This window comes from Cyanistes caeruleus, chromosome 17, assembly GCF_971803275.1.
Source record: "Cyanistes caeruleus chromosome 17, bCyaCae1.hap1.1, whole genome shotgun sequence".
Lineage (NCBI taxonomy): Eukaryota > Metazoa > Chordata > Aves > Passeriformes > Paridae > Cyanistes > Cyanistes caeruleus.
Window position 1 is genome coordinate 13721870 of NC_141717.1, and position 121548 is coordinate 13843417.

The 121548-nt window shown below is 47.7% G+C and overlaps 7 protein-coding genes and 4 long non-coding RNA genes across 21 annotated transcripts; 5 read left to right on the plus strand and 6 right to left on the minus strand.

The window, feature by feature from the left end:
- Positions 1-1034: 1034 nt before the first annotated feature.
- LOC111936120 (uncharacterized) lies at positions 1035-24286 on the minus strand. Of its 4 annotated transcripts, XR_015277228.1 has the most exons (8): positions 23810-24285; positions 18897-18958; positions 16921-17075; positions 15299-15504; positions 14265-14385; positions 8912-9086; positions 3195-3288; positions 1035-2694 (listed from the first exon to the last, which is right to left on the minus strand). It is a non-coding gene; the product is annotated as an uncharacterized LOC111936120 (long non-coding RNA). The 4 variants fall into 4 exon arrangements; XR_015277230.1 differs by lacking the exon at positions 3195-3288 and having other exon boundaries at positions 24086-24286; XR_015277227.1 differs by lacking the exon at positions 3195-3288.
- On the plus strand, positions 24242-40069 carry ARPC1A (actin related protein 2/3 complex subunit 1A). 2 transcript variants are annotated; one of them, XM_086853959.1, is made up of 10 exons: positions 24242-24428; positions 27605-27709; positions 28487-28591; positions 30914-31136; positions 32784-32891; positions 35716-35928; positions 37103-37178; positions 37371-37564; positions 38479-38569; positions 39664-40069. In XM_086853959.1, exons 2-10 carry the CDS (start codon positions 27646-27648, stop codon positions 39700-39702), a joined length of 1113 nt encoding a protein of 370 aa, XP_086710085.1. In that variant the 5' UTR covers positions 24242-24428; positions 27605-27645; the 3' UTR covers positions 39703-40069. The 2 variants fall into 2 exon arrangements, with proteins under 2 accessions (XP_086710085.1, XP_023792620.1); XM_023936852.2 differs by having other exon boundaries at positions 27628-27709.
- A 2695-nt stretch (positions 40070-42764) lies between these two features.
- ARPC1B (actin related protein 2/3 complex subunit 1B) lies at positions 42765-50088 on the plus strand. 2 transcript variants are annotated; one of them, XM_086853961.1, is made up of 10 exons: positions 42765-43019; positions 45331-45404; positions 46038-46142; positions 46927-47149; positions 47681-47788; positions 48080-48286; positions 48761-48836; positions 48919-49115; positions 49572-49662; positions 49808-50088. In XM_086853961.1, the coding sequence occupies exons 2-10, from the start codon at positions 45341-45343 to the stop codon at positions 49844-49846; spliced, it is 1110 nt and encodes a 369-aa protein (XP_086710087.1). In that variant the 5' UTR covers positions 42765-43019; positions 45331-45340; the 3' UTR covers positions 49847-50088. The 2 variants fall into 2 exon arrangements, with proteins under 2 accessions (XP_086710087.1, XP_086710088.1); XM_086853962.1 differs by having other exon boundaries at positions 42794-43019; positions 45213-45404.
- Positions 50089-51415: 1327 nt separating this feature from the next.
- On the minus strand, positions 51416-59702 carry PDAP1 (PDGFA associated protein 1). Of its 2 annotated transcripts, none has more exons than XM_086853964.1 (6): positions 59548-59702; positions 56334-56425; positions 54380-54487; positions 53891-54012; positions 52909-53060; positions 51416-52292 (listed from the first exon to the last, which is right to left on the minus strand). In XM_086853964.1, exons 1-6 carry the CDS (start codon positions 59555-59557, stop codon positions 52234-52236), a joined length of 543 nt encoding a protein of 180 aa, XP_086710090.1. In that variant the 5' UTR covers positions 59558-59702; the 3' UTR covers positions 51416-52233. The 2 variants fall into 2 exon arrangements, with proteins under 2 accessions (XP_086710090.1, XP_086710089.1); XM_086853963.1 differs by lacking the exon at positions 59548-59702 and adding an exon at positions 58124-58954.
- A 72-nt stretch (positions 59703-59774) lies between these two features.
- BUD31 (BUD31 spliceosome associated protein) lies at positions 59775-61938 on the plus strand. Its single transcript, XM_023936859.2, has 5 exons — positions 59775-59877; positions 60261-60413; positions 60876-60998; positions 61211-61377; positions 61666-61938. The coding sequence occupies exons 2-5, from the start codon at positions 60320-60322 to the stop codon at positions 61714-61716; spliced, it is 435 nt and encodes a 144-aa protein (XP_023792627.1). The 5' UTR covers positions 59775-59877; positions 60261-60319; the 3' UTR covers positions 61717-61938.
- Positions 61939-62380: 442 nt separating this feature from the next.
- Positions 62381-66975, minus strand: PTCD1 (pentatricopeptide repeat domain 1). The gene is made up of 8 exons (XM_023936855.2): positions 66329-66975; positions 65647-65787; positions 65233-65451; positions 64808-64909; positions 63752-64504; positions 63402-63518; positions 62914-63096; positions 62381-62705 (listed from the first exon to the last, which is right to left on the minus strand). Exons 1-8 carry the CDS (start codon positions 66788-66790, stop codon positions 62526-62528), a joined length of 2157 nt encoding a protein of 718 aa, XP_023792623.2. The 5' UTR covers positions 66791-66975; the 3' UTR covers positions 62381-62525.
- An 86-nt stretch (positions 66976-67061) lies between these two features.
- CPSF4 (cleavage and polyadenylation specific factor 4) lies at positions 67062-73910 on the plus strand. 2 transcript variants are annotated; one of them, XM_023936857.2, is made up of 8 exons: positions 67062-67344; positions 68287-68337; positions 68822-68974; positions 69707-69802; positions 69952-70045; positions 70739-70811; positions 71362-71454; positions 72702-73910. In XM_023936857.2, exons 1-8 carry the CDS (start codon positions 67242-67244, stop codon positions 72768-72770), a joined length of 732 nt encoding a protein of 243 aa, XP_023792625.1. In that variant the 5' UTR covers positions 67062-67241; the 3' UTR covers positions 72771-73910. The 2 variants fall into 2 exon arrangements, with proteins under 2 accessions (XP_023792625.1, XP_023792624.1); XM_023936856.2 differs by lacking the exon at positions 70739-70811 and having other exon boundaries at positions 67107-67344.
- A 953-nt stretch (positions 73911-74863) lies between these two features.
- Positions 74864-76534, minus strand: ATP5MF (ATP synthase membrane subunit f). The gene is made up of 4 exons (XM_023936860.2): positions 76459-76534; positions 76262-76369; positions 75334-75450; positions 74864-75008 (listed from the first exon to the last, which is right to left on the minus strand). The coding sequence occupies exons 1-4, from the start codon at positions 76472-76474 to the stop codon at positions 74980-74982; spliced, it is 270 nt and encodes an 89-aa protein (XP_023792628.1). The 5' UTR covers positions 76475-76534; the 3' UTR covers positions 74864-74979.
- A 13938-nt stretch (positions 76535-90472) lies between these two features.
- Positions 90473-95414, minus strand: LOC147650073 (uncharacterized). Its single transcript, XR_015277235.1, has 2 exons — positions 94942-95414; positions 90473-94473 (listed from the first exon to the last, which is right to left on the minus strand). It is a non-coding gene; the product is annotated as an uncharacterized LOC147650073 (long non-coding RNA).
- A 60-nt stretch (positions 95415-95474) lies between these two features.
- On the plus strand, positions 95475-104547 carry LOC147650074 (uncharacterized). 4 transcript variants are annotated; one of them, XR_015277233.1, is made up of 5 exons: positions 95475-95580; positions 95808-95976; positions 96221-96330; positions 99954-100305; positions 101885-104547. It is a non-coding gene; the product is annotated as an uncharacterized LOC147650074 (long non-coding RNA). The 4 variants fall into 4 exon arrangements; XR_015277231.1 differs by having other exon boundaries at positions 101672-102876; XR_015277234.1 differs by lacking the exon at positions 96221-96330.
- LOC111935818 (uncharacterized) lies at positions 99867-100136 on the minus strand. Its single transcript, XR_002867870.2, has 2 exons — positions 100047-100136; positions 99867-99966 (listed from the first exon to the last, which is right to left on the minus strand). It is a non-coding gene; the product is annotated as an uncharacterized LOC111935818 (long non-coding RNA).
- Positions 104548-121548: the final 17001 nt, after the last annotated feature.

A 121548-nucleotide genomic window follows, 5' to 3' on the forward strand; every position in this document is an offset into this window, starting at 1 on the left:
TCACTGAGGACCATCAAAGGCTGACGCTGTAACAGCCTCTGGGCAAATCACCCAACCTCCTCAAGCCCAAGGGAGGAGAAGGGGGACATCAGCACAGCTAGTGTAGGGCAGTTTTGTTTCTGCCATGCCCCTTGTCTAACCCTGTGTTAGCTGGAACACGCTCTTAGCAAAGTCAGAGATGAAGCCAAGCCCCCTGCACGAATAGATCACCCCAAACTTCCATGGGTTTTTCCCATACAACGACACTGGGAAAAGTATAAGCTTGTCCCAAATTCATGTGTGCCTGTTGCCATAAAGGCAGGGGTGACTCTGCCATACAGAAATGTGCATCTCAGAAATCCTTTCCAGTGACAATTAGTTGAAAACACTGATTATGCAAATGTCTGACCTGTGACACCACAGTTGGGTGTTTTAATGCACAAAGAACAGCAAGGCTGTTCCATGACTCCCCAGCATGTTGCCACTGGCTTTGATTAAAAATACAATCCTTACAGAAATTCTGAAAAGGAACAAAACCCCAAAAACTCACGACTTGTGTTTCTAGTGACACATAGCTATAGGAAAGCTACCTAAAAGGCACATCAACCAAAGATTAAATCAATTTTTGATTCCCTTGCCTGCGTGTTGCTGAAGAGCCAGAGCCCTGCAGCTCACTGCAGCCTGTCTTGCCTTTCCTGGTGGCTGTGCCTCGCCTCTCTGCTGTGCTGTCACACAGCCATGCTAATGCTTAGCAGCAGGAACAGTATTTAAGCATATTATCAAACTCCACCAGTTATTCATATACTCCACTGCACAGACACACTGACAGAACATGATCAGAGCATGAATCACAGGCCCTTTGGTCTATCTTTTTTACACTCAGCAACTATTTCCTTTCTTTGCAACCAAGCAGGTTTCTGAAAGTGACATTTGACTGTGCCAAAATATGTTCTGATTGTGCTTGGTTATAGCAGCCTATAAGCCACATTGTCCTCTCTGTCAGTGTATCAAAGTATGAGCCCAAAAGGTAAAAATATAATCTCTCCACAACATGCTTTCCTTTGGCAGTGCTGCAGAATCATTTATTCAGGGCAAATGGGTTTTCCATGGGAAGGACCCCCTGTGAGGACTGAGATTCTAAGGATTGCTTTAATGCTATTCCCATGCCAGCATTAACTAATTTTCTTTCCCTGTACCCACAGGGAGGATTTCTCCCTCTCTCTGCACAGGTTAACAATCATAAATCTGCTTTCTCATGCACTACTATCAGGCTGTTCTCTTGCTGTAGCTGAACTGGTCATGCCTTTCCTCCCCTGCTCCTTTCCAGGTGTGACACATCATCACAGGGTGGTAACAGAAGAACAAGGATCCCACCAAGCAGTGGTGAATTTGCTTCAGAAATCCAGCATGTCTGCTCTGCATCCTCCTTAAAGCAGAGGAGGCTGCAGGTAGAGTGAACATCAGGGTACGATCAATTCTGGCAGCTCAATGTGTCAGCACGCAAATGTCACCGGTTCTGGTGCCCAGCGCTTCCCCATAGTTCTTTTGTGGAAAGGATAAAGCCTGTTACTGTAACACTCCCTTCATCCAGGTAACAGCCCGTGTCTGCCTCTGCATCCTTCTATTCCATGCTGAAAGACAATCTTGCTCTGACCTTGAAATTTCTGCCCCTCCAGCACGAGAGGCAGACAGTGCGCGCCGCGTTCGTGCGCTCCGGGAAGGCACCACAAACACTGCTCCAGAAACATTCCTGCACAGATGGAATCGTGAGTGCAGTCCTGGATTAATGACAGGCTACATAATCTCCCCCTGGCAGTCAGTGGCCTTCTGCTGCCCAGACAAATGTCAGGTTTCAATCAACCAGAAAAACCCGCTGCCTACCAGGACTGTCATCAGCTCAGCCCAGAACTTTGCTGTTGAGAGGTGAATGGGAGAGATGGGAAAACTGCTTTTCAGATTTTGAGCCATCAAATGGACAGGGTTGCATCTTACATCTACTCTTTGCTTGTGGAATTCCATCTTGGGCTTTGCTAAACTGATAAATCAGCATAAAAGGGGAGACTGACTCTGGAGATGCAGTTCAGCACTCAGAGGATGTGATGTTTCTTTCTGAGGCTGCTGTCACAGCACTTCCAGCAACTCTCAGGAGTGCTAGAAACAGGACAGGAAAGCTCAAAAAAAATCCTGTTAGTATTTTGCCTTCAAAGTCACAAATGAAGATGGGAAATACATTACAGGGGGAGGCTTGTGTTACTTTTCTGTGTATCCAAAATCAATGCCAGTTGATATGGGGCTATGATTCCAGCTGGGAAATGCAAATGACTTTATAAACCAGAAGGTTTCCTCTCTCCAGCCTTGGTAACTCCTGTTAGTTCTTTCATTCCACTCTTTGTCTCATTCCAGGAGCAGCTGGACTAACTGAGGGTTGCTTTGTACAGCACATCTCTGCATTTCACCCACTGCATTGCTCCACATGGATTCAGTCTGGTACAGCAATCCTCAGGCAAAGCACACAGTGCCTTCTGCACAAGCTGGGGCTGGCTGAGCAGATCCTCATTCAGGAATGAAAGAGTTTGGGTCATCCCTTCACAGGTTGTCTTGTGCCCAAGGGAATTTCAGGCTGAGAGACGCTTCCAAGTGCCAGGGCCAGAGACAGGATGTCTAATAAACCTCTCATTTTGTGAGAGAAGCACAAAGAATTAGGAAATACATGACCTGTAACGAGACAAATCGGCACCATTTTTTATTGGGCTGTATTGCCTCCTGTAACCCTTTTTTCTTTTTCTGCAGGATAACCACAAAAACAGGGAGTTGCAGAGGGGGAAGAGCAACATGAGTTTCACCTATGACATATATAATAAAGTGGAAGGGCAAGTAATGGAAAGCAATGAACAGCAAACAAATGTGCTATGAATAGGCAGTTACTCGTGTTGTTTGAATTCCAACACCATTACTGAATGCACATCTTCCACTTGCAGATGCCAAAGGTCTGCATCCTGTGCAGGGATCCTGTCCCTGATGGGAAATCACAGAGGGAGTGGCTAGAAATTACTGTTTCCATTGCTTCTGCTTCTTCCAAGAACTTTCACAGGTAGGAATATCCACAGGCTTCCTAACATCAATATTTCAGTGCCTGTGGGGCTGGGAAGATACACCAGAGATCTTAGCGAGAGATGAGGATTCTGCACTGCTGCTGAGTTCTTCTATCATTATACCTGCCTTTCCATGTTAGATACCAAAACCTGAATCCCAGCATGATCTCTCCAGGACAATAAGAAGGCACCAGAGTTGCTGCCTGGCTCTCCTGACCTGGGGGAAAAGGAGTGCAGAATTGGATATAAAAGGGTACCATTTACTCCAACCAAACTGGTCTGACTAAACTCATGGCAGTTATGACTCAGGATGCCTTTGGTGTAGATGGAGCTGCAGAGTTTGAGTTTCTACAGCAACCCACTTCCTCATGCACATAATATTCTCTCTTACACACGCTCCTGAAACTGACTTTTAATCAGACAGTTCAGTTAATAAAATGCAAATGAAGTGCACCTTCAGCTATGTGATAAATCTCACTTGCTCTTTACTATTCCTTAGTCAGGCAAAAATCCTGCTAACTGATCATTTATCCAATTTAAGACTGGAAAGTAAAATGTAGAGAGATTGTTGTAGTCATCTAATATTAGCAGCATGCATCATTAATTTTGCACATATGTTTTTGTCATAACATAATGAAAGTAGCTATTGTAACAGCCACGCAGAAGGGAGCATTCTGTTCTTTCCAAGAACCTAAAATCTGCATTTCCCAACTTTTATAATCATTACACAATAGTCATCACTCCTCCAACCTACTCTATCCTTAGACTTCAACTTATGGATGGAGATCACTGCCTCAATATTACTTTAAAGCCAAGAGCTGCAAGATTACTACTATTATTTTTCATTACTACTAAAACTATTCAGTGCATTTCCTGTCACAGGATGACACAAGGTGTATTTTAGTTTTATCAGGGACAAAACTTGCACTTCTGCAGTTGTTTCTAAGCCCCACATGTTCTGTTTACCACAGGCTTGGCCTGATGGCAATTCAGAGCAATGGCCACAAGTTTCTGCAGCTGCTTTTCTGGAAGAAATTAAACATTAGGGCGAGGAAAATAAACTGAGGTTGTCCTGTTCTGCAGAATTAAACAGTGGCAATTACAGGCACTGAGAACCTTGGGATGTCTGGGCAGGAAAGATAAGCACTGTGAGAAAAAATAACAGCCATGTTCACTTAGAGACACTGAGAAAGTCAGTGACTTCCTTGTTAATTATTGATAGGGCAAGGGGCCTGAATAATTTCTTTCCAAATCAATGCCAGAAAAGTTAGTAAATGGAGAAAATCCTGAAATCTGAGTCTATGCCTGCTGCCTCTAGGGAGTGGGAAGAGAATGTCTTCAAAATTCAAGGCCTGGATTTCCTACTTCTCAAAACAGCACAGAGAGGATGGGTGAGGATATGAGCATGGAAATAAAAGATTTCACTATACATTAACATTTAAAAGCTGAAACAAAGAGGTTTGGTTCACTTCTCTTAAGCAAGACCACACAGCCATCACAAAGGGGCAGTTCCAGCTCAGAGTCTCTTCACTTAGGCCCAGGATAAACAAATCAGTTTGGGTTTCTGGTAAGAGGGGAAAGAAAGTGCTGACCAGGATATACAAGTTTAAGTGAAACAAAAAATTTTAAATTTTAAATTTTTCCTCATATGGTTGAACCAAAATCTGCCTTTATATCTGGGCACACACCTTCCCAGCTCCAGTGTGAGCCAAATGAGGCTAAGTCACAGCCTTAGAAAGTAAAAGCTTTCAAAGGGTTCTGGTCCCATTTGGACTGGTGTGAATCTAGATCATGGTAAGGAATCATTCTGCATTTATATCAGTTCAGAATTTGGCATACAGTCCTGACTTCTGTGCTGGCACACAGATCTGCTCCTGTGCTCCATAACAACCTTTTCTAGGAGCTGTATTACTCACACCAGAGATATGAAACTGCACTAAACAGGCATTTCAGGAAACACCAGGCCTCCCACTGGTATGCAAAACCCTCTAGGATCTGATAATAAAATGACCACCTCAGGGCTTTCAGGAACCATTATAATAGAAATGGCTTATTTTGGGAACCTCATTGCTTGAACTCCATAATTCCAGGTGAAGTTGCTGCAGGAGAAGGAAATGTAACTGGAGGAATGGGATGTAAGAAGGATAATGTCAAAGACTTGGGAGCTCAGAGAACACACAGAAGAGCAGAGGAGCTGACAAGCCACCCTCAGCTGGGAGAAGGATGATCTCCCCATCCAAGTGCAGGCTGTTATCCATAGGGAATGGTTAAAGGCTTGGAATTCATCAAGGCAGGGCATCAGCTCCCTCAGGTGACTCATAAGAGGCTCCTTTTCAGGATATGGAATGAATAAAAAGCACATGGGGATGATGCATGAGCTTCACAGGCAGCTTGACTGTAACTCAAATAAAGTCCTCAGATAACAAAGGAGAGTGAAAAGCCTCCTGGTTAAAGCAAAGGAGCTGCTGTCACAAGTCCCAGCCAAGTTCTGTCCCTGGTCCACCACTGATACCCAGTATGAGCCACAGCAAGTTGAGGTAGCATCTTTTTGAAGTGCAAAGTATTCTTTAGGAACCTGTGGGAGTACAAACAGATTTTTTTGATGCTTAACTTTAAGAAGCTGTGGCCTGAGTCACAGAGATCAACTGTAACACAGACATATTAAAGGAATCTTATTAGCAGCCTTTCATAGGATGAACACTGGATTCCCACCCCTTCATTAGGAACAGGGGAACTTGTTGGATGCTGGGGAATGCCCAAGTGATGAAATGAAGGATGGGCCTCCTGAGGCAGCTCCTGGATGTGAAGGAGATGACAGGAGGGCCAGCAGGTGGGTACTGGAGGATTAATTCAGACATTTGAAATGGCACTTGGAAGGGCTGGAGAATACCCTGGCTAAAAACGAGAAGTGAGTATGAGGCATAACAAGAGTTTTTTTCCTGTCTTATTCTTCAGGGAAATGAACCCAACCAGCCATTACACCTCTTCTACTCAGAGCACCTTTTGGGATGCTCAGATTTACTCAGCTCATCTCCCTCATGGTTTCTTATGTTTTCTAGCATCTCATACAACCTGGGATTTAATTATTCACTTCACCCTCCCACCTGATAGCAATAGTCATTTCACAGGAATTTTTAAGGATCTCTCTACATAAAGACATTCTCTTTCCTTGACATCCTTTATTAATTAAACCCACTTTTACATAATGATACTGGTAGGCCTCTGCTTATAACATGTCTCCCTCTGCAGCCATGTAACTCCTTTCCATCCAGCCTTGGGGAATGTTTCTCCCTCTCCTCTACCTGAATTGTTTTTTATTTAATGTAATTGGAGAAGTTTTAAATCTGCACCAGAGCAGCCATGTGGCTGTCTGCTGCTTCTTCTGAAGTCAGTGTTAACTTCCACAGGATGTTAAACTCACAGATGCCTCATATGCCTCAGAATTTATTAACTGAATCTCAGATTCCTTCTAAAGAAGCACAAGTTTCCAGTGACATTTTGTCCTGCTGCTGCTAACGGCTTGTGTGATCCACACAAACCTTTTCCTGTCTGCAGGCATTAGACCACAGGGTTCAAACTTAGATCTCACTGCTCAGAATGACTCAGTCACTAAATGCCAAAAGGAGAAGAGGGCTTTGCAGGGAGTTCACCAGGCAGAAATAACCGTTTCATTTTTCTTTATTCTCCCCCATTCTCATTCTCCCAGTCAGGGGAAAGGAAAAAAACAAACCCCATTGTCTACTTGGTTCAATTCTATGAGACTGCAGCATGCTGCACAAACAGGAAGGGGCTGAGTTTTTGTAGGTATTAACTCATGGCAGCACACTGAAGTGTTGCCAACTTGTGCCACTGCCCAAAAGAGCTGTGTAAATTCTGAGAGCGAACAGGATGCTTTGGGAAGAGTCACTGCTGCACCGAGCTCCTGTGGGCCCATTGAAAACCACTCATGGAGCTCAGGCTGCTCTCCAGAAGCACCTCAGATAAATTCTTGGGGTTTTCAGTCTGTTGCCAGGGCAAGGTTTGGCTTCTCACCCAATTCTCTGCACCAGTCTTGGCCTCTCCCTTCTTGGAAAGCTGCAAGGTGAGGAGAACAAGGCAAAGAGAACAAGGTGAAGCACCTGCCCAAGAACAGCAGCCAACTTGCCACTTGGATACCTGAGGTGAGGTGAAGTTGCCACGGTCTCTATTTCAGATGACCCTCTTTGGTCTGGTTTCAACATATTGGGCTCTTCTGATAAACATCATCTATATGTTTGCTGTGGCTGTCCCATCCCTGGGATGTTCAAGGCCAGCTTGGATGGGGCTTGGAGCAACCTGGGGTAGTCCCTGCCCACAGCAGGAAGGTGGAATGGGATGGTTTTCAAGTCCATTCCAACCCAATCATTCCATGATCCTATGATTTTATGCTTGTTACAAAGTCTTTTTTTGCACTTATTCTCCTTTTTTCAACTAGCTGGAGGACAACTCAGAAGAAGAAATAAAATCCATGGCAAGATGAAAAAGGCTCATCCTAAAGTAGAGTATGACCTCAAAATGACAACTTCCAACCTCAATGAAATGAAATGAGCGAAACTTGGAAGATGTTCTAAGGAATTTTCGTGGTTTAATGTGTCAGTTGGAGTGGAATTTCCCAGAGTACAAAATCTTACTGGGTGTAGTTGTGCTACGTCACAGCTGTGACAGCATCAGCTACAGCTGAAAAGTCCCTTGACCATAAATTCACTGGGAAAATCCACAGTCATCCCAGATCTCTTCAGCATTAACCCAATGACAAGCACAAGTATTGTTCAGTGATTCAGGCAGGCAGAATCAGAAATACAAGATTTTGTTTCCTAAGTCTTTCTCTGACTCATTGTCTGATATTTGTAATTCATCTTCCACACTCACCCACATATAAAATGTGTATAATCACCGGGTAGTTATGAGGCTTAAATGATTCATGTTTATGTAAGGCCTTCTGATCCTCAGACAAAAACTGTTTTAGAATTGCAAAATATTATCACAAATTAGAACTTTATTTTAGTGTCACTATTGACTACTTCAGTGATGGGTCTGCCAGCACTACTCTGAGAAACCTTCCCATAGAAATTAACTTCCTGGAATACAAATATCCAACTCTATATTATCCAAACCACTAATTTACCTAGTTAATGAGCTAAGTAGCAAAGGCAATGTGTACAATCATTAATACATCCTGCAAGCTTTGCTAATTCAAATTCTCCACAGGGAGTACAAGATCCTTGTGCTTCAGAGTAAGGCCACCGGGACACTTAAGTGACAGAAGAAAAATTAAGTGTTTTACTCCTTCAGAGTTGCAAACAGGCTCAGCTTCCCAGGCTGCTTGAGCCTCTCTGTGCAGACCAGTTAATGATGGGGTAAGAGAAGCTTCCACAAAGAAAAAAGGAACTTAAGTGCCCTGCTACTCCACTAAGGAGACAGGACACTAAATCTCAGCTGCTCACTACAGAGCAGAAACACTAATTTGGCTTAATTAATTTGCTGTAACATCCTACCTTTACCACCCCACAACAGGCAGCTTGTGCAGCTTTGACTTTTTGATAAGACTGAGTTGGCATAAAAGATTAATACAGCCCTTTAAACCCACCCTGTTAAAATGGAGTCTGGAGCCTATCACTCTTTAAACACTTAAATAACAGAACCACCTGAGATCTAGTATTTATTTTTCCCCAGGCAGATGCTGATGTTTTTTCTACAGCAGATTCTGACTTCTCTATGAGCTTGTGAAACCCTGGGCTTGGAAACATTTGCCTTTTAGTTTCCAGTGACTGAACAGCTCAGCCAGCTCTGAATCCAGTTTGTCTTGTGTATTATCCACTTACTGAAAACTCCACTGTGAAGTCTGGGGAACTGTGTGCTCACTGCAGATCTCCTGCCATGCTGCTCTGACCAGGAGAAAGGTGATGTGTTCCAGGATTCTCCTCAGGCAGTCAGCAGAGATGTCTGATAGACCTTTCCATGGACTCTACTGCCCTCCAAGGTACTGTCCCTCTCACTCTGGAAGGAAAGGTGGTAAATCAAACAAGAAATGAGGCCACAGTTCACAGGATGTGCAGTGTTACCATTCTGAATTCAAATATTTATTTCATCCAAGTATTTCAGTGTTCAAATATTTAACTAAACACTCAGCATTTCAACAAAAACATGACACACAGACCTAGATTGCAGCTATTTCTACAAACAAGCCTCTATTCCCCTCAAGTAACCAAATCAGCTTGATTATATTCCTGAAGGCCAAATTCCAACATCATACAGGAAGCCAACCATGCTGCAGATAACATCAGCTGTCTGCTGAGACACCTGGCCAGGCATTCCTGCTTTTTTGGCTCAGTATTCCCAGCCATAGATCTCTCCCAGGAAATAAAATCCAGTTGAGCTGACAAACATATAGAGAAGGGAGTGAAGAAATTAAGATTCTTGTTCATATTCCCACAAATTTCTCTCACATCTGCTCACAGACACTGCTGTGCTCATGTGTGTACTCCAGTCACTCCAGACAGTGAAGAGCTGGAAGAAGACCTGGAAGCTGAGGCTATACTTGAATAGAATGCTCTGAACATGTTCTAATGACTAATACAAATTGATAGCATCAAAAATAAGGAACATTTCCATTTCAATTCACTTTAGAAATGTGAGCTGATTAGTTCTCATCCATATCAGGACATAGGTCCATGTTGTCAGACACCTTACAAGGCAGAAAACAGGTGGAGGAGTTTGTCCAACGGCACAGAAAGCAGCAAGGTCAGTTCAAGCAGGACAGGGCCATAAGAAGAACAGAGTTGCCATGGCTGGGATAGTAGAGCTCATGGAGATGCCCCAGAGTGAAAGCAAAGCTGGAGACACACAAACAGCTCATGAAAGCAGAAATGGGTAAACTCTGTGTAAGCATGGAATCTCTGCAGAAATCCAGGGGCAGAGACCAGCAGGGAATTCCTCACCAAACCAATGCAGCCACAGGTGCAGCCATGAGTGCAAAGCAGAATCCAGCTCTCCAGTGGGAGCTGCAGATGCCAGGAAGCAGCTGTTGGCAGCTGATGCTGAACACTGCTCATCCTGGCTGATGGAAGAGGCATCCCCCTCACAAAAGGTCAGGACACTCTGCACTCCCCCGGGCTACTACAGTCATCCTAGTGCAATTACCAACTGGAATAAATGGAGTTTGCCAGGGAGGGAGGATATCTTGGTCCTTGAAGCCTTACTCAGCATCATATGACTGACCTCTCTCTTCCAGCTGAACTCCCATGCTCATGTTCACCAGCTGGAAGATAACCTGGCTGAGGCCAATGCCCAGCTGGCTGTGGTGGAGGAGAGCCAAGCTGAAAATAAAGCCATCAGGCTCCAAGGTAAATTCCTTGACAGCTTTGTGCAATGTTACCTCCCTCGGATCCTTCTCTTCCCCTACATTTCATCCAGCTCTGGCAGCCCTACCCTGTCTCCTCTCACTGTTCTGCCCAATCCTCCTCTCTCACTCCAGTCACATTGAATTAGCTCTTCTCGTGCTTCTTTATACAGTTGTTACACAGCCAAAACCAGCCAGCTGAGTTGGGAGCTCCAGGAAGCTCAGAGCAGACTTAACCAGACTGTCCACTAAAGATTTCTCTCACCTTGCACGCAGATGACTTGAGGAGGCAGCTGGATGAGGAGTCCAAGGTGCTGAGAAACACCAGCTGCCTGCAGAGGCTGCTGCTGTCATGGAGCATTGCCTGCTCCTTTGAATGTTGCCCACTTCAAAATAACAAATCTCTTGTGTAGCCCTCACAAAGGAGAACTTTCTCATCCAAGTTAATGTCTGGGTTTGTCACTGGCTGAGTGTGGAGGGGATGTGGGGGACGTGAGCCTTGTATGGATATGGAAATAAAATGTGGAGTCTCCCATGTGCTGGCAGCAGAGCACAACACAGAGAGCCTCCTGATCATCAGTCCATTGTCCATTCAGTGGATTGTGCAGCAGTTTATTTACAGAGATCACAAAAGTCTGGCTCAAAATGTATCAACATTTAATCTCCCTGTCTGACACCTGCGTGTTGGAAACTTCTGTTTATCTCCAAAGAGTAATTCTAGTGCTGCACCTGTATGTCACCAGTCTGGCAAGAACTCTGTGTTCAGAACAATCACCAAATGGGTTTACTGTCATAATTCTTTGAAACAGTGTTTGAGAGCAAACAGTGATGGTGACAAGCCAAGTTCTGTTTTCAGTTGTATGAGCTCAATTCAATTCATTGCAATACAGCAAAAAAAAAGGAGAAAAAAGAAAAAAAAAAAAAAAAGGAGAAAAATAAAACCTTGTCTCCTGAACAGTAAGATATTTTGAAGGCTGAGATGTTTCTCGATGGTCCAGAACTGAGTGGTTCAAGTGGAACTTGTGCTACCTTGAGTCCTGCAAGGCTGCTGTGGGAGCCCAGACAACACCAAGCAGGGTTTGGACCTGGTGAAAGAGCAGCTGGAGGAAGAGGAGAAAAGCAAAGGTGAGCTGCAGTTTAGCTCTCTAAACTCAACACTGAAGTCACAGTCTGGAGGACCAAGTAGAGGATTGATGCCATTGGTAGAAGCAAAAGCTGGAGGAAGCCAAGAGAGCACTCAGCTTTCAGGGAGCCTGGGGCTTAAGCAGTCTCATTATTTAGTTTGGCTGCTGAGTCACAGTTTATGGATGTGATCTGCTAGGATGCAATTTGGTAAGAGAGACAGAAAGAAAAGGGCTTCAGCCAAGAGAAGGAAAATAATACTTGCAATAACAGAGACTATTGAGACCTAACATTGGTACACTGACAACAGAAAACAAACCTTTCTGATTAAGGCTTGAATTTGGATAGCCTTTTTAATTTCAACAGGATTTTACTCTTCCATTAGCCCTACAAAAAGCCTCTACAATTTCCTAAGGATAAAGAAAACACCAAACTTTTTACAATCTGTTTTCTGAGACTGCTGCCAAGTTACTATCTTTTCCCTGGTGAAAACAGTGATAGTGTTCAGTAGGTGAGGGCTGCTGATTCCACCACTCTTCAATTCCATGAACTACTCACCAGGGTATTTCTGCCATCTTTTGTCCAGGAGAAAGTTGTCTGTAAGGCTCTGGAAGCAGAGGAGACAGTGGGATCTGTCCAAGCCTGGGACAACATGGAGAAAACTGAGAAAACTGAGCAGAGGCTTCAGAAGCAAGTGGAGGAACTCACTGTTGCTTTGAGAAGGCCAGAAATCCAGCTACCCAGGAGTGTACTCAACCTGACCACCAAGATGTAAGGCCTGGTACCAGAGGCTCTGGGAGTCCTTCTGTTAACTCAGGTTGGCTTTGATCCAGTCCCTTTTTTCTTAAGGTCTCTCTATTAAATGTCAAGCAATCTGTATGGCCATGAGAAGCAAGACTAAGACTTCTCACATCAAGAGGAAACCCAGATGAGAGCCACAGCTAATTCCTGGGAGCACACAGCATGCTTCTCATAAGCTCATTAGCTGACTTCCAGAAACAAGAGTACAGCTAAAGCAAGAGCTCTCCTTTACTGCAAGACAAGGTATTCATCTTCCTTTAAAGGATAATGATATCCTGCTTTGAACTTTTCAGTGTTGCTGTACTGGTGGGTTGGCCACTGGTTATTAACTACCAAACTCAAAGCAGACCTAAACAACACAGTTTAAACACCAGCTCCTTCATTAAATTAGTATTTCTACTCTTGCTCATGTTAGTGTAAGAGCATGAATAGTAGTGCAACTGTGGGATATTTGAATAAAAATGTTACTTAAAATAGGCACAAAGGCTGCTCCGAATCCACTGAAGTCCTTGGGTACCTGCCAATGCCTGCAGTTGGCTTTAGAACAGATCCCAAGAGCCGAAAATCCCACATACAGCACTGCATTACTGGGCTGAAAAAATGTTTCCCCATCCCTTTCTTTAATGAAGCAGTTCTTTATTCTATGGCTCCTGTGGTGTGCTTGTCACCATGGTATCTGAACACATGTGTAGATCATAAGGATATGTAGAATATTTGTGATTAAAAGCTCCTTGGAAAGAAAGATGTACCTTTATTCTTTCCCTTCATGACAAGGAGTTAAACAGTCTAAAATAGTCTTGAATATCATCTTGTTTGTAATTGAATCTGCTTTGAAATAGAAAAAGTCACACTGATCAACCCAGGCAATTACCAACAGCACATCTGCACAAGAAACATCTGAAGTGGAAAACATTTGCTCCACAGCAGCATCATTATAACCACAGGAGCAAGGATGACTATCACACTGATGGGAACTGGGTGATCTTGTTAAATTCCTAATGGTGAGGAAAGACAGCCTCATAAACATTTTAATTATCCATTCAGAGTGACCAAGAGAAATGCTGCCAGCCTTTAGAATGGCTGCCAATTTAACTGTGGCTGGCTGGCAGGACATGCAGAGAAGTGAAGTGTGAAGAAAACTTGTGTCCAGTGAATGCTTGGCTTTATTTTTCCAGGCCAATGCTGCTTGTGCTGCTCTGGACAAGAGGCACAGAGCCTTTGGTAAGATGCTAAAGGAATGGCAAATAAAGGACAAAGAGCTGCAGGTTGAAGTAAATTCACAAAGGAATGTACACAACTGAAAATGTAGAGCTTAAGGCTGCCTATGAAGAATCCTTGGAGCACCTGGGATCTATGAAGAAAGAGAACAAGGCCCCTAAGGTTAAGTACTGGTTTGATGTACAAAAATTCAGCACATCATAAGCCTCTTGATTTCTACTGAATGATCTCTTGGGGAGTCTTCCAGCACCGATTCCACTTTCCTTATTCCTAGCAGTGCTTTCAGTCTCTGAGGACATTAATTTGGTGCCATAAAAGAGAGGCTGTGGTGCCAGTTCTGGCTACCAACATTCTCTAATTCTGAGCAATTCACATGGAGGGGCTGTTAACAACAGCCAGCTTTACCCTGGGAAGATGACATTCCCTTTAACCCCCATGGAGAGGATTCAGCATCTCCAGAAATCAGTCCAGAGCAAGTCAGTCAGACTCCTCTTGATCTCCTCTTCACTCCCTTCTCCCTACTGGCTGTCCAGTGATACCAGTTCCCCCCCACTTTTTTTTTTTACACTTCTGTAAATGACAAAAATTGATCTCTTACAGGAGGCTGGAAGATGACACTGTAAACATTTAGAAGATGCTACAGTCTGCTGTTCTTGTGGCCAAGAGAAAACAGTGATGGGCACCCTGGCACATACCCAGTGTTTCCTGGGCTCTCTCCCCAGCTCTTTGCTCCAGCCTCCATCAGCTGCCAGAGAGCCCCTCTCTGCTGCCTGGAGATGATGTGGTGTCCTGTTCCCATTTTGTGAAAGCAACCATCTGAAAGGGGGAAAGGAAACTGGGAAAAAAAATTCTCTTTATTTAGTGCACTTCATTCTTCCACCTCTGTGAACACACGCAGCTAGCAGGGCTCATTCAGAAATCCAGGATAATATTTAGCAATGAAAGAAAAGGGCAGCTGACATAAAGAGACTGAAACCATTTCATGCTATTTCCAGTCAAAGGATATGTCTGGTGCACTTGGTAAAGTTCATAGTCCTGAAATAAACATATCACATGAAATATCTTCTCTAGAGGAAATTAAGGATCTAATCAGTCAGCTGAGGAAGGGAGGGAAGAACACTCAGGAATTGCAAACGGGGAGGCTGGAGATGGAGAAGGACGAACTGCAGGTGGCACTGGAGGAAGCAGAGTCTCCCTTGGAGGTATCAGTGCTGCAGATGTGAGAGATTCCTGCCAGCCTGGTGCCTGCTGCCCACCAGATGGATTTTGCATGTATAACTGGATGGATTTTGTATGTATAATCATGTAGGCCATTATTACATTATAATAAGGCTGCAGTATGGAGGTTTTAAGTTAGACATTAGGAAAGTTTGATAATCATTAAGGGGAATTACTGCTTGGACCAGATTGTCTGGAGGTTACAGTCTCTGTTATTGGAAGTTAAATGCAGTCTGGTCTCATACCAAGTGGGACTGGGTTGGCAGGAGGTGATCCAGATTTTAGGCAGTACGTTTTTAGGATGACCTCTTGAAATCTCTCCAGCCCTGTTTTAAAAGGAAGTATTCATGAATGGCTTGGTACAAAGTCCTGGTATCTCAGTTTTAACAGATTTGAAAATAACTATATTTTTATTACTTGGTGGGCAATAATTTGATACAAGGGCTGGATCAGACTCAAGATAACAGACTGCTGTACCATATGCTTCAGTGGAGTCCACAGAAACACTCACCAGCATGCAACTGAGTCTCTGCAGGCAAGTCTGGAGACTGAAGTGGAGGGGAGTGCTGAAGATCTCTGCCTGGAAATGATGGACACTGACCTGACCAGAATGGAAATGCAGCTGGATTGTGCAAGCAGGAACAACAGTCAGCTTGTCCAGACCTAAATAAACTGCAACAGCATGGCCAGGTAAACTGGAGAGGCTGGATGCAGCTCCTGGATGGAAAATAACACCAGTTCTATTTTTATACTTAAGCAACAAAGCAGTAGATTATGTACTCTCGTTTCGACAGAAATCTTGAACACACTGAGAATTTATATTCAAAAGCCCTGGTTCTCCCACTCACACCAGCAGTAGTTTCAATCTGCAGTAGTTTCAACAAATCTTATACAAGACAAGAATTACTATCAGCTTTTGTCAAACTGAAAACCCAAGAACTATTTATATGTAATTAAACACAAAAAGTTCTGTGTTTAAAGAGAAGTTGTGACTGCCGTTTGAATAGGATAGCCAAGAAATGGACTGGAAACTAAGAGAGATGTAAAACTAGAGAGTTTCCTTCAACTCTTCATTGCTAAAATAAAACAAAGTAAGCAAATTAGTAAAAAGCTGTCTCTTTGTTGGAATAAAGTGATACAACTGCTGCCAAAAATCCAATTCTAGTAACTTACTAGATTCTATCTCCCTATACACATCTATATACACACACACTCAAACCTAACTTTTCCTCAGTTACATCAGCCTCAATCAGAAACAATTCTCTTAAAGTCATTGTGGCTACAATGAGAGACAAATATGGAGCTGAGAGAGCTGGGGTTTTCATGGGGTTTGGTTTCAAGTTTTGCTTTTTCAGAAAATAAACCAACAATCTGGCATCATCTTAAAGAACAGCTTTGCAGAGAGACCTCCTACAACTTTCAGCATCCTCTCCTTTCATTATTTACATTAATCTTTCACCTGCTTTCAGGGCCTTTGGAACCAAAGGAGTGAGGATGTTCACCAGCATGATGAGCTTCAGGAGCTTTAAATACTGCCTCTGTCCATCTCAGAGAGAACTGGAGGAAGGGCAGGCTCACCTGGAGGGCAGTGAGCACTCTGGGAAGCTCTAGGAGCAGGCAGAGGTCATGGGGAAGGCATGATGAGCTCAGTGTCCATGCACAGAGAAAATAGAAATATTCATGCAACAGCTACCTCATCAGAGAGTTTATGTGTGTGTGGCTTAACATTAAACTTTAACTCCGGGTAAGAAATGCAGGATTAGGCAAATAATGGATAAATATCAGTGTTCTATAAGGCAAGTCTGATAACTCTATGGAACATGAAGAGCTCAGTTTTAAAAAATATTACACTCATAGCAGGATTTTCACAAAAGCACCATCTTGGCCCAGTTTTACTCCTAGTAAGGCTTATAAAGAGACTTTTAACAAATTTGGTGGAAGAGTTAAGACACTGTTGAGGGAAATGCCACCCTTAAATGGACAGCATAAAATTCTGCCTCCACTGAAACCAGAGTTTTACAGTTGTTTCCATGGTGCTGAGATTTATTCCATGGACTGTAGCCCCCAGTGAAATCCATTGTAGTGAAATTTGAAACCTCCTTACATTACAGACTGCAGAATGAAATAACATACCTGCCACTTCAGTTTGTGCACAGATTTATGAAGCCACTTTAACATTCACCATTAGAGTCTGCAGTGCTTTTCCATCAAGACCACCCATGATAACATTTCCAAGGAGAAGAGTGTAGCTTCTGGAAAGGACTGATAATCCAAGAAGCACTTCTCAGCTGCAATTATGGGACATTGGTTATAAAAAGTGAGTCATAAATGTGGCTTTTATTCAAATAGGATAAAAAATACAACCAATACATTCCCCTCCAATTGACCGATAATAAAATGATACATTTTAAGCAGGTGAGCTGCTATCTCCACACTAAATTGGGGGTTTAAAACTAATTTGTTATACAGAACCCACATAGCACTGAACTTGTGCAGCATTCTGGAACACTGTGGCACATTTACATGATGTTGTTTTGCTGAAGAGCAGCCTTTGTTACTAGAATGCAATTTTTCTATTAAAGCCTTTGGAGCTCTCCTTCCATAGAGTGTTTTTATTATTATTATTATTATTTTTACAGCAGCAGCAACAACAGTCCTCCAATGATTCATATCAGTAAACAGTAAGCGCTAAATGAGCTGTGGGACTCATATTTTCCATGAGATAAAAAGACACATCCATATCATAAACTGTGGAGCAGAGGGTATGTTTGTTGAGAAAGCAATCAAATACAGATTCAGTCAGTCTAAAGCCAGCTGCTGCTACTGCAGCAGGGCTTTGAAATAAATAATATTGGTATATAAACTCAATTCCAGCAGAAATCCAGAAAAATGCATGCGGACTTCAGGCCTTGGTAAACAACAGGGTCTGTTTCTGCCTCAGAGGTGTATCATTGTATCACTCACAAATCATCTCTGGCAGCTGAATGGAAGAGACAAGCAGACAAGAATGATGTTTTGTGTCTCTAAGACGTCTTTCTGCCCTCTAAAATCAGTTTGTTTACTATTAAATAAAAGCTGGGGCCTGACCTTCAACACATTACTAATGAGCACAAGGAAATCATCAGTGAGCACTGAGGAGGTGATGAGGGAGCAAAGAAAGCTGTGGCTGATGTAAGTCACCTCCCCACCTTTTTGCCCTTTATGGTGGTAGCTGGAAACTTTCAGGTATGTATTCCATTATTTCTCTCCAGTGCTGATTTGAAAGCAGTGTTAATAATAGATGTCAGCACTTGCACTGCTTTTTATGATCCTGGAAGGCATGTTAGCTCACTGATTGCAGCCTGGCAGAATTAATCCACAAAAGAAGAAATTCACTTTCACTCTGCCTGCCTGGTAATCTGCATCACAGATGGCACCCTGAGGAATTCCTCCATTTCCTCTTGATTTGTCCTTTCTTTCACTTATTACACAACTCCACTCCTCACACCTATCAGCCCTCCAACAAAGAGTAGGCTGGGTTCCCTCTCCAGCGAGTCAGTGGCATTTGGAATTGGCAGAGGGGAGCAGAGCTGCCAGCACTGAGCAGATTGCTCCTTTGGCACTGTGCTGACAACTGGCACTTCCCAAATATCACAGCTAGCTGGGGATTTAATGCACAGCGTTTCCTCCCAGACTGACACTGAGCCTTCTGCCACCTTTGTGCTTTCTGCTACTGCGTGCTCAGACAATGTCTTCACCCTCCACCTACGGCACACGCTCAGCCACCTTCTTCCCACTGGAGGGTGGAAATGAAAGCCTGAAGTGTCACTAGAATCAAAGCTATTGATTTAATAACAGGTGGGGATAACAACTTTCACTAGTCCAGTGGTTCAAAACAAGCACACCACCACCTGGTTTATGGTCTGATCTAGAGTTGTCCAAAACGTCAGGGATTACTTCCAATGATTCCAGTGAACTCTGGATCCAGCCTTCAGAAAGGCAGGCTGTGATACACAATAAAATTAAAGATATGGCACAATTTCTCAGAAAGCAACACACAGATTTCAAATCTACATATCCTAGCTTTCCATGATCTGTATAAATAGCTGTGCTCTCAATCTGTTTCATACCTTCCTCACAGGCTTCCTGTGTGGCAAAAGATCTGTGTCAGGAGCAGGATCATTATGTGCACCTGGAAAAGATTAAGAACAACTATTAAATTGCAATAAAAGACCTGTAAGTCAAGATGGAATAGGTAGAACAGCTAGCCCTGAGAGGAGGGGGAAAAAAACCACCATTACGAAACTCCAGGGTATGAAAAACATGTACAAATATCTTAGAAGATTATTCCAACAGAGCAACTATGAAACTCTTTCCTGCACCTGAGCTTCCACATTCAGCACAAATACCTGAAAAGGAACATTTTCATTTAACAACCAAGATGTCCCAAAGGGAATGCACTAATTCAAGGAAATCCAGGCTAGGCAGAAAAGCTGCATGTGGGATACTCTGAACCCACTGGAGCGCAAGGGAATTTCAGCACTTTGCACCCCATGCAGAACTCATCCATCAGAATCTTTATGGTGCCTGAATGCAGTAGTAACAAGCCACTGGTCTCAGCAGCTGATCTGCACCCACAAAGGAGAATTTGGAAGGTGTGCTGTCATCAGCAGCATGACTTTTATTTTTCAACTGCAACAAAATTCTAGAGCACAACTAACTTCAAATTCCTGGGGTGGATACCATTGTCCTATTTCTGACCCTCAAAATGGCACATCAATTGTCCTTCTGCTCCTCTTCAGATGGAACTGGAAACAGCCAGACACCAAACAGAAACATTGTGTGGAGACTGAAAATTCTGCACAAGAGGAGGTCTCTAAAGGAGCTGGTCTTCCACAAGAAATGGCTGTAAAACCATGATGGGACAGATACAGAATAAACTGTAAATGAGGAGGCTGTAGGTCTTCCATGCCCCAGCTCAATGTTTCATTACTTGGGAGTTTGATTGGATGATTCTTTCCGGTCCCTTCCAGCTTGATGTGTTCTGTGATCACACAATGGCACCTGGTGCACACCAGGGGCATTTTCCCTCTCCAAAACACCTGCAGGAAGCACATGTTCCATTTGCACTGACAGTATCCCTAGACATGTGGACCTTTGTAGACTTGGATGCACCTTTTGAGACAGTGACTGGAATGTGTGTATCACTCTCTACAAAGGATTGTTCTTCTCTGCCTTCTGTGCAGCCACTTCCTGATCTCAAGCACAGTCTCTGATGTGTGCACAGACATGAACACATAATTTATAAAATATTTATCCACTCTTCAGTGTCATGCCCATTCTCCTCACCTTGACGTCACCGTGCACAAATATCAAACATGTTCCAGGTCAATTTTTTCCAGTGCAAAGATTTCTCTTGCTAAATCAAACCACTTCTGGTACAGCAACAGAGCCTGGCCAATTAAAGGAAGTTCATACACGAAGTGGAAGATGCAGAGAGGGAGGTGGGATGGCTCCATTGGCTCTAAACAAACTGCACACCACGCACTGTGTCTCAAGTTTGGCTTCCTGGGGAGGTTATCCAAGGCCTCAATCCCCTTCCTCTGTCCCAGTGGCTCAGGGAAGCTGGAGCTCGCGTGTTTGAATCCACCTGCCATGAATTTATTAGAGCAGAAAAGGGTGTGGGATGGAGATGAGGAAAACATAGGTGTGTTCTCAACACCAGCTGACTCATGCAGTTCCCTGCAAAAGGGAACACAGACATTCCACAAGTCTCTTTAGGCACAGAGGTACTCCTGGAACAGCTAATGGATAGTACAGATGTTTTCACTAATGGTAAAACAGAAAGGGAAAAGGAGCAGTATCCTTCTACTCCCCAAATGGATGCACAGTAAGGGCTAAATCTTTTCTTAAAATAATAGAAGACAGAAAAGGTGTGAAAGAATCTTCAGACAAAGGAATTATCCGTGTGTCAGACTAAAAACCTTGCAAATAATATATCCCTGGTCTATGTGGAATAATGGAACACATCCAACACTATGTGAAGGATCTGTGCTAACAGAGATTTAAGATTTTTCAAGTCAAGGATGGGGGATGTGATCCAGGTCACCTCCTGCAAATAATTCCTCTCCTCAATAGCCTTTATTCATAGTCTTATTAAGGTTTATTATATGAGGAAAAACCTGGATTTGTTCACAGTGAGGAAGCAGAACGTATTCTGCTCAAACTCAAGATGTAAGGCATCGCAACAGGAGGGTAGAGAGCACAGAAAGAGCAAATTCAAACAAGCTGAGAGGCAAAAACAGCTCCTGTGGCAATGCACGCCTAGAATGCACTCAAAGCATGACTTTTCATCACCAGTTACCTGTTTGCCTATCTAACAGCCTGCTTCCAGATCTCTTTTTGACTAGCTGCTACCCTGTAGCTGAATGAGGATGTCCTATCTTAAATATTTTTTCATATATACCTTAAGGCAGATTGCATCTAAACCACTTTCACTAAAATCAGCTCAGCGTTGCTTGTGAGGCTTTAATCTCACAAAAACATCAGCATCCTTCTTGGATTAGCACAGTGCAATTGTATCAGCACTACAGCGGGAACTGTAGTTCTGTTATTTCCAGTGGTGGAAAATTCTTTGGGAAGCTTCATCAGAGACAGGGTCTTAGCTTTTAATGCTTAAAACCTCTGCAGAGCTACTCATTTAGATGCGCTCCCTCCATCTGGTGAAAGTCATTTTGTAAACATAAAACCATACTTAAAATGTAATTTTGTTGCTGTTACGTAACTCTACTCAGCCTAGTTGTGTGTCTCTAATCCCTGCAGTTGAGGCAGTTTTATTGTTAAACCAATAAGGGCTGCACTGATTACACATCTCACAGCCACAGGGCCACAGGACTGACAGAGGCCATAGACTCTCACATCCTTCCTGAACACAAGACCTTGTATTACACTTTTGCCATCCTGACAAATATTTCATTTGTCCATTTAATCCATTCCCAAAAACTTCTAAGAGCAGCCCTTCATCCTGTCAAATCAGTTCCTAACACAAGGCTTCACTTCTTCAAAGTAGTCGCTAGCAATTTTTTACCCAGATCTGCCTTGTTGTTATCTTAGCTTATGACTTCTCACCCTACCCTGTGGACATAAGAGAACAAATTCTTCCTTTCCTCAGAGCAGCAACCTTTCATCTATTCAAAGACTACGCACATCTTCCCTCAGTTTTCTGTCCTCTCAACAGGCTCAGCTGAAGTCATGTGTTCAAAGACCCTGATCATTATTGCCACTTTTTTCTCCAAATCATCCACGTTTCTCTGGTGCACAGGACTCTAATGTTCTTCTTATGGATTCCTCTGCATGTGTTACTTGAATTTTCTTACCCACACGTGTCTGTGTGGTGTTTACCTCATCTACAAAAATAGATTTTTTGTTCCTGTTCAGCTTTTAACCCTCAGCAGCCCCTCCACCCTTCTCTGCAGCACAGCCAGCTGCCCTATTCCCAGTGGTGTAAATCTGAAGCTGATGGTGTTGAAGTGAACAGCACTGCACCTGCTGCTCAACCACATCCCATTTCTGCCACAGAGCTCCCATTTTGAATCCTGGTTCTGCCACTGTGTTTATTCTGAACTTGATCTCAGCTTCAGATGCAGTAATTGCATTATTGCATCACAGATGAGTAATGGACAGGTAATTCCCCATGCAAGCACTGATATTAAGTATTTATTTCCTCAACCAGTTTTGCAACTCCTTTAGAGCAGTATCATCTAGACTGGTTTCCCAGTTTATTATTAGAATATCCTGCAAGCCAGTGTCACAAACTCTACTAAAAATCAAGATATATGATATACATTGCTTCGCCCTTATCTGCAATCCTTGTTATGCTGCCAGAAGAGGAAATTAGATTGGCTCAATTCATTCCTGACAAAGCCATACTGGCCAGCATTCACCTTCTTTTTTTCCTTTGAGATGCTTATAAATTGTTTATTTTCTCTCAGACTCGAAATTAAACCCACTACTCTATTGCTCCTCAGTATATCTGGGAGTCACTTATCTCTTCCCATTCTCCCAGACAATTTTGTTCATTGTTGTTGTACTTAAGCTCACAAAATCTCACAAGCTTGAAGGAGACAAACCATGAGACCCCAAAGAGAAGGCAATTCCTTGAGGGGTTTGAGAGCAGGGGAAATTATTGCTCATTAACTTTTTTGATATTCCAGTTCTCAATCATAGAATGGTTTTGGTTGGAAGAGACCTTAAAGATCATGCAGTTTCACCTCTCTTCCATGGCAGGGGCACCTTCCACTATCCCAGGCTGCTCCAAGCCCCATCCAACCTGGTCTTGGACACTTCCAGGGATGTGTCCAGGCATTCACAGCTTCTCTGGAAATCTGTGCCAGGGTTTCCCCACCCTTACAGAGACGAATTTCTCCCCAGTATCCCATCTAACCTTGCCCTCCTCCAGCTTGAAGCCATTCCCCCTTTCCCTGTCCCTCCAGGCCCTTGTCCCAAGTCCCTCTCCAGTTCTCTTGGGGAACTTTTAGGTCTTGGAAGGGGCTTTAGGGTCTCCCTGAATCTTCTCCAGGCTGAACATGCCCTGTCCCCTCCAATAGCATCTTTCCCTCTATCAGGCCAGCAGGACCAGGGCAGTGATTGTCCTCCTGTTCTTGGCATTGGTAACACCACACCTTGAGTGTTGTGTTCAGTTTTGGGTCCCTCATTTCAAAAGGACATTGAAGTGCTGGAGTGTGTCCAGAGGAAGGCAGAAGACTCATGAAAGACTTAGAAAACCTTATGAGCCATGGCTGAGGGAACTGGGTTTGGTTAGTCTCAAAGACACACAATGTGGATTTATTTGCCATCATATTTGTGTCATTTTGTCTCCCATTACACCGTGGATGCCTCACTTGCAGTATAGATTCTCTGTGATGTATTCTGTAGAATGGGTTATGACTGCTGCTGTTTGGGACCCCAAGCTCATGAATATGTTCATCATTGTGGCACTGCTGTATTTTGTGAATCATCTACAAGGAACAATTAATAATCACACCTTTGTTTTTTTTCTCCTCAGAGAAACAATCGTGTGGGAGGAAATATCTTCCTTTTCCCCCATTTTCTTTCCTTGTCCTCTAGGCTGACTACAGTAGTAGTTCAAGGAGGGTGTATTGAGGTGGGATCCAGCCTCTTCTACCGCATCTGCAGTGCGTGGACTGAAGCAAATAGCCTTAAATTGAGGCACTGGAGAGTCAGGTTAGATGTATTTCTTTTTTTTCACTATTTGTATGGTCAGAGATTGGAACAATTTACCCAGGTAAGTGGGACTCACCACCCCTGGAGGCGTTTAAGAGGCGCTTGGGTGATACGGCTGAGAGTTCACAGCAGCAGGGATGAATTGACAGTGGGATTCTATGACCTGAAAGATTATTAATTCCTTAATTCCCAGGCAGGGAGATTATTAATTCCTTAATTCCCAGGCAGGGCCGCCCCGCCCTGAGGGGCCGCGCAGGCGCGGCTCCGCCTTTGTGTGGGGAGGGCTGGCGGCGCAGGCGCGGAGCGCGTTTCCTGCCGCCCGTGTCAGAGCCGGGCCCGCTCGGCCTCTCCCGCCGCCGGAGCGGAGTCGCGTTGACTGCCCAGAGTCCGCGAGTCCCGCTCCGCCCCCGCCGCCTCAGGTGAGTCCCGGCCACGGCAGCGATGGGCCAGGGGAGCCTGCGGGCCCGCCGGCGTGAGGAGAGGGCGGGGGGGAGGCACCGCAGCATCGCTGCCCCGAGGGGCTGGGGACGCCCTGCTGAGGGTGAGGCGATGGGCGCCGCTCATCCCCTTCGCCCTGAGGGGCCGAGGAGGTGCCCCCCATTCCCCTCGCCGTGTCCCTCCATATCTCCCGCTGTACCCCCTGCGGCCCCTTGTGTTGGCAGGGCCGCAGCCTACAATCCATCCCTGTCCCGGCGGCTTTATCCTGCTAACGGTGTCTTGTGTCAGGAGGTGCCCGAGAGGAGTCACCCCCTGGGAAATCCGCGCCGAGTGACTTGAGAGGGAGTGACAGTGGTAGGAGGCTCTCCTTCGTCGCAGGTGCTTCGCTTCCAGGTGTTTGGAAGTGGTGTAGGTGCTCCGAGAATGGGCAAGGATTAAAAAGGTCCCTTTCTCGCTGTCACACACACATTCTATCGCCACTTCTGAGTCCTTGTCCTGGCCAGTTTGTTCAGGAATGGGATTTCATCACGTATTTCTAACCCCACTGAGAGATGGCAGTAGCTGAGTCCTGCACATCCCAACCTCGATGCTTTCAGGCCTGGTATTGAAATAACTGCTCTACAAAGGTGCAAGATTTCCCTTTTTTTCTCCATTTTAAAATATTTTACTGAAACTCGAAGTCAGTTGCTTTCCATTTGAAATTAAACTCAGAGAGAGCTGCATTAAGCAACAAAGGTAACAAAGTCATACCAGTATCTTCCCCATGCAAGATTCTGAGGCTGGATGACAGGAGGGCATTGAGGTTATTAATTTGTCAAGAATCATAAAGCTAGCAGCATTTTCCTTAGTGAAATATGAGTTGGATTTTGTCTTTGTATTAGTAAGGAATGAATACAACTGGAAATTTTCTTTAAGATTTATCTCCACAAAGAAAATATCACTGTACCTATCAGGAGACAGAAATAGAATTGCTTTTTGAGGTTATCATCACTGTTGTGTTGTATGGGTTTGTAACCAAACAAAAATGGAAAAAGGTCACTTGTAGCCATTTATGGAACTCAATTAACTCAATCAATGGGAAGGAATAGATCATACAACTTTGCATTGGTTTTGGGAGCAGCTAAGTAAAAATACTTGAACTAGGAGTTAGGGTGCGACCATATTTTATATGTCATGCCAATCAGTGAATAAAATACTACAGTTGTATTAGAAAGTGTTTCAAAATAGCTGCATTCCTTGGGGAGAGGAGACTGGATATTTTTACATTTTACTTAGGAAAGAGTAGCAAAGGCTGAGCATTCCTTGCTGGTGGAGCAGCTCTTGAACTTTTCCTGTATATGGAAATGTGCTGCTACTGAATGTTGGCAGGAGCTAAAGCAAGATCCTGGAAAAAGCACTTTGCAGTTGTGTTTTGCTTATATTCACACGTGGGATCTCAAATGATGGATGTCCCAGGGCAGAGTTAACGCAATTATGGCAACATTTCACATTAACAAAAAATATTTCATTATTTTGCCTAGGATGTATGTATTTAATACTTCGTTTGATTGGTAGGGTGTATTATTATAAGAACTGTGAAAATCATGCTGGTTAAAATTGTGAGCTGGACTAAAAGCTCATATTGACAAAACTGTATTTCAAGTACGTTTGAAACGCACCCATAATTTGCATATTTTTAGAATAACAGTGCTGGATTTCTTTGAACAAAAAACCTAAATAAAATAAAAAAGTCTCTCCAATTACTTGCATTGGTGGAATACTATTTCACCTCTGCTCCAAGATCCAGCATTTTCAAGGTATTTGTTAAACTGCTGGTGTGATAGTAATTCCTGAGGCTCCGTAAGAGTGTACTCATCCTTCTTTCACTCTTGAGTTTCTGTTGGATTGCCATTCATTTCCTGTTTGCTTCCAAATTCCTACCTTGTCCTGAAGTCTCCACCCTCTGCTAACATGGCCATACTTGGGTATGTTGTAATTCCAGGCTGTAATGGGTGTGGATGTCTTGGAATGACATCACGGAGATAGTTCTTTTTAGATGGATATGTGGAGGTAAAAATACTTTGATCCATCAGGCAGTGATAAATTGCTGTGAAAATTAGTGGAATATATGAAAGGAGTTTACAGATCCAAGTTGGATGTATTAAACTGTGCACATTTTTATACTTACAGGTGATCTTGAGTTTTTATGATGCTGTCTTTCATCCATTTGTGCTGCTCTGGTTAATATAGCACATAAAATACAGTATTTTAGTACCTAAAATATTTTAATGCCCAAAATATTTTGATATCTAAAATGCTTTAATGTCTAAAATATTTTAATTTCAAAAGTATACTATTCTATGTCCTGTATTAACCAAAGGCAGCATAAATGGATGGAAGATAATATAATAAAAACATTTTAAACTACTTTGTGTCTGCGGATGGATGTGACTCCAATTGCAGATTTTCATGCACTATCTCGTAACAGCCACAAGTTAAAAGAAAAAAGCAGGTATTTAGCCATTTTTATACAAAATACTCACAAACTGCAATGAATCAGCTTGTTTTACGTTTTGAATTTCATGGGGCAGAAGCCTGATTATCAAACAGTTCAGTGCTAGAATTAATTTGAAGAAATTACTAAGTAGTTAATTACTAATCTTAATAATTTTTCCCCTAGGATGCATATAAATGGTTTTATCAAATAATATATCAGCAGATCACAGTTACACATCAGTTTGACTTCTTGAAAAAAAAGATTTCGTTCTAGTGCTGGTTGTGGGCCTGGATACAATTCAGGCTTTAGAATCAGTTCACTGAGCTTTGTCCTAGATATTTATTTTTTCAGTTATTCTATTTCCATAGTAAAATTAATAGGTTTATAAGATTTCTTGAGGACCTGCTCTTTTGTCTGTGAGGATACACAAAGAAGCAACTGTATCTGGCTTTTAGGGCAATTGCAATTAGCTAACATAAGCAGGACAATGAAAATCCATCATCCTACTGAAAATATCGGGGGGTGTGACACAGGCAGCTCTTGAGCATATTTATTAAGTTGTGATCTGTGAATAAATTGTAACACTGCACTGAAAGCTGCTTAGTAAATGTTGAAGGTTAACTTTGTTTTATTGATTTCTCTCATTTTGAAGCGTTTTGTTTTTAATTTTACACCTTTCAGCCTTTTCACTTTTTACAACATAGGAATCTCTTTAACTCGGAATGTCTCTACATCAGTTCCTGCTGGAGCCAATCACCTGCCATGCCTGGAACAGAGACCGTACTCGTAAGTAATAAGTTCATTTTCATTTTAAATTCATTTTTTCTTCAATTGCTATTTTCTTTCTGCTGTCAGTTTTTTGATCTTCTGATGTTCTGTGTCACATTTAGGGGAAGGTGTGATCAGATACATATGAATGTTCTGCTTCTCATCCAAAAAGCACATGTCTTCCAAATTTGAGCTTTTCTAAACCTGTTGCTGGAACTCTGGCATAGGAGATAATTGAGTCTTCCTGATGTCCCACAAAGCTTTGCCCCTTGGCCCAGTTTTCTATATAATGTGGATTGTTGTGTTCCAAATGTGTTGTCTTGCTGTGCAGAGTACTCATGACCGTGGTATGTGTATCAATATCAAACAGCCAGAGGGCAGGGTTAGATGGGATTTTGGGAGGAAATTCTTCCCTGTGAAGGTGGGGAAACCTGGCACAAATTCTCAGAGAAGCTGTGGCTGCCTCTGGATCCTTGGAAGTGTCCAAGGCCAGGTTGGATGGTGCTTGGAGCAACCTGGGATAGTGGAAGGTGTCCCTGCCCATGGCAGGGAGGTGGAACTGGTTGATCTTAAAGATGCCTTCCAACCCAGACTATTCCATGATTCCATTCCTCTGTCCATAATTATTGGAGATTTTCCAGGGATTTTGGGCCTTCATTTACAAAGCTCGTGCAATGCTTTCAAATTTGTGAATAAAGGTTTTAGATGGGAAAAGTCTTTCTAAATATAGCATTTGCTATTAAAAAGCCTTCTGTTAGGATAAAACAACTGGACTGTTTTATTTCGTCTTTCAAGAGATTGCCATTAGCCCTAATAACCATGAAGTGCACATCTACAAGAAGAGTGGGAACCAGTGGGTGAAGGCTCATGAGCTGAAGGAACACAATGGACACATTACAGGTGAGATTGTGCTGAGCCAGACATGAAGTTCTCAAGCCCCTCCTGTTTTCCCCAGTTGAGATTCTGAACAGGAAATCTGCAAGTGTTGAGTAAATAGATCTTTTTATAGGTTGGCATTCCCACTTAGAGCCTTGCAGCGGTTTTCTGAACTGCATGTAGTGAATGTTAGGAAGAAAAGCCCTATCTCATTTCCAGACATTTCAGTGGAGTTACAGAGCCATTTTTTCTTATCTATGGCTTATTTTTCATCCCTAATGACATAATGAGAACACATTTTCAGTCTACTGAAGTAATCTGGTTGTGTCACAGTGATGCATGCTGCTCCCTTTCAAGTGCTAGTACTAAAATTTCATCGAGTGTATGACTGTAGCATTGCTTTGTGGTTTCCAACAATAAATACCCTTTTTTAGGGACTGTATAAACACTTGAAGTGGTCAGTCCTGGTCTTAGGCCATTAGTGAGCACATTTATTGCAGGCCAAGAGTATCTGTACATCCACAATGAAAATTAAGAAGAGCTGCCACATTGAGTCACAAGGTATTATTTTAAAAAATGTGATTATCCTGTGGCAGTAATCTTTTATATTACTGTTTTTTGGTTTTTTTTTTTCATGGTAATATTTTTAAAAGTGTTTTATTCTCTTAAGGAAATTAAAATAATTAATATGAGCACATGCCCAAAGCTTCTTTGTGAAGAGTCACTTGGGCTGCATTTACAAATTAAGTGTGCCCCCGCCCCCAAGACATTTTATTTGTGTCTGTTAGTGTTAGAAGCCAAATATTCATGACTTGGGAAAAAAGCTCTCCCTGCTTTCCTTCACTGTGTATTCTTACAAAACACTGTGGTGGTCATAAAGAGTGGAGTTAAGCTGTGGTTACACACAGGAGATCCACTGATCAAACTGCTTGTAACCCCTGACAGGAATGAGTCAGCTGCTGCCACTCCAGCTCCCAGTCACAGGGGACAAGGTCCTTCTCTTGAATCAGGTTTGTGGTGAGCTGCCTCTACTCACTCACAAGAAGAGCTTTTTCACTCTCTTGTCTTAATTTTCTGCTAAGCTGAAAATCTGAACTTGGCATAAGTCAGAACAGAACCAGGGATGGTGAGAGGAGGAGAGGCAGGATAGTTCCTCTCTCAAAGGCAGCGCTGGAACTCCTGTGACTGTAGTTTCAGACTACCAAGCTCTTTACTTTTTAAGCATAAACGTATTTTGAAAGTAAACAATATGTGAACAATATGGTAACATTAGTACAAATTCTTTCCACAGCTTTTATCCCACTTTCAGTTTGTGAGTTTAAGAGATGTTTTTAATTCTGAGTGTAGTAGTGGAAAACCACTGACATAATTTGTGGCAGGAGAGTTGAGGAGCGCGTCCCAAAGGATGCTAGAGAAAAGATGAAAAGTAATGTTCCCATAAGATTTTCCAGCTGGGAACATCCTTCATTGCCTAGGAGTTGAAAGAAGCAATGGCAGCCTTATCAAAGGTTTTATTTTATTCTTTGAATTCGTTATTTTTTTCTTGATGAACCTTTCTTGTGGCACAGCTTAAATAGACATGGAAAAAATGTAAGGATTGTGTCACTACATAAGGATTGATAATGTCTAACCAAAAAAATCCTGTTTTGTAAACTTTAGATCATGGCTGCAGTCTGGCAGCAAGCACAAAATGTTGTTAGAGGTTGTGCAGTTTTAGAGTTTTCAGCTGTTGAGAGGGATCTTGCAGAAGTCAGAGGTTTGGAGGGTGCTGGTGGACAGGCCTTGGCCGGTCTGCGGAGCTCCACCTGTTGGCCAGCCCTCGGAGCTTCCTCAGCCAGCAAATCCCTGGGATCTGGGAATTTGGAATCTGCAGTTTTGATGAAACCTAGAGGGAGAAACAAGTATTCCTAACAGCTTGAAATAGCTCCCGGAGAATAAGAGATGAAGTAATACAGTAATAACTGTATCAGCGATCAGTTCATCAGGAACTGCAGTGAGAGGGCAAAGAGGAGTGGCTTCAGATTGAAAAAGAGGAAACTTAGGTTAGATATATGGCAAAATTCTTCCATGTGAGGGTGGAGAGGCCCTGGCCCAGATTGCCCACAGAAGCTGAAGCTGCCCCTGGCTCCCTGGAAGTGTCCAAGGCCAGGTTGGATGGGGCTTGGAGCACCCTGGGATACTGAATGGGAGTTGGCAGAGTTGGAACTGGGTAATCTTCAAGGTCCTTTCCACCCCAAACTATTCTGGGATTCTGTGGCAGAGGACTGTGAGATGATCTCCGTTTTGCCTTAACATAAAGCAAACAGCACGAGGAGAAATTAATTCCTGTGAACTCTTCACTTGCAGGTATTGACTGGGCTCCCAAAAGCGACCGCATCGTGACGTGCGGCGCCGACCGCAACGCCTACGTGTGGAGCCAGAAGGACGGCGTGTGGAAACCCACCCTCGTCATCCTCAGGATCAACCGTGCCGCCACCTTTGTCAAGTGGTCTCCCTTGGAGAACAAATTTGCTGTGGGAAGTGGAGCTCGACTCATATCTGTGTGCTACTTTGAGTCTGAAAATGACTGGTGAGCTGTTTCCCTATCTTTAAGGTCTGCATTGGAAAGCTGAAGCTGTTTCATGCTGGTAACTGGGTTACTATTTTACTAATTCCTAAAATATTCAGGAAATGTAGAGGAATGGCCTCATCCGTTCTTTTGTGGACTTCAACATTTGGGGAAAAAGGTTCTTTCTCTTCTTCACTCTGCTGTAGCACCTAAAGGCCTTTGCCTGTTTTCAGACTGTACAAGTTGGCGTGGATGTGTTCTGCCTGACTGCCATAAACATATGTTGCGTTTCTAAAAGTGCAAGAATTTCTGCAGAGTAAAGATTTCTTTACTACGACTGCATAGTTGAAAAAAATAAATATTTCCTTCCCCCTCCGTGTGAGAGAATGAATGAAGAAATCTTCACTCCAGTCTTTCTTCCCTGTCTATTATTTTGGGCCATTAGAGGTTTGAGTCTGTCACATCTCCAGGGTGGTCTGTTAGATATTTGAGCTTGTCATTGACCTATTCTGCATTTTGTTATGTACTTTTATCACAGTTTATAGATTTCATATAGGAATATCACAAAGATATTTCCACCATTAACATTTTTCTTGTTTTAGCATCTAAATGCTTCTGATCTTCTCCCTTTCTAGCTGCACATGTTGGAACTACATTTGCTGTATCATCTGTAGCTGAAATCAGTGTGTGGAGTATCTTTTACTTTGGGTTGCATAAACAAGCACAAAAACACAGGTGTCCTGTGTGCAGTCTGCCATGTGGAGATGAAAAACAATGACACCATCTGCAAAATACTTTTTAAAGATTGTTTTGGACTTTTATGCTTTCCAGCGTATTCACTTATCAATATTTTTTCTCTGTCTCACTTGTCTGCAAAAGAATCAAGACTCCATATGCTAAAGAAACATAATTTGTAAATTGTGAGCCTTAAAACTTGTGCCTGATGGAAGAAAAATCAAAGAAAAAGCACCATCATCCCAAATGCCATGAAGTGAATAATAGATTTCATTACTAGTTTGTAAATAGTTCAGATAAACCAAATCTGCTGAGACATATTTAGGCCACTATTGATGCATTCAGCAGCAGGACCACTTTGCACTGCACTGCAGATAATTGAGATGAATGCACTTGTTGGGTCATTGGCAGTCCCCCCATTTTCTTGTTGTGTTTTATAGTTACTGTATTTTTAAATAGAAAAGTCAATAGGCAAGAGATGTGACTATAAAACTCTTTGGAAGGACTGGAGGACTTGTACTTGGTGATCTGTGAAAATAGTGATGCTTAGCTTGGAGTCACAGTCACAGCTGACCTCGTGGTCACTGGGTGGAAGAGACCTGGCAATTCCTGTGCAAACTTCACATCAAGGAGTTCCATCTGATGCATTTTAAGAATTAGTTTGAAGGGGAGTAAGACTTAGCTGAGGAGATACCTATTTAATGGGTTTATTCATAATATTTGAAAGTTTAATTACGCTAACCATAATGTTCACAGATTTCACAAGAGAATGTGAATGAGTGAAAGACTTGGACATTAAGTTTTTCCAAAACTGATGTGTTTAGTCATTTACAAGGAGTGATCTTTTTGAGGAGTGCTTTATGGATTTGTGGGAATCAGGTAAAATATGTTCATATAAATTTTATGTCTTATTTTCGTTTGGTTTTATTTTAGGTGGGTGAGCAAACACATTAAAAAGCCCATTCGTTCCACTGTCCTCAGCCTGGACTGGCACCCCAATAATGTCCTGCTGGCTGCAGGATCCTGTGACTTCAAGTGCAGGTGAGAGAAACTAAAACATCTGTCTACAGTTTGGGCTGCTGGATCAAATCAGTAGCTTGGGCATGTCAGTCAGGTATTTGCACTTGCTATTAGGATAAAAGGTGGCTCATTGTGTTGTGTTGTTGGTATCAAAATAAAATATCCAGCTTGAGAAACGTTGGCTTTGGTGCTGCAGTGTCCTGACTTCAGACAGCCAGCATGGATCTGCTGAGGCACACACCTGAATTTGGGGAATTGGTGGGTTTCTTACCAGCATTACACAGCATTTAGGCTGAGAGCTGGTCATTAGGCTGAAGTTGGATTAGCAGGTGTCATCTTGTAGAACATCAACACTGCTAGGTAGTTTAAAAAGCAATATTCTAATGGTGCAGTTCCAAAATTCAGAGTAACTGGCCATTTCCAAAGGCTTTTGTTGCCTGAGTTCCTTGTTTCTTCCCCTTTGCCTGTGGGGAGCAGAGTCAAGGAATTAATCCACCTGCAACTCAACACAGCAAAAGATTTTTTTGAAGACCATTTAAAAAAAATAAGGCTGTTAAAGGCAGATTGGCATGAGAGATGGATGGGGGAGACTTTGAAACTCATGGTGAAATTACAGTGTGATGGAAGGGCCCTGCAAACTGCTCTGTGCTGAGTGATTGGGGTCACTGCAGGGGACTCTGCATGGGGAGTCTGCAGGGCCTGACTTCAATCCACATTAACTTAATCACTTGTACCTTGAATGATAATGAAAGCTTCTTTTCTTAAATTCTTTATGTAATAGGGCAATTTTTATGCTTCAAAGTGTGTACTAAAAATGACTAAGGAGGAGTGGGAGGGGGAGGTGGGACTGACTATTACATTCCTTATTTCAGAATGAAATCCTTGCATCTAAATCCCATCCTTTGATACCTCTTCATGTAAGGAGGGATGTTAAATGGAAGCTGGGGAAGAGGGGAGAGTTGTCTTCCCTTTCCTACCTTATTTCCAGTTTTAATTAGATAAACTGTGTGTATTCACTTCCTGTCACAAAAAAAGGTGATGTGAAACAGAAGCAGATACTTTTCACGTGTGGAATTTTTTTACTTTGGGTTCATAAAGGACCTCGGGACTTTGACATTAGGTCACCTGAAATGTGTGTGTGGTTGTGTGTCCAACCCAAACCATTCTGGGATTCTGTTTCTTCCCCAAAACCATGAAAAACTGTTCTCTTTTGTAAATGATGAGTACAGATCCCTAGAATTCCAGATCGCCCTTCAGTTCCGTATTAAAAAGAGTAAAGATACCTGTTCTGATGGAAATTAGGGAATGGATCTGCTAGAACCACTGCCACATGATAAGCAGCTAAGTGGGAAACATTTTGGGGAAGGAATGGAGGGCAGGAGGCTGCAAATTGCTGGGTATTCAGCAGAATTCTTTGGGGCTTAGCCAAGGTAAATGAGCTCCCCTTATATTTATCAGAAATATGTATGTATCTGTAGCTATGAGCACCACCTAAGTATGATTTTATGTTCTTGCTGTGGAACTGAAAGTCATTTCCCAACATTCTTTAAAAGCTGGGGCCTTCAAGCTGAGGTGATTTCGGTTTCGAAAGACAGGGAGACTTTAATAAGGGAAAAGACTTCTTACGTTTTTAACTAACAGTTAAATTCAAGGTCTTCCCTACTTAGATATGATTTTCCTGCCTTGTGTCAAAGGCTGTTGCTTTAAACATCTTGTCCTACTTCCATACATTAAGAGACCATCCTTTTATAGAGGTGGCTCTATAAAATTTGGTTTTTTAAAGGATTATCATTAGATTATATTTAAACTGATAGAGCCAAATATATAGACATACTTAATTCCCTGAAAATCTGTACCTAATATAGCTGCAGTTAAACCCTTCTCATTCCAAATGAGCAGCTTTATTGAAATAATCTGAATATAGGTAGCTTTGGAAGTGCTTACCCCATACATACAAAAGATAGAAAAAACATGGAAGGAAGAGCTACACTTCCTTAAACTCACTATAAAACAATCCTGTTTGTGTGTGACTGCAACCATGAATATTTGATCATAGTTTTTAATTTATACTGATTTTTTTTCCTCTGGTAGTAGCATGGTGTAGCTGCCTTGCTCCTCCTGTTCAATGGACTCAAATCCTATGGTTGTGACGTCCCATTAAATTCCATGGTAACAGTCAGGAACACCATATTGTGGCATGTCTGAATCATGCAGAAGGAATTTGATGAAAGGGGGAGGTTTTCTATTTAAGCATATCTTGAAAATTGTAGTGCTGGGAAAAAAAAAATCAAAAAACTATAAAAACATTGCGGTATTTCAGGTTTTCAAGGCATTTTTGCAATAATGAGCTGGAAGAAGGTGGCTCAGATCTCCTTTGCTGGCATTAGAACATCACATTTCTTTCTTTGAAATTCTTCTAAAACGGGAATGTTCTTAAAAAGTGGGTAATTTTGTAGGTGTTTGTATTAGCTTCTAATTATACAGTGCCATTCCTGGGTTTTCTCTAACTGAAGGATTGACTCCAGAGAGCTGTTAGCACCGCAAAAGGATGAAAGGGAAATCTTGGCACAGGGAAAAAGGCACTGACAACATGTATTTTTGTGCCATCTTCTGGAAAAAAGGGAGAGGGCTACAGGAACAACATTTATGAGAAACCTGTGTGCTTTACACCCTTTAAACTGCTCCTTTCTCTCTGCACACTGCTGCTTCCAGGCTTGTTTAAAGACAAAATATTTTATTTTGGGAGAATCAAGACCCATCTCTTCATTTCCAACATGAAACGCATCCCATGCTCCCAGGAGCTTTGTTCTCTCTTTGCTCACACAAAAATCTTTTTTATTTGCAGGGTGTTCTCTGCTTACATTAAGGAAGTGGATGAAAAGCCAGCCAGCACACCCTGGGGCTCCAAGATGCCTTTTGGGCAGCTGATGTCGGAATTTGGGGGCGCAGGCAGTGGAGGGTGGGTGCACAGCGTGAGCTTCTCGGCCAGCGGCAACCGCCTGGCCTGGGTCAGTCACGACAGCACCGTGTCAGTGGCTGATGCCTCCAAAAACATGATGTGAGTATCCCCTTGCTGGTTTTATGAGCCTGATGATCCTAAAGGTCTTTTCCAACCATAATGATTCCATGATGTGTGGAATATTGGGCTCCCAAGCTTGTGCCTCTGTTGCCTGTTTTAGATTCCAGGAGTCTCTTTGAGGCTTGTAAAAATATTCTATAAATAAGGTTGATTTTGAGAATTTTAGATTATGTAATTTAAATTCTTTTTAAGAATCCTTCAGTGAGGGTATAGTAGATTTGTTTTTGGAGAAGAAAAAGGCATTTGGGAAAAAAGGTATGTTCCTCTGAGTAACCAGGGAAACAGTATTTCCTTTTCCAAATCAATATATGCAATACAGAATATTCCAAATGATATTCCAGACAATATTCCCAATTCAGAGAGAATCCAGAAACATGCTCACTGCAGAACTAAGACCCCATCCACAACCAGAATCTGGAAAATAAGTTCATGAAATACTAATTTTTGCCTTTGTCCTTAAGATGATGCTGATGCAAGGTTTTAACTTGCACCTTCCAATCCAGCAAAATATTTAACTAAAAATTGTTCCTTCTGCTCCTTCTCTTGATCTGCAAAACTTTACAGTGTCCTTGGCTTTCCATCCAGGAAGGATGAGATTCTCCATATGTTTTGGTAGCAGAAATCTCTGGGGTCATCCAGGCATTGTTGGGATTCATTTTGAATTGTGATTCTGATCGCTACAGTTGTATAAGTACCTGGAAGGGAATATCATTAATTATAAAGTGTTTAAGAATTCTCTTTATTTGTCATTAAATTGCTAAAATTGACTTAAATGAACATTGAGGCTTTTTCTCTGCAAAGATGTCAAGCATCAAAACTTCAAGTGTTTTTTTAATATTCAAATGTAATTAATATCTTCATCCATACACACATTTTTGGGGGTATTCCCTTTAAACTCTTGCCCCTGTTTGCATACAATTTTGGTAACAATAACCTTTCACCTGGAATACTTAGGTTTGTTATAAATCTTCCAGTACACCTTCATTAGGCTGAAACTTTATATTACAAATTAAAACCTTCTGTTGTCACCACAGGACAACTGAGCTACCCTGACTTTTCCAACAATCCTTATGTGGGAATGGTGCCTATTTTTTGTTAGAGCTGAAAATGAGAGGTTTCAGTGAATCCCTCTAACAAATGTCCTTGTGCTCAGGGTTTCGCAGCTGAAAACAGAGTTCCTCCCACTCCTGAGTGTGTCCTTTGTCTCTGAGAACAGCGTGGTGGCAGCTGTAAGTGTCTGCTATTTCCTCCTTGTAGAGCTTTGTCGTGTTTTGGAGGGGGAGGAAACCCCATATTTTGCACAGTTAATAACAGTAATAATCATAATAATCATAATCTCTGCCCTGGTGTCAGTGTTTGCCCATTGGAAGGGCAGGGTGGGAACGCAGAGGTGACGTTTCCTGACGAGTCTTTGGTTGCAGGGCCACGACTGCTGCCCGATGCTCTTCAACTGTGACGACCGTGGCTTGCTGAGCTTCGTTTCCAAACTAGACATTCCCAAACAGAGCATCCAGCGCAACATCTCCGCCATGGAGCGCTTCCGGAACATGGATAAACGAGCCACCACGGAAGACCGCAACACCACCCTGGAGACGCTGCACCAAAACAGTATAACGTGAGTGTCCTGCTGCCTGCAGCAGGGCAAGGAGTGTTCTCCATGCCCAGTGGGTTTCCCAGGGTGTTGTGCAAGCCCTCAGGTTTGCTGTGCTGGAAGGTTTTAGCTGGGATCCCTTTTTCCTTGTGGTCTTTCCTTAGCAGCTCTCTGTTTCTGGGATTTACGTGGGTGCTGGTGAAGTTAATCATTGACATGGCTACAGCTGTTTGCTCCTGCTTAATGTGTTGTGTACATTGGACAAAGCTTATCAAATATGTGGGAAGTTCCCAAGAGGCTGGTGGCACTGTGCAAAATCCAGTCAGCAAAATCCACCTAAAATTCATATCCCAGCTTCCTGTTTCAGACGTTACTGCCATGTGTATTTATTATGTATCGCTGTTTTCAAACTGAAAGAGGGGAAATTTAAGTTAAACATAAATAAAAATCCTTCCCTGTGAGGGTGAGGAGGCCCTGGCACAGGTTGCCCAGAGAAGCTGTGGCTGCTCCATCCCTGGAAGCTTTCCAGGCCAGGTTGGAGCAACCTGGGATCATGGAAGGTGTCCCTGCCCATAACAGGGAGTGGGACTGGGTGAGCTTTTAAGGTCCCTTCCACCCCAAACTATTCCACATTCTGTTAATCAAAAGGATTCATTCAGATTAATTGGGTAAAATATCTCCACATTAAAAAAATTATGTGATTCCAGGTGATGCTGAGCAATTTGTCTTTATTGAAGGAAAACATTTAGTCTCACCAAGCCATTAAAGAGCTTTCAGCATCTTTTTCTTATTTTTCTGAGGCATTTTACCAAGATTCTAATGTAGGCTCTGGTATAGTCATGTCTCCATCTGAAAGAGTAGGAGTAGAATTCAGCCCAAATTTCCCAGTTTTCTGGCTCTCTGGAATGGGTGTTGGAGCTCTCACTCTCTGTTTGCAGCCAAGTGTCTATTTATGAGATAGACAAACGGGATTGTCGGAAATTCTGCACCACCGGCATCGATGGAGCAATGACCATCTGGGATTTTAAGGTAAAAATGTGCTTTTACTACATGTTTATGTGAACTAGCTGGGCTGGTGGGTTTTTTTTATGGTTTTTGTTTTTGGTCTCTAGTATCAACTCCTGGGGCTTATCCCCAAGCCAGGTTTTAGTAGCAGCAGGAAATCCAGACTGGAATATTCAAAACCATTAGTGAAGTCCATAAGAAAAACTGATCCAAGAATCTGCATAAATGGAGATGCAAGTTTGTTAACCAGTTGGTGTGAATACTGACTTATTTCTTTAATAGAAACACTTAATGTCCCTGTAGGAATCCCCTTAATTCTTTCATTCTCCAGCCTCAGCCACAGTTGGGCTGAAACAATTGGTACAACACAATCCCCTACCTCTTCCTTCTCCCATCCCATGGGACTCTGCTCATTGTCCTGCTGCAGAACATGGTCCTGTCCTCTCAGAATTAACTTACCCAAGGAGTAAGAAGTTGTCTCTAATAGCTGGAAAATAAAGTATTGAAAATCCTAAAAGGATGTATTAATGTCCATGCTTGCTTTGCTCAGGCCTGGCCAACAGAGGTCCCTGTTGGTCTACCCAAAACTGGGATGAGGGATTTGATTTAGGGAAAGAATAGATTGGGCTCTGTGGTGCCAGAGTGCCCTGGTGGGGACAGGAATCAAGCGAGAAGTTGAAGTGATCTCTAAGCTGCAGTTTCAGGTCTGTATTATTGGCTTGTACGTACCTGAGTTTGAAAGGAATGACTGTTGTGGTCTCTGGCTCTTGAATTAGGAAGAAATCCTTTACTTAAAGAAGAAATTCTTCCCTGTGAGGATGGGGAGGCCCTGGCACAGGTTGCCCAGAGAAGCTGAGGATCCCTGGAAGTGTCCAAGGCCAGGCTGGACAGGGCTTGGAGCAACCTGGGAATGTGGAAGGTGTCCCTGGCCATGGCAGGGGCTGGAACGAGACAATCTTTAGGGTCCTTCCAACCCAAACCGTTCTGGGATTCTATGACTGAGTCTTATTTCAAATATTCATGTTTTTTACTTGGTTTTGTTAGCATTTACACTGAATTATTTAACCCAAGCTACTGCAGCAGATTGTAATTAAGATTTTTTTTTTCTCTCCTTCAAGACTTTAGAGTCCTCCATTCAAGGGCTACGAATCATGTAAAGATGGATTTCCATGATCTAGCAGGACAAACTGCTTGACCGAACGCAGCTCCCACATCTGCACAAACCTGAAAAGAGAGGAAGAGGAGGAAGGTGAAATATTTGGAAACACTGAGAAAATACAGCTTGGCAGATTTTCTTTTGAATCTAAATTTGGTGAATTGTGTTGGTTTCAAAATCAGCTGTGATTGTTCTTTTTGTTTTGTTTTTTTTTTTTTGGTTGGTTGTTTCATTCCATTCTTTACCAAAGCTGCTCTTTAAGTAGTTTATTGCAGGAAGTTATGAATCACTAACTTAAAAGGGGAATTTTATGTAAATTGTCTGCTAGAAATAAAAATAATAATAATAATAAAAAAGAGAAAAACTGATTATTTGTTTTGATGCTTATTTATTAAAAAAGGGATGTTAAGGAAATGGGGAGAGAGACAGAGTGGGGAAAATCCTGCACCAATATTTTATGTCCTTGAAACAGGAAAAGTTCATCTTAACTGAAAGGTTCTAAAGTTGACAGACCTGGAGTTCTGATGATCTGGATGTGAAGATTCAGATGAGCTTCTTCCAGGGGAATTCTTCCCTTGAGGTGATGATTTTGGAGGGTGAATGATTTTATCCTACTTCTCTTCATTCTGTCTGCCTTGCATTTAATTCATAACAACAGCAAATTAACCTAAACATCTTCTTTTCTTGTCTGCTCAGTGGGTCACATTTTTCCAAAGGTGAGTGACCAGAATTATTTGTAGTTGCCTTTGGGATTGGTCCCAAGCCTGCTCCCAGGGCAGTGCCCTGGGGGACAGGATGGAAAGCTCTGTGTGGAAGGTGAGACAAAAATCTGCTGAGCGTCATCTGGGGAAGACAAATTAAAAGTAAATCACTTGGTAAGTCCATGAAACTTCAAGGCTGGGAAATCACCATCCCTGGAGGTGTACAAGGAATGACTGGATGTGGCACTCAGTGCTCTGGGCTGCTTGGCAAGGTGGGGATTGGTCACAGGTTGGACTTGATGAACTTGAAGGGTTTTTGGAGGACACAGTATTCTGTTTCCTGTTAGAGCTGAGCTCTCAACCCATAAAATCCTGTATTTATAACTACTGGTGGGCAAAAGGAGTTCCAGCCAGAGGTGTCAGCGTGGTCTGGCTTCTGTGCCGATCCCTTGTCCCCAGGTACCTTTTGCAGTTCAGCTCTGAGCCTCAGGAGCTCATGGAGGCATTTGCACACAACTTTCTTTATTCTCAGGGTGTAGTTCCTCCTCCCTGTGTTGCTGCCTTGCTGTGCTCTGAGGGGATTAGCTTGCTCATGGCACTGCTTTACAAAGCTTAAGATTGTTATTTCTGCTGAAAATGCAGAAGTGTCTTTAAAAAACCCCAATGACTAAATTTACCACTTCCTCTGGAACCAGGGTTGCTGCATACCCTGCTCGTTTCTCAGCTCAGGGGGGAGGGTGGGTGATTGGATCTGAGTGGCAGCCACTGTTCTCCATCACAGAGCTGGATCCTTCTCTGGTTTCCTTGTGTCTCCCACCTTCTGCCCTGGAAGTCAGGCTTGGCTTTGCAGTTTCCTCTCCCTTCTAAACAAAATAATGAGTGTTTCATTTCTTGCAGTCAGGGGATCTGAGGGGTTGCATGGCTGGGATGGGTTGGGAAGCAGGGAATACTCACTGGAGCCTGCCTGCAACACTCCCCAAACACAGAATCGCTACTGCTCATTTTCTGCACTGCCCCAACCTCAGAGAAAACCACCGAAAGTGTCCCCATGTCCCCAGTGTCTGTGCAGTGGGACAGTTCCTCTACAGCTTTTTGAGGATGTGACGTGCTGTGGGGGCAGGAGGATCTTCCCACTCCAGAAACGGAAGAAAAAGCAGGTAAAGGGTTTGGGCAAGCATGAACTGGGTCTGAGAGAGGCCCAGGAGTGCTGAGCCTCCATCCCTGACTTCCACAGTTCCCCCCATGGGCTATTGCACCTTGGAGAGCCCCAAGCAGTGTTCAGAAGCACTGGAGGCAGCTCATGGCACAGGCTCGAGCAGGAGCAGCCTGGAGATGGGAGCAGTGAGGAGAGGGGATGGCAGCAAGGAACAGGGGCCACGCTGTCCTCTCCCTTCCCTTAGTAACATACCCCAAATCCTCCTGCAGAAGTTAAAATTGACACACAGTTCATTCCCATCCCTGCCTGGGAGCCGTCCCAGGATCTCCCCATGTCTGCAGGGATCATGGCAACATGCATGAAATGAAACCCAGCTATGGATGAGGATCAGGAGCGAGGGTGCCCGCTCTGTGCCCCCCTTTTACCTACAGCTGACCCCTCACTTGGCCATCGATTCTGCAGCTCAGCCAATGCCAGGTTATTGCATCCCTGAATTCCACGTTATTGTATCTAAATCCTGCAGCTGAGAAGAGATCCTGCCCTCCCTAACCAGGACCCCAGAGTGCTGCGACATCACTCAGAGGGGGACGGGGTGAGTGGGTGCATCCCCATGCTGGGGAGGGAAGGGGTGAGTGCATCCAGGCGGGAATGGGATCAAAGTCAGTTGCACTGAAGCAGGAGGTGATAAAAGCAGAGGGCTGGATGTCTGGTGCGTGGGGATACAGGCATGGTGACCGCAGCCAGCCTGGGACTGGGTCCCGCTGGGCTCTGTGGGATGCAGGAACGAGCAGCAGCTGCTGCCGAGGGCGGCCGGATCCAGGTTCCGTGGAGTCCTGCGGATCTCCCCGGCCGTGGGAGGCGATGCCGACGGGCGTCTCGGCCCGGGTGCCTCCCGGCACGGCTGTTCCCCGGTGGGGGCCAGCACAGGCACCGGGGAGTCCCCATCCCTCCGGAACGCATCGGGGGCCGGGGGTGAACAACACTCCACAGGGAGACGGCGGGGATCCTTCCCTTCTCTTCTTCTGGCTGTATCCTTCCCTGGAGCAGCCAGGGCGAGCTGCCGACGTCCCACCGAGCGGCCGGGAGCATCCCGGGGCCGGGAGCATCCCGGGGCCGGGAGCATCCCGGGGCCGGGAGCATCCCGGGGCCGGGAGCATCCCGGGGCCGGGAGCATCCCGGGGCCGGGAGCATCCCGGGGCCGGGAGCATCCCGGGGCCGGGGGCACCACGTGCGGCGGTGCTGGAGCGGCCCGGCCCGCAGGCACAGGGGCAGGGCGGCCGCAGAGCTGCTCTGCGCTCCCCCAACGCCCACGTAAGGAAGTGGTTGCATTTCTCGGAGAGGAAAAGGGAAGTCGGGCTGCCTCGGCGGGGCAGGCACGGCTCCAGCCGCTCGCTCCGGGCTCCGTTCGTGTCGACTGCCCAGAGTCCATGAACGAGCCCCGCCGGCCAGGAACCGAGCAAGGTAAGGACGGAGCAGCTCTGCCACCCCGCCAGGAGCTGGGGCTGTCCCGTGGGGCTGTGGCTGTCCCCGCTCCTGGCGCTCACACCCTGCTCGAGGGTTCGGGGGGACCCCCGGGCTGGGGTCAGGGGGGTGCAGGCAGCCCCTTGCCCCCTGCGAGTTTCGCTGTCGCTGCGTTTCGGATGTTTTGGGGTTTCTCCCAGCTTTGTCAGCAAGTTTGAGGTTTCTTTTTCTGTTGCCGGCGCTCTGGCAGCTCTGTGGGGGTGATAAGAGTCCTCCTGCGGGGGTCCCGTCGGGGTTGGTGCCGGCAGAGGCAGAGCTGTCGCCATCTGTCCTCTCCTTCTCGGGGATCAGCTGCCCCCCGCTTTGCCCGGTGCGAGGAAGAGGAGGGTCAGAGCCGCCCTCCGTCTGCTCGGGGACGGGGGTGTCCCCTCAGGGCCAGGCTGGCTCATGGGGTGTCCCCCACCAACACTGGGGGCTGAGCACGGGTGTCCCCAGCCTGGCTGGCAGGAGCAAGGAGGTGACACCTTCCGCAGGGAGCAGAGGGGCTCCCGGGGGTCCGTACTGGGGTCTTGGCGGTGCAGGGGCCCACCACAGTGTCCGGGGAGAGTTTCAGGGGGTCCCAGCTCCGAGCAGGATCCTCATTGGGTCCAAACCCTCCTCCCGCCACCCCGCCAGGCTCGTAAAAACCCAAACTCCATCTCCTCTGGTGTGTGGCTTCCTCCCGGGACTGGGAGGAGCCCCCGGCACTCGGCTCTGCCAAGCTTTGGTTATCTCCTCCGAGGATGTTTCCGAACTGCTTGGACTGGCCGGGGAGATAACGGAGCTGTTCCAGCTCCCAGTCCCGCCCTGTCTGGCCTTCGGAAAATTCCCATTTTCCTCCCTCAAGAGCCCCTGGGTTGTGGGGGGATGTAACCACAGCTCCTCGGATGCTCTTCCCAGCTGGGGAAGGGGCTGCCGAGCCCCCGTGGGTCACTCCAGGGAGGGAGCAGGACTCAGCCAGCGGGGAACTGGCTGGAAAGGGGCTGTGGGGGAAATAAAACAGCACCCGCTGCCCTCGCAGCCCTCGCTCCTTCCCCTGTCTGGCAAAGGTTTCCATCCCTGGCACGGCAGCTGAACTCATCCCTTCGGAGTGGCACTCAGCATGGGAGCAGCAGGGACCCCAGGAAGGAGGGTTTATGCCCCTGAGCTCCCAAAACACCTGGAAAAAGAAAAAGTATTGCTGTTTTCTTAGTGTCGAAGCCAGGAAGCTCCTCGGAGTGCCCTGCCTCCCATCCCCTGTCCCGGGAGCCCTTTCAGCCGGGTGCCCATTTCAGCCAAATCCCTTTTCCACACATTTTTCCTCTCCTGATCTCTTGCAATGCCAACAGCAGTGTCCCTGTCGCTGATGAATTTGTCCATCCCTCGTGGTGGCAGATTTGTACCCTCCTTGGGACACCCTGTGCTGCATCCCAGGGTTGGGATGGATGGGGCAGCTGCCTCCTCATCCGTGCCCATGTCCTTGGCCAGGGGGTGTGTGACAGCAGGGCTCCTACCCTGCATCAACACTGCAATTTCTCCACATGCAGGTGATGGAGCTCCTCAGATTTTCTTTCCCCCAGCCCAGGGATGGAGCTTTGCTAAGAGGGACTTGTTTTTTTTCCTTCCCCTGTAACGTTTTTAGCTGCCAAAGAAAACGGGACGTGTTCAGGGAGTTCCCAAAATAGCCGAGAGCAGGCTGTGAGTAATTCCCGTCTGCCACGCCCTGGAGAGGTGTTTCCCTGGATGGCCAAGGGGCTGCTCGGAGCCTTCCCGGTCCCGTGGCACCTGGAGGGGCCTTTGGGACAAACTGCTCCACCCCATGACAGCTGGAGAGCAGCAGGAACAGTGGGAGTTCAGCCAGGAGAAGGGATTAGTCCTGAGAGCTGAGCTCCAGGGATGGAAGTGCCTCCATGGGGCTTTGGCTCTTCCTAAGTGAGAGGCGTGGAAGGAGTGAGTGGATCTGGCCCTGTTGGGGTGGAGAGAGGAGATGCTGCCCGTGGAGGGACCCCAGGGGGGCACATGGGGCTGCTGGCACCAGGGTCCCTGCGTGCCCAGCCAGCTCCTGGCCCAGCAAGTTGCAGCCAGCTGGAGCAGGATGACAGCAGGGTTTAGAAGTTCCTGGAAATGAACAGTTTCTGAGCTTGGAGATCCTCAGGAGAACCCTCTCCCCGGCAGAGGAGAGACGTGAACAGGACTGATCCCAGAGGGAAGGATCATTCAGTGGGGCTGGGATCTTGTCCCTGTGGCTGCAGCAGCGTGTCCTGACAGCCTGGGGGTCTCTCCCTGTCCCCAGCCCGTGAGCCATGGCCTACCACAGCTTCCTGCTGGAGCCCATCAGCTGCCACGCCTGGAACAAGGACCGCACCCGTGAGTACTCCTGGGACACCCCGAAATTCCCAAGGATATCCCAGGTGTTATCCTGGCTGAACCTCCCCGTGGTGGGCGCTGCTCCGGGACAGAGCTGGGCTGGGTTTGGGGAAGCAGATGCTGCCCTGGGCAGATCTGGGGGCTGGGACAGCACACCCCCCGTGTCCCCGCTGCCGGGACAGAGCCTGGCACAGGGGTCCCAGCACAGCGTCCGGCCCCGAGGCACCGGCAGGGGACACGGAGCAGAGCCGGGTGATTCACGGCCGATGGCATTTCCCGACCGCGGCCCGGGGGATGCTGGAGAACAAAAAGGGCTTTCTCTGCTGCGGCCGGAGCGCCGGGCAGGCGGGGCGGGATGGGGCTGGATTTGGGAGCTGTGCATCCGCAGCCGTCCTGTTCCATCCCATCCTGTCCTCTCTCATCCCAGCAGCCCCTCGGGACCACGCTCGAGGGAAGGGAGGACACTGGGCTGTGGGGTGCAGGCTTCTCCCTTCCCACAGGGACAATTCGCAGCACCAGGGCAGTGCAGGACTAGGGCTGGAGCCCGGGAGGGGGTGGGTGGGTGGGTGCTGGCTGGCCCTGCAGAGCCTGTGACCCAGGGGAGGGCTTTGTCCCGGCCACTGTCACCCCCAGAGATCGCCCTGTGCCCCAACAACCACGAGGTTCACATCTACCGCAAGGATGGGGCCAAGTGGAGCAAAATCCACGAGCTGAAGGAGCACAACGGGCAGGTGACAGGTGAGTCCCAGCTGGCAGAGGGGACAGGGACATGGGTGGTGGCTGGGCCTGCCCCAGAGCTGCTCCCAGCCCTGCTGGTGGCACTGGAACCCAGTGGATGGGGATTGTGCAGGGATGGAGGAGAATAGAGCAGGCTGTGTCCAGCTGAAGGCAGCCAGGGGTGGGGATGGATGGGAGAAATGGGGTGAGATGGATTGGGATGATGTGGGATGGATGGGAAGAGATGGGGTTGGGTGGAATGAGGGATGGATGGATGGATGGATGGATGGATGGATGGATGGATGATGGATGGATGGATGATGGATGGATGGATGGATGATGGATGGATGATGGATGGATGGATGATGGATGGATGGATGGATGATGGATGGATGGATGGATGGATGATGGATGGATGGATGGATGGGATTGGATGGATGGATGGATGGATGGATGGATGGATGGATGGATGATGGATGATGGATGGATGGATGGATGGATGGATGGATGGATGGATGGATGATGGAGATACAGGAGAGATGGGTTGGGATGGAATGGAACAGTGTGGGAAGAATGGGAAGGGATGGGGTGGAATGAGATGGATGAGAGATGGGGCGGGATGGGTTGACATGGAATGCTTTGAGGTGGGAGGGATGGGAAGGGATGGTGTGGGGCAAAGAGGAACTGTGGAGCAGAGACCCCCCAGAACAACCACACCTTCAGACATCCCCCAGCCCTGAGTGCCACCTCCCCATTCCCATTCCTGTGGCTCCCTGGGCTACCATCATCCTTCTCTGCCTTCCAGGCATCGACTGGGCCCCTGAGAGCAACCGGCTGGTGACGTGTGGGACCGACCGCAACGCCTACGTGTGGACCCTCAAGGGCAACATCTGGAAGCCCACCCTGGTCATCCTGCGCATCAACCGCGCCGCCCGCTGCGTCAAGTGGTCCCCCAAGGAGAACAAGTTCGCTGTGGGCAGCGGCTCCCGCCTCATCTCCATCTGCTACTTCGAGCAGGAGAATGACTGGTGAGGATCTGGCACGGCCCTGGTGGGAAAAAGAGGGGGGATGGATGGATGGATGGATGGATGGATGGATGATGGATGGATGGATGGATGGATGGATGATGGATGGATGGATGATGGATGGATGATGGATGGATGGGAGGATGGATGGATGGATGGATGGATGGATGATGGATGGATGATGGATGGATGGATGATGGATGGATGATGGATGGATGGATGGATGGATGATGGATGGATGGATATATGGATGGATGGATGATGGATGGATGGATGGATGGATGGATGATGGATGGATGATGGATGGATGGATGGATGGATGGACGGGTGATGGATGGATGGATGATGGATAGATGGATGGATGGATGGATGATGGATGGATGGATGGATGGATGGATGGATGGATGGATGGTGGCTCAGGGCAGCTCCTGGGGTGCTTGGAGCCCTGACCAACATCAGTCAGGTCCCCAGAATCCCAGGGGGGCTCTGGGGATGGTGATGCTGCCCCTCTGCTGCCACGCCCTCTCCACACAGGTGGGTTTGCAAGCACATCAAGAAGCCGATCCGTTCGACGGTGCTCAGCCTCGACTGGCACCCCAACAACGTCCTCCTGGCTGCTGGCTCCTGTGACTTCAAGTGCAGGTGAGGAGCAGGGGTTGGGTGAGTGGGGGGGCCTGATGCAGGGGCATCCCCAAGGATGGGTTGGGGGCAGGCTTAGCCCCAGCTGCTGTTTGGAGCAGGGAATGGAGCACAGGGGAGATGCAGGAAGGTCTGGGGACCATCCCAGGGATACAGCAGGCATGGGAGGTAGGGGGGGAACCCCACAGGCTCTGCCAGGGAAACTGAGTCACTCAACTGAGGCAAGGGGCAGGGATGAAGGTGGCACAGATCCTGTATCCAGGGACACGGCAAGGCTTTCCCTCCCTCTCCCAGGATCTTCTCAGCCTACATCAAGGAGGTGGAGGAGAGGCCCAGCCCCACACCCTGGGGCTCCAAGATGCCCTTTGGGGAGCTGATGTTCGAGTCGAGCAGCAGCTGTGGGTGGGTGCACAGCATCTGCTTCTCGGCCAGCGGCTCCCGCGTGGCCTGGGTGAGCCACGACAGCACCCTGTGCCTCGCCGACGCTGGCAAGAAGATGGCGTAAGCAGGGCTGGGGACAGGAGGGGGCTCAGGGAGACTGGGGGAGGCTGTGCTGGGGGTGGCAGCAGGGGTTGACCCCCAAACCAACACGGGGATGGAGGTATCTGGATTGGATTGGGCCAAGAACAATCCCAGAGCGTCCCTGCACATGGGTGGGGGAGATGGAAGGGTTTAGCCTCATGGGCTGGGTTAACCCTGGAACATCCCTGGGTATCTTTGAGCATCTGGGTATCCCTGAGCATCTCTGGGTATCTCTGAGTGTCCCTGAGCATCCCTGGGTACCCCCTGAGCATCCCTGTACATGGGTGTGGGACATAGAAAGCTCAGCCCCAGGACCTGGGACACCCCTGGAACATCCCCAGATCACCACAGGTGGAGGAGGTGGTGTCTCCCCTCGTGGGTTCCACCCGTGTGCTGAGCTGTGCCGGTCTCAGCACTCAGGCTGAAGCTCAGCTCGTTGTTCACACCTCACAGTGTTGCCTCCCTGTGCACTGAGACCCTGCCCCTGCTCGCTGTCACCTTCATCACCGAGAACAGCCTGGTGGCCGCGGTGAGTGCGGGCGGGGGCACGGGGTGGGTGCTGTGGCAGGGGCTGGCCGGAGGATGCTGAGCAGGGCAGCTTTGTTCCCCAGGGCCACGACTGCTGCCCGATGCTGTTCACCTATGAGGAGAGCCAGGGTGCCCTGACCTTTGGGGGGAAGCTGGATGTCCCCAAGCAGAGCTCCCAGCGCGGCCTCACCGCCCGCGAGCGCTTCCAGAACCTGGACAAGAAAGCGAGCTCGGACACGGCCAACGCCACCCTGGACACCCTGCACAAGAACAGCATCAGGTGTGGGCTGGGGCAAGGGTGGGGAGGGACAGGCTTGGGGTAGATGATCCCTGAGCATCCCCTGGGTGTGCTGCTGTCGAGTCCAGGAGCTGGGACAGCCCAGGAGCATCCTTGGATATCCCCAGAATGTCCCTGAGCATCCCTGCAAGTGGGAGGGGGAGACTGAGGATCCAGCACCAGGAGCTGTGGCAGTCTTGGGTATCCATGAGTTTCTCAGGGTATTCCCAAGCATCCCTGGGTATCCCCAGAGCATCCTTGCATGTGGGAAGATAGAGAGGTCTAGTCCCAAAAGCTGGGACAGTCCTGGAGCAGTCCCCAAGCATCCCTGTCTACCCAGTGCCTTCCTGCCCTGCTGGGGGAGATGAAGGGCTCCAGCCCCTCTCCCACCCCTGGCTACCAGGCAGCTCCAAGGGCTCAGCACTGGGGCTGATTCCTGCTCCCCCTCTGCACCCCCAGCCAGATCTCAGTGCTGACGGGTGGGAAGGACAAGTGCTCCCAGTTCTGCACCACGGGGATGGATGGTGGCATGAGCATCTGGGATGTCAAGGTAAGGAATCCCTGTGGATCCCCAGGGCTGTGAGTACCCAGTGTTGAACCATCTTCCCTCCCTGTTCCCCCTTTCCAGCTCCCCAGCCACCTCCAGTTTCTTTGGGAAGCAAGGAGCTGATGAACACCCTCCTGTTTCATTTCAGAGCCTGGAGTCAGCGCTGAAGGATCTCAAGATCAAATGAAGGAGCCCTCCAGGAAGGGCATCCTGGCTTGCAGCCCCTGCTCTGTCCCCTGCCTGCTCCCCTCTGCCATCCCCCCATGCCACGATGCCACCAGTGCCTGTCCCTGCTGCCAGCCAGCCCCGGTGGCTGTTTCCAGACAAAGAAAACCATTTTTCTTACTATTTTTGTTACCATCCTTCCCGATGCTGGTCATACATTGCTTGGAGAAATAGCAAATAAAGGATTTTCCTGGATAAATCAAATTTTTTTTTTTTTTTTCACTTTTTTAGAACAAGTTCAGTGCAAACACAGGTGAGCTCAGGACAGATCACAGTGCTGTGCTACATTTCACCACTTTCTGCCACTAGTGCTATGGGGAAATTTGGATTGTGGGGATAAGGGGAATGTCACTTTTCCATTCCCTGCTTCAGCACCATTTCAAAACAGGACTAGTGTTAGAGGAAAGGGAGGGGAGAGGATGGAGGCAGCCAGGGAGCACAGGTTTCCCTTTCTCTGAGTTTCCCTGGCAAAGTCCTGCCAGGTGGGCAATTCCCAAACCTGGAGCCAACTCAGAGACCTTGGACTGCCCAACTAATCCTGTGCCTTTCCAGCCTCTTATCTCAGGAGATCAGTCCCAACACCGCCCACGGGCTGGGAAGGGAGCACTGGCTGGCAGAGGGACAGTGACATTTGAGTTCTGCTCCAGCCCTGCCAGTGGGAGGTGTTACTTGCAAGTTTTTCCACCCATTTCCACAAGCGTCAGCCCTCTCCCCCTGGGCTCTAACCCTGCTCTGTCCCAGGCATCAGCCCAAAAACTCCCTCTGTCCTGCCCCATCCTCGTCCCTGTGCTCCAAGGATCACCCAAACTTCCCATGTCAGGCTGTCCCCACCACATCAGTTCCTCTCTCTGGGAGCTGACAGCACAGGCACCACTCCTGGCAGCTCTTGCTCATCTTCCACAGCTCCCTGAGGATATTCCCTATCCCAAATCTTGGCTTGGTCAGAGCTGTGGTTTGGGCCAGTAGCTCACAGTGACATTCCCTGGGGCACTGTCCTGTGTCACACCCTTGTGCCCAAGTCCCTGCAGCCAGGCATGGCCAGGGTGACACGGAACAAATCCCATTGTCACCCTCCATGCCCACAGCTGCAACCCCTCTCCCAGTGACTTCCAGTGCTCTAAGCCCTGGGGCTGGGGCTCCTCCAAGCTTTGGGAAGTGAGTCTGGGAAGCACCGGTGTCCCTGAACAGGCTGGCAGCAGGACTCCCAGACCCCTGGGGCACAGCAGGCTGGAGCACCTCCCCTCCAGAGACATCTGAGAGGAGGTGACAGTTCGGTGACTGCCCTTCTGACAGGGGACTAGACCAGACAGTGGCCTGAGGGTAATTGTTTCCTCCACCGTGGTAAACAGATTGTGCAAGACATCCATCAGAATCAGCAGGAAAAGATTTTTCCCTCCAGGCTGTGTGTGCTGATGGAGCTCCTGAACCCAGAGCCAAACTCCACACCACACCCTGCAGCCCCCAGCCGCAGCTGTGCCTCCCCCAGGACCCCCCAGCTGTGCCCTTCACACACACACGAGGCCACAGCAGCTCTGATAACTTACAGTTTAATCAGCCAAATATACAAGTTCTCTTGGTGGTTTTAAAACTTGATCAAGTTTTCTGGTTTTGGTTTTTTTTTTTTTTTTTTTGCTTTTCGTTGCAGTTTTTTTTCCATCTGGATCTGACACAATAAATTTTGTTTGTTTTTCTCCTTTAAACAAAGGATGATGTGGTTAAAAACTGGCACTATCCCTAGTAAGGAGGAGAAAAAGAAAATGAAGAGGAGGGAAAAGGGGAGACTGGCTGCAGGAAAGGAGGGATGAATCTGGGAAGGAACGGCACTCCAGATGTCCATGAAGTCAGGCTCCCAGCTTATACTGCAACACCCTGCAGCAAAATTTGATGGGCTCTTTGCCAACTGGATTCCTCAGATACATTATCCTTTGGGATTTCATACCAAGTCAGTTCCCCACCCCATGCCCCACCCCAAAACGACCCCACATTCTATTTTCTTGCAATCTAGTATTTGAAGCACCTCCCCTCCCACACAGCTCCCTCCCACCCTGCCCCCCTCCCACCGTCTACGAGTTCTTGATCCTAAAAACAGCAAAAACATTCATGTTTCCAAACTGTTACAGGGAATTGCTGTCCAGCACAGCTCTGCACTGCAGAGAGCAGCTGCCCCTAACCCCAAATGGAAATCTGTGCCAGGATGAGGACAAACACGTCGTCAGTGTCTCTTGGAGGTGGAGGTGAGGTCAGTGCTGCAGGATGCCCTGTGTGGCATCGATGGAAGGTGACACAGCAGAGCTCCCAGCAGGACCAGGCACAGTTCCCTGGTGTTTCCTCCTCTTGTATGGCCTGTGCTTACTTGTTAAGGGATAGTGACTGCAGTCTTTTACCTGCCATGGCCGCTTCGTCTTTTGCTGGGGAGGAAAACAACAGAGTTTCATCATTTCATGGTGCAGATCAGGGACTGGGGATGGATTGGCAGCCCCAGGGATCAGGATCCTGCCAGCTGGGTAAAGGAAAAAAATCCCACCCTTCCCACCAGTTTCTCAGAGGTAACAGCCACAGCTCCACTTGTGTGTTCCCTCTGTCCCTGGCCTTCTCCAGGTGTCCACAAACCACCCTGATGCCCAGACTTCTCTGTGGAAGCCACCAAGAAGCCATGTTCAGACTTGTGCTTCAAACGTCCCAGGGAAAGGCCAGGAAGGAAAGGAGTGCTGTGAACTCCCTGTGCAGTTCAGATCCCCACAGGCAAAGCAGACAAATCACCCAGCACGAAGAGCCTGCTAAACCCCAGACTGGAGCCAGCATTGCCTGGGAGGCAGGGAACAAGATGGATAGGAAGGGCAATTCCCTTCTCTCCCTGCTCCAGTGTCCAAGCTCTTGCTTATAAAGCAAGAACTTTATGAGAGGGAAACAGCTGAGCCTGTTTGCTGAGGGGAGTTGATGACACTCAGCAACACCACACAGGCTCAGATGAGGGATGTGTGGCCTCTTGGAGAGGTAGGAAAATATGATTAATTACTCTCTAACCTTTTCTTTCTTCTTCTTTCTTTCTGGCAGCTTCTTCCCTTTGCTTCCGAATGATGGCTAATCGGGCAAGGTCTGCCTTGGCTTGCTCTGTCTTCCCAGCTAGGTGCATTTTCATGTATCTTTCTTTTGCCTTTTGCTTCTCTATTTCCTCTCTGCCCAAAGGAAACACAACAGTCACCAGAGTATCCAGGCAAGCCCACAGGAACAAAGAGAGTGGGGCTTTCCAGCCAGGAAAAACCCCAAAAGTGGGGGTCCTTCACCATTTTTTAAGCACAGGTTCTGTCTATTTGCAGGGTTTGAACAGAAGTGAGGTGAGAGATTATTTCTACCTTCCTTCAGCTAAGTAAGGCCACAGACACACAAGGAGGCCAAATGAATTAGCCCCACACCACAAGAACTGTGACATGTTTTTCCCAGCCTTACCTTCAAAGGTATCCTTCTGCTGAAGCAATCTATCCCAAATAAAAAATATTAAACCATCCATTCAAAACCTCACCATTGCTAATTGAAACCAGAAGATTAAACTTTGGTTTTCAGGTTATTTATCTGCCCAGATAAAAATTTCACCATAATATCTGGAATCTGGGAAACTGCTACCTGTCACCAGGGCACCTCCTGCAGTGAGATTAAAGTGGATCCAAGGTGACCTCTGGTTAATGGAATTTCTGTTCTGGATTTTAGCATAGAACTTCAGGAAAGGAATGGCCTAAATCCCTTTCTCTCAGAGCACCAGGGCAGGCTGCCTGGCTCCAGGATAGCCACAGCTGCTCCCAGAGGACAGACAACTCCTGTGAAGTTTCTTAGGAACCACATTTTGAAGCACAGTGAGCCCAGTTTGCTGCTGCTCATTGCCTGCTTTAGGCAGCAACAAACTTTTCAGGGCCTCCCCGAAACACTGACACACAGCAGGGGAAACACCTCCCTGCATCAAGCTGCTGCCAGCAGCAAGGCTGAAATCCCAGGGGTGCAGCAGGGAACTCACCTCTCTCGTCGTGAGAGCTCCTTGGGTCCATCCAGGTCCAGCTGAGTGACTTTTTTGGTTGTCTGAATGACACGGTTGGGGTTCTCTATGTCTATCAACCCCTCCACTCCTTTACGCTTTTGCTGAGGGTCAAGAACAAAAGGGAGGTTGGGGAGCTCTCACACCCAGCTCTGGTTGTACCAGAGCTCACCAAAAACACTGCAAAGCACCCCAAAAAGCACAAGTCAAGATTTTACAACTAGCCAGTAAAACCATTTACGAATCAAGGCACCTTTGGCCTTTTTAAAAATCTTGTTGCCTTTGCATTTCATTTATAAATATTCACAAGTTTTCATTCTGAGGGCAAAATGCTGTCAGGTGAGTGTTTTTTGGCTTCTAAAAGTAGTTCTATAAAAAATGCACTCTAGGTAGCTCTGCTCAGAATCCAGAGTGTGCATCTCCCCCCCAGCCCAAGTATTAGATGCATTAAGTGCCCTGAGAATGCAGTACCTGATAATCCTCATCATCTTCATCACTCTCATCTGAATCTAAAGATTTCTTCTCCTTTTTAGGGTCCCCTGTTGCTCCTTCTCCTCCTTCTTCTTGCTCCTCCTCTTCCTACAAAATCAGAGGAAATATCTGTCACTAAAAATCCCAAACCCAGCCCTTAAATGAGATTTTGGAGGGATAAGAGATGGCTCTGAGGACTGGTGTCCCTGACATGGCCCTGTGCCACCAAGGGGGTCTGGCTGTCACAGAATGAAAGATCCTCCTCAGCGACATCATCACCTCCAAACAACTCTGCTGCTCTCTCTAACAGGAAAATGACTGTAAAAGACACCACTGGCACTTTACTTTCCCCCAAGTTAAAGCTCTCCAGAAGAATTCTGGCCTGGGTTTCCAGTGCCTCAGAGACTGGAAACTACCCCAGATATTGGAAACTACATGGATGCAGCTTAGAGCTGGATCCCATCCTGGGTGTGGAAAATAAAAAAACCTAGAGGAGAAAATGGACAACCATCAACCAGAACATTATTATCCAAGGAATTGCAGCCTTTTCAGCACAGGTTCCACCAGTCAGAAGCCTGGAAATTAATTTCTGAATCATAAGAAGAACCAACATGGGTGTGAACAGATTGTTTTACACTACCAAGATTTCTCATCAAGCAACCAGAAAAGTGGATGAGCAAGGAACAGTAAGAGGAGTATTTTTTCTAATTGTAGGGGAGAGATTTAAGCTTTCCTTAATAAATCAGTGTTAGATGTAACCATGCTATGGATTATCACAAAAAATATATCTTTCTTGAAAAGCAGTTCTCTAGTTTGCTGTGAAACAAGACATTTCAAGTGGGTCCTGCTTTCCTTCCATTTCCAGTCAGTATTTTTATTAAAAACATGGAAGCAGAGAACACTTGAACAGTTTGTGAATGACATCACCACTGGTAGGAGTTGGAATTATTTTGGAAAACAGGATGAGACTCATAAGTGGTTTCAAAATTTGGAAATATGGCATGAAACCAAGAAGGTGGAATCAGAAACTAACCAAGAGGAGTTACACTTTGGAAGAAGAAATGCAACACAAAGCTGGAATATGTGGCTAAGCAGCAAACCAAACAATCATCTCCAGTTCCAGCTGGACAAAACATTAAAAAGGACTCAACACCATGGCTCAGAACTGCTTGAGAGAGTCATCTCTGAGGAATTCACCAGGACTTCCTACATGGGCTGTAATTATCCTCCTGTGGTCAGTGCTGTGAGGCCTCAGCTGGAATTGTGTATTTGGGCTGAGGCATCACTTTCAGAAAGTCACAGGAAAAATACTAGAGTGCTACCAGAGCTGTGATAAGAGAATAAAGAGAGTAAGAGCCCCAAAAAGCAGCCAAGGCTTTTATAACAGCAGTCAGGTCATGGTGGAAGTGGGGGGAGCTGTTACAGTCCAATGCTGGGGCACAGAAACACACCCAAAAGAGGCCCCACATCAGAAAACTCTTATCTCTCCCTACAAGTCAGAGGCAAACAAGAAAATCATATGTCCAGGAAGAAGTTAAAGGAGTTTGGTCCATAAATCTACAACAGAAAGGGGCAAATACAGAAATTTCAACATACAGTAACATGTCAAGATGTGGCCCTTGTTCTCCAAAGCCAAGCTGCAGAACAGATCAGCAGACACTGGAGACTGGAATGATGAAATATGGGGAGAAAAGATCTCCAGAGCTGCTGTGTAATCAGCTCCCCCATCCTTTAACCTTCAAATGCTGCCCTGGGTTGTGTTCCAGGCCTCAGGAACCACACTGGGTGACACCCTGGAGTCTCCCCAGCTGGAGATATGTGGGATCCATACTGTGATCACTGCTGGAATGATCTGCAGCACCTGGCTAAGCTGCCATTGCTCCTGAACAGTGAATAACCAGGCTGGATAAGGCAGCAATTAGGAAAGAAAGCACACAAAGGAGCAAACACATACCCTTGCCTTTTGCTTTTCTGCTTGGAGCTGGGCATCAATCTCCTCAGGACTCGTGTACTGCCTTGCTCGGCCTTTGTGGCCTCCTTTTCTACCTGTACAAAATTAAAAACAACAAATGGTTTAGTGGTAACCTCCAGAAAGATCTGTTCCTCCTGCAGCACTCTCTGGATTTCAGGTGTGGATAGGACAAACCAAAATAGCTCCTCTGATAGACCCTAAACAACAAAACCCCCCAACTGAACTTGGTGAAACGCTCCAAGGTTTTTAGGTGAGATGCACAGAGAATTGGGATTATTGATATCACCTTCCCTGCCTGTGCTTGCTCTCCAATTCCCTTCCCAGGCTGACAAGGGACGCTCAATCCTACAGCAGATCCCAGTTTCCTGCACAGGAGGAATCACAGTGTGTTCCTGTTGGTTACAAACAATATTCCAACAAGCTTGGCTCTTTAACCCCTCCCACTGTGCCAGGAGAAAATAGGAAGCTAAGTGGACAAAAGCTTTGGGAATGACAATGGGAGCTGAAGAAGTACTAAAAGGAGCCCCCATGTTCTACTGCTTTATGCGGGAAAATTAAAAGAAGCTCTAGGAACCAAGAAGGGGAGTCACTGTGGCTGGCACTGCCCCAACTTCCAAATTCTGTTGATTAATGAACTGCTGAAGCCATTAATGCTCCCTCTTCAAGCCACTGCTCTGGTTATGTTCTTCCAGCCCAAGGAATTGGGAAGCAAGTTGGACAGAGCCAATCCACAGCCCTGAGTGAAGAAGACTGGCAAAAAGCAAACAACTCTGGCAAGCCAGCTCTCTGCCACTGCAGGAGTCTTGGAAGTCCCATGGAAGGAGCAGGAAACACTGGATCTCTCTCATCCTCCCCACTTCACCTGCCAAGGTCAATGGGAAGCTTACAGTGATGGGGAAGGATGAAAGGATCATCCCTCCCTCCTTGGCACAGTGTGGGATCCATGGGAGATTGGCCACTGCTCTCTCACTGTGTGCTGTTGGACTGGGAGCCCACAATATCCAACGTTTTCTGACCAATTCTCCAGGCTCAGCACAGACAAATTCTCACAATGCCTTACTTCTGTCCCAAAACCCCACTGTGAAGCTTTACAGAAACTCCTGAGATATTTTTCCAAAAGGAATGGGGAAGTGCAAAGACCAAATCATTCCCCCTGGATTCAGCTGGGGAAGCTCATGGGCTCTCAAACCCTAAGCACAACCAAAGCTTTGGTGAAGCCAGACAGGTGTTTTTTGTTTATCTGTTCCCAGCCATCCCACGTGGGGACACTGACACCCTCTGGAAGCAGATCTGCCATGGGAATGCTCCTGGGGAGACATTACCTCACTGCCCAGCACATGACATCACCCCAAATGGAACAACTGTGACATCTGTGACACACCAACCCCCAAATAACCAAACTGTTCTCCCAGCCTGGCCAGGGCCAAGCTCCTCACCCAGCTGCTCCACAATTCCACCCTGGGCTCAGGACCAAGGAACACAAACTGCTCATTACTGCAAATAAACAGTGGTGTAAGGGGGAGAAGCAACTAAAGAGAAATTATTTTACATTAAAAGCCTAAAAAGAAGAATGGAGCCCGTGGGAGCTCAGCACAGTGCAGGGATGGGGCTCTGCTCCCACAGGGAGATCAAACCTCACATCAGATTTAGGGAGCAGGTCTGACACCTGCCACTGATCAGCTCTGTGTCTCAGTTTCCCCATTTGAAAACAGAAGAAGTGTTGATAACACTTCTTCTCCACCTCTGTGAAGCATTTTTTAAAATAGAATTACCTGCAGATTTTACCTGCAGCAAAGCCCAGTGGTGCCCAGGCAGGCCCACATTCAAACACATCTGTCTTCAGCTTTAAACAGCCTAATTAAAGAATTTAGATGAAAGAGAATGGAATCTCTTCTTTTAAAATCGAAGTATTAGGGGGAAAAAAGGGAAATTAATCAGAAATAATCCTGTAAAGGATTTATTACTAGCCAGTTAACACTGCTCCCTTTTCTATTAAGAGTGAGTACCAAAATCCACTCCTCTGCCAACAATCCAACAACTCCCACTGACTGCAAAGTCCCCTCTTCTTCCAAAAAGCAAAAGGTTTGAATCAAACATCTAAATCTGTACAATGAAATAAAGAGCAGGAAATCCTGAAGTTACATGGTATTTAAATATGAAAAATGGGGTTATAACCCAGCACGATTCTTTGCCTTCACAAAAACCACGTGAAAGCTTCAGCCCCATCTCCTATCACTGTGCAAATGGACCCAAAAAATGAAGCGGTTAAATAAAAGCTAAGCAAGGAATCGGTTTGGTGCTAAAGGCAGGGAAATGCTGATGAAATAAAGCAGAGCAAACTGCAGGGAAGAGGAATGAGGAGAGCTGGTTTTTAACGTGTGTGACTGGGGTTTGCAAGAGCCAATTATGCAGATGGTGCATGTGGAGAAGGTTCTGGGTGGATCCTGCTGAGCCGTGACAGCCCGGCCGTGCCTCATCCCCGCTCCTGAATCACACGAGGAGCAAGTCGGTGCCCGCTCCGGAACACCCAAAACGCGGCGCTGCCGGAGCCGCCTCAAAGGAGCCGCGTTTGGAGCCCCTGAACCCGCCCGGGGCGGGACCCCCTGCGCTCGGCTCCCCCGGGCCGGGCCGGGCACCAGCCCCCGGTGGGGCTGTACCCACTTCCCCCGGGCTCCGTGAGCCCCACACCCCGTCCCGGGGGAACCGGCCGCGGTTCCCGTTCCAGCGGGAGCACATGGAGCCCAGCCCGGTCCCACGGGAGGTCCGGACACCCCCAGGAGCTGCTGCGCTGCCACGGCACTTTGGGGAGCACAGAACGGGCCCCCGGCTCCGTGAAGGGCGCGGGGAACGCGCCGGCTCCTGAGGGGCGGGGAGGGGGCGAGGCACCCCGGAGCCGCCGAGAACGGGGAGGGGGAAAGAGAACCCGAGACCCCCCCCGAGCCCAAACACAGCCGCGGGGGCAGCGCGGGGACCGCCGCCCGCCGCCCTAAGGGGGAAAGGGACCCCCGCAGGCTCCCCCAAGGCCGGGGAGAACGGACCCGCCGCGGCGTCTTTACAGCCGGGGGCGAACACGAGCCCTGCCCGCGCCGGGGCCGGGGCGGCCCACACACCCCCTCAGCCCCTCCTCTCTGTCCCCCGTGTCCCCCCGCCGCCGTTCCCCGCGGGGGGACCCTCGGCCCGGCCCGGCCCCCACCACCTTTCGGCATCGCGGCGATGGCGGCACGGCCCCCCCGGCCCGAGCGGCGCCCGGAACCGGAACCGGAACCGCCCCCAGGACAGGCCCCCGCCGCTGGGCTGCCCTCAGCGCTGCCGCTGCCCGCGCTGCCTCTCCCGGTGCTCCCGCAGGCACAGCAGGGAGCGGGGCCGGTTCTCTCCCGGTGCCGTCTCGCCTCTCCCGGGGCGGCGGCGCTGGCGGCAGGGAGCGCTTTGCTCAGGCAGCGCGCAGGGCAGCCCGGGGGGCGGGGCCTCGGGCGGTGCGGCTGCGAGAGGACCCCGGGTGACGGCGGCGGCGCGACGGGAGCAAGAGGTGAGCGGGATCGGGACTGGAGCGGGACCGGGACCGGGACCGGGACAGGGACAGGAACAGGAACAGGAACAGGAACAGGAACAGGAATCGGGACCTGGAATTGCAGCCTCCCCTCACCCCGCCGGCCCCGGGTTCCGCTGTGGGGCTGACGGGGCCGGGCCGGGCGGCCTCTGTATCACCGGGCTCTGACCGGAATTGTCACCTCAGAGAAGGAGTGGCTTCCGCGCTTTGCTGAGGATTTATCGTGCAGCAGTCACAGAGCTTTCACCTCTTTCACGAGCTCCGTAAAGCTCATTGTCATCCTTGAAGTGGAAAACAGGAAGGGGACACAGAATCCTTAGGAGAAATATATCTGATGGCTGTTTTCCTTTCGTTTTTCGCAGTGATCCTGAGGGAGTGTTGGTAGTTCCCCTTGGCTTTCGGCCCTTTCGTTCCCGAGGCAATGCCCAAAGTGAAGAGGAGCAGGAAGCCTCCCCCGGATGGCTGGGAGCTGATCGAGCCCACGCTGGACGAGCTGGATCAGAAGATGAGAGAAGGTGAGTGGGTGTTCTAAGAGATGGGGGACCCCAAAACATGCTCACAAAACCTGCTTCATAAATACAGGTGGACCTTTTTTGTGTCTGTGCCTCCAGTGGTGCTGCAGGTTGTTCCTGAGCCATGCTGGTCCCTAATTTTGGGGTTCTGGAGCACAGAGCTTTGGTTACAGCTGGTTTAGGGATGAAGCTCATGGGTGTGTGGAGGAACTGGTAGTTCCTGTCCGTGTTGTTGCTGTGGGCATGAAGTCACCCTCGATCCCAGTGTGGGTTTTGTCATCCCACTGCCATTGGTTTTGAATCCTAAAGGAGCTGTTCCAGGTCAGGTCCCTCTCATTTGTCTCTTCCCAATTAACCTCAATCTTATCCCTGTCATGCATGAAAGTTATGAACATTCTTGGAACAGTGCATTGCAAAGTGCTTGAGGGAAGCACTCGGTCACTTGGTGTTTGTGTTCCCTCCCAGCGGAGACGGAGCCACATGAAGGGAAGAGGAAAGTGGAGTCCCTCTGGCCCATCTTCAGGATCCACCACCAGAAAACACGTTACATCTTTGATCTCTTCTACAAGAGGAAAGCAATCAGCAGAGGTGAGGAGGGCAGGGGCTTTAGCTGGGGCAGGGGAAAACTGGAGAGAGTGAGGTGTTTACCTGTGGATGCCACTGAACTGGGAGTTGGTGGGATCACATTTCTGGGGAAGGAGAATGGAGAGAAGGCTTGGAAGCTGCCTGGCTGTACCTGCTGTTTACTACAGCTGGTACCCCCTGATAGTGAGACTGTGACAGCATCTGCTCCTCCCCAGAGCTCTACGAGTACTGCATCAAGGAGGGCTATGCTGACAAAAACCTGATTGCCAAGTGGAAGAAGCAGGGCTATGAGAACCTCTGCTGCCTGCGCTGCATCCAGACTCGGGACACCAACTTTGGGACCAACTGCATCTGCAGGGTCCCCAAAAGCAAGCTGGAAGTGGTGAGTGTCCAGCTTGTTCCTCTGCTCTGCAATAGCTGTTCTGACTTCTCCCAGCTCAGCAGAGTGGTGTTCTTTCTGCTCATTTCCTCAGCCTTTGCTGGTAGAATTGGTGTCCAGTTGGTGCCAAAGTTACTGTCAGCTTTGGCATTCATTTAAGGTTGTTAAAAGTATGGGAAATAACAGCAAACTGTGGAAACCCTTCCCACTCAGAGCCATTCCCTGCCTCGAGGTCTGAGCCTGCTGCTCTGGCTGTGGCTTGGCTGAAACACCCTGATGTTTGTTTTTCAGGGCAGAATCATTGAGTGCACTCACTGTGGATGCAGAGGCTGCTCTGGATGAAGCCTTTTGTCATCAAATTTATTTTTTGAACTCTGAGGGACATCCTCCTCCTCCTCCTCAATGGACTATGAGTGCAATTACAGCTGCTTTCTGTGATGGGGTATTTCTGTATAATAATTAAAGCAGCAGCATGATCACCTGGATTGTGCATAAATGGGGGGGTACTTTTGAGTAGGGTTTTGTGTAGCGATTTATTTTAAAATAAAGCTTGCCTTCCTGAGAGAGTGGTGTGATCTGCTGGTGAAACATTCCTGTGCCACTCTTCTCCTGTTGGATGTGTTCTGGGTGCTTGAACATTGCTCTGTACGTTGTGAGCTGCTCTGGGTTTCTTTCCTGAACTAAGTCCATTTAAAAGGCTGTGTAGAAAGGAAACAATTCCCAAACATTCAGTCTGAGTTCTTCCCTGACCATGTGCAAATGGAAGCTGCATTTCACTGGAATTCTCTGCTGAGGTTTGGAACCTGGAATTAATGCACAGATCCCTTCAGGAATGCCAGCAGTCCAGAGACTTAGAGGTCACATGTGAAGTGACAAGACAGACAAAACCAGCACTGAGCTAAACCCCTCTTAAATCTGATTTTACTTCTTCCTTGTTTTGCACAGGGTTTGCTAAACTACAGCCCATCTAATCCTCAGCAGTTGAAGGAAGTTCACTGAAAATGTATTTGCTCCTCCTTAAAACAAAAGGAAATATTTTATTATGTAACTATTGCAAGAACTGGGGGTTGGGATACACAAAGCAGCTTTGCTACAAGCCAGTTTAAAGAAGCAAGTCATGCATCTTCCTTGTGCTGGAAGAACTTGAAACTTCAGCATCCTGCTTCCTTTTCCTGCACAGCCTCTGCCTTGCTGTCCTGCCCCGCAGGCTTTGCTGTCCTGTACTTGGCCCAGGGGTGGGGGGTCTCCTCTGCAGCCATAACTTTTAACCACCGGTAGTAGTAGCCACGAAAACCATCAATCTTCTCTAGGTAGGGGTTTTTGTATTTATACTGCAAAGAGAAATCCAACAAGTTTCTATTAGATGAGAGCTCACTTCAGCATCAGCCTGCAGGAGCTACCACAGAAACAGCAATCAAGTATCATCAGCCAGACCAGACAAAGACACTCGGACAGACATTAATCATCATATTTACGATTCCCCACCCTTGTTGGTGTCCTTTGTGATGCCTGCACAGCCTGACAGTCCTGGCTCCTTACCCTGTCAAATTTGGGAGGGTACTGTGCTGCAAACTCCAGCTGCCGGATGATCACTTCATTGGGAGGCACCTGGTTATTCCTCATGTCCCTCAGGATCTCTGTGAGGTAACTGTAATCCAGCTGCCTCACAGCAGCAGCAATCAGGGTGCTGTAGATGTACTTGTTGGGAGTTATTCCAGACCTCTGGAAAGAACAGATTCTACAGTTAAACAAGTTTATCTGCTGGCTAGTGCAGGATTTGCAGAAGGAAAAGGCAGAGGCACTTTTTACACAAGGAGCACAGCTCTCATCGCAGGACCTCTGAAGCAGCTTGTGCAGTGCCAGTACAGGTGCAGGACAGACCACCTGAGCTCCAGCTACTCTGGAGCTGCATGTTTTTGGGAAGAGAACAAAACCACTCTCACAAAAACCTCAGCTTTTAAAAGAATTAACACTTCACTTTGCCTTTTCCTGCAGCTCAGACTCCAAGCAGCAGTCTCTTTGATTACCTTCAAATCCAAGAGCAGCTGCAGTCCATCCTGCTGTTTGTGACAGGCAATTGCCAAGTTACAGAATGTCTGGAGGTTAGGTGACAGTCCCCTCTTCACCAGAGCTGGCAGCACGCTCTGCAAGACACAAGTGTTGGCATCACTTCCCAAAAATTGTTACTGTAGCTTTTCAGACAGGGAGCTGGATGTGCTAGAAGAGAATCCATAAACAGAAATTAACCCAAGCACATCCTTGTGGAAAACAGTGTGAGATCCCAGTTTTTACTGTGGACAGAGAAATGGGTCTCAGCAAAAGAGAGGCCTGAGACAAGGAGGTGGTGATGGGGCTGGTTCTGAGGTTTTTCTCTCACCTTTGCTCCTTCCAGGTCACCCTGCTTACTTCTCTTCCTCATTAAAGCGTTAAAGAAGGTCACATCTACTTTTACTTTATGATCATCCAGCAGTGCCAGCAAAGAGGACTCTGAGGGGCTTTGGGGTTCTACCAGTTCAGCCAGTAATGTGAACGTTTTAATGTTGGGCTCTGCATTGTCCTCTTTCATTTTGTTCAAGAATCCCTCTACATCCCCCATCAGAGCCAGTCTATGGGATGGTGTGGCCACTGTCCCCAGGGAAACCACGTCTGTGTCAGCCACCCTGGAATCCAGCAAGTTGGGCAGGTTGCAGAAAGGCAGCTTCTGGCTTGGCTGTGGCTGTTCCTGTTCCATCTCACTCTGGGCTCTCCTCATCAAGGCTCCAGCCCTGCTGTGAGTGATGCTGGGGCTGTCAGGAGCAGCTGGTTTTGCTTCAGCCTGAGACACATCTTTATTTTGTTGCTGGATCTGTTCCTCAGGCTGCACCAAACTCTCCTGAAATAACTGCTTTTCCATAGCTTCCACATCCAGCTGGACAGCAGCACTCTCTGATCCCTTCTTCCTCCGATTTTTCACCTTTTCCTTCTGCCTGCCAGGTGGCAGCTTCAGCTGAGGTGAGTTCTCAGGTGGACTGAGCAGGAGTTTAGAAGCCAGAGCGGGATTGCCGATCCCACAGTCTCTGGCCGCGCGCAGCATCAGGTTGTAGATGTGGCTGTCGGCCTTTATTCCCAGCTTATTCATTTGTTGCCAAACCTGAAGAGAAGATGAATATTAAATAGCAGGAGCATCTCTAGCAGCCTGTAAACATCTGTTAATGGGATCTGTGTGAGAAGGAATGAATTTACAGCATGCAAGGACAGTGACCTTGAGCTGAAGAGCCCTGTGAGATGATCCAGGGTTATTTACCAGCATAAGAGATGTCCTGAGCAAAGTCTAGTTTTCAGAACTTGTGCTAGGAGGAGCTGAACTCCTCCCATTTCACTGTTTTCCATGTGTTCAGGTGATGAGTTACAACACAGGAGCACTTTCCCCCCCTCCCAGAACTTGAGAACAAACCTGCAAGGCAAATTGGAAGCCGTTTTCACTGTCCTTTATGCAGCTCATGAGAAGGAAGCTGAAGGTCTCAGCTGTGGGGACATGGCCCTTCTGCACAACTTCCTGAAAAGAGCAGAGCATGAAACTTTCTGGTTATCCTGTGTGGCAAAGCTCAAATACCACTGCCATCTCCTGGAGATAGATGTAACAAGTTTTGGACACACCCAGCCAGTTTTAAAGCCAAAGCTGCCTCCTTTTTGGTAATTAAGCTTAGAGTTCGGTAGGTACAATTTCACTCTATGACAGTAAGATCAATGAAACAGAACCACAGGGTCTGTAATTATCTCTGCTGAAAACGCAATTAAAACCCGATGCAACATGACAACTTCCAGGAGCTTTAACCACAGCACAGAATAGGTTTAACAGGAGAAAAGTAACGTATTTACCTTGAGTACATCCAAGCACATCCTGAGGTCTGAGCAGAGGGCACAGACCTTCAGCAGGGCATGGTAGGTGATGAGGTTCAGCTCCTCGTTCTTGCTCTGCAGCTGCTGCCGCAGTTTCAGGGCGCTCTGCAGCCCCGAGTCCTTCCATGGAGACTCAGCACAGGCATTGAACAGGGCTGTGTAAGTGGCCTCAGTGGGGATTAACCCTCGTTTTTTCATCTAAAGGAAGAGAAGAAGGATTTGAACTGGCCTTTTTGCAAAAGGACGGCTTGAATTTTTTAACTTGTTTTTAAGAGTTTCGGGCTAAGAAGGTGCCAACACTAAGGAAAAGGCATTTTGGAGACAAAGTAATATGACTGAATACTTGAAATGCTTTTAGCTTATAAAATGCTTAGAGGGTGAAGTTAAACCTACATCATTGTAGAGCCTGAATGCCTTTTTCACGTAGCCAACCCTGCCACAGCCGCCAATGAGAACAGTGTAATTGCCTTCTTCTGGCTGGACACGCTCCTCCTTCAGCATCTGCACTTCAAACAGCTCCAGAGCCTCTGCCAGCTACAAGGATGAGAAAAATCCATCATGAGGCAGCAAGAGAATCAACTACAATGGATATTAATATATGCAGCTGTGGGCAGATTGTAGTGTGAGTCCTACAAAGTGGCACTTTTTTAGTCATAAGAAGTCTGGAGAGGGTCCTTAGATGAGGGCATGTGGCAACAGGACGGGGGGGAATGGCTTTAAGCTGACAGAGGGGAGATTTAGGTTAGATATTGGGAAGAAATCCTTTACTGTGAGGGAAGTGAGGCATTAGCACAGGTTGTCCAGAAAAACTGTGGCTGCCAGTGGATCCCTGGAAGTGGCCAAGGCCAGGTTGGACAGGGCTTGGAGCAATCTGGGATAGTGGAAGGTGTCCCTGCCCATGGCAGGGGGTGGAAATGGATGAACTTTAAGGTCTCCCAAACTAAACTGTTCTATTACAATTCTACAAGAAATTCTTATTTTACTTCTTTCTGTAAAGATACCAAGTGATAAAGACAGGTCAGATCTGCATCTTTCATCAGTGCTATTAAAATCAAGAAAAAAGCTGGGCTCAAACCTTGTTCTCTTTGATGAGGGCCTTGCAACGTAGGAAGTACCAGTATGGAGTGTTCTTAGGACCCCGTCGAGGTTTTCTCTCTGGTTCCTCTCCTTCTTCTTGAAGCTTTAAATCCCGAAAGCGCGCTGTGGTTTTGTGGTAATATTTTCTAGAGGAAAATTTATCAGTCAGCGTCCCGAACTCCACACCATCATCATCATCATCATCATCATCACCCTTCTGCTCCTCAGCAGTTCCAGCGGAGCTGCCAGCACTGATCTCTCTCGGGTCGCTGCCGGGCAGTTTGCAGGAGGCCCGGGAGGAGCTGCACGTTCTGCAGCCCGGCAGCGGGCCCTGGCCTGGGGGCCGAGACAGCAACAGCACCTGCTCGGATCCAATCCCGGGGGCTGCGCACCGCTCCCGCAGCAAAGCGGGAAAGGCGTGGCGGCACCAGCGGGGGACGAGGAGCCGCAGGGAGCCCATGATGTGCTCGCTGTCCAAGAAGGGAACGGGTCCGGAGCGGGACCGGGAGTGGGAGCAGAACCCGGACCGGCCCAGCGCTCACACCATTCCCCCTCACCCCGCCCCTGACCCAGCGGCGCCTGCGCGCACGGAAGGGGCGCGTCCTCGGCCGTCTCTGATTGGCGGGTGCGCGCGCGCTGCCCGCCGGGCGGCGGAGCCCCGGGCGCTGATTGGCCGGAGCGCGCGCGCTGCCCGCCGGGCGGCCGTGCCCGCCGTGGGTCCCGTCATTCCGCGGGCGGGCGGCGCGGGGCGGCCACGGGGCTGCCGCCGCCGCCTCCCCTCACTGCAGGCGCTGCCGGCGCGGAGCGGAGCGGGCCGGGCCGGGCCCGCTCGGGCCCGCCCGCCCGCCGCCACCAACACCGCCACCATTCCGCCCCTACCTTCCCGTTGTCGGCGGCCCCCAGCTGCCACCATGCAAGAGCTCATCGCCAGCGTGGACCACATCACGTTCGACCTGGAGCTGGCCGTGGAGCAGCAGCTGGGGGCACAGCCGCTTCCCTTCCCTGGCATGGACAGTGCGTGTGGGCTCTCCTCCGCGGGGTGCTCGGGCCGGGGCTGGGCCTCTGGGGCTGGGGCCCTGGGGCCGAGGAGGTTGGGCTGGGCAGCGTTCGGGTGGCTCGGAAGTTTTCCAGAGATCTGAGCGTCTTCCTCAGGTCTTATCCATAGATCCACCCAACTTCCGCTTTCCCCGTGAGGTTTCTGTCATAACCCAGATGTTTTTCTTTTCTATTTAATGAAATCTGTAGTTAGTGCTAGCCAGGCGGGAAGGTTGAGATGTTACCGTGAATAAACATCACTCTCCTGCACAGTACTTTATATTTCCTTTTTTATTCCCGTTTGGCAGATGAGGCGTTTTGATAGTAAGAGTCATCATCTTTAGGTATATCCGTGGCTGACTTTCCAAATCTTTTCCTTCAGTCTGACACAAACTCAGGAGACTCATAGTTTGCTGATTTTTTTCTGGCTGGGCTACTAAACTTGTGTTTAGCTCCCTTGAATGTTCCCCTTCATCAGGATCAGCAAGGGATAACATGCTAATGGTTGTTTCAGGTAGTACTGGTAAAGAAATATAAGACTTTAAATGCTGTGATTACAAATGCAGGGTTCAGGAATTGTACTTCGATGATCCCTGTGGGTCCCATCCAACTCAGGGTATTTTGTGATATGACTGACTTAACAGCAGAGGAAGACCCAGTCAAGAACTTAAATAGCTGAAAAGCAAAACAAGCACCTCCATATCTCTGCAAATTCCCCTTGGTGTCCCTCAAGAAGAAAACAGATGTTTTTGAGCACCAGGTTTTAACAAGAAACTTCTGCAGGAAAGTAAATTCCCCAAACCAAAATACTGCTTTCCTCTTGATGCTGGAGATCAGATTTTCTTTCTAGGGCAGGAAATATTGTAAAAGTTGCCACAAAGCTTTGTTAACATAAATAATGTTTCCTTATTCTCTTCACAGAATCAGGCGCAGCTGTCTGTGAGTTTTTTTTAAAGGCGGCATGTGGAAAAGGCAAGTTGTGTGGAATACTGGAAAAGGCACTTATTCTCACAGGATGGGGATGAAAACAGATTTTCTAGCACTGTTTATAGTGTTCTTGTTTTGTAAAGCTGAGGGGATAACCTAGATAGAGGAGAAAACTAAAGGATGTTGGAGTATCTGGAGCAATTGGGAAATAATGTTTTTTAAGGGAGGTGGGAAGTAAACAAGCAAAGCTACTGTTAAAAGAAGGTTTGAACTCAACACAAGCAGACCTTGCTGTGGATCTGCTTCTTGGTTGCTGTGGTTTGTAGTTGCCAGGATTAAGAGCTGGAGACTTTGTTGTGAAGCTCATTAGAGGGCATCACAAGACTATTTTGGAACTCCCTGTTTTGCTGTTACCACTTAAGGCTGATGTCTTCTGAAGCCCCTCTTGTAGAGGGGTTTCTGTTGCCCTGTGTGACATATTTAAATTGGTTTTTTTTCCCCTTCTCCTTCCCCACCCATCCTTCCACAGGAGGCATGTGCCCCTTCCGACACATCAGTGGGGAAAAGACAGTTGTTTGTAAACACTGGCTACGAGGACTGTGCAAAAAGGGAGACCAGTGCGAGTTCCTGCACGAGTATGACATGACCAAGATGCCTGAGTGTTACTTCTACTCTAAATTTGGTGAGTAGCTCCTTCTTAGCTTTGTTTGAAGGTGTGGGAGTCTGAAGAAGATCCCTCCTCAGACATTCTTCTGTGTCTGATGTTAGACTGACATTTTTCCAGATCTGCTTCACCTTATTATCCACATAAATTTGTGATGTATTGTGGATGTCTTCACTTGACTGCTTGTCCCTTGCAAGAAGAGGGGGGAAACCGCTGATTTTCACTGGTTTTTTTACCTTAAGTTCATTTTTTTTGAGTATGATATGAGTAGGCTGAGCAGATCATCTTTGCATGATTTTGGGGAGCTGATGAGCAGCAGAGGGCATGGGGATGCAAAACTTTTGTGCACTTGCTTTCCAGTTCTGGAGATCTGGACATAATGAGGCAACTTGGTGCCAGAAACTTACATCTTATAGGTTTCCTTCTGTTGAGGTTAGTGTGCAACTTGTAGTTTCTCCATGTTTCTGGTGCACTAAATGTTTGGGTTTTTTTACCACGACTGCTCTTTCAAATTTAGTTCCCCCACTGTTTTTAAAATCATAAATAATCCAGTCTGGTAGAACTTGGCTCACCAGGGGTGAATCCTTGGAGCTCTTCATGGAGGTTAAGGGAGGCAGTGAGACTGTTGTGCCTGAGTTTACAAATGTTTGTAACAGCTCTGTGGGAGCTACATGATCCAGGTGGTGTTTTGAGTCATTTTGATCTCAGTCCCACACAATTCACTAAGAAGTGTGTTTGCTTTTGATACAGGGGAATGCAGTAACAAGGAATGTCCATTTTTGCACATTGACCCGGAGTCGAAGATCAAAGACTGTCCCTGGTATGACAGAGGCTTCTGTAAACACGGTAAGTGCCTCCCACAGTTGCTGTTTCTGTGGCTGGAGATCAAGGGTGGGGTGTTGCTGTTCCATCTTTGCATGATCTGCTGGTGGATATGCTGGGATGTGCTGGGATGTGGATGTGTGGAATGTGAACTGCTGAGCTTTGTGTTGCAGGTCCCCTCTGCAGACATCGGCACACTCGGAGAGTCATTTGTGTGAATTACCTGGTAGGATTCTGTCCAGAGGGACCTGCCTGTAAATTCATGCAGTGAGTATGCTCCAGGCCTGTCCTGCAGCCTTGTGGTCTGGTCATGTCAAATGAGGGTGCTCCCGTGCTTCCCAATGGTTTGGAGATTTGCCAATGTTTAGTTGGGCCAAATTTTTACTGATTTAAGGACTGAGAAAGTATTTACAAGAGCATGTAGTGACAGGACAAGGGGAAATGGTTTCAAGCTGAAAGTGAGTAGGTTTAGATTAGGCATTAGATAAAAATTCTTCCCTGTGAGGATGGGGAGGCCCTGGCACAGGTTGTCCAGAGAAGCTGTGGCTGCCTCATCCCTGAGAGTGTCCAAGGTCAGGTTAGATGGATCCTGGAGCAACCTGGGATAGTGCTCACTGTCCCTGCCTGTGGCAGGGGGGTTGGAACTGTATGAGCTTGGAGATGCCTTCCAACCCAAACCATTCTATGATATGGGGCAGGGCCTCTCCAGGGGGTTCCCAGTAAGATTGGCATGGTGATTAGGTGCCATCAGAGCAGTAGAATCACATGGATTTATATTCCAGAAGGCAGAGGGATATGCTACACATATGTAAAGAAAAGTGGGGAGGGGGTGGTCTGTTTCCTGTGATTTCCAGATTTAACTAGCTGAATGTTTTGTTGTTTGGAGTTACTTGACTGAGCTGATGATAAAATGTTGGCATATGATTTGAGAATCAATTTTCTTGTTTCCATCTAAACCAGCCCTCGGTTTGAACTGCCAATGGGAACCACAGAGCAACCACCACTGCCTCAGCCAACACAAACACAGCAAAAGGTACCCAGATCCCCTGCCTCCCCACACAGCCACCCTCAAACCTCTCCCACAGTGCTTTAAAATAGAATAGGTTGTCAGGTGGTCAAAACTGGGCACCCAGGCTCTTGGGTCTGGAAGGGAGAATTACACAGTGAGCAACCCTGAGTGCCTTTATAGTGATGAAACCCCACAATTGTTCCAGCTTCACATTGAGATCATGTCACAGAACACTCCCACGCTACACAGAAGCACATCATATGTGGTTGTGCAGCAGTCTGCCAGGTTTTGTAATCAGGGTGACATCCCTCCATGATGGCAATGATATTTTAGCAGCCTAAACCTACTCTCCAAATCTGCTTTCCAGAGAAAAACAGGATCACTGGGCTTCGTAAAGCTCAGTGCTTGATTTCTTCTCTCTGGTGCTCCAGCTGGCAGAGCACCCACACACAGATTTGGAGGAAAATTGATCATTTGACATATGGGGTGCTCTTTTCCCTTAACAAAACAACAAGCACAAAGATCTTTATCCTGGATGCATTTAACGAGTCAGAATTCTTCTCCTACCCAACAGAGGACACCCCAAGTCATTGGAGTCATGCAATCTCAAAATAACAACAGTGGGAACAGAGGACCCCGGCCGTTGGAGCAGGTCACCTGCTACAAGGTAATGCAGAGGGGAGGGCTGAAGAGGGAAAGCAAAAGGCTTTTTCACACTGTTAAAAGGTTCATGAGTTCTGAGCTCTGCTCAGCAGACATTGTGTGGTGCCTGGATACAGCTGTGGGAATTGGCCTTGAGTTCTGAGGTCACTGCCTTGCCAGTCCTGGACATGCTGTGACAATGACAAATTCTGTAGGACTTTGTTGTCTGCTAATAAACAGGAAAACGCTGCCCCAAAGACTGAAAGGAGACTGCCAAGCTGCACATTTCGAAATAAGAGTTAATAATAATTTTTTGTTTCATAAGCTGATTTGCTTACACTGGTGGGTGTAGATTCTCTTCTCCTGTTTCCTGGAAGGTCACTGAAAGTAATAGAAATCAGGTTTGCAAAGCCTGCTCAGTATTTGAGCTGTAAATGCACCCTGTGGTGTCAAACCAAGGAATGAGTTGTTCACCTTGGCTGCTCATTGAGGAGCACCAGGAAAATATGGACACAATCGAGTTTTGATCTCCTTATTTTACCACAAAAGCCCCAGTCACTACAGTCACTAGAAAAGAACAAAGAATTTTCCTGTTCCTTTAGCCCTGACAGTTACATTCACATTTTACATGTCAACTCTGAGCCTAAGGTGCTTGTTTGGGTGAGAATCACCCAAATGTATATATTAAAATATAAAAAATATATATTTAGATATATAACAAAAATATGTATTCAGATATCAAATAGCTGAATCCATTTCACTGAAAACCTTTAATAGCTGCCTATTTTATCTGCAAGTAAATTACAGATCTGGAGAAGGCTGTTGCACAAGATACTGGCATTCCTCTGTTTATGAGTAGCTTTAAATGCAAAGTCATGAATCTGTGACTTTCTCAAGTTCAGAGGTGCTTTTCTCTGGTTATTCATAAAGATCAGGAGAGTCCCCATGGATATGGTGCATATCACATGGAGTAGTCTGAGAAGCCTCAAATGTTGAAATCCTCCTTGTGTGCTGAGGGTTCTCTCCTTTGAAATGCCTTAGAATAACATGGCATCAGGTTACTCCCAGCATAGAATCAGCTTTTGCTCCAAGGAATGGTAACAGCCCATAAATCCTGTCCCTCCTGACACCCTGTTTTACTTCACCTGCTAAATGCTGCATCTTCCATGTGTGGAAAAGCTTCCAAATGGCAGCAGTTGCTGGGTGCCTTAATAAAGGCAGCTAGGAGGAAAAAGCTGGAACTCTGCAATTCCTGTCTCTTCTCTCTTTCAGTGTGGTGAAAAAGGTCATTATGCCAACAGATGCACCAAAGGACACCTGGCCTTTCTCAGTGGACAGTGAAGGAGCAGCAGGAAGGTGCAAGGGAGCTGTTACCACTGAGGAAAGGTTTCTGCCTAGCACAATGTCTGAAGCTATTAATCAGGTTGTTTTTTTAATGCCATTACTGAAAGAACTGGTCAGAGGCTGGCTGCTGCTGAAGCAACGTTTTTGTAATTGTCCCCAACTTTTTTAAGTTTTAACCTTTTTAAAATCAATTTTGGCCTCCGCCTGTTTTCATTGAGCCCTTATGAAAGGTAGATCTTAAAGCCAGTAGATAAACCAAGCCCTTACTGGAGCAGCACTCCACAAAAATACACCTTAGGCCAGTGTTTCTTTAAAGTATTTTCCTTCTGCCATTTCTCTTTGGAGAATCTGCAGCCTTTCAGCCCTCCCTGTGGAAGCAGGAAGACTGACTGGGAAAACTTAACACTTGCAATGCCTTCTCCTCAGTGAGGAAGCAGGGATTCTGCTGTCCTGTAGCCCTCCAAAAGCAAAGTTCTGTTTCCAGGTCAGCCTGGTGAGCTTGTCCTGGTGGCTGACAAAACCCCTCACGTACATCAGGCAGTAAAACCCGTGTCCACTTGCTTTGTTTTTGTGCTTCTTGTGGAACTGAAGGTTAGAAATCAATCTTCTGTGAGAGAACTGACCGGGGGGGAGAATAAATTGGCATCTCTCTGGTTAGCCAGACAATAAGGAACAATGATTATAGGAAAGCTGCATCTGTGCTCAGTTCCCACTTGCAGAAAGGAGGGGAATGAGCATGGCTTGGAGGAGGAATAGAAGAACCTTGTCTCAGCCCCCATCTTCCAGCTCAACTGAGCAGGTATTCCCACACTCTAGAGACCAGGAAGTGGAGCTGTATATTCTTGTGGAACACTGCTTTTAAAGTGTTAGTAGAGATTCCTTCTGAAAACGTTTTTCTTTCAACCCAAACCCCATTTATTTTGAGATGACTATTTCAAAAGGGCCAATGACAAAATACGAATTAAAAGAAAAAAATTACCCACAATGTGAGCCTTATTGATTCTATCCCATCTCTTCATTTGCTGCCTGCCTTTATACTTTGTTTTTATTGAAATGTACTGATGGCAAAAGCTGGCTGTGAGTTTATTTTTCTTTAAGAACAAGGTAAATGTGGCTGGATTAAGAGAAGTGACCAGAGCCTGTGTTGGTGTCAATGACTGCAGTTATTTCACTGTGGAAATTTCAAGTCTGAAGTCACAGACCATCAGACACTTTTCATAATACTCTGTGCCCCCCTAAGACTGAGTTGTGTGATCTATTTGTAACTGGGCATGTGGAAAGGGAACTAAAACACTCCAGTGTTTGATCACCTTCCCCATCAAGTTAAGGAGTTTTTGGGTTTCAGTACCAGTTTTCCAGCACTGAAAGCCTTCCTGGAACCACCAAAGCTCTTGGGAGATTCTTCATGTGCCTCAAGAAGTGGTTTTCACTCTCCCTGCTGTTCAGACAAGGATGGTTCAGGTGGGCAGCACTGCCCAGGTCCAGGTACTGGTGGGACTGTGGGGCATGAGGAAGCTCAGAGCTGGCTCCAAACCCACAGATGCTCCTTTAAGCTACATCTAAGTCTAGAAGGAAAGCTTTCCTTTTCTTTATTTTGATAGATTAAAAGTCTGAAGCTTATTCCTACTCAGAATGTCCTCCCAGCTTTGGCAGTGAAGGGAGGTAGAGCTCTGATGGAAATTTTGGGTTATCTGAAGCAGTGACAGAAGGAGAGTTGCAGACCTGTCTCATCTCAGACAGTGCTCTGCAGTGATGGGAAACTGCCCAAACCACCTCCAGTCCCTGGTGAAATCCTGACTGAGAACCAGAAACACCAACAGGGTACACAAAGCTCAGATATTCTTTCAAATCAAAACACATGCTCTCAGCCCTTTGTCCAGCCTGTCCATAATGGCCAGGAAGCAGCAATTTTTAATTGCTACTGTTTTTATCAAAGGAATCAGTTGCCAACAGTTCCCCCAGTTCATGATGCAACCCAAGGAGCAGCTGCTTTCCCTCTGAGCTTACCCTAAGGGGTAAAACTCAGAAGACAAATTTATTTGCACAGTACAATTAACAACTCAATTAGGAGAGTGTCAGCTCAAGAAATGTAAAGTGTATGCACTTTATTATTGGTCACAAGAGTACAGATTGAATAGCCATAGTTCTAATGTGTCCTGTCAGGGTAGCTGTGTCAGGAGCTGCACCTTCACCTTCTGATGGTGTCTCAGTGGTACTTCCTCCTGCGGTCATGCTCTGCAGCAAAGCACAGCAAATTAATTCTGCTGAACTCACAAGAAAAAAAACCCACCACACTTGAAATTACAGGCAAGAAAGCACTCTGAAAAACCCCACAGCATGTATTTTCTAGGTGCTGGCAGGTCAGCCAGGCACCAAAGTCTAAACTTTCTTCATTGCCAAGAAAATACTCAGTAAGCATTCAAGTTTTCTACGGCTAAAAGAAGTTTGCTTGCCAGCAATCTTTCATTTTATTTCTAAAAGCAGCAGCAGGTAATTGTTTTTATTCCCCAGGTAACCTTCCAAGCTCCCCTGCACACACTCAGCCGTGGTTTTTACTTACTCACGTGACTGTAGCTCCACGCGTAGCTGAGGACAATGTACCCAGCCAGCACCATGGAGATACCCCCGAGGCCCCCCTTCCTCACGTTGATGTACTTGTTGTAGTATCTGTCATAACCTGTGGGAGAGGAAAATTTTTCAGAGCCACCAGATGAGTTTTCTGTTACCCTGTGAGAGAAAGAAGCAGCCTGGATTCACAAAACTTCAGGAAATTGGTTTAATGAAACATCTGAAGGTCTCAGAAGCAAGTCTGAGTGGAGGCAACCTGTGTACTAGTTGAGCAAGGTGATACAACCTTGATAGACCTGAGCCTTAAAAATACAACAAAAGGGAAAAAAACACCCCATTTTCCATTTTTTTCCTAAATATTATTGTGACTTTCATGAGCTCAAGCTGCTTTGCAATTATCTAACTCTTCCATACATTATATACATGCACACGTGTTGTCAAAGGCAGACTCCTGCATTTGACATTTTGTGTTTAAAACTACCTGAATGACATTTGTACCTACAGCAAATGACATTGGTGTGAAGTGATCCATAAGAGCTCTGTCTTCTCTTTTACAATATGTATGGATCAACTGCTTTTTAATAATTTTTTTACTTGTGATGTGAAACTCCCAAGATTTTCAGCCAACAGGTTCAGGAGTAAGGGTACCCCATTTCCCCTTTATACAAGAATACTGAAAGCAAAGATCCGAAACAGCCACACGAGAAATAAATTTACATTTGAAAAAACGAGATGTTACAGGAGAAACTACTCTGGGAAGGCAAAACTCGCCATGGAGCAGCCCCTGCGCTGCCAGACGCCACCCCACCCCCAGGCAACCAACTCCGGCAGCCAGATTCTTGTGTGCTACTCGTCCTGGCTCCGGCTGGAGAAGGATTCGGGCACCCGCACCCTCAGGGCCTGCCCCGCAGCCCCCTCACCTCTTCGTATGGCCCCCAAGATGCCGCCGGGGGTGAAGTCCCTCATGGCCAGCCAGCTGCCCAGCTGGCCCAGCTTCACGTCCATCAGCTTCGTGTCCTTGAGGAGAACTGCGGCAGGGAGAGGGAGAGAGCCCGGTCAGCGCGGGGCTGAGGAAGGGAGGGGGGCACCGCGGTCACCTTGATCCCCCAACACTCACCCGGCGGCTGCGCCATCTTGATGTGCCCGGAAGGGACCGCGCGCGGGGGCTCACGGGAGGAGGGAAGGGCGGGAACACGGACAGAGGGCGGGTCGGGGCCGGCGCCATGTTGGGTGTGTCACAGCGCCATGTTGGGCGTGTCACGGCCCCTTCATGGGGGGACCATGGCGGTCCCGGTGTAGCCTTGAGCCCGTCCAGCCTGTCCTAGAGACAGGACAAGGAGTAATGGGTACTAATTTGGAGTGGGAGAAATTTTGATTAGATATACAGAAAGAATTATTCCGTGTGAGGGTAGTGAGACCCTGGCACAAGTTGCCCAGAGAAGCTGTGGTTGGTGCATCTCTGGAAGTGTCCAAGGCCAGGTTGGACGGGGCCAATTGGAGCAATGTGATCTAGTGAAAGGTGTCCCTAGCCATGGCAGAGGGTTGGAACTGGATAATCTTAAAGGTCCTTGCAATCCCTTAACATTCCATGATTCTGTGATCCCCTGTCTAGGTGCCAATTCCCCAGTGGGGGCTGCACCCGCTGCCCCAGGTGCCACAGGCACTGCCAGCCTGGCAGAGGGCTGGGGCACCTGAGGGGTTTTCCCTTCATTTCCAGTCCAGCAGGTCCCTTCATCAGCTGCATCCTTCCTCAGGGGATGGTAAACAACTCCTGAGCATGTCCTTCAATCCCCCAGGGCAGCGCCTCGCACCGTCCCACGTTATGGGGTGTCAGGTGCCCTCCTTGCAGTGCTTCAGATTGTGAGAAAATATAGAAAAATTCACAAGTTGTCATCAGCATCTTCACACGTCTCCATCAGCAATCTTGTCGATGTCCCACAAATGAACCTTTTCCAGTGTGTTCTTAAGTTGCAGCTCTAACACGGTAAATGTGTGCTCGCAGACAGTATATACTGCAACATACATTGAAATTATCTCTTATTGTACTGCAAGAAGTCCCTTTTCAGTGCCCACTGAGGCTTTTCCCTGTGGGAATACGCTGTGTTCTACTCATGTAGGTGTCAAAGGCAAAAGAAGAGGCTGGACTGGGGTATATGGTGTAAATAAAGCCACATAACCAGAGTGGTGGAGCAATTAATGTGCAGATAAAGATAAATTTTATATTCCTGAAACAGGAATTGCAGAATATCCTGAGTTGGAAGGGACCCACAAGGATCAAAGTCGAACTCCAGGCCCTGCATGGGACAGCCTGAGCAACCCTGAGAGCATTGGAGCTCTGGCAGCTGTGGGACTGTGACCATTTCTTGGGGAACCTGGTCAGTGCCCCACCACCCTCTGGAGGAAGAACTTTTTACTGATATTCCCCCTTACATTTCAGCCGTTGCCATGAGTCCTGTCCCTGGTCACAGAGAGCAGAGATTGGAGCTCGCTGCAGAGGAGCTGCAGCCCCCGATGAATCTCCCCTCAGTCTCCTCCAGCAGAAAAAAACAGGTGACCTCAACCACTCCTTGTTTTGCTTCTCCCCTAGACCTCTCCCCAACTTCTTAGCCCTCCTTTTAATTGCTTTATATCTTGTATTGTGGTGCCCAAAACTGCATCCAGAACTTGAGGTGAGACTGCACCAGCTCAGAGTAAAACGGGAAAGAGGCATCCAGATTAATTTCCATTTCCCCAGATCCTTTCCGGGGGGTTCGGGCCCACCCTGAGCTCACACCTGCAGCCCTGGGTGGTGGCACCAGGTGTGACTCCAGCAGGTGTCACTCGCAGGCAGCGGCTGCGGCTGATGGTCCCCGTGTAGTGACCTCTAGAGGCTTCAAATCCTCTCGTGCAGGTTCATAGCAGTGTCAGGGTTTGTTGTTGTTTATTGTGATGAAGCTGAAAAACAAAGTGCTGCAGCGGTAAACAGGGAGCAGCCTTTCCCCCGCCTCTCCTGACAGGTCAAACAGCACCCCGGGATTCCTGGATATGAAATCTCCATCCCACAGAGGACTGGTAGAGCGGATCAGCGATGAAAACTAAATTAAGGACGCTGAAAGGAGCCCACAGGGCTCCTACATAAACACTAATCTCTGCAGCTTTTACTTCTCTTAGCTCATACAATCTTATTCCATACTCCTCCCTCCTGCCACTGCAGGATTCTTGGAGTCTGCAGGGTTGTGTTACCTGGTATTAAATGAGCTGAAAATATATGGATCTGTGTCACAGATCACAGGCTGGTCTCCATGTCTAGATTCACCTTCTATTTTACTAAAATTAATTTATTTACATTACATTTACATTGAGTACTTCTATAGCATAACATAACATAACATAACGCAGAAGGAATACATTACTGCCTGATTTTTATTTTTTCTTTCCTTATTAACAGAAAGTAAGATTAGAAAAGTATAGTGTGTCTGATCACCTGAAGAAAGGGCTCCAAATTTAGACCCTGCTAAATGAGTTTAAAATCCTCTTATTAAATTATCCTTTATTTAATTATTGGACTTTACCGGTAACTGTCATTTTATGGCTGAAGTGTCCCCTTATGAACTACTATGTGCCCTTTTTACAGTACTTGCAAAAAATCATGCTCCAAACTTGCTTCCCTCATTCTTGCAAAGCAACCTATTGTTTTAAATAGGATTACTCATGCAAGGCAGATTAATTCACCTACAGGAAGAAAGCCAGTGGCGGGGGCCTCGTTTTAAGGCGTTCCCTGCAGAGTGGAAGAGCACATAAAACTGCTCAAACTGCTTGCAAATAGCAAGATCTGGGGAAATTTGGAATGTTAGGGTAAGAATGGAAATCCTTAATGAGGATCCATCTCCAATGCAATTAGAGGCAGCAGTGACTCAAGCCTTGGCCTGAGATGCCCATGCTGGCAGGGTGAGAGGAACAGGGCTGTTCTCTTTATGCCGCCTTAACCTGACCCGGCAGGAAGAGTGGAATGGTGCAGATGTGCAGGAGGTTTTGCTGCACATTTCCTGCTTTTGACCTGTGCTGCTGGCCAAAACTTAGGGTCTTGTTGGTTGATCCATGTGGGAGGATCTGTGACAAAGAAGGGTGTTTCTGATGTGCTTCTGTTTGCCTACAAGAATTCTCACAGCCCTTCTTTCCTGATTACAAAAGAACTCACACACTGAGAGAGAGCTGCCTTGCTTAGAGCTCCAGACCTGCTCCAGGCAGCAATGTCACCCCAAATCCTCGTATTCAGTCCAGGTGATTGTTCAGTGATTGTTCAGGCTCTTTGAAGTTTCCATTCTCTGCTTGTTTCCATACTCTGTCTTTTTGTCTTTTCCTCCACCTGAACCATAGCATCCACACATAACCTTTCCTTTTAATAGCCTACTCCAAAATGTCCTCCCAGAGCCTTCAGGTTCTTGAGCAATCTTGTATTGTGGGTGGCAATAGACTTAATGTCTCCTTCAGCTACCCTAAATAAAGGAATGCAGTTAAACCTACCAATTTCAAGAAGATTTAGCCCAGTGTCTAAAAATAAAAGCCTAATGGAGTGTTGCCCTGAGGTTTTTATCTTAGTGAAGACCTCTCTAGAAAATGCTGTGAATTCTGTAAATAATGGCATAGAAATAATAGAAGTAGAAATAGAAATACATTCAAAAAACACAGCAAAAGACGTCAGTGGATACAAAAGAGATTTCCTTTCTCCACTAACAAGGGTAACACATAATATTGCAGCTTTTAGCCCAAAGATTCAGTTGTGGCCCAAAAAGTTAAGTCACACTTCATCTGAGCTGCTGAAAAGGAGAAGTAGAAAGCAGAAGAGCCTCCCTCAGAAGTTGGGGTCATTTTTCCTGTTCCATATGCCATGCTTTGAAGACTCAGGGTCTCACCTGGGTGGTCAGTGGTCCTGTAGGAATATACAGACACAGTGTCTGCAGGAGTGTGAGGTAGCACAGAGTGGCCTTTGAGAAGGTCAAGAAACGAGGGTTTGCCTAAATGATCCCATGCCCATTGAAACTGATGACAAAGCACCCAGTGCTTTTAATAAAGGGTCAAACCTTCAGTGGTTTGTGGACCAGATACGGTTCTGAAACATGTGGTTTGGCACAGGAGGCTTCTTGGCTCCAAAGCTCTCATTTCAATCTGATGAGTTCCCACCAGCACAGGTTAAGGAGCTGCAGCCATCAAGGAGAAAGAGAAATCATGGGCTACCAGCTCTTGCAGAAGCTCAGAAGAGAGATGCACATTCTATCAGCCAGTAATTTGGAGAAAAGTTATGGCCCCAGGTTGTTTCATCCAGTCAGTTATTTTTTAATTGTATGAACAGTCTGGTGTGGTGAGAACAGAGCAGCTGCTGAGGTCTCAGCATCGTTCATCTAAAATTGTGCTTGCAGTGGAAACCAGACTCCAGCGTTGAAAAGGATAAGAAAAGGGTGTGGAGTTTGAAATCTCTTCCATGGCCAGACTTCCTCAGGAAAATGGTAAATTGCTTTGCAGAGATAATAATACCTAGGGATTGACATGGCAAAAGCAGTTGAGAGAATGAACCTGTGATTGCAAGCAGATTGCTTGCTCTGTGTTATTACAGAGCCATTTTCCTTCATCAACCTCAAAACACTTTGCAGAGGAGATCACTTACCAGTGATTAATAGTTTAGCATGTACACAGTTCTTTTCTCCTTCACAACACTTCAGTGTTGATCCATCTTCATGCTCCTCTGCTAAAATGTGTACGTTAATGTTATGATTATCTTTTCAAGTGGTGAAATTTGAGCCTTGGGTTTAGGATTGGGGAGGGGGAATTCCTTTGGTCCCGTCTTGCTGGCCTTTGCTTGTATTTGGTGTCAGTTGCAAAAGTATCTTATTTTATAAGTCTTTGATCAGCCTGGTGGTTAGCTAAATATATACCTGTGGGGAGATAATTACATGCTATCAGTAGTAAAGTGTACTAAAATAATGTACGTTAATTAAAACACTTGCAAAACCAAAGCAGGAATTTTCACAGAGATAAATCTGCTGCAGCAACAGCTGTATCTGAGGCTGCTTCCCAGAGACAAACATGAAAATAAAACCAGGGACCAGTAAAACCCAGTTTCTTCATGCTACAAAGAGGAAAAATATGTACCCACTAGGCATGGCATGGTGGTATCAGTCCAGAAGGGCAGGGTGATCTGCCTTCATTAGTGGGGGAAGACTGGTGTGATAAATTCCAACTTATCCATGTGTCTATTTGGCTAAGTGTGAGTGGCCCAGCAGGAGGGATGTACAAATGGGCCTCATATTATCAGGGGAGGATTTGGAGACTAATTAAATGATGTGACAGAGGCTTAAAATAAATCACCTTGTTACCATCTTTGAATCCACTGTCAGTTCCTCCAGCACAATCCTTGTACTTCTTCTCTCTTCCAACATTTATGTCTGATGAAAATAAATGTGGAAATTGTCTCTCTGACCTTCTCAGCTGAAACAGCCGATGGCTGTTCTCCCTCTCCAACCTTGTTTCTTAGAAGCAGCTCAGTTGCTGACATGGAACCTTGCTCAGACCAAACACACTGGTGTCTTTGAGACATTATTGCCGTAAAGCCCTGTTGATGCTGTTTCTGCAGATCCCAGACCACAGCCAGTCTCAACTCAGCACATCTTCCCACTGAGAACTGGAAGGGTTTGTATCCCAGGCTTTCTCTTCCTGAAAGCTGCAGTCGCTTCACCAATGACAGCAAGGAGGCCAAAGCAAGTGCCAAGGAACCAAGAAGAACTGTGCCAGTGAGACCTCGGGCTTGTACCAGTGGGTGAGCTGAGCTTCTTCTTGGAAGACACAAAGGAATCAGAAGGTTTGTAGGGCCGCAGTGGGAGAGCCACAGCTCAGTGCCCACCAGCCAGTTGTGTCTCACCACATGTAGCCCAGGCCTTCCAGTGTGGTACTTGCACATCTGGAGGGTCAGACAAAGGCTCTTTCTCTAATCCATACATGCAGTTGCCATTGGATTCATGGCTCTGTTGATCACTGGTCAATGAGTTGGTGCTGCTCCATCTATCCCCCCCATATGTTTGTTTGCATCATTCTCACCTGACACATATCCCTGTGGTTTTGTTGTCAAACTTTCTCACAAAAAAGATCCTTTGCATTTGTTCCCCAGCCTGCACCAGATCAAATTCTATCTTTTTCCTAGGTAGTGAAAGTGGCATAACAGATCTGTCTAATCAGGCTTGCCCCATGGCCATGTTATCCTATATGCTTCTAAAGCTGGGGTGAGAGGGAGATTCCTCTCTAAAGATCAGCTAAGAGGTGGGATTTCAGCCACGAGATTCTGACATTCAAGCAGGCACGTGGGCACCCTCCTTCCCTCTGCTCTGCAGTGTGGACTGGGAGGGATCACAGGGGACCAGGACAGGGGAGCCAAGCAGCAGCAAGAAGCATTTAAATGTATTTCATTTCAGGGTGACCTTTAACAGGTGTGGATTTACAGATGGGGAGGGGAGAGGGAAGTAAGCGAGGGATTAAAGGGACTTTAGCCTCCCTCCACTTTAAGCACCAGCCTGCACAACATTTCAGGACTGTGAGATGCAATTTGTGGCTGTGTGGCTTTATATTTTCTCCTGGGTTCCAGGCAGGGTCGTGGCTGCCCCTGGGCTTTAGAACTGCTGGGGATTCAGTGGAAGGCATTGTGCTGCCAGGTGCCTCAGATACAAACCTGGGGAGCAGGGTGAGGATGAAAAATCCCTCTCTTCTCTGCAAGAATTGGCATTTAACCTTTAGTGGAAGTGCACAGTTCAGGCAAACACGAGGTGTGTGATATATTCCCTGGGTGACTTTGCCTGGAGATGTTCTCTTCTTGATCCAGTGCTGCTGTGTGCTGTTGAAAAGCTGCTTTCCTCTAACCCAGTGCCTGCTGCAGTTCAGTGATGGATTAAAGCAACTCTCCATTTTCCTTATCCCTCTCTGGGGGGAGTTGTAAAGTTTAATTAATTACATTTTGTAAAACATGATGAGATCCTTGGATGATAAATGCTACACAAATGTAGAGTATTTTTTAATGAGCACTGTATGACGGCTGCAACAAAACGCTTGTTTAATCAAACTGATCTGAGCTGCAAAAAAAATCCTCACCCTGCTGCTATCAAACAGGAATCAAGTACTCTATCTTTCATGGGCTATTGGTTTTGAGGATCCCAAGGCATTTTTCAAAACTTTAGCAAAATAAAAAGGCAAGGAGCGTATTTGTGTCTCTATATTTTATAGATCTTTCCCTTTATGTGTGCAGTTTAGATTATATAACAAACCACTTGGCAATAGGGAAGGGAAAGATCAGAATGGGGTGGCTGGATGACATGGCTGTGTGACATGGTGTGTGTTCCTGCTCCAGTATTGCTGGGCCAAACCAAGCACCACACTTCTGGCACTGTATATTTTGTGTTTGAGATGTTTTCTAGTTGTCATGTGAAATATCCAGGCTGCAGCATCTCCAGTTCTCTCTCCTAAGCAAACAAGGATCAAAAGGAGCCTGGGAATGCTGGTCTTCATTGCACATACAATGTAAATCTTCCCAGGAAATCAGTAGTTTCCATGCTGGGAACTACAGCCTAGTGTAAGGACAAGCAGGGTGCCATTACTTTTTCTGAAATTCAGTCAGGAAAAGAAACAGCAATTTCTCAAGCTAAAAGACCAGCCTTGGGCCACTCAGTGGGTAGAAATTCAGCCATGCACTTCTTGTGCATGTTTCTTTCTCCTGTTACTGGAATGCTGAAGTGTCAGATCACCAGTGAACAGAGAAGATATGACTTGGAGCAGCACTTAGAGCAGAGCCTGGAAGGAGCAATCTAAGATTTCCATCCAGTCCCACAGCCTTGGGGATCCAAGGATGCTCCCAGCTGAGGTTACTATGGCTTCTGGCATTGATGTTATGGGAATGAAGTGATGGCAGCAGCAGCCAGGCCCTCTGTACTTCATCCCCACTGCAGTTTCCTTAAAGCTGCTGCTTTCCAAAATTTGCCTTTTCTGGACCTTTTATAATTTCTGCTGCTTTTGGCCAGATGGATTCTTCCTTAAGGGGAGAAGAACAGGAGGAGAATGGCCTTGATATAGATATTGTCTGGCTGTGCTGGGAAGGAAAACGAAGACAGAAGAAATGAGCTGTTGAGCCCATGGTGTTATGAAAGGGATGAGTGAGACATTTTAGGGAATAACCAACCAATCAGCTGATCTCACAAGCAATTTGTCTTTCCTCATTAAAAGGCAACACCATAGTGGGAGAAATGTAGAGCCATTCTTCAGAAGATTTATTGCCCTGTAGCATCTGTGCGAGAAAACTCTTAAGTGCTGAGTAGAGCAGGAAATTGGAAGTAGATTGCACAACCTGCAATTCAACAAAGTTCTTGGATCTTCTGTGGAAAGAAAGTGCTGGGATTTCAGAGCTAGCTCTAGCTTGTAAGGCTTGCTCAGTCCTTGGAGAGGAACCAGTGCACGTTTGGTTAAAGCCACTGGAAGCTTTCTTATTTACTGGTCTAGCTAATAAGAGCATCCTAGAGTGCTGCTTTAACCAGAACAGATGGAAATGCTTCCCAGTGCTGTGATGGATCTAACTGTGCCTATGATTAGTGAACCAAATACACTGATATGAGCTACTGGAGTTCACTGGACCTCTGACAAGAGAGGGGTGCCTGTGTTCCCTGCTGTGAACATATCTCTTTACAGCCCTCTGTATGTACAGCATTTTCTCAGAAACCAGCCTCAGGGACAATTATACATTAATAGCTACTTCTTTCAGAAGCAGCCAGCCCTGCTCCTGAGAAACAGCTATTTTCAGGCAGTCTTGTTCCTGTGGAACTGCTATTTTTAGTGAGTTCTATTTCTGAGGCCAAAAAAAGAAGAAGAAGCCATTTCTGTATCCCTCCACCATGGCCCAGACCCACTGGTTGTGGTTGACTTGCATTTTGCAATAAACATTTCCTCTTTACATCTCAGTAGCCTGAAGAAAGTGGTTCTCCAGCCATTACAGAAGGCAGCAATCTGAGCTGGGGATAATTATGCAGGGAGGGCTTGTGGGAGGCAAAGCCGTGCTCACATACTATAGATTCCATTAGAAGGAGTAGGGAGATGTAATGGGGCTCTCCTGGGAGATGCAGGACTTTTAGATACCTAATTTGGAAGTCCGTTCTGGTATCCATTTTCAACATCCCAAGAGTAATGATTAATCGTGTACTCCAGGTTTCTCTGAATCAGTTTGTAGCTGTAGTAAATACGGGCTGAACACGATAACGTCACTGGTGCTCTGGGTAAATGACTTGAGGCAAGAGGAGCTCAGGGTCCGTGGCCTTTAACTCACTGTGCTCCCTCCTCTGGCAGCGACTGCAACTCAGGAATCTGCCATGGAGATAAAAGAGGCTCCGTCAGAGCTGAGGAATGTGGTGTTTTGCAATATAAGTGTCTCATATGCTGAAGGCCCCATAAATGCACCCCAGCAGTGCCGTGTTCTCATTCCTGCAGCATCACAACAGCTGGGACCCGGAGATGTTCCGTATGTTCTTGTGGCCACAGCCTTTCAAGGGGCATTTGGTAGATGCAACCACATGAAAATTCCAGTAATACCTTTTTGTTATTTGAGGGTTTAATGCAAATGCTGGTGTCCTGACACAAGGGTGAAGCGAGTCTCACAGTGCTGAATCTGCCCTGAATTTGAGCAGCGCCTGTGCAAAGTTCATCTCAGGTGTGTTGTGATCTCTACCCTACAGCTGCTTCTGATTCTGATCAGAAGGTAAAAGGGTTTAGATTAATTTTTTTGCCCAGAGAAGCTGTGGCTGTCCCATCCCTGGAAGTGTCCAAGGCCAGGTTATTTGGAGCTTGGAGCAACCTGGGATAGTGGAAGATATCCCTGGCCATGGCAGGGGCTGGAACGAGGTGAGTTTAAGGTCCCTTCCAACCCAAACCATTCTATGATTCTGTGAACAGTGACAACAGCAGAGAACATAGACTGGAACCACAGCTTGCAGGATTGTATACACTGGTAGATCTTTTCTTGGCAGGGTGTTGCTTTTTAGATTTAGTGGAATCAGCAGTTTTAGTTTTTGCATAGGGTCACAGCAGTACTGAAAAAACCCCACCCGTCCTTGATCCAGCACCGTTTGCTCAGGGGCTGCTCTCAGAAGACACTGAGGGTGTGTGTGTGGTCTGAAGGTCACTCTTTCTCGGGAAGAGGTTCTTCTTTCCTGTCTGAATGAGAAGGGGAGGCTGTTGGCAGTTCAGCCTTGTAAGCAGTTTCCCTTCTCTTTTGTGCAGGCAATACTGATGAACTTGGTCTCTAAGTGAAGATTATTTATCTTGTTTTTAACCCTCTGCAGGAGAGGAACTTGGGTGTGTTTGTCCTGCAAAACAGACACTTCTCCCGCCCCTCTATTTATAAAATATTCCTCCTATCCTCCCATCTACAGGAAAAGTCATTATCTCTGGACAGTTTCTTGAAACCCAATTGCCTTTATATTCTGGTCATAAGCAGAGCATTGTTCAAAGCGTGAGTGAATCGTGGCTGCTTTATCACAACGAGGGCCCATTATTGGCACTTTTCCCTTTTTACTGCTTCACTAGAGAAAGGCAGGCAAAAAATGGGACAGAAATCTAGGAAATGAAGGGTAATTTACAGTTCACAAAGGAGCAGTAAAAATTAATTAGCTGTCTGAGGATCCGTTCTGACCTGGGCCGTGGAGTTTGTGCCAGCTCTTTGCGTTGCATAAACTGGCTGTGCTGTGCTAGGCTGCTGAGATCAGGCTTGTGCTGTGAAATTAAGGCTTGTTGCTGAGGTAGAAGTCCTTCAGGGCATGCAAAATGTGTATGCACACCTAATTTGGTGTGCCAAAGAGACATGATGGTGCATATAACTCAGGTCATTACATGCTCAACTGGCTACTTAAGTTGTTCACTATTAGTTGTCACAGTAACTGCTCATGTAAATTACTGATGCAGTTATTCACATAATTTAGCATTGAGCTCCTTTGGAAATCCAGGCCAAATTCCTCCTCTTTTTCCAAGATGGTGTCTGCACGAATGAAAGACACTTTACACACCATATCCATATGGTCCAAGTCCAAAAAGGGACAAAGTCCCAGAAGGATCAGAAAAGTGACAAGACACTGTCCCAGCTGGGCTCTGGGCCAATTTGGTCCTGCTTGTGGGATGCAGGAACTGAGCAACTCCAGCATCTTGCCAATCATGTTGCCAGCCCTCCAGTCAAGCCTGAGATCCCCACCTGGAGAAAGAACTTCACAAATCAGAAATGTCCTAATTTGGATCCTTTTTTGGTACATAATTTTCAAAACTGTAATTTCCATTTGAGAACTATTTGTCCTGATCCTGAGCGTCAGCTGAACTCTTTTTTTTTTTTTTTTCCCTGTAGTTTAATTTAGGCAGCAGATGCCATCAGAATGTTAATGCCTTCTTAATTCTCACCTACATGCTTTTATTCTTATTAATTTGTTATCTGGGGCTTTAATATTCTATTTTTTTCCTGCTTTGATCAGTTGAAATAATTTGATGGCAGCATTTCAACAGGGCTTGCACAGGGGAAGTGTGTAATGGTGCATCACCAATGTGTGTTGCTGTGTATCCTGCAGCGTGCTCAGCTGTTGTACTGCCAGAGCAGGAATCATGTGATGGTTTTAGGTGATTATAGATGAGGCCTTACTTATCCCTGCTGTGAACAACTAGAGAGGGAGCAAGCTTTAAGGGCAGTTTCCCTGCTTTAGGATTTTGCCCGCTGCAATCAAGGGTTGGCGGTCCAGGAGTGTGATCCCTGTGGAAGTGCAACTGAGCTTGTGTCCAACGTGCTTGGACAGCTGCCCGGCCACAGCGGATGCTTTCAGTCAGCACCCTTAAACCACTGCTATGGGGAGGCCACGGAGGTGTCCCCACAGCATTCCCTGTTCCCGGCTCAGGGGCTCAGGGGTGGAACTTCCTGACTGAGAGCTGTGGGGAGTGAGGCAGGGATCATTCCCAGCTGGAGGATGGCACCTCCCAGAACCAGGGGGCAGAGAAATGGAGGTGGGTGGGTTCTTTGGTGCTCCCCAGGCAATGCCAGATCCAACTGCGTGGGAGTGTCTCTGTCTTGGACGCAGGGAGGCAGCAGGTTTGGCTTCTCAGACAGATTTAGTGAATGTTACCTAGGAAAGGGTGTTCCGAGCTGTCTAGAAGTAACAAAAATAAAGTTAAGGAGTGATAGAGAGAATGAATGGTTTTCTAGTTTAATCAAAACACTTCTGAAAGGAAGTGGAACAGAAGTGCCCGAGTCCCAGACAGTTCCTCAGTGTGGTTTCCTCCTGGCATCAGAGAGAGAGGAGGCCTTGACAAATATTACTGTCTGCTTTGGTACAGCCTCAATAGGCAAAGAAGCCCTTGTGCCCATTAGGGGTTAGGAATGACCCAAATCTAGCATGGGGTAATGGTAAAAAAAAAAAGAGAGGGGGGAACTATTTGACTCTTTACCTTATGACAAAACTCTGCCCTTAAAGCACTCAGATATGGGTTTGGAGTGGGCAGCAGGAAGGTTCTTTTATCACGACTGAAAGATACAGTGAGTTTTTTCTAGAGAGACTGTTCCCACCATGATAGAAAAGACAGAAGAGAAGGAAAGGGATGAGGATGAATCAACATTTGTGTGGCTTCTCAAGCCCAGTTTCTACAGCATCTTCCTACATGTGCGTACTTAGTGCTCCCAGTTGGCTTTATTACCCTTTTAACTCTTCAGTATGTCTTAGCAAATCTGATTCTGTGGGTTTGCAAATGCACCTTTTCCTAATGCCCCTGCCTCTGTTTTGGGAGACAGGAATAAGGATGTTACTTTGTGTTCTTGTTATTGCTTGTTATTTGGGGAATGAAATACAGAATGATATAATCGTGGAATGGTGTGGACTGGAAGGTACCTTTAAGCTCATCTTGTTCCAATCCTGCCATGGACAGGGACAACTTCCACCATTCCAGGTTGCTCCAAGCCCTGTCCAACCTGGCCTTGGACACTTCCAGGGATGGAGCAGCCACAGCTGCTCTGGGCAGCCTGTGCCAGGGCCTCACATATGTCTTGTTTTTTTCCTTTGCTGGGAAAAGAACGGGACTGGGTTCCATTTTATCCCTCCAATACTATTGGCAGATATCAGGGGGCAAACATGTCTTTCCCCTGAATACTACCTACAGCATGAGGCATAAATGAAGTTGCTAAAATCACATGGTTGGCTTTTAAAAGGATTTTTGGGAAGTTTTTATAGATGATGTTTGTGTTCAAGCAAGCAGTGGCTGCTTTTGCACTCCCAGAGATGTGTGAGTTGAGTCCCGCTCCAGATGTGCCTTGTATAGACTTTTATGAATAACTGGCTGCTCTGTGTGGAGTTTTACATTGGATCTGTGCTCCAAGCCAGGCAGATTCCAGCCAGTGCTGTGTGCTGGGAAGTGCTGATGGAGTTTATTGGAGCACAATGACTGCAGACCAGAGCTCGCTCATGGCAGCTTGAAGGGGGACTGAAATGGTAACGATTTTGTGAAGGAAAACCTCTGTATTTGAACCAAGGGCTGCATAAGGCAGGGGGCCTGGGTAACAGCTGCATCCAGCAGTTTGGTGGGAAAAATCTGAGCAGGGTGAAACTGTAGTTTCATGTGGGCAGATGGAGTCCATCTGTTGATGGGATCAGGGATGGGACAGCATCCTCTGGAAAGCTGGGATTAAGATACACAAGCAGTGCATGAAAATTAGGCATCAGATTATGCACATGAGAAGCACAACGATCTTCTGGTATTTTGGTTGGCTTCCAGGTTCGGATTTGGAGTCCTTTATTTCTGGTGCATGAAGGCAGCAGCTGATGTGCTGAGCCTCAAAAGATGCCTCTGCCCGCAATGTCCGGATTCCAGCAGGACCCGATGAAATGGCAACACACACCCTGCTCAAGCTGTTCCCCTTCCCTCTGTACTCCTTCCACGGGACAGTGGATCCTTCTGCAAACCATTCCCAGCTCAGACAGAGGTGCCAAAGGACCTTGTGCATGCTTTGCCCTGCCCATCCCACTGGCAAGGCAGGCCCATTAAGAGGTGACAGCTTTCTGGCTGCTGTTAGGTGCTGCATGACACATCGGGTATTGTGTGTAGGACTTGAAGAGGTCGGTGAGAGCTATCTGAGTCATTTATTACCCACCAAAGTAGGTGAGTGACTGCTGTTGTCCTTATCCTTTTAGAGGGGGATGCTCAAGCACAAACAGGTCAGGATATTTAGTGAAAGTCCCGAAGGAGGAAGTATCACAGCTCAGAAATAGTGCTTGGTCCCATGCTCAGACAATTATTCTTCACTTGTTTCTCTCTGAAAATCATGTACTAAACATTAGTGTTATTAAGGCTGGTCAGCTCATGCTGCATAAACACCATAATGTGAATTTAGTGTTTTCCGCTGTTTTTTGGTTGTCCGTGAACTAATCCCGGTTCACCCGCTGTGTCTGCATGATGAGCTTCCTCTCTTGGTGTTCTGTGTGCTTGGTTCATCCAATTCACATGGGGGTGTTTTTCTGATTCTTGTTCAGAGGAACAAGCCTTGTTTTAAAAACAAAGAAACCCTAAATATTTGCTGCTAGCATTCCCTGGGGCTGCATAGAAGGATTTGTTCTTTAGGCTTCCTGAATGGTTTCTTTGGTTCACAGGAGCTCTCACACCAGTCCTGAACAATGTTGTTATTTGTGTCATTATTGCATCCAGACACAGGCTTGGGCACCAGTGGTGCAGGTGCTGGACAAACACTGAGCAGCTGGGTGGTCCTTGTCCCAAGGAACTTAGGAGATCAAGGTTTGTAATGCAAGTTGGATCTGTCTTCATCCTTCCGGCTCCAGTGCCTTGTGAGAGGTGTGAAAATTAGAAAGAACAGAGTGAGAAGGTCTGAGATGTGTGTCTGAGGTAGTCCCAGGATAATGGGGAATCTCTATTCGTATACATACACTGGGAGTATGTATAAATAAGGGATTTGAAAAGACCTTCTGTCTGTTTGGGAGCAACTAGAATTCCTACTAAATAAGACTCAGCAATTCATGTGACAACTAGGGTGGTCTTGACTTTTAACCAATAAAAGAACCAGCCTCTTGATCCTCAGCTTTTCTGCAGTATGTTTCTTTTTCTCCTTCCTTTTCCCAGCCAAATCCTCCAACATACCCAGAAAAGCCTCTTCTTTTCCCAGCTGGCTGCATCTCAGCGGGCAGAATCTGTGGCCCTCTCCCATTTCAGGCCCGTTTGACCTTGCCTTGTAACCAGATGTTTCACTGGAGAACGTACACTTGGGAGAGACTGGGTTGCACTCAGCTGCTGGTGAGCTCTCTGCCCCGGTCAAGCGGCTGTAAACAAAACCAGCCCAAGAAAAACAAAACTTTTTCTAAACCGAGTTGGCCAAGGATGGAGCTGAATCCAGAGATGCAGATGGCCATTAGCATGTTGATGAGGCTGCAGAGAGAAGCTCATCTGCCATCCTTGTTCTTCCACCATGGGTTTTACTCAGTTAAGGAGTTATTTTTTTGGAGATTACAGGTATTGTTCCCCTTATCCCCAGGAGTTTGGAGATACCTGACACACAGACCCTTTCTAATGCTGCCCAAAGCACTTCGTACTGTCTGCAGCTGTCTGTTCATTTGAGTGATTTTCTGGCCAAGATTATTTAGAAAGTGGTGGCTTGGTGGCCTGAAAATCTCAGAAGAACTCACAAAAACACTGTGGCAAAATGATGCATTAGGGACATCCTTTCTTTTAGAGGTGTGTTGGGATTATTCCCCTGGCATTTTTAGACAGGTTCTCTGCAGAAATGGTTCTGTCTTCTTCACTTGATCAGGAGAAGACATGAGGAATGTCTTTTGGGGTTAAAGCAGGAGTTTAGATTGTCAGAATGTTCAAAACTGGGAAATGGCCAATCCTTGGAGCTCCCATTTTACGCATGATACAGTGGGATGCTCATTAGCTGAGATGTGGGGAGAGCCTTATGTGCAAGGGGTCCCCTAGAACAGCATGGGGTCCCCTCATCCTATAGTGAGAAATTACAGGAGTTGGGGGCAGCTTGGTTTGGACCTGGGCTCAGATCTGAGAAGGTTTTTTTCCATTTGAGTTGTGCATGGCCAGGTTAGAGGGTGGAGGCAAGATTTGCCCCATCATCTCAGAACAGAATTAGTTCCCAAGCCAGAGCCATTCTCCAGTGAAAAATTGTATTATCCTGAGCTGAAATCTTTGGAAGAGGGATTTCTTGGCACATGGATCCTTGCTGTACCAGGGAGATGGATGCCTGTGACTGAGTACTGTACACACAGAATTCTGTTGATATCCACATCAGTGATTTCTCCTCCACAAGGGTCAGGCTTGCCTGTTCCTGAACATCTGCTACCACTCAGCAGACATCCACCACTGTGTTATTTATCCAATATTCAGTCTTTTTTCACAGGAAAATTTGCCATCTCCTGCTCCTATTTGTATACGACTCCACTTTTTACAGCCAAGTACCAGCTTGCTGTAGGAAATGTTGAGGTTATGTGGCTACAGCCCATGGACATTTTTTCCTCTGATCATCTCTGGCGCCACAAATCATTTTTAATAACCAGAGTGCTCTTAATCACTTCTAACGTGGGCTAGATGTGTTTAACCTAATCTGAGGATTGAAACTGGTCACTGTGATATCTGAGCACCTGTGACTTCCTCAGACCAGCTAGAATTTAGGACTGAGAAGCCAATGGCTTTTCCTGTCCATGCTGTACTGACACATCCCTTCTGGGGTGATTGATGCCTTCCAGAGATGGCATTAGGGTCAGTTACACCAAGGTAAAAGGTGATGAGTGGGGCCACAGGACAGATATTCCTTTCAGATTCCCAAATAAAAGGGTTTTCAGACTCTCTCTCTTCTGGCTTCAGCATCTCAGGGAGCCATTCTTCTTTTGTAAGAGGCTCTGGGAGTTGCATTGCTCAGCCAGCTGGGCACAAGGAGAGAGCTGGAAAGAGGAAGGGATCTGCTAACACTATTTTGCCCTCTGTGCTTAGATCAACACCTCACTATGTTTTAAACATCCGCTTCATCATTCCTGCTGTCCAATATCCCACTATGGCCCCAGCAAGAGCTATTTTAATCCCTCATCATTCATCAGGAGGCCCCTTCCTGTTCCCTTTCTATCTGCTCCTGCATGCATGTGTGTGCATCTCTCCACCGAGAAATCCCCTGGGGTGGCTGTTGTCGGAAAGGTCACTCAGGGATATTCACAAACAGCAGGTGTAAAATTAACAACTGGTGCAATTCCAATCATCTGGTAGGAAGGAAAACATTGGACAATAGGTAGAGCCAGGGTAAAGTTTCCAGCTGAGGGCTCATTGCCTGATATAGGATGGCAGATTGGTGGGCTGGGAACTCTCCTAGGAATGTGAAACCGATAGGGTATTAGCAGCCCCCCTGCCCCTCCAACACAATTGTTTTCAGCTTGCCCAAAAATATTTGGAAATGTTACCGAGTGGGATGTGTGGGTGAGAAGACATCCTCCAGCCAATCAGCTGGGGAGATTCCAGCCCTCCCCTTGAATTTCAAGCTTTTGTTTTCTCTGATGGAAGGGAAGGTGAATCCTCCATGATTAATTTAGGGATCTTAAAGCATTTTGGATGAGTTCCTGCAGCGCACTGACAAGTGGCGCTCTCAAGGATTGCGGAAATTGTGGAGAGATGGCAAGAGAGATGGGCGGATATATGATCGATACGGATTCTGGCACCTTATCATTTTTGTTAGCAGAACTGATTTTAGCTGCATGAAACAATGAGAGTTTCACTCAGTAAGGCCATCTGGATGGCACAAATCTTCTGGAGGCGTGAATGGAATGGTAGATCCTGTTAGACCGTGACTAATGTCAGCAACCAGAACGGTGGCTTGAGTCGAGGAGCACAGGAGGAAGATTTACTGTGCTGTGGATGTGTCCAAGGAAAAGCTGGCAGCACTGAACACAGGGAAGACAATGGGGAATGGCAAAGGTTGTTGAGAAGTTTGGTTTAAACCATGGTGAGTGAGTTGTTGTGCAAGTATTGAAGAGAGTGCTGTAGCCATTCCCTGCATGCAGAAAGTTTGGATAGAGGTTTTACCTGACACACGATCTGGAGTTCAGCATGGAGTTCTGGCCTATATGGAGTAAAAGAAAATGTATGAGGTTGCTGTGCCTCACAAGCTCATCGGTGCTCTGTGGCTTCTTCAGTCTCCTCTGCTCCTCTCCTTCCCACCCTTAAAGCTCTCAGTGTGACATAACACCAGAAATCCTTTGGCAAAATGTTACCACACCACAGACCAGACATTTTAGGCTCCAGCTCACACAGTGTCCATCCTCTGTGTAAAGGGTTTGGTACAAGTTCTGTCCACCACAACACGATTAGTGCTGGAAAAGTTCTCTCACGGGTCTGAGCCTACATGGGGATCCTGCTGCTCTCGCTTGGCTGGGATGGCACATGTGGACTGTGCTGACGAAGGGTGCTGGGCTGAGAGGGGCCTGATAAGGCAGTGTAACCCTGACATACATTGTCAGCAGCGCTGCCATCGCCAGCGAGAGCAGGGGGAGGACTGAAATTCTCCCGTTCAATTGGGCGAATTTGATACCTTCTCGTTCTTGTGTCCTCGTGGCTCGGCCACTTGACATTTCTAAACATTCTCAAGCAAGTTCACTGGAAAACTATCCCATGTCAGGAGCTGGTGATGTCAAGGCTAATAACAGTCCTGGGGTCAAATCCTTCTGATCCTTCAGGCAAGGACCTCAAGATTTGGCTCCAAGTCAACAGCAAGGTCTGCCACGTCAATGATGGCTTATTATGAATCCCAGAGCAAGCCTTTCCCATACAAAGTGCTTTAGTTTGGTTTTCCATTCAGGAAAAGGTTAGCAGTTTCCAAAGGCAGGTTCTCACTTCCTTGTGTGGAGTGGAGAGCAAAGCCAGTGAGCTTGGAACAGGCAACAGCACTTTGCCTTAGAGCAGGAGACAGGTAAATCTTTATCTGGGAAATTCTCTTCCCATTTGGAATGGTACAAGATTATTGTTTTCATCTCTAGAGGTACTGGGAGTTTTTTCTCTGTCTCTGTCCATCATTTGGATGTAACAATATCACTGGGCTGCCTTTGTTAATGTCACAATGGACCTCAGAAAGCCGAACGAGCAGTAATGGGAAATGCACGGCTGGATGTCGGGGAAGGAGATAGCAGGGATTGTACTGGCTCACACTCGTGCTGCACTGAAAAAAGGAACGGTAAATTGACATTCCCTTGGCTATTACTTTATAATCCCAGCACTGTGTTGAGAATGATGCCACTGGACTGGTGTCCAAAATGATAATTATAACCACTTCCTATTTTTAATTTCGTCTTAATAAGGGACACAGTGGTCATCATCCGAACAATAACGATTCTGCTCTGCCCTTCCAGATGTCAGAACATTATAAAGCATAGATTAACAAACACTGATGTCTCCCTGCAGACCTTCCTTGTGGACTGAAGACTCTGGTGCTCCCCAGCTGACACACATACCCCACCAGGTTCAAACCTGAGCACTATGAGAAGTGCTGGACCTGCTTTGCTGTTGGCCTCATTTTGCAAAGGGGTATTTGAATCATGGAAAAATAAACTGATTTGCTCCATGTCCCTTGGTAAGTCAGTGGCAGAGAACAGATTCAGCTGTTCACATCTCCCCATTTTTCTCTGTCAATGCCTTTTTTTTTTTTGCTGTATTTTGGGATGCATTTGACATGAGGTTCCTAAATATGTAAGTTGGTGTTCAGAATTGCTGAGTCCTCACTAGTTGCCCTCCAGGCAGTACCCAAACAAGATATCCATGGGGAAAGCTGTCTTGTCTTGAATATCAGCAACACTAATAGTTATTTCTCTTTATAGACTCATCTATATTTTTTGGGTGGACTCCAGGTCTGCACACTCATCCAAGGTGATACACAGAGAATAAACACAAGGCAATGAGCACAGCAGATAGACCCAATATCCTAAAGGTGACTATTTCACAGCTGTTTGCTTCCTAGAAACCCACCTGGTGATACAAAGTGCTTTGACTGGGAGAGTTGGAACTCTGGTTGTCAAAACTCTTAGCTAAGGGAAAACTGGTCCATGTGGTTGGCTGAGTGACCCTGTGCTTCCAAAAAACTCCTGACTCCAAAAAAAGCGGGTTTCTCATTTTGTAAAGCACTTATCTCCTCCTGGCTTCTAGGAAGTTTAAGTAGGATCTTTCTCCATTGAAGGTCAGATTTCACGTATCTCCTGAGATCTTAGATCCAGGGTGCTTCTGAAGGAGAAGCAGAAAGGAGAAGAATATCTGGGGTTAGGAACATCTGAGCAAAACTGTGTTTTATGGCTCAGACAGCAATTCCAATTATCCAGCACTTAGGCATTGGGAAGATTCAGATAAGAGGTCTCAGATTTAGCTCCTTTCTTCTCTTTGCAAGTTAATGTGCCACTTTCCTTCATTTTCTTTTTAAGCAGACAATCAAATCTATGATAGCAAATTTCAAGTTAAAAGGAAAAAATTGTCTCTGCAGAGAATGGAAAGAACCATTTTGGTTCTAGGGTGAGTTTTGTGATCCACCTGAAGTAAGGGTAGCTGTCATTGCACATTAAACAGAAGCTGGTGAGCTTCTTGCAGGAGTAGATGGATAGAATTCTGTGGGGTTTTTGTAAAATTATTTGAGTGCATGATACATACCAAACTGAGCTGCTGTTATGCTTCCATCAGGCTATTTATACACTGTGACAGTGCAGGAACCTCGTTTTTCACTTCTGCCTTCAATTTGAAAAGAGTCGAAAATCACAGTTCCTTCAATCCTATGAAAACCTTCACAAACGCTCTGCTCCAGAGCCCCGTCCATTTCTTCTCCATTGCAAGGGGCCAGATTTCCAAAGAAAGAGATGCCATCACCAAGCTGATAGGAGCTGTCCCCCTTCCTTCCCTGGAGTATTTGTACTGGTCAGTCCCTCTCATCTCCTGACAGATTCCTCAAAGGAGAACTTCCCAATTTTCCATCTCTCCTCACTGCACAGCCACCCACGAACAGCTTCTCAGTCATCTGAGTGCTCACAGATCAGTAGCATATAGCAAAGGTTTATGGAGCATGTGCAACCTATACACTAATCCAGCAGCACTCTGTGGAGGCTTGTATTTATTTTCTGGGATGGATAATCATCATATTTTGAAGAGCTTCTTCCTGAACACCTTGCTCCTAGGAGGCCATCAGTCCAATCCAACCCTGATTCTACCAAGAGCTATGTCTTGGAACCCTGTTATCCTTCTGTGTGGTGCCCATGTCTTTCTCACCCTTTCTGGCTACTTCTGGTCACCTGGATACATCAGGAAAATCTGCAGGGTCCCAACAGCTGGTGTGAGGGTTAGACAGCAGGAAAGGTCTGCTTCTCAGAGCTTTTCCTATCTACCCCAGAGCTGATCGAATCTCTCCCCCTGCTTGCCCTTCGTGTTACACTCTGGAGTGAAGAGGAGCAATCCTCTGGATCCAACACTCTCCCTGCCCATCTTTTCCTGCACAAGTTAACTCCCAGCCCTTGCTGCTTCTGCTCCAGCCCCCTTCTGAGCGTGCTCTCATTAAGACCCCAGAGGGAGGAGGTGATGCTCTGAAATTGTCTTAATTGCTCTTGTTTATGCTGGTTACGATGGCAATAAGTTGCCATGCAGAGGAGGCTTTATTCAGATACGCAGGTTCTCCATTGTTCCATACTCTGAAGGATTGTCTGTAGGCAGCTCCAAGTCATTTACAACAATAGATTAATATGAAGATCAGTTATCCTGGGTGACTCACAGTCACACACATGCGAGACCCGCCAATCGCTGTGACCTGCCACTGGATTTGAGGGGAGGTTGAATGTTGCTGGCATGTTCTTGCAGGATGCTGAGAAGATAATGCTCTGCACTTGCACAGCTTCTGCTCTCCAGGAGCTTCCCAAACATGAATGGAGAGTGCTCTTTCTAGGGCAGGCAATGACTCTTACACTTGCTGGAAAGCAGGGAACTGGGACAGAGTGTGTCTTTTGTCCAATGTAAGTTAACATGTGCCAAAGTTTAATCATAGGTCAAGAATCCCTGATGTATCTTCCAGGCACTCTATCACCCAGGCCCTGAGGAGATTCTTTTATGCATGTTGTGTGCTGCATTCCATTTATCACCCTTGGACACCTCTGTCTCACAGGTTCCTCTCCAGACCTCTGCAGTTCAGTGTCTGGATCTTCATTTGTCAGAGACCCACTGGAGACAATGTTGAGACACCTCAGCTGGGTTTGTCCTTTCTGTCACACTGTTTACACTTAGAGCCTGTGCTGTGACCGACTGCACTGGACTAGGAGCACTTTGCTTTCCATTCTTACTTTCCTGGATAATCCCAGCCTCCATACCACTCTACCTCACTGATCCACCCCTTGACTCAAGTGGTGTGTGTGCCAATTTCCACCCTAAATCCTTGTCTCAGGGATATATGTTCCTTGTATTCTGTCATTCACCCTGGACCCACCATTCTCCTTCCATGTGCTGGGCACTCCACACATCCCATCTCCCTCCTCCATCACTCTCCCTGTCTAGGGACACATCATTCCCCCATCTTTCCTTTCCCCCATGCTGAGTGAAACAGGAGATGCCTGCTCCTGTTTTTCCCCTATTTGGGAGATACATTATTTAACAGCAGGGAACACAGGCAGAGCTGTGAGGGATTAACAACTGTCATCAACCTGCTCTTGACTCCAAAGTCCACTACAGAGCCGGGTCAAGCTGTTGAAACTCCTCACCAGATTCTTATTTGCTGCCTATTTTCAGTCCATGAATGCTGACAACAGCCCCACAATTTCCAGTGTCAGGTTTGGTTCTCCATGTTACCATATTGCACAAACTCCAGCAGACAGACAAGTGCAGAAATTCTTTCCAGCTGAGTGTGAAAAATTGCCTCGCTCAGTCCATAAGTAATGTGCCTTGTTGAGCTGGGCTAATTTTCCTCCCTGTACAAAACAGTGAGGTTCCTGCATAATTTTGTGCATTACGAAAACACCAGATCTTAAGGGCTCCATGGTGGGCCAGGCCCCAAGTGTGTTACTGAGCAATTATTGAGTCTTTGCCTGCCTCAAGCAGAATAAAACCTTGAGGGAGCAGTGGAAAACCTGACCCCTGCTTTTCCATATTCATACCAACAGGAGTGAGTTATACTGGGTCAGCAAAGGGCTGATTCAGGATCATGTCCTATGATACCAAAAGAAGGTAGAATAGACTAGGAAGCCTTTTCTTCCATAAATATGTATTTCATGTAGAAATATAACTTATATAAATGGTTAGAAGTTCTGTGTAATTAGTAACCCTCACTGGATTTCTCTTCCACAAACTTTTCCAGGTTCTTAAGTTCATATATATTTTTAGACTTTTCAGCATCCTGTGGCAAGGAGTTCCTCATCTTAACCATCTCCTTTCTTTTGAACCTGAGATCCCTCCATTCCTGGGAGGTTTTGAACCACCCACCTTTCACAGTGGTACACATTCACAAAGATCCGGAATTAGTCATATATTTAGCGTTAATTTGTTTTCTAATATCTCCTTCCCTTTGAATCCACCATCTGCTGTGAATCTGCCCTGCAGCTCAGTCACCATTCTGGAAGGAGAAACACGAAAGGACTTGAAGCTCTTGGAGTGAAATAGTGAGAAGCACCTGCATGAGGTACCAGTGGTCACCTCTGAAACAGTTCCCTTGGAGTCTCCACGTGTTGCCATCACCAGACAGTGACATCTCCCAGGCTTTGGAGCAGGCTTGGCTGTGGATCCAGAAGAGGGCAATGGTGACACATCCTCACCGAGCACCAAATCCACTGAGGGCAGCCACTGCAGGAACGGAGCCAATAGCCACACCACCTTGGCTACTGGATCTGCCTGTTCCTGGCTGTTTCGTGGCAAGCAGATTGAAGTGGGAGGCAGCTTTCAGCTACTGTCTCAGGTCAGATGGGACTGTCAGTCAATTGTTAATTATGACTCTTCTTTGTACTAATTTCTCTAACTTCTATCACCATGGCAGCTAACTGCCGTGGAAAGACTCAGCCAGAAAAAGGAGAAGACAACCAAACTTTTCATAGCAAGGGAACAGGAACGAGCTACAGAGGAAAGGGGGTGGAGGAAGAGATCTGTAAATTGTTTTCCAGGAGAGTCTAACACAATGTTCTGAATCCTAAAATGGCTTTTCTTGAAGGAACCTTAAAGATCATCCTGTTCCAACCTCCCTTCCATGGGCAGGGACACCTCCCACTAGACCAGGCTGCTCCAAGCCCTGTCCAACCTGGCCTCGGTCACTTCCAGGGGCAGCCACAGCTTCTCTGGGAAACATGTGCCAGGGCCTGCCCACCCTCACAGGGAAGAATTTCTTCACAATATCCCATCTAACCCTGCCCTCTGGCAGTTTGAAGTCATTCCCTTTTTTCCTATTATCACATCTGCTCTGCCCTGACCTGGTCAGTCAATCAGTTTTAATCTTTGGTGATGGCTATGTGTCCAGAAAGGGCAAGAGGAAGAAAAATTTGACAGCACTTTGAGCTCTGATTAATTTTTAAACTTCCTTCCTTTCTGCTTATTTTGTAGCTTTTGTCCTGGTGCTGAATGTGTTTTTTTCCCATGTGTCACTTCCAGAGGAATACTGTGGAAATGAAATGCCAGTTGGTCATCACAGGGCATTTCACCTGTGGGGACTGGATGGAAACTCACAGGCTGGGGCCCTACAGGGCCCAGGGACAAGTGGTGACTTCTGTCACTGCAGCAGCTCTCAGGAACACGGTGACACAGTGCCTGAGTGCACCCAGCAGCGTGGGCAGAGCAGGTTGTGTGGGATCAATAAAACAATGGCCATTTTGTTGCTGTTTTGCAGCAACACCACGTAATACTTGCTGAAATCACTGGCTGGTCCATTCAGCAGCTTTCATTTTTGATTAAGCTTTCCAGCCTGTAGGTATCTTCTCTCACACCTGTCTCACCATTTCCATTTGCAAGGGCTTAATTTAGAAACCCATTGTACCTGGGCCTGCACAGACCAAGCTAATTTATTTTACATAATGCCTCAGCACTTTAGGAAACAGTCTTAAGTCCATCCTGGAGGGAAGGATGGACTTCTGCTTCAGGTTTTGAATTGAGTTTTGAGAGAAACAGACCCTGTTTTGACAGTGCTCACAGATTGCCCAAGACCTTTTTCAAATCACCCTGCTTTGAACCTAACCTTTGAGTCTGGAAAATAATCAATATAACACTTTCCTTAGCTCTGATTTTAGGATAAACATAGTATCTAGATGGCATCAAAGTCCTTGTGTTCTGTGCTTTAGAAGCAGAACAAAAAGCTGATTTCTGTGCTGGGGGACTTCGGTGCATAAGTGCAAGACAAGGACAACAGGCAGGTGCAAGTCTGCTGAGAAGGAATGAAAGAAGGCAGAGCTGACAGGCAAATAGACCCTGGGCATTGCTGCTGTCAGCTTTCCCATCGGCATTTCATCAGGGATGTGCAGGGAGAGAACGAATCACTCCGTGGGTGTTCACAGGATGCGGCCCCCGAGCGCGAGGGAGAGGCACGGGACAAGGGCGGTTTGAGAATCCACGTGGGTGATCTTCCCAACAAACCTGGGCGACAGGAGACTCCGTGATGTGCCTGAAGGAGGTACAAACAACCCCCTCCTCTTTGGCAGAGGACTCAGCTGGCAAGATTTGATCTTTTTGTTCGCTTGAGGCTTTTGTTTGTTCACTAAATGCCCCCGGACTTTGCTTTTCAAGTCTCTTCCTTCTCTGTCGTTGTCACTGCCACAGCAACAGGTGAGTTTGAGAAGTTACACGTGGGGAAGATGAGTTGCACTGAGGAAATGACTCAAATCCTTTGCAGACCCTGCTGGAGCCAGTAGGTCTGAAGGCAGGTGCCCTCCATCCCCAGAGCTGTGAGCATGGCTGAACCACCCAGTGCCCTCCAGAGCTCTCATCACCATCAATCAAGCTCTTCCCCACAAAGCAGCAGTGGAGGAAGCTCCAGAAGTATCACTTCTTTATTTCAGTGCTGCCACACTCACTGACGTCCTTGCTGAGCCTCTTGCTGCAGCAGGCTGCTAATCAAAAACTCTGCTGTTGCTGCTAATCAAAACCTCTTTGCTCGCCACTTTGGCATCATTCTGGGAAGCCAACAGAGCGCAGAGATGCTCAATTCCTCCCCCTCCACACACCTTCCATTGTCTTCAGGACTGACAGCTCTGATGTGGAGCAGTGATAAAAGCCAGCTGATGCTGTCAGGGCCTGGTACAATTGCACTGCAGGGAAAAAGGCGACTGGCTCTGAGTCATCGTAGCCGCCTGGAGCTCAGGATGCCTGGCACACGAGCTGTCTCCTGGCACGGCTCATCACACAGCACTGCACCTCTGGATGCTCCCCTCTGAGGAGGGATTGACCAGAGGACTTGAGAAAGGCCAGGACTGGTGGCCATCTGCATGGCCAGCCATCCTTTGAGATATTAGGAAAACTCACAGGGATTAAAATAAGGACTTTTTTTGTAGAATCATAGAATATCCTGAGTTGGAAGGGATTCACAAGGATCATCAGCCCAACTCCTGGCCCTGCACAGACACTCCAACAACCCCACCCTGTCCCTGAGAGCATTGTCCAAACATTCCTGGAGCTCTGGCAGCCTTGGGGCTGTGACCATTCCCTGGGGAGCCTGGGCAGTGCCCAACCACCCTCTGGAGGAAGAACCTTTTCCTCATCTCCAGCCTAAACCTCTCTGACACCACTCCAGCTGTTCCCTGGGTCCTGTCCCTGCTCCCAGAGAGCAGAGACTGGAGCTGCCCCTCTGCTGCCCCTTGGGAGGAGCTGCACCCCACGAGATCTGACCTCTGCTGAAGCCTTTGGTGTGTAAGGAAGAATGAAAGTGGTTGGCTGGATGTTCCTCAGCTTGACCTTTGTTCAGGGGTGTTTAGCAAAGCATTTGTGCAACTCCTGAGCGGCAATTTAGGAAATAACACCTCTCCTTCAGCTCCTCACCTTCCCATCCTTGTGGAATGGGCTGAGTTGGGGTCAAATTTCTGGAAGGCTCCAAAATGTGAGGGATCCAGACTTGAAAATGCATCAGAAGTGCCAAGCCAAGCCAGGAAGGACATTCAAAGAGGGGAAATTGGACTGTGATGTGAACTTCTCAGTGACCTTGAGTAAACTGGCTCAGTGCTGCCCATCCTGCCCAGGTCAGCAGCTGAAATTTCCATTACTGAAAGTAGAAACTCAGGGGTCATTTCTGTTTCATTTCTCACTTTTTCCCAAACATGACATTGAATGAGAGGCATTAGGAGTTCCTCCTATAAATAGGATCACCCCTGTCAAAGCTGGTTAAGTCATAGCCAGTGTCAAGCCCATAAACAAGGTGCCTCTCATGTACTGTCTGGAGGGTGCAGAGGGGGTAAAGGGAAGTTTGACAGCTCCCTGTTTGACCACTTTGCACAGGGACATCACTGTTTGCAAGGCAACAAACATAATCATCTCCACCTCCCATCTGTGGGATTTTTGGAAGTGGTGCAGGGGAAGAGTAGTTGAGGACCACTGCTCTGTTGTAGCAGAAGTGAACCCTCCCAGCTCCCAACCTCAGCTGGGCCCTCCATGGCTGCTCTCATGGCAGGGGTTAAACACTCTCATTTCATCTCTTCCTTCAGGGTTCTTTCCCCTGTTCTGCCCTAGAAGTCTGGGATGACCTGGAAACCCTGCACTTCCACTTGTCTCTGTTTCCCCTGGAGGGAGCTGCAGTTTCCTCCTCCTTTAGAGCTTCCCAGTTCTTCTTTAGCTCCACGAGAAGCAGCAGTTCCAGTGACATCAGTGACAAAGTGGCTTTGCCACGTGGGAAGTCAGCTGGGGCAGGGCAGTGAAGCCAGAGACACAAAGCAAAGAAGCATCTTTGAAACAAGAGAGTTGTAAGTGTCCCCCCGTGCCAGCTGCAGGGACATCTGTGTGGAACTGGCAGAGCTGAGGGGTCACCAGGGTTGTGGTGGCTCCAGAGCAGAGCACCTCACAATAGCAGGAACTGATGGAGGCACCTGAGGCTCCTTCACTTTCCTCCTCCCCACCAGGAGCTTCTTTCCACCTCTTCACCAAACTTTGTGTTGCTCTGAGACTGGGGGCTGCTCTGCTGAAGTGATGCAAGTGAATATGTCTTAAGAAGAATTAAAAAAAATTTAAAAAAATAGATAATTTCTGTGGTCTCATTTCCCCATAGATCCACAAGCAGTTGCATCAGTACAGCTGAGGGGGTGGAAAACTGAAGTGGGGGTAGAAAAGAACAAAAACTTTCTAAGTCAGCTTTGAAAATGTTCAGTAACTATATGGAGACCTACAGCCTCTCGTCCCCTCCAGACGTGAAGATCTGTCTGGTGCTCGTGTGTGGAGACACAGCCAGGGAGCAGAGATGATTTGTTTGAAGCTGAACTGAGAGCAGCTTAGCAGGGGAGGAATTGCTACTTGTTCTGAGATAGGCTAATTATATTCTGTGTCCTTGGAAGCCAACCCTTTCCTACTCTGCTTGCATAATAGAGATCCTATGGCTTTGTACAGAAGCACCAGGGTTCCCTCCCATCTCCGCTGCACACAGCAGCCTGTCCCACTGCCAGTCTCCACCCCAGAAGGATCTGGATGTCAGTCCTGCATTCCCTGGAGGGCTGCTGAAGCACTTTGGATTCCTGGGAGATGGAAACCCTTCTAAAAACGCAGGGTAGAGTTACTCTAATTCCTTGCTGTTGGGGATCAAGCTGAAGCCTGCTGCTTAATGGGGGATAAGTGGATGTAATGCAGTCAGTCAATAACTTCATGCACACACGCAGAGCCCTTTGGATTACTGATTTCCAAAAGGCAGAGTCTCCCTCACAAACCCTGCACCACACTGAGTCAGCCCTGAGCCTTTTGACTTTGTATTTCCTTCTTCACCTGCGCTTTTATTCTTCCTCCCCTTATTCATTTTTTCCCCGCACTTATTCATTTTCCCCCCCTAGAGAAGTTTTCAGTTTGTCAAACGACTCTCCCTCTCCCTGTCTCTTTTCTCTTTGCCTTTTGCAGTGGGTGGAAAGATAATAATAAAAGGAGCAGTTTTCAAATAAGAAGCCCCACGTGTTACCTGGGAACTGTCTCTCAGCATCCAAATACCTGCTGGGGCAGAGAGCGATGAGTCCCCGCTGCTGTTTTGTACCCACCAGACACTGTTTGTATTTTGTCACATGTTCCTGTCAGGTCTGTCACTTGGTACAAGCAGGACTGACTGGGCCCTTGTAAAGTAGGATTTCCCTTTACACCTCCCTGCTAAGCGCTCCTCACTCCTTCCCTTCCTCCTCACAGGGAAAATTGCTGCTCCAGCTGCTGCCACGGTACTTCCCAGGCTGGAGGAATGGGCTTAGGAGGGTTTGTGCTCTTTGCCTTTTTACTCCAAAATTCTCCTCATCTTTGGGAGCCCTTTAGCCCTGGCTTATGTCTTTGTGGGGAGGGAAGGCTGAGATGAAGGAGTTGCTGAACCTCTCTCTGTTCTCAGTCCCTGCTCAGCTTCAGGCTGAGCCCTTCATGAGTCCAGCACTTTTTATGGCCTTGCAGAACTGCTTCTAAAAGGAGAAATTGACAGGAGAAGGAGCTCCAGACCAAGGAATTCCTGTAAGACCAAAGGACCTGAAATGGCTCCCTTGGGCCCCCCAGATGGGGAGGTACAGGAGGGAATGGCCCACGCTGCTGCACTTATCCCAGGCCTCTCTGTTCCTCCCCAGGCTCCAGGCTAAAAGGCTCATCTGACTTTTATAGGGCTGGAGAGACCAAGCAAACAAAGCCTCAGGGTTTAGTCAGCGCCGGCGGGTACAGCACGTGCCTTTTCCTGCTCTCCCCTCCTTTCTTTCCTGCTGACAGCTTTCCCGAACACATGTGGCGTCTGCTCGGCTCATTCCCCAGGAATGAGCCTCAGGACTGGGGCAGGAGAGCATTTCTTACCATCCCTTGAGTGGAGGCTGCTTTCTCTTTCACCTCCAGGACTTCTCAATATCTTCTGGCCTCCAAGGAAGCTGAGAAAGGCAGGGAAAGAAGGGGAGGGGTGCTGGAAGTGTCTTGGAGCTTGAAGATGCTCTGCTGGATGGAGAAGTGACTCAGGCATGAGCCCAAAGGCTTACAGGCAGAAGGACACGACACTTCCCCTCCCTGCTCTTTCCCAGAGCAGTGACTTACAGCCTAACCCTCACCTGTTCTTTCCACACCACCAGTGCTGGGGGTCAGAGGAATTCACAGACCTCAGCTTGTGGTCCCCACATCCTCAGGGTCCCCTGAGCTGAGGGAGCAGCAGAAAAGCTCCTTTCCCTACACACTGCTGGGTTTTGCTGACTGTAAGAAACCTCTCCCTTTGCTCTGGGGCTGGGAATGAAGCTTTGCTCGTCCTGCTCATCCCTTCCTTACAGGAGTTTTGGGAATCTTTGTAAATAAGCCAAGAACATGAGAAAGAGAAATTCCTCCCGTTCCAGGCCCTGCCTGACACTGCACAGATCCTTTGTTCTTGGCTTCTTTCTCCCTCCCAAGGCCTCAGAGAAGTTCTTCTAACAGCACTGCCCCCCTGCTCACCCTCTTCCACCAATTAGCAGCTATCCATTAACCGACCCGGAATAATTCCATCAATTAGCCTGTCTCTTGAGGATCTTTTTCCCCAGGTGCTGGCAATGCCACTTAAGCACCAACAGGAAAGGAGCATTCAAAAGCTATAAATATATAGAAATGTTTGTACAGGACCTCTTTGTTCTTCATAACTTTGTGGTACTCCTGGTTTCAGCTGGTCCACAGAGAGCTCAGGATCAGCCCTTATTCAGCTTATTCCTTGGAGTCCTGCATGCTGGGCTGTGCTCCCAGAGTGGAATCAGACCTTTCTGGCATCTGATTTTTCACTTTTTTTTGGGGGGGGGGAATTGTGTGAGGATGCCCAGAAGGCTTTGAAGCCACCCATGGTATCCTGTGATCAGGCCAGGCGTGATGGATCCAGGATGGTAAGAAATAGGCTGCATGTGTTGCAAAGGAGACTGTTCAATAAAATAAATATCTTCAAAGGAGAAGGAAAGTAGCAGGAACAAGTAGAAGAAAGGATGTTTTCAACCCTTGAAGGGGAATCTGGAGAAAGAGAGATCCTTTTAAAGGTGTAAAACGTTGTCAGTAGGAACATAGTACTGTTACTTTGAAGAGAGCAGTTAGCTGAAAATGGGAGGATGTGCAGGTTATCCCAGGAAGAGCAGAAAATGGTGATGGAGCGGAGGGAGGTTCCTTTGAAGTTTTCTGATCCTACAAAGAAGGATGCAGTCCTGCCCACCTGAACCCAGCAGGAATCAAGCATAGAATCCTAGAATGGCTTGAGTTGAAAGTGACCTTAAAGCTCCTCTGGTTCCAACCCCTGTCATGAGTAGGGACACCTTCCATTAGACCAGGCTGCAGGGAATGTGACTGTGCTCTGCCCCATCTCTTACCTGGGCCAGGTTCTCAGAGCACTGCCCAGATGAGCTTTGCTGCAGGGGAAATGATGGAAGATTGAAAATCAGGGATACCCAAACCTAGCCTAACGTGGAGGACAGTGAAGGGAAAAGGATGTGATATTCTACTGACATCCTCTTTTTTCAGGCTGTGCAGCACCAGGTGGTCTGAGGGCAGCTGCTTCCATCAGCCAGGAAAGGGGTGTGATTTGCAGAGCTTTTAGTGCCCAGATACCTTTTGAAAGCTTCTCTGCCCTTTCCCTCTTCACATGGCCAGTTATTTCCTCATTCCCTAAGGGAAATGCTAAAGAGAGACCCGAAATCTGGTGAGGGAGCTGCTGGCTCAGTGATGCCGTGCTCGGCTCTGCTCAGGTAGCAGTGGCTGCAAATTAATTACTGTTAACAATGCCACCTTCCTGCAGAGAACAGCAATTTCTACAGCAGGCACAAGGCTTGGTTTTGTCGAGTGCCCAGCCTGCAAGGAGGCCTTCTGGCATCCCTGCACTGCCCATGAGCCCATCTGTTCCCAGTGGGAACCGCGGGGCCATCAGGCAGTGCCGGATGGAAGCTCGTTTTGACTCATGGATCAGAGAAGTCTATCGTTCCCAGTCGCTTCTTTAATTGACACAGTGAAAGAAGCCACATCTTCCTGCCTGATTCTGACCAGGTCTGTAATTTAATTCAGCTCAACATCTCCGCTTCAGCCCCCCACAGGGACCTGTCAATTAATAATGGATTTTTTTTCTCGCCTTGGGAATTTCTCCTTGCTCCCATTCTTTTTATTTAATAGGATCTAGTGCTAAACGTGGTAGTAGTAAATCTCCCACCCCTCATTTCCTACCTTTCCCAAAGGTGCCTCAAGAAGAAAAGGGCTTGGGCATGCAAAGAGTGAACTTCAAAGTACTAAAAACATGTGCAGCTTTCATGTCTTTTGTTCATTCATCCTTCCTCTCGCTCCTCTCAGGTCTTTTGTTTCTCCTTGCCAAAACTGCTTGCGCACACTTCACTCAGGATCTCATGAGACTGTTTTAGAAACTGCAAAGCTGAGTTGGATCCTTCTTTTTCCCTCCTTGGAGCACAATGTCTGTTTAACCTTTCTCCCTTGGCATTTGTCACTCCCAGTGACCTATTTGCAACTCATGGCTGCAGAGGAATCCCAGTGCTGACTGGGTTTGAAATGGGGCTTGCTGGGGGCGTGGGCAGGAGTGTTTGGTACGCTGTAGGGTACAATTTCAGGCTGGTTGCAGGAGGCAGTTATTCCATGGATCTGCCTTAGCCTTGTCTCTCAGAGCCCTGCCAAGATGTAGAGGTTTTTCATGGCTCTTAGAAAGGCAAATTTCATTTACATGCCAAAGAGTGAGAAAGGACAGGGGTCCTCCTTTCCCTGGCTTTTTTATCCCCTCCTAGTCCCTCTGCCTCTCCCCACACCACCCCCCAGCCTTCCTTTTGGCATTCCTAATGCGTGATTGCTGCATTAACGCACCCAGTCACCACGGGAGAGATCTTGGGGTTTCTGGAGCTGTTGGATCCCGTTGAACACCCTCGTTAAACTTCGCCCTTGCTGCTGCGTGCGGGAGCTGCCCACGCAGACCAAAGTTCGGTCCCCAGCCCACCGGTTCTCCCCCACAGGCGCTGACGTACGAGGCTGTGCAGGAGGCGGTGAGGGAGGGAGGCTGTTTGGGAGAACGTGTCTCTGGAACAGTGACTGTTTGGTGAATGTGCACAGACAAGTGCGAGTTTCCCTGGCGGGGAACCAGGTGAGAGCACAGTGTGTCCCCACTCTCAGGGAAAGCCCACTGACCCTGCTCCTCTTCCTCACCAGCTGGTGATGGGTGGGAGGAAGGAGTGGAAGGGGAAATCCCACCCTGACCATCCCCTTGGGTGGACCTCTTGTGCTTCTTTTCCTGTGTGGGAAGGGATGTACTTGCCCAGGCTTTATAGAAGATCTGGATCTGTTAGGCCTGAGGCCTGCCTGAAGAAAACAAAGAGCTTCTTCCTCTCCCTCCCATCACCCTGTGATTCTTTTCCAGTTTCCAAAAGCTTTTCTGGTTTGTTGTTGGGCTTGTTTCATTCTTTGATGTTTTTTTTTTCACATGTGGGTCAGACCACACTTCTCTGTGGGGATCCACATCCACTGCCTGGATCTTCTACAGGGGGAGGATGAGGAAGATGCTCGTACACAGCTGGGAAGAGTGTATAAACACCAGGATGTTGCTTCCAGCCACTTGCTCCTGAGACCATCCTGAGACTGGTAACACCAAGAACTCACAGGGGGATTCATCTCTGCAGAGATAGCAGTGCCTGCCTGGCCAGAGGAACAGAATCACAGAGTGGTTTGTGTTGGAAGGGACCTTAAAGCTCATCTCATTCCAGCCCCCTGCCATGGGCAGGGACATCTTCCACCAGACCAGCTGCTTCAAGCTCCATTAATACCCTTCTCTCTGTGTGCTGAGACCCTCTTTTAGCTGAAAACAACAGTTCTGCATGCAGGGACATTCCACCATGTGCTTGTGTCCTGCCTTCACCAGCTGTGAGGAGGAGGAGGAGGAGATCCTCGTTGTTAGGGTGTGCTGAGACATCACTGGGATCGCTGGCCTAGGGACATTTAAGCCTTTGTTTTCTATTCACAGTGTCTCACTTTCCCAGGCCTGGCAGAGAGCAGGGAAGAGTCATCTGCAGCCCAAGCTGAGATCAGTGGGAGCAGAGCTGTCATCCTGCTCGTGTACAGGGCTGTTCTCACGCCCCATTTCCTTTGTGGACAGAAAGAAGAGTTATCAGGAACCTGCACCTGCTTCCAGCTGAGGAGAGGAAACACTTCTGGAGGGAGCAGAGGATGGTGGTGGTATCTCAGGAATCCAGGAAGGATCAGGGCTCTGTTGGGCTCAGCACAGCAGAGGTTGATGCTGTGAGCTTGTGGTCAGGGTGGTTGGAAAAATCATTGCTGTGCTCAGGAGGGGATTGGGAATTAAAGTCATCACCCTGATGGTTTGTAAAACTGAGCTGCTGGTGTGAGTGAGAGCTGCCCCAGGCCACAGAGAGCACATTCCCCAGCCCCTGGATCAGTGAGGGCTGTACCTTCCCTCCTTGCTCTCTGTTCCTGCCTGCTCACAGGTGGGGAGCACCTCAGCTGGTGCTCAGCTGCTCCATCGTCCTCCTGGCTGCCTTTGGGCATGGCTGGAGCTCTCTGCTCCATCCCACGGCAGTGCTTTAGTCCTGGGGACAGCCAGTTCTGTCCTGGCTGTGTCCCAAAGGCCCTGGAGAGCCAAAGATGTCCAGGCAGCTAAGCTGGGCCTGAGGGAAGGGAGGGCAAATACATCCGACATAAGGAGTGAGCATGTTAATGTGGTGCATTAATGAGGAAATTGGAATAAAGGACTTCATCAGAGATGTAAAGTGAATTGGTGGCAGGCTGGAAGTCTCCTAATGAGTGCTCTCCCCTGAGTTTTCTACCCTTTTGTGAAGCCAGGACAAGCTGTTTTGAAACAGTACATTAACTCGAGGCACTAAGAGGCTTCCAAGAGATGGGAGGGAAGGAAGGAGCCAGGAAATGGAGGGAAGCACTGGAGAGAGCGATGTTGAGAGACGCAGCTCAGAGCTCATCCGGGATCTGAACTCCCCTGTGACTTTGGGCAGGACCAGGAGCCTGGACACCCCAGCACAATGAGATGTTGACTCAGTTCTGGACACAAGCCCAGCCCTTCCCTAACACCAACATGTCCTTGGAGGCACCTTCCCACACGAGGAGCTGGGCAACAGCAGCACCAGGTCCCCTCCGGCACAGGGCACCCAGCAGCTCCACTTACCTTTGTGTAATAAGGTTAAATCACTGCCTCATTAGAGCCCTCAAATTAAGTCCCCACCTTGGTGAGTCGATAGCATTTTCCATGATGCACTTGTGACACGAAGCCCGGCGGATGGATTGATGCTGGGAGCCCGGAGCGCTGCAGGGAGCAGAGCCAGACCCAGCGCTGGGCAGGGCTTCTTGTCAGGGGGAAAAAGGGCAAATTTCCATGGAGAACAGCAGCTGATGGCAGGGGCAGGAGGTGTGGGGGAGTGTGAGGGCATGAGGACAGTGCCCATGTCTCCTGGCACCTCGTGGGACACAGCCTTCCCACCCCAGCAGCCACATCACACCTGCTCCCTGTCCCCAGAATTGCCACCATGCACAGGCTGGGATGGGACCAAAAGGACCCTCCAGCTGCCTTGAGCCTTCTGGAAAGATCTTAATGAGTGTCTCCCAGTGGCTCATCTGGGGGCTGGATCCAAGAGAGAGTCCCCAGGGCTAAGTGTGAGGTGAGCTGGGGCAGTTTGGGATCCCAGCTGCCAGATTTTTCTCTGAGCTGCAGCCAGGCCAGGAAATCTGTGGCCAAAGTGAATCCTGGCAGTCCCAAATCCCAGCTCTGGGATGTTTGTACTTCTGCCAGCTCCCCACACATGGAGGCTTGGAAGAGACCTCTCTGATGAGGACCAGAGACCACCCACCTCATCCTAGCCACCTGCCCCACTCCAGGTGCCAGGGTTAAGGTCACCTCTTCAGCTCTAGTCCCCATCTCCCTCATCCAGTGCTTTTCCCAACCCCCTCACCCCCACCTTGCCCCTCAGGACCACCAAACCCGTGATCCCCCAAGCTGGGTGCCTGTTCAGCTGGCTGGAGGAGCAGGCAGGGCAGCTGGTGGGTGGTCAGAGCAGGGGCTACAACCTCTTCTTCCCGCTGCTGCAGCTGGACACCACAGGGCTGGGTGTTGGGGAGGGGAATGGGACCAGTCTGTTGCATGAACTGGGTGAATTTAACCCTTCCAGGTCAAGCCTGGCTCTCTTGAATAGCTCTGTGCAAAATCAGAGCCTTCTGTAGAGCCAGCCTTTCCCTGCCCCCTCCCTGGGAGCAGGGGGTAATTCAGAGGAGCAGTCAAAACCCTAAAACCATTCCTCACCCTCCAAACCCAAACACCTGCCTGCAGGGTGCCCACATTGCTGCCAAACCAGAACTCCTGGCTGCTGGCTGTATTTCCTTCCTAAATCTGTAACAGCGCAATTTATTCGATATATTTGGCATTAAAAAAATGGGATTTCTCCTGTTGATCCCCCTGCAGACACCCCAGAGCCCTGGGGGCTGCCACAGCCTCATACTCAGGCAGAGGTGGAGGAGTGGGTTCCAGGCTGAGGCTGCTGCCCACCCTGAGGCGTGAGGGGTGAGTAGGTGCCTCGGAATAAAACACAAAAGCAACGGGAGGAGGGCAAAGCTGATAAAAATGCCCAGAGCAGCTGTGGGCAATGCGGTGACACCGCGATTTGCTGCCACTTTTTGCTCACACAATTTTGAGGCTTAGCATCTCTGGCTTGTTTAAGAAAGCTTGTTTTTCTGTCCCAAGAGCTCTTAGGAGCTGAGGCATTTGTGCAACACAAAAGTCTCTGACCAGCTTCCAGCAGGGATGCAGGAGGAAGTCCAGGGAGAAGGACAGAGCCCTTGTGAGGCCTGGGGGCTGCTGGACACTTGGGCTAAAGAGGTCTGATTTAAAGGTGAGAGGAAGGAAGAGGCTCCCCTGTGTCTCTGGCTCACACAGGGAGCAGTTCATTGATCCCCACTCTTGGGAGCTCATCCCTGGCCTGGAGGGCAGGGAGAGGAGAGAGCACACAGCTCGTGTGGGTGCTGCCAGGGCAGTGGGGCTGTCTCTGTGCAGGCAGAGAGCTGAGCTCTTTGTTCATCCCTGCTACGAAGCAAGAGAAAAACACTCCTGCCGAGTGCCTCCAGAAATAACCCAGGCCTCCAGCAGCCAAAAAGCTTCCAAGGGGGAATTTTAAAGTGCTGGGAATTTGGCCTCTCAGCCTGTGCTTGGGGCTCCTCTGCTGTTACAGTGTCCCAGGCAGGGAAAGGCAGACCCTGAACACAACCCTGCTCCTGAGGTCCAGGAACCCTCATCTCAACAGGGAACAGTTCACTCCTTGGTCACCCCAAAGCCCTCTCAAGGTTCTCTTTTCACCCCAGTCTTTTCCAGCACCACCATCACAGCTCCTGCCTTGAAAGGGCACTGGTGATGGGCACTTTTCTTGTGGGATGTGCTTCAGGGGTCCAAAATGGTGCCCCAAAATACCTCAAGAGTCCCTCACCTCGCTGAAATGAGGCCTCCTTGCAGGGACAGCCCTGTTGCTGGTGTGGCCAGGATTTGGGAATCTGGAAAGGGAATGTCATGAAGATGAGAGGTTCCACTGCCTGCAGAAGGGAGAAGCTGGGGGCATTTAAAACCAGGCCTTCTCCATCTCTGGAAAGCACAGCAGATTCCTGTGCTATCCATATGGGATTTGAGTCACGGCGTGAAGAGAACGGGCCCTCCCGTGACACATGTCAGAGGCTGCAGGGAAGATAATGCTGCTTCATTGCTCTGGCCCCACTGTTTGTTCACCCACAGGGATCTCCTGGCCAGCTTTTCCATGTGTCAGCATCTCCTCAGCACCCCAGAGCAAGGGCATCGTCTGGCAGATGCTCCACGGAGGGACAGACACCTTGTCACGGAGCAGCAGCTCTGCTCCAGCTCCTGGGGCGGCTCCATCCCCTCCTCTGGGGCTGTGACCCAGCACATCGCTCAGCTTCCAGCATCCACAGCCAGGCTGCAGCCTCTGGAAAGCTCCCGTGCCCCTGATCTGATCCTGCATGCCCCAAACTGCCCCAAACACCCACGGGAATGGCCCTGGTGGTCTGGGCACATGCAGGAGGTCGCTGAAGATGCGCTGGCTTTGCAGGGTAGATCCCACGACAGATACAGAATTGTCTGTTTATTTTAAGTTTTACAGGGGGCATTTTCTCTTGCCAGGAGTTGGAGAATAGAGGGCCTGGGTACCATCTGCCCAGGGGACTGGTGAATCATCCTATTTTCCAGTTAACAGCACTTGTTTGCTTTGGGAGATCTCCAAGTTAAGGGGGAAGAAAAAGAAAACCCAGCCCATGGATCTTTTCCCACACAATAAGAAAAATGCCTTGTTTTCTTTTTTTTTTTCTTTTTTTTTTTTTTTTTTCCCAAAAACCAGTGTCAACTCTGCTTTTACTTAGCAGTGGGCTGGATAAAAATAGACAGTGAAGTCATGACGCCTTCAGAAGAACCAGGTATGGCCTGGGGAGAGGGGGTGAGAGGAGACAGGCTTTGGGGACAGGGACAAAACCCAGCATGATGCAGGCAGGCAGGGGCTGTCCCCAGAGTGTTGCTGGTTACCCCAGAGTCTTGTGATTTCCCTGGCACGTTGCTGGGAGGGGCAGGAGCCTCTTTGGTGGATGCTGCAGAGTTCAAGCTGCCGCTGACAGGGCTGTAGCCCAGAGAACACCAGGAGATCAGCTCTGTGCAAAGCCCAGGCATTCGGGGCTGGAGGCACTCTGGGAAGCAAGGGGAAGCAGAGGGAGTGGAAGCCAAGGGGGTTGTGCTCCTGCTTTCTCCAGGACCATATTGCTGCTGTTTCTCTCTTAGTTTTCTGCTCAGATCTGTCTTTTCCTCCCGTTTGATCGCCTTGCCAGGCTGGGAGCACACTGGGCTGCTTGGAAGGAGTGTGCCTGGGAGAGACTTTCCTGCTCAGGGCAGGGGCCCTGGAAGCCACTTGGACACCTGGAGCACGAGGAAATAGAGCTGGTGCCCATGTTTTGGTTCTGCTGGTGGGATCTCCTGTGGCAAAACCTTCCTGGGGCTGCTTGTGCAGAGCTGGGGCACATCCTGAGCTCAGCCAGGCTGGGGTGGCTGCAAATAGAGATCCTCTGGGGCAGAGTCTCTGGTATTTCTGCACCACAGGATGAATCAGGGATGTGAAGGCGACTTTCCAGCCACACAAATTTACATACCATAGAAATGTTGAGTCCCTTTGTAGACCTGGTTTGTCTCAGGTGTGTCTTGGCTGAGTGCTGAAGAAGACCCCAAATCGCTGACTGTGGTGTCCCCTCTGTCACCACACGGCTCCAGTGCTGTCCTGCCAAAGCCACTGCCCCAGCTTTGGACCTTTCCAACCAAGCACCTGCTTAGGTCATGACTGAAATGAGTTTGGCTGGCCTCAGCACGCCCTTCCACAGGTATTTCTGCACATGCTTGGAAGCACCATGGAAGCTGCAAGGAGATGCCAACTTTACATAGCAAAAGGCTGCTGCCCAGCAGGAACACTGGGCCCTGCCAGGACCAGGGGAGCTGGAGCTTCAGGCTTCATATTTTCAGGATATAATGTGAGGGTTTATTTTTTTTTCCCTTCTTCTTAAACAAATTAAAACTTTAAAGGAAAAAAAAAAAATAATTCCTGTGGAAAGTTTAGCCTCGCCCCATAAGGAAGGAACCTTCTATCAACAAGAAAATTCACATGATGAGGAAAAAAACCATGTCCTTTGCTCTTCCACCTGCTCCTGAGCCATGATTTCTCTGCAGCAGGAGGCTGGAGAGGCGCGAGGGGAATATCTGCATTTCTCTGGGCTCAGTCACTGGAACCAGCATTATCACTGGAACAATGGGCTCAGCCCGGGCTGGCCGTGCCAGGGCGGCTCCACTGCAGCGCTCCCGGGTTTATTTGGTTTATTTTTGTCCCGGCTTGGAGCGGGGGTGGCTGAGATCAGGTGACAGTGCCCGAGGAGCGCTTGGCATCGCCTGTCCTGCCACTGTGTGTGCACATGTCGGTGGGAGCAGGGATGGGCAGGGTGGCTGCTCCTCCTCACGGGGTCCTTCCTCCTGGATGAGCTGCCCTGGACACCCCATGGGAGAGGGGATGTTCTCTGGGTGTGGGAACCACTGATGCTCCCACTTGACCTGGCTTAGAGCTTTGCAGTCCAGTCTGGGGAATCAAAGCAGTGGCTGTGCTTTGGTACCGGGATTAGGAGCTGGGAACCAGTTTCTGATAGAATTGAGTCATGGGCACACAAGAGATGACCAAGAAAGGACCGTGCTGGAGCCAGGGAAGCCCAGCTTCCCAAGAACCACTGCAATGTTTCCACCTCTGAGCCTACCTCTTTTTCCATATGGTTTTCATACTGGGTTTTGTTTGAGCAGTACCAGAGACCCCAGTTCATTCCTGATGTCCCAGAAAAACAGTCAGCTTGGGAGATGTGGCTTCAGTAACCTTTGAGTTGACTAATTTGGCAAGGACCCCTTTCCAACAAGAATCCATCCTGGATCCATCCCCAGCCTCAGCAGAGGTGAGTGTGGCACTGCCAGAGGGTTCAGCCCCTGCTTTCTCCATCACCTGAAAACAGTCTGCAGCACTGGAGAGTTTTATTTCCCGAGGGGCTGAGAAAAGAGAGGAGCCTGGAGTTAATCAAAGTCTGGGAAGTGTATGGGAGCAGCTGTGGATGGAGGAAGCTGAGGGGCTCTGTGCTGGAGAGGGAGAAGAGCTGCTCTGGGGTCTGGGGACAGGGTGCAGAGAGATGGGGATGCCACTCTGAGAGTGGCACTGTGGGAACACAGGAACAGGACATTAATTTCTCAGGTATGGCATGAGGAAGAGGCACCAGGGTGCTGTGCACCAGCTGGGGGTGCAGGTATGTGTGGCATCACACGTGTGATCACTGTTCAGAGGCCTGAGCAGCATCACACAGCCCAGAACCCTGTGCTGTGACTCAACACACAAGCCCAGCCTGACCTTAACGGGAGCCAGGTGCTCTGTGGCAGAGGCTGGGGCTCTCCCTGACCCCAGGGGTGTTCCAGCTGTGGTCTGGGAGCCACACACTGTGAACATCCCCCTCCATGGGTCAGGCCATCCTGAAAAGAATCCCCTTTTATATAAATTCCAGCACATGATGCAAGAATGGAAAGAGCCTACCCTGCCCCAGCAGGTCATTTCAGGCTTGGCTGAGCTTCTTTCCTCTCGAGGGGATGTTTGCCAGCATCTCGGAAATGGCACCGGTGGGATCTGCAGCCCCGGCACAGCACTCTGCAGCTCGGAGCAGCAAATCCCTCTTGCAGCAGGAGGATGAGGATGGATGATGTGGGAGCATATGGAAATCTGGCAACGGATGCATTGAGCCTAACTCAGCTTCCAAGGGTCTGACCCTGTGGGTGCCTCCCAGCTGTGTCTCCCTGGATCTCTGTGTCTGGATATCTCTGATGTTGAGATCAAAGAGCCTGTGTCCATCCACAGGGCTGGAAACACGCGGTGGAAGGGATGCAGGCACAAAGCCTCTTCTGCACTCTCAGCACAACCCTTACCTTGCTGTGTGGACAAAGGACACACACACACAAGAGGAGTAAAGCTGTGGATATCACCTATCCATTTTCCTGAGGGGGAGGACTTCCAGATTGCTCTGCTGGGTGATATTCTGCAGACGTTTAGCCAACAGGAGCTAAATCCAGCTGGGATTTTTAGCGAGGTCTGATGAATCCGCTGTTCTCTGGACTGTCACGGTCAAGGCAACGTGTCTTTCTGGGCTGATTAGGGAAAGTGTCAAGGATCTCACAGCCAAGACTGACAGACCAGTCCTCTCTCACCCTGCTGTGTTTCACTAATTGCAGCTCTCCCTAATTAAAAATCAGTGATGTGGCTTTGGCATCTGCAAGTCAGGTCCCACAGGCGAGCCCGGGGCAGAGGTTGGGAGGTGGAGAAGGATGGAGCCATCCCTGGAGCCTGGTACATTCCCTGCCACGGTCAGATGCTGCAGAGGAGCCAAACATCCTCCAGAGGATGAACAAAATCAGAGCCCACCTTGCCAGAGACGTGGGGCAGCCCAGGGTGTCCTGGCCCTGAGCTGTTGTTGAGCAGGAGTGAAATGCTCTGTGCCAGCTGCAAAATCCCTTTCCAGGGACTTTCCAGGCTCCAGTAGCCCTATGGGGCTGGGGCTCTGCCACAGAGCAAATCCCAGGATGCTCTGGTGAGCTGGCAACACTCTGCCTCTCCCAGGGGACAGGAAGGGCCAACTCGCTGCCAGGCACTTAAAATCAAACAAAATAAAAGCTGGATGATCTACAGAAGTGCAGTTGGCTTGTTGGTTGCTGATCTATCAGCTCTTTTTCCTTCCTTATTCCCACATGAGGAAATAAGTTTTATTTTGGGTGTCTTCCCATGGGATAATAATCTCGCCAAGCAAACTCACCCTGAGTGAAGGCAGGAGGAGCACCCAGTCACCAGCACAAATGTAAAATGTCAGCGAATCCAGGGTGATTTCATTAAGGAGTGCTTGTGCTCTCACTGCATCAGTACAGACTCACAGACACCAGTGAATGTTCCAATCCCCTGCCATGGACAGGGACACCTTCCTCCAGACCAGGCTGCTCCAAGCCCTGTCCAACCTGGCCTTGTCACACTTCTACACTCCCTGTTTGGAAACCCATGGGTGAAGGGGGTTTTATCTGTCAGGATGTCAGATAAGGACAGGATAGGTGCTGCCTCTGTTACCTGGAGAAGCTGTAGGTGGGAATAGAGACATCAGTTTTGCCTTAGAGTTTGCTAGAGTGAGGTCTTGGGAGAGGGTGAACTGCATGGCAGCTATTTCAAGGGGATGAAACAGGGAGGGTCTGGGAGAGGCAGGACACTCTGAGCTCTCTGCTGGGCATGGACATCTTCCAGAAATGGGCAAGCAGACTTTGGGGAGTGGCTGGAAGCCTTCAGTGTGGTGATCTGCAAGAGAGGGACTTTGGACATGGGCCTGGAATGACAGGACAAGGGGGAATGGCTTCAAACTAACAATGGGAAGGTTAGTTGGGATACTGGGAAGAAATTCTTGACTGTGAGGCCCTGGCACAGGTTGCTTAAAGAAGCCGTGGCTGCCCCATCCCTGGAAGTGTTCAAGGCCACGTTGGACAGGCTTGGAGCAACCTGGAATAGCAGGAGGTGTCCCTGCCCATGGCAGGGGGCTGGGATGAGATGATCTTTAAGGTCCCTTCCAACCCAAATCTCCCTGGAGAAACAGGGAGGATCGTGCCCAGCTCCCTTCTCTGGCCCACAGCCAGGGAGGACTTGCAGATGGAAAGCTCGTGGCTGGGGCTGGCTGCTCTGGGCCAACAATACCTCTGTCACAGAGGTGGGCAGCAGCACGGGCAGCTCCCATTAAAGGCTGTCACACATTGCCCTCAGCTGCCAGAACCTCCAGAAAATTTTGGGCTGTCTTGGAGGAGAGCTGGCAGTGCCATCCCTCCTCCATTCACTGGTGGATTTCCAGAGATGGCAGCAGGTGGCTGCCAGTGGTTATCTGCACCATGGCACAGAGAATTTAACCCCCAGTCCCTGCCCTGCATCCCCCAGGTCCCCACATCCTCCCCTGCTTCCCCATCCTAGCAGGACCTGGCTGGGCAGGCCACCGTGCTGTCCCACGGCCACAAATGTCCCAGCAGGGAGGGTTTTTCTTGCTGAAAAGCTGCTTAGCAGCTTATGGAAACAATAAAAGTAGTATTATCTTCAACGGTGAGGCAGATGGTTTGGATGATTGGTTTGACTTTTAAGCTGGATTTGAGCTACGGATATTCTGATTTTTAACAATTTTTGGCTGGTCAGACTCTGGCAGCGTAATCCCCAGATTCCTGCTCCCATAAATCCAGTCCTCTCTGCACTGGGGGCTGTGGGATGGAGACCTGTCCTGGGAGGGGCCCTTCAGACACCTGCATGTGAGGGGGCACCCAGATCTCCCCAACCAGGGCTGGCAGCCACCAACCCTGCCAACACCACCACCAAGGCCACCACCAGCCCTCCTCATGCTGGGTGTCACCACTGCCACCACAGCCTTGTCCCCCTGCCCTTGGAGGGACAATCCCCCTGACCTTGGGGGGACAATCCCCCTGACCTTGGGGGGACAATCCCCCTGACCTTGGGGGGACAATCCCCCTGACCTTGGGGGGACAATCCCCCTGACCTTGGGGGGACAATCCCCTTCTCTGCTCCCGTCCCGCGTGGGTGGCTCTGCAAATCCACCGCTGGCAGGAGCCCAGGCCTGAGCTTCTCCCCTCAACATTGTCTTTTGCAGAGGGATTTATTTAGTTTTTCTCCTAATTATCAGGAGCCCTGGACTTCCTGCCACTGTCTGAGGGCTGGTGCCAGCCCTCTGTGCTCCTTGTCCCGATGGAGCCTGTTCCTGCTGTCACCCCCGCACCCGCTGTCGTGTGGAGCGCTCAGAGGTGACATCCTGCTCAGCAGGACATGGCCAGGGGCCTTCTCCATCCCTCCTGCAGCAGGGACCCCTCAGCCTCCCAGGAATCCCTCCAGGGCTAAGGGATCTGCCTTGCTCCAGGACCCCCAGGCAGCCTCTGGCGCTGCCCTGTAGCCAGGGGTTTGGGAAGGAAGGGATTTGGGAATGAAATCCCTGTTCAGCTCTGTTGGGGCTGGGGAAGGCTCCTCTGAGGGCAGTTCCAGACAAATAAAAGCCATGTCTGGGGGCTCCTGGTTAACCCTTTGCTGAGGGACATGCAGCAATGTCTCAGCTAATGAATTACCTGCCCCAAACCCCGCAGCTGCCCCACCTGAGAAGAGCCATCACATGCAGAACATCCTGTGTATTAGAATGGTTTTTATTTAGCAAATCTCCAGAGCATTAAAATAAAACTCCTGTAAAACAACAATCTTTGTGTGTACATTGAAATTGTAAACTGAGAAAAAGAAGAAGACTTCTACAGAGGTCAAAGGTCACCCAAAACATCCCTTCAAGAGAAATATCATCAGTTTTCTGCTCCCACTGTGAGCTCCAGTGCTGATCAGCAGTCACCAGTGAAGCACAGGAGAGGGAGGGAAGGAGGGATGGGGATGAAAGGTCTGAGAAATCTTTGCACAGCTTGGTTCAGTCCTGCAACAAA

Excerpts from the sequence above, each read along its gene's own strand:
- ARPC1A (XM_086853959.1), top strand. The coding sequence starts at position 27,646 with ATGTCTCTACATCAGTTCCTGCTGGAGCCAATCACCTGCCATGCCTGG. Across the intron at positions 37,565-38,478 it reads CTGCACCAAAACAGTATAAC|CCAAGTGTCTATTTATGAGA; the intron begins GTGAGTGTCCTG and ends CTCTGTTTGCAG. Across the intron at positions 38,570-39,663 it reads TGACCATCTGGGATTTTAAG|ACTTTAGAGTCCTCCATTCA; the intron begins GTAAAAATGTGC and ends CTCTCCTTCAAG.
- ARPC1B (XM_086853961.1), top strand. The coding sequence starts at position 45,341 with ATGGCCTACCACAGCTTCCTGCTGGAGCCCATCAGCTGCCACGCCTGG. Across the intron at positions 48,287-48,760 it reads GACGCTGGCAAGAAGATGGC|TGTTGCCTCCCTGTGCACTG; the intron begins GTAAGCAGGGCT and ends CACACCTCACAG. Across the intron at positions 49,116-49,571 it reads CTGCACAAGAACAGCATCAG|CCAGATCTCAGTGCTGACGG; the intron begins GTGTGGGCTGGG and ends CTGCACCCCCAG.
- PDAP1 (XM_086853963.1), bottom strand. The coding sequence starts at position 58,184 with ATGTGTTTGAATGTGGGCCTGCCTGGGCACCACTGGGCTTTGCTGCAG. Across the intron at positions 53,061-53,890 it reads GAGCTCTCACGACGAGAGAG|AGAGGAAATAGAGAAGCAAA; the intron begins GTGAGTTCCCTG and ends TCCTTTGGGCAG. Across the intron at positions 52,293-52,908 it reads GAAAGAAGAAGAAAGAAAAG|CAAAAGACGAAGCGGCCATG; the intron begins GTTAGAGAGTAA and ends TTTCCTCCCCAG.
- BUD31 (XM_023936859.2), top strand. The coding sequence starts at position 60,320 with ATGCCCAAAGTGAAGAGGAGCAGGAAGCCTCCCCCGGATGGCTGGGAG. Across the intron at positions 60,999-61,210 it reads GAGGAAAGCAATCAGCAGAG|AGCTCTACGAGTACTGCATC; the intron begins GTGAGGAGGGCA and ends GCTCCTCCCCAG. Across the intron at positions 61,378-61,665 it reads CCAAAAGCAAGCTGGAAGTG|GGCAGAATCATTGAGTGCAC; the intron begins GTGAGTGTCCAG and ends TTTGTTTTTCAG.
- PTCD1 (XM_023936855.2), bottom strand. The coding sequence starts at position 66,790 with ATGGGCTCCCTGCGGCTCCTCGTCCCCCGCTGGTGCCGCCACGCCTTT. Across the intron at positions 64,505-64,807 it reads GCTTCCAATTTGCCTTGCAG|GTTTGGCAACAAATGAATAA; the intron begins GTTTGTTCTCAA and ends TCTTCTCTTCAG. Across the intron at positions 63,519-63,751 it reads GTGACCTGGAAGGAGCAAAG|AGCGTGCTGCCAGCTCTGGT; the intron begins GTGAGAGAAAAA and ends TGTGTCTTGCAG.
- CPSF4 (XM_023936856.2), top strand. The coding sequence starts at position 67,242 with ATGCAAGAGCTCATCGCCAGCGTGGACCACATCACGTTCGACCTGGAG. Across the intron at positions 68,975-69,706 it reads TTACTTCTACTCTAAATTTG|GGGAATGCAGTAACAAGGAA; the intron begins GTGAGTAGCTCC and ends CTTTTGATACAG. Across the intron at positions 69,803-69,951 it reads CAGAGGCTTCTGTAAACACG|GTCCCCTCTGCAGACATCGG; the intron begins GTAAGTGCCTCC and ends TTTGTGTTGCAG.
- ATP5MF (XM_023936860.2), bottom strand. Across the intron at positions 75,451-76,261 it reads CTTGGGGGCCATACGAAGAG|GTTATGACAGATACTACAAC; the intron begins GTGAGGGGGCTG and ends CCTCTCCCACAG. Across the intron at positions 75,009-75,333 it reads GTGGAGCTACAGTCACGTGA|AGCATGACCGCAGGAGGAAG; the intron begins GTAAGTAAAAAC and ends GCTTTGCTGCAG.